This window comes from Alosa sapidissima, chromosome 22 (genome assembly GCF_018492685.1).
Source record: "Alosa sapidissima isolate fAloSap1 chromosome 22, fAloSap1.pri, whole genome shotgun sequence".
Classification (NCBI taxonomy): Eukaryota; Metazoa; Chordata; class Actinopteri; order Clupeiformes; family Clupeidae; genus Alosa; species Alosa sapidissima.
Genome location: NC_055978.1, coordinates 22,461,482 through 22,604,891, shown reverse-complemented (window position 1 = coordinate 22,604,891; position 143,410 = coordinate 22,461,482). Strand labels below are relative to the sequence as shown.

Below are 143,410 nucleotides of genomic sequence, written 5' to 3'. Positions count from 1 at the left end.
AAATATGTGACTCTGACTGGAAATCCGACAGATGTCTCTGATTGCCGGCAAATGTTGCCCATAGACAGTAAACGTGTAACCCTCAGCAATATGGCGGCTGCGTTTACATATGCCACCTAATAGAACTTAAGCCCAATGCGGTATCTAGCTTTCTAATATCTATGGGCCAGCCCATAGGGCCTGCCAGAGTAACTTTCTTCTTCTTCTTCTTCAGTGAGATTAATTTTTTTGGCAGTTTGCAAACGGATTGCATTACCACCATTTGCTGGACTGAAGTGTGATGGCAAGTGTAGCCTCGTTCTGACCGCCGGGTGAATAAGGTGAATTCTAACCATTTTATGATCCCTTCAGGCTTAAAAGGTTAATCCAAACTAGAAAACAACATTGAGGCAGTAATTGGAACTATGGCAAATAAAAGTTCACAGTAACATTAGTTAGGCCAATTGACGGTATAATGTTTTCACACTTTCCTCTTAGTCTAAGCGAATTAGCCCGGAAGAGGGTCAAAGGTGGCAGTAAATAGACCAAAAGCATATTTGGTATCATTTGAATCATTATTTTATGTTGATTAAAAAATTGGTGCCTACAACACCAATCCTTACAGGAAAAAAGTTACAGAGCTTCGAATGGACCATGGTACAATGATTACTGCCCAAAATCTTATGCTAGCACATTTCGATATTAGCCAATATCTCCCATGCCAGTGGAAACATCCACATCAAACCTGGTATACTTACTCACTATAAGGGCTCAATAAACGGATTGGGTACTTGGTCTTGGGGTGAAAGGTCAAGGTTGCATGGGGTCACACAAATTCACATACAGTGTTAGTGCCTGGATCTCCAAAGTAAATCGATGGATCTTAATTAAACCTTACGCAGTTATTCATTATAAAGTAAATTATATTGACAACAATGTGTGATGGACTTTCCAAACTCACAGGTGAAGATTTCTACAGCCTCTTACGTAAATTCTTACTTTTAAAATCAAGTAATCAGTAAAGTAACTACGGAGTAATCAGTATTCCGATTACTTTTTCAAAGTAACTGTGGCAACACAGCACATAATATATTTCTGTATTTGTACCAGGAAAGTAAAACAGATTCAACCATTCATTTGTTTGACTCTGCCTGCTATTCGGTTATTAAGTGATGACGCAATAATGGGATAATAAATCTCTTTACAGGTCCAACGGCTTTCAGAGCCGCTCTCCATAGACAGTAAAATAAACATTTTTTTCCACTATTCAGAGTAACCTTTAAGAAAATTGTCACTCTCACTAAAGCGGAGGTGATAGTGACAAGCAAAGAGCAAAGCAGAGCGCTCTATAATCTTTGGTGGAAGTTGCGAAAGGCTGCCTGCGCTAGTAAACATTTTTTGAAGGAAAAGGTCTTGGGCCTTTGACTTGGGACTTAACTGAATAGCCTCATATAACTTTGAAATAATTTGACCTTTACCTTTGACCCCATGGCCTTTAGTGCATGTAGGCTTTATTAACTCATTGAATGCCAAGCTGTTTTCGGGAGCTTTGTCCTAGAGTGCCAGCAATCTAGACCATTGTTGATGATTTTTGTACAGCCACAGCATATTCCGTGTTATAGCTATGAACACATACAATAGCTCGATTAAAAGGTGAGACTTTAAGCTCTCGGTGGGTGCAAAGAAATCCCAAGCTAAACAGTGGCTAGTTTTCATCAAAATCGCTGTTTTTTTTATAGAAATGGAGATATAACGTCTTTCATGAAATATGAAGTGTTGCCTGTTACTTACTTGTGTAAACTTTCCGGGAATTGATCAGCGAGACCTGGCGAGACTGCCACCTAGTGATAACCCACGAAAATGGCCTGGTTTTGACCTGACGTGCATGCGTCACTGATTCGACCCAAAGCGGCAACCGAGTTATAATAAAATGTCCAGATAAAATGTCCAGATTGTGCATTTTCATGAGTTTTTGATCGTCATATATTTCATTTCCATTCATCACAGAGTTCCCAAAATCACATATAAGGTGTGTTAGAGTGTATAGTTTCGTAATCTACATTATCTGGTGGTTTTGTGTGCAAAAAGTGGAATTAATTGTCAAAAAATTAGAAGAAAATGTGAAAATCACTTTTCAGACTATATAATCGCTTATTTTAACACATACAGGAAAAAAAACACTAAAGATGGATCGTGAAAATTTGAAGACAAAACAAATCTTGTTCCTTAGACTCTATATTAGCAAAATATGTAAAAAAAAATCTAATTTTACATGAAAATCCAGCGGGACCCTATTTTCCAAACACAGCGTACTGTACTATTACCATTAGAAGCTGCTACCAGGAGCTGTTAACGTTCCTGCCTAAATTAACGTTAGCCGCTAATTTATGTTAGAGTTCTAGCCCTTTCTACCCAACCCTGGAATAAACTTTAAGTGAACTCAACCTACCTGACACTCGTCTTGCAAACCTGTTGATGACTGGGGCTAATAAATAAATAAAATTAATGTTAACGATCATGTTACATAGAATCAACATTGGTGTTTGGGTTCATATTAACATTAGCTTCTAACTGGCACATTTCTTGATGCTAACAGTTGTCTTATGCAAGCTAACATTTAGAATTACGTTACGTTACCAACAAATTCCTCGTCCTCATCCTCGGAGCCGATCTGCATAGCTTCGTTGTTGAACTTCACCTTTTGCCCCTTCACTTTACTTTCGTTGTTCTTCAGCTCGGCGAAGTACTGCAGGGCGAAGTCGCATATATTCCTTGGATGATTTCGGATCACTTCAATAGTGAAACCCAGCAATATCTCCTTTAGCCCCTCTGGGATTGGAACGTTACTCATTGTGAAGGCACGGTTAACGTATCCCTAGTTAGAGTTCTAACGTTAATCTCGTTAACGTTAACGTTAATCACGGCTCTTCAGAGTGCTGCAAAAAGTTCCATTCACATGAATGGGCCTTCCCAACGTTCGGGCCTAGAACTATGTTAAATGACAACGGGTTGATTAACGTCTTTTATATCCCTCCGCAAGAATTCCGTTGTCTTATTGCAATGGAATTTCATTGAAAGGGAAAAGTAAGCTAGTAAAACGTTGCCACGCAACACCTGAAACTGTCAAGTTCTATCTGTGTGGCGAACTATTTATTTTGTCAGCGGAAGACACGAAACGGTAGCAAAATCATTTTTAAACATTCATTGTGTTAGGTTTCTTTTCTCGTTTTGGCAAGTAGCCGTTTTGGCAAGTAGCCGTGTAATAAGCTCCTCCGCTGCGCGTCGGGGTTCTGTTCTCCCTGTCGGGACTTATTTTCTGATAATTACCGGCGGACAATACATTATCCCTTACCTAGTACACCACCAAGTAGAATTTTAGTAGCAGCTAGGCCTACTTTAAATGAACGCAATGTTGAACTATAACGTTAACTCTTATTAACACTATATTATTTTTTGCTAGCACCACAAACTGGAGGTTTAGGAAGTTCTACTGAGGTAAATTATTGCCAACAAAAAAAGAAAGAAAGCTGACTAGCTAGTTGGAGTTTTAGGATGAGTAGGCCTAAACAAAAACAACTGAGAGACCTCGGTAAAGACAGAGAATGTCTAAGGTAAAGATGATGGACGTCAGAGATTCGACACATTCACAAAATCCATGTAGGCACATGCAAGGCCTTACAGTAAATCATTTAACAACTTTTGCTCATGATTAATGATTTATGGTAATAAATAACATCCATTTATCCTAGCCTACTTGGCCAATGTAAATCCAAATCCAAAATAATTATTTTGGTTATGGGATTTGGCAGATGCAGCCACATAGGCTATTTGTAAATACAAACAATACAAAAGATACATTTTACAGTGAACTGTAAAATGTTGCTAAGACGACATTAAGGAGAATAGCAATGATAAACAACAATGTCAATTCAATAAATAGCATATTTAAATATTGACACAAATACAAAAAAAATACATTTATGCTTAATTACAGGTAACTTAGTGCATGTTGAACAGATAGACCCTAGGTCTGATATAACAGAAGACCACTTTTTGACCGCATTGATTTGATATATTTCATTAACAAATAATCAAATAAAAGCATGAATACCTTTGGACTTTTTTTAAATGTCCAAACACTCCTGATACACACACAGAAATATTCTCCACATGGCATAAGGCCAATTTTAGCAGAACATCCACTCCGTTCTTATTATAGAATTTACAATATTAAAAAATCAAATAATTCTAAGAAGCCACCTGACCATTTGGCCTTCTCAAACACATGTGATGGGCACAAAACACCCACTGTGATTATATAAAACTTTAAATATATAAAAAAAGAATCCAATAAATCTATGGAGCGAACATGCAGTCTATTTGGCTATTGATGTCATGGAGATGTATCCTCTCATCCTCTCATCTAACTCTGGGGTTGATTGCAGATAAGCTCATTTTTCCAAAGTGTTCCTTAAAGTATAGGCCTACCTTTTCGGGGGGGGGGTCATAGTCCACAGTCACATATGACCACATTTTATGGCAATGCTTCATGCTTCTCACCTCTACATCACTAACATCTGCCACAACTAGGGTGTGCTGTTGTGAACCTTGTCACAATCTCCATCTGCAAGAGTGTAATTCAATTCAAGGCCAAAAACTGTGTATCTTCATCTACATATATACCAGCTATCTATGGGGAACACCAACCCACACAATCTATAACCGTCACCAAAATGTCACCAAAATATTAACAATAGTTTGATGATATATCACTGCGTCGTGCTAAAATTCTGGATTGTTCAAAAAATTTCTCAGAGTCAGCAGTCAGTCAGAAATCTCAGAGAGCTTTATTCACAGTACCGGAGACCTACGCCGTGTCGCTAACAAGCGCAGTCTAAAGATACAGAGAAGTCACACATCTTATAGGACTTGTCAAAGCACCCCTTGTTGTATGTCAAATATTCACTGACCCCATCACCCAAACTCGTCCAACATTGTACAAAAGGATGTATCCCTTAACAACCGACATCAGTGACATTTATCCAAACTTTGACTTAACATACATGCAGGCGCCAACCTCCTTAATGAAGATGGCAGCTCCATCTCAGGGCCCCCTCTATCCAAACCAGCACATAGGCCCAATCACCTTGAGAAAGATTATCAAATGCTAAACATCTCTCATCATCCCAATTTCTGTTCACTTCTATGAATAACTTGCTCACAAACAAAAGTAAAAGAGCACATGAGTAAAATATACAGAACACACATGTATGGTTTTCTTGCACACATATTTGAAAGGTTAAAATTTCATATTTTCAATTTTTTGAGCTAACCACTGTACTGACTCAAGTTATACCTCAAATGTTGTTGAGGGCAGCAAGGAAGTTTCCCAGTGTTGTGCCCCAGACTGGATAGTGTTTACTGAAGCCGCTTCATCTAATGTCTCACTTCAGTAACAGACAAAATAACATCAACAAGCAGCACTTCAGGAGTGTACTCGGGTTGAATATATTGTCAATAGAACATAGAACATATTCAGGTCAGTTGAATAATATCGACAGAAAGTCAGCCTTTAAAGATGGGCCCCTAATTTAAATGCTGCATTGGCAAAAAGCAAAGACAGCCAGTCTCATGCATGAACTAAAACTATAACGTGACATGTGGGAACATTTAGCTGACCCACCAATGTTTGAGTTTAGAATCTCACCCATGGTGTTCAATCAGCAGATTTTGCCCTGCTATTACATTAGCTTTAGAATTTGTATTTTGCCCGACATTTAAATTAGGGGCTGATTTATGGTTGAGCACAATTAAACATAATAGTTAAAAGTGAACTTTATGACAACACGTTTACCAAGCTTTTTATACACCTGACTGGGATTTAAAACACAGGCTTTCTCCTGATAAGTCTCTGTGTGAGTGTGTAGATTTGTTTGAATCATGTCTGTGTGAGAGATACAGAATGACAAATAAACAAATAAACATATTTGTTGCACAATTGAAGTTCATGGAGCATCTGTAAAGCATTCACCATGCAGATTCAGTTCAGATCTTTGGTAGCCGGCAGAAAATAATACTTTTGATTCACCCTGTTGATTTTGTTCTCCAACTCCTGGCTTGTGAAGAGCGATGACCCCCTTCCATCGGCCTGGCAGACAGATAGGTGACAAGGATAATGTCTCTAATACAGGTGTTTGCATTTTGTTAACCACCTGCAAACATTAAAAATAGATTTCACAGTTTTCAAAATCCTTAGTGAAACAAACTCAGAGGGAAATTTTGCACCCATAATAATGACAGGTTATCACATCTTTAGTTGTGTAACTAAGTAAAACAAAAAACAGCTTGTTATACCGTATGGTTATGCCCATTAAAAACAAAACAATAACCTCACCCAGTGCCATCTAGTGGCAACACTCGGGTGGATTGATGAACTATATTTGTAAAAATATAATGTAGGCCCCTATACTGTTTAATGTGCAAAAAATAAATACATAATGAAACGTAGGCCTATTATTGATCATTCATCACTGTGGCATCTTGGTGAGACTGATAACCGTATTATCTATGGGCGGTAGGTGCTAAACGCACTGATATGCTATTGGATTTCCTAACAGGAAGTACATGTCATGTGACAGTAGTCGTCTACTTGACTGAGAATCAGCTGATCCGTTCTGGACGTATTCGTGATTCAATACTGCGGGATTTGGTGCCTGAATAGCACGGCAAATATATCAGTAGATTCAGCGTTTTACCCAAGAATTACTACAGGCAATTGGTGCTTTGTGTTTATTAACCGTTTTAACACTAGAAATTTGACATTATCTATCAAGAACCATGGCGCTAAGCGACGCAGATGTCCAGAAACAGGTAAGCGAGCTAGCTGACAACGTTAGCCAGCGATGGTTTGGAACGAGACATTTAACCTTCAGAAGGATGCTTGAAAGCTCCGTTATCATACAGTGTCCGATGGTTAAAGCGCTGCTGGCATATATATATGTTTAATCGATATTGTGGCAAGGGAGGGGTAACGTTATGGTAATGTAGCAGATATGTTTAAAAACGGCAATGCCTTGTAACCAGCTAGCTAACGATATGGCAGTACCGTCAAGTCAGTGGGCCCTTCTGTAACGTTAAATATATAATGTTTATTTACCCACTCGTATAATCACTCCTACCCATAAAGCGGCATTGAATAGGATCTTTACTATTAGTATTTCACTGCCCTTTGAAAAAAGTCACATGACTCGCTGTTGTGGGTTGGCCTCACTTGATCATGGGGTGGTCAGCAATAAGATAAAGCATATTTATCTTTCTTTTTCGTGAATGTTAACGAATGTTTTTGTGTCAGAATTCCTCCAGGAATAGAAAAGGAATAACCAGGAATTCTTTACCACATGTGCTAATTACCTCTATTACCCCAACTTTCAACCTAGTCTTTAATCTGTCATAGCACACTGCCTGGATGATTGTCGTAAGACTAGCAAATACTACACCTTAGTGAAAGGTGACCGAGTTAATTGTATGGTTAGGTATCAGATTCACATTCATGTGCTAATTTGCAGTTTGAAGATGTCTTTCACCCCAGGTATCTCAAGACATTTCAACAACATGTTTGATTCATAAAAATGAAGTACTATATTTGATGGCTGATTGTTTTTTTTTCTCTCAAATAGATCAAGCACATGATGGCCTTCATTGAGCAGGAGGCCAATGAAAAGGCGGAGGAAATTGATGCCAAGGTAAAAAGCAGCACTCCCTCATGAGTAATCTCTCTATCACAAACACTGGTAGAGGGATTCCTATTTCCATATTTTTTATTTTGAACAACAGTTTTGAGTTTTCTGGACATTGGGCCTATATTTTATGTACACAGTTCCTTGGCTTTTATCAAGCTAAAGAGAATGTCTTCCATTAGATGTTGTGTGTCACCCAACCTTTACGTTGTGTTGTTGCAGTTAGCACTCAAATTTGATCATGTTAAGAAATAATAATTAATTTGATGGTGCACTGTAAGAAATGCCGAGGGTGAATTCTGTAGTGCTGCCCAGATGACTCACACACCCCAATGTCCCCATCTGCAGGCCGAGGAAGAGTTCAACATCGAGAAGGGACGTCTGGTCCAAACGCAGCGCCTAAAGATCATGGAATACTATGAGAAGAAGGAGAAGCAGATCGAGCAACAGAAGAAAATGTGAGTCATACACAGATCCTCAAACCCCTCCCCCAGCCAGCACCACTCCTTGTGCCTCCCCTTACAGTAAATGGAAATTCCCACTAGGCCTGAACTATAATTAATAACTTCCTATTTGTCACACTTGGCCAGTTGAGTTGTTGAGTCTTTGCTGTTTCTCAGGTCTGTGTTGTGTTGAATGACCAACATTATTCCACTCTCTCACCTACAGTCAGATGTCCAACCTGATGAATCAGGCCCGCCTCAAGGTCCTGAAGGCTCGGGATGACATGATCTCAGTAGGTGTTGCTCATAGTACATCTGAGCTGCGATAACTTCATGTCAATGATGAGCTGTTATGATAAGGCTCTCTTTCTCTCTGTGTGTGTAGGACTTACTGAATGAGGCTCGTCAACGACTTGGTAATGTGGCAAAAGACCCTGCCAGGTACCCAGCCCTGATGGAGGGACTTTTGCTCCAGGTGAGAAGACTGTCTGTTACTCTTGCGTAAAGGAGATCTATGAACATACAGATTTATAATTAAGATTTTTGTTGTCTTTAATTGTGACTTCTTAGATATGTCAAATCATTTGTACCTTATTAAATTATTTGTATCTGTTTCCTGTACCTTATCAGGGCTTCTACCAGCTACTCGAGCCCAAAGTGACCATCCGGTGCCGTAAGCAAGATGTGGCTATGGTACAGGTCAGTGATACTGGTCGTCACATTACTTTTTCTTTTAATATCCATCAGGAACCCATTGGAATATTTCACTAAAGACCTACAGGGATAAAGGGAAGGAGATGTTGAGTATACAGGGTTTTTTAGACTGTCTACCTGGTATGGAGTAAGTCTGAAATGATTATTGCTGATATGTTTGTTCTCAGGCTGCTGTGCAGAAAAACATCCCCATCTACAAAAATGCGGTGAAGAACAACATTGAGGTCCGCATTGATCAGGATCACTTCCTCTCTCCGGAAATGTAAGGGATTCTTCTTCATTGTAATATCATAATTTTAAGACTCTGTTTACTGTAATTTTGTGTCTTTGAATGTAGTGTGTCTGTTTGTTTGTGTGTGTTCACAGCTCTGGAGGTATTGAAATCTACAATGCAGATGGGAAAATCAAAGTCTCCAACACCCTGGACAGCAGGCTTGATCTTATGGCCCAGCAGGTAAACCCTACGGTTGGCTGTGGAATTTAAACACTAAGGAGCATCTACAGAATTCCATTGGCTAAAATAGTATACATATATTACTCAAAACTCCAAGACTTCACACACGTTAGACACATTTAGGATGGGTTATACTCCTCTTGCTGTAAGTCGCTTTGGATAAAAGCATTTGCTAAATTAATAAATGTAAATGTATACCATAAAGATGTAATGTAAATGTATACCATACTTGCTCCAGACTTTTACATAATTATATAATACTGTTTTTACTATACATTATGGAAGACAAATGAAACTAAGGCAATTCATATTTAATGATCAACTGTAGAAAATGAGTATTACATGTTTTCTCTGTGAAGGTGGAGTAGTTGACCTGATGAAGGTCCATGCAGCTCTATTTTGCAGTGTCAGTGGCAACTATACAAGACTGCAACAGTCTGTAGGAAATCAAACAAACATGTGACTCTAAACGTGGTCTCTCTTCTTTCAGATGATGCCGGAGATCAGGGTGTCGCTCTTTGGCCCCAACCAGAACCGGAAGTTCATGGATTAATGTGTGGTACTGCCCAACAGAGCAGAGCAAATGACCGCATACCAAGGGCAACGAGTCCAGTATTTGGTGTTGTGTTGTTTGTTTTTGATTTTTTTTATTATTATTATTTTGGCTGTGTGAAAGACCTCATCCTCATGTCTGTCTGTGTATGTATATAAATGTTGATGTTCCTTATGAAACAGAAGAAAAGACCAAATGTGTTTTAGTGCTACTTCTACTGTTTTTCTTCTGGTCTGTCCACTTCTGCTCAGTGATCAGCTTATGTTTACACAACTCATCAGTCCAGTGAACAGTGACCATTAGACACAGAGACACGCTTATTTTGCTGTTGAGCTTCTGTAACTGTTGCCTGGATACCTCCTATTCAGACACACTCACAGCAGTGCAGAATCCCAGTGCTTCAATTGGTCATATTGAGATGAGTACATTGCAAACCTTTCTTGCCCTTGCTGTAGCCACATACACATAGCACTTGAGCAAGGCATAGAAAAAAACCTTACAATTAGGTCTAGGGCAACGGAAACAAGAACCATCTTGCACAGAGAAACTAATTCTCTTGTATCAGTTCCCTAATTGCAGCATAGATGATTTTACACCCCCAAAGCATGTACACTGTGCAGATTGTGTTCAATAGCGGTAAGATGCATTGTAGAGAATAGTTGGTTATTTCTTTGTTATGGAGATAAGATGAAGAGCATTACATTTTCTTGGTCAGATTTTTAAATTGCTTCCACTACACACTTAACTGCGTCTTCAGTCCAACTGGATGGTTCTGTCATTCTCTGTAATACAAGGTATGTGCTGTGTCTCAAAATTGGGTATGCATATTCATATATTTAAGGCTGTGATGTTGTTTTATTTTTCTTGGTCTAAATGCTTCCGAGTGGAAAGGATTATATTGATGTTCAAGAAATATATATAATTAAGAGTAAAAGTTTTGTGTTGTCTTTTTTTTTTTTTGCTACTCATACTCAAGTGTTCTATATCCAAACTGAAACACACATTTGCACAATGCTGGGGAAGCCTGTGATTATAAATGCCCATCCTATTTCCCCCAAAATTGAGTCATTTTATGGTCTAGCAGTGGTCACAGGCTTGATTGTTGTAACATTTTTTGTTGACCCGTCTCCAGCTAGTGGAGGAATTCAGCTGACAGATGACTGCTTGAAATGAGTTAGTGTTGTCTATACACAAGAACATTGTTTGCCAGCCAGACTAGGAAAAGCCTACTATGGAGCTTACTGTTTGCCAAGGGATAGATTTGGTCCCTCTAAATTTTAGGCAGGACGTATGTAAAGGGAATGCCTTTTAGTCGCAGCCTATATTCACTCATTGCAAGTTGGAATGGAGTGAGTAGAGTTAAACATGGTGTGAATTTCACTTCTCATTCAATCTTCACTTGAAGGTCCTTGGAGACGCATCATGGTAATGGTAAGTTTTACTCTGAAAGCTCAGGATTATAACTGGGTTGTACTCTGCAGTTTTTATATTTAATAGTGTGTTTTGAAATATTTTCATCAACATGTTTCAGTATGATACTTGCTGTGTATAGGATATACAGTTTTATCTGATTTAGATAACTCAATAGCATTTTTCCTATTTGCCATTCACTAGTAGGCTAGTACCTTTGGATCTGTTTGTAACTCTAGAATGCTGCCTTTCCAATGAATGTTAGACACATCTGTATGTAGGCCTGCATGTGCTATAAGTATTGTGGGTGCACTCTTGTGACGGGCACGCACACACAATCAGAAAATTCTTAGGAGGAAGCACAGCTGCGAATTAGTAGTGTATTCATGATTAGGCTACCCACCTGGCATATAGTCTCTTCCTTTTTAAAAAACAATTATTTATTTTTGTTTTATTAGACACCACCTATTGTTTAACAAGAGCATATGTACATCTTCCCAATTTACACTACCATTAGGGATGTAGTGGAGGCTAAACGCATGTAAACACTACGCACCTCCTGAAATTCGGAAATATCGTTTACGCACCATTGCGTTTATCCACCTTTTAAATAGTATACCGTTCATAAACAATTCTAAATTAAGCTTATGTCGTTTTACAATTGTCTATAGTTTTATATTTCATATTGTTGAACCTGGCCTGCGCAACACAGTTTGTCCATATTGCTCTGCATTATGTTGTCAGTGACCAATCGTCTTGCGGCAGGAAGCAACAACGATTAGTCACACCGCATGTCATGTGGGCCTAATTGAGTTAATGGATTTTTTAAATGGATATAGGCGTACTCCGATTTCTGAAGCGTCAAGACAGCATCCCTCATACTGATTATGCCAGAAAACGGCCTCGACTACAAGCCAAGTGAGTGAGTCCCTGAAACAATACAAAACTGAGGTTAGGCTACTTTTGCGCGGTAGATTTAATTCATGCCACTGAGTCAACAAGGCACGGTGTTGACATTATTAGCAAATATGATTACTAGGTTACTTCAGACAGGAAGTTGCAAGTCACCTCTACCTTTTTCCATTAGCATATGTTACAAGTAAAATTCAGGATTTAAAGTCAGATAGATAACTGGTTGTTATGTCTATCTCTTGGCATTAAGCCACTGCTCCCTTTGCTAGTAATGTTAAATAATATTGACCAACCACGGGAAACCGCGTTTGCGATGTAGCCTGGAATAAATTTAATTTCTCATAATTAGCTCACCAATAAAATACAATCTTTGGTAGGCTACAAAGTCATCACAACTAATTGTGGATGATGCTACATGGCTTCACATCCCATAAAGTCCTTAGAAAAATAACTGAGCAAGTTTACTCTGACTGGCTACCATATGAAACTAGAATGCATCTTCAAGGAACTGCAAGAGTGGGCTTGATCAGGTGTAGTTTGACCAAAACAATGTTTTAGTGGTTGCCAATCTGCTGCTAGAGTAGTTGAGATGGTTGCTAGGGTGTTGCTAGGGTATATTTAGTGGTTGCTATTCCAAATAAAGTGGTTGCTATGCTGGTTGCTAGGGTAATCATGTTGGTTGCTATGGTGGTTGTTAGGGTCACATTATAGTGGTGGTTGCTAGATTGTTGGTAGAGTTCATATGGTGGTTGCTATGCTAAATAATGCTGTTGCCATGGTGGTTGCTAGGGTAATCATGTTGGTTGTTATGGTGGTTACTAGGTTGACATTATAGTGGTAGTCGCTAGGTTGTTGCTAGAGTAGTTAAGATGGTTTCTAGGGTGTTGCTAGGGTACATGTGGGTGATTCTCACGAAACCGTCAACTGAAAGATTTCTGACATAGAATTTTTCAAAAGATATGTATGAATAAATTTCCTTTTGAGACATCTGAATTAAAGTGTAAAGGTGTTGTAAATATTACTTTTCTCACAATATTAGGCTTTTTAATATATATTTATTTATATTTTCAAGACTAAGTCCATCAGAACTTCTCATTACCGCAATAGATCATTACATGAAATATAACATAGAAATATAATTCTTTATGCATTTTTTTAAATGGATCATTAACATTAATACCAAGGTCAACATAAAACATTTTTAAAAGTTATTGTTAAATATAACATATTTTTAGAATTTCTCTCATTTGTCTCATTACCGCAATATGATGAGTGATTTGCAACTTGTATTTTACAATATCTAAGTAAAAACTCACAACTTTAAACAGAAAAATGTGGCAGAGGTGAAGGAAGAATACTTGGAATAATCTAATTTTGAAAATGGAAATTAATGCTGTTTTCTAACAGTTGATTTTTTAAAAAATAAACATTCATTTCGGTAATGAGACAGATATTTCAGAGATGAGACTGATATTTCGGAAATGAGAATAAGAACAAAAACCCTGCTGAATCTTGTCCAAATGTATAGCTTATTCCTTTAATAGTCAGATTTTTTTTTTACATTTTAAACAGTGCTTAAAGCCACTTACTTTTTACAAATTTAAAGTACATTGGTATCCCATTTTCCATCAATTCATAACCAAAATGTGCCCATTAACGTAAACAAACATTAGGTCACACTAATTTCATAGAACAAACAAACAAACCAACATCAAAACAGTGTGACACCGGTACCACTGAGCTTGGGAAATAGGGAAAGGCCTATCCCATAACTGTGTAACAGACTATGGCAAGTAAACTGACAGTTTCTTCATATTTTAGAAGGACTTTTCTTGCTGTGTTTATTCCAAATTTCTGGCAAGACACAGAAATGCCTAGCAGAAGATGTGATTGGTAGCGGCTTGGGGATGATGGCCTTGATATCATCTTGGAAGTACCACACTTTATCACCTGGAAACTTCACAGTTGGAATGTAAAACTTGTTCTCTCCAATAGCAGTCATTGTGTCAACTTCATATTGGCCATTTGAAATCTGGAGAAAGCATAAAAGAGTGCATTTTAATAAATTACATTGTGCTGGACTAATATAACAATACCTTCCTTTGCTGGGTTCAGATTTTACACACCTGAGTGACAGTGCCTGGGAATAAATCCCCATCATACTGCACCAAGACCCATGTCCCCACTTCAATGGTGTCTTCACTTATTTCATTTTGTGCAACTTCACAAAGACATGTATTTCCATTAATCATAAAATGACCCTGATATGCCACTAGACAATGTTCATTTCAAATACTCAAATCACTGACAACTGTAGTCCGGCCAGTATATTGTCATTTAAAAAGTGAAGTAGCAGCCCTCAACTAATGTTTATGTTGTGTTTTGTCATGTCATGTTGTGTTTTGGCCTGATGCGCCACCCTCCACCTATCTACTAATCACAAAGTCAGTAGTGTTTCGGCATCCGGGTTGGCAACCTCGAGTATGGGGGGAGGGGATACACCGCTCTACAGTAATTTGAAAGTGATTGCAGTACCAGTTTTGGCCACAATCTTACATATGGTTCCTTTAAGGCCTTAGGTTTTGGCATTTTGAGACACTCGAGTAAATTGCACACTGATTTTCTAAAACTACTCGTTGACTGCGAACACCACCTAAACCATTTAATCCTTATCCATCACCTCTCTCTTTCCTTCCTTCTGTATTCCTCTAAAAGTTCTGGGTTGGTGTATATCTTTTCCCTGTGCTTCCTCAAACTTTCCTTTGCTGCAGCTTTCTTTTGTGCACTTTTTGCCAACCTGGTCATATGAATTCAATCATGGAAAGAAAAACACAGATAAGGAACATCATAGTAATCAATCTTTAAATTGTAAACATGCACTTTCCATGACTCAGTAATGTGACATTTTAAGTCTATGGCAGTAATCTACACGTGATGTAGGCCACTTATTACTATGATATGACACTAGCAACTTTCATGAGATTCAAAGGGGAAAAAAGGGTAACAGGGTCTCTGATACAATGTATCTACTTCATTAAGTACAGTGTAACAACCTAAAAAACTTTTATGATATTGATCTTATTAATATCCCTCCAAAACATTGAGGTTGTCTCTTATTAAAAAGTAATTAATGTCATGAACGACATTGAAAAATGCAAATTCCTTTAATATTTTCATTACCGAAATTGAAATTATCATCACCGAAATTGGCTTTAACTATTGCGGTAATGATAAAGTGCATTGCGGTAATGAGATGACCGAACACAAAAATGCTAATTTTAGATTTAGCTAGCATGACCTAGCTAAAAAATGACCTCCATGACATTGTGTGTTTTATTACCTTATTACTAATCAAATTTGAATTAAGAAAATAGTTTTTTATCACAAAACTATTACTAATTTCGGTAATGAGAATCATTAGTGTTGTATTTAGACCGTTTTGAGACAAATCATGGAATTTCAACACAAAGACAAAAGAAGACATGCTTACCTTGACGCCATCTTTGATCTTCTGTTATTACTGATGCATGATGGGAAATTCCATTTCATGTTGAAATTCCTATAGGGTTTTATTGCAGTGCTCAAAAGTATTGCGGTAATGAAAACTATGACTGACGACAAAACATTTTTTTTAAATATTATAACCATTATAATGTTAATATTATTGAAACACACATTTTGATGAAGCAATGGACTTAAAACGATATATGTATAACTTTATTTTATTTTAAAGTAAAAGATAAAGATTTTCTTAATGATCAAACACTTGGGATTTGAGCCGGGACACATTGCGGTAATGATAATTTACTCATAAAATGCATAAAAAATACAAAATAACAATAAAATATGGAGAAATTACCTTGTGTGCAAGATAAAGCACATGTACGTATATTGTTAAATAGTGTAATCAGTGGGTTTTATGGCATATTTGACCATCAAATCCTTAGTACCATAAGATTTTGGGGTTTCGCGAGAATCACCCATATGGTGGTTGTTATGCGTAATAACGGGGTTGCTATGGTGGTTGCTAGGGTAATCATGTTAGTTGCTATGGTGATTGCTAGGTTGACATTATAGTGGTGGTTGCTACAGGGTCCCCGTGGATCCTTAAAGTCTTAAAATGTCTTATATTTCATTTCTGATAAGACCTTAAAATGTCTAGAATTGTAGAAGGGCAGGCATTACATTTTGATCTGGAGGATAATGATTGTTGTTTAGCTTATATTCATATTAAGACATGGGCCTACTAAGGCTAACGGCTTAGAGTCCATATTAACAGGGTCTAAGCATAAGCATTTGTTAGCCTAAGCATGTTACAAAAAGCTACTTTTGTGTTTACTGATTCTCGCACAAATGTATGACTACTCGGGTTGTTGCTTATTTTATGATATGTGTCCTAATACCCCTGGTTAGATAATTGCGTAATACCAGGACAACAACATGGCCTTCGGAATCCTCAGGCTCCCACTCTTCTCTTTGATGGCCTTGGCCCTAATGAACCCCTGCACTGGTGCCCCTGATACTCGTCAAAGGGAGATGCTGATGCGACAGGAGGCCTCCAGGCAGACAGGGGGCAGTGTGGTTTTGACTCCTGCTGAGCTGCAGGTGGATGCATACCTGCATAAGTTGAAGGTGAAGGAGATGGCATCTGTTCCGTTCCCTCCTTCCATACATTTCTTCAAAGCTCGCCCACGCATCCAGAAGAGTCCTGTCTTTAAACTCTTACAGAAAATGCCAAAAGGTATGTTTATCATTCTGTCTCCCAGGTGGCCTAGTCTATGCTCACCACTGTAAACATCTCAGATATAAGGTGAATGGGAAGCAACTGTTTGCGAGTTATTGTTGTTTTTTATATTCCCTGGCCTGTACTGGCATTGCTATGGTACCAGCACTCATGAATCATCGTCCTCTGTCTTAATTTTTGCCACCTTCCAGTCATATCACACCTCAGTGTTTGTGTTTTTCTGGAGTATTTAAAACATCTGCATCAGTGTCCTTGGATCTCTTGTGCTCAGATTGCACCTGGAAAAATAAAGTGTGACCTGGTCTGTTGTTTACCAGGCGCAGCTCTCCATGTGCACAGCACAGCCATGGTCAGCCCTGAATGGCTGGTGAGGAATGTCACCTACAGGCCCAACTGCTACATCTGTTTCACGTGGGGTGGCTCAGTGCGGTTCCTGTTCTCAGATGGACAGCCCTACCCACAGTGGGACTGTCTCTACTGGCAGCTCTTACAAAGCCTCAGAGCCCGCATGGTTGACCCTGCTAAGTTTGACAAAAGGTTCAGGATGGATGGATGAATGCATTAATTAATGGATTAGTGAATGGATGAATGCATTCATTAATGGATTAGTGAATGAATTCATTTATGAATGAAAAGAGATGCTTTTCTGAAACTGCTCTAAAAAATGCAATGCAGTCAAGTAAAATACTATACTGTACTGACATATACCTTTCTATTCTGGAGGTTTACTTGTTATGTTCATGTTGGATGGTTTCTCATTCTCCAGCCTGATCCAAAACCTCACCCTGTTTACTGAGGACCCAGAGTCTGCATACCCAAGTGACGACGCTGTGTGGGCGAGGTTTGAAGATGCTTTTAGGATCATCTCTGGACTTGTCACCTATGCAGCTGTGTTTATGGACTACCTTTACCAAAGCCTGGAAGAATTCTATGCAGACAATGTTATGTATGTCGAAATCAGGAGTGGTTTGACCAGGGTTAGTACATGATGGCTAATTTGTAATTATTCATCATGCAAGGCTATACATAGTTTCTTTGGCCAATCAAACCAAACACTAATGCATAGTAACTTGATTGCAGACTTATGAGCTTGATGGCAGCATCCATGACAAAATTTGGTCCCTAAAAGCCTATAGGGATGTGAGTGCAAAGTTTTCAACTAAACATCCAGACTTTTTGGGGTTAAGGATCATACTTTCTACACACAGGTCAGTGAAAGATTGTAATTAAATTAATAATAAGATTTTAATCAGATTTTTTCCATCTCAATGGATAGTGTATTTTAACGGTCATGGAACACGGGTATGGAAATACACTTTACACAAGTCTAAGTCTTACAAGGATACAAGGAAGTTTATTGTCACATGCATATAGTTACTGGAAGTAAGAAATGCAGTGAAATTATGTCTGGTGTCAGCCTATTTGTGCATTAATTGGGGGGGGGGGGGGGGGGGGGTAAAAAGTGCAGTAGAAGAGGGGTTTAGTAGATTAAGTGGCAAGGGCTGCATAAAAAAGGTGGGGGAGGATTGGGATTGGGTGGGGGGCACCAACAAGGAGCACCCAAGAGTCTTGCCACTTCATCAAACATTCAGTAGATTTGGCTCTGGAACTAATAGAGGCAGCATGATTAAAAGAGATTTAGGCTATTCTATTAAATATGCAGTCCACAATTTTCAGAAAAAGGGTTTTGTTAGTTGAGCCCAACAGCCAATCAAATGGCACCTCTCCCTTAGGCGCACTTGAGGCAACTTGCTAATTAATTTGCTAGATGTTTTATAGTTCAGTCTGAGCCTCTGTGTTTACCACTGTGTGTACAAACTCACATGTGTCTAAGCAGTGAGCACACACAGAGGAGCAATTCACACAATTCACTCAATTTGACAAAAACTGGATTGGATTAGGGTTGTGGACTGTGTCTTTTAAAGAGATACATATTCATTTTTTTAAAAATTGTTCCACCACGCTTCTGGAGTCACGCCTGGTACTTCACGGGAGAGGACCGATCATGTGGAGAAGGAGAGGGTTCACCGGAGCACACAGAGATGGCTTAAATTTTTTATTTTGGTGCAGTAATTGATTGCTGCACCAAAATAAAAGAACCTTAAGGAAAGAACCTTCTCCAGATACATATTCATATTGTGGTTGTTTGACTGACTTGATGTAGTGTACTGTGATTCTGTACAGGATTCAGAGAGTATCTACAATCAAGGCTGCAATCAAGGAGGCTATTGAAATGCAAAAGAATTTCCCAGAACTAATTGCAGGGTTTGACTTGGTGAGGGGCACCACCAACGGACTACCTGTAGAATTTGTTATTTAGGCTGCTCCATTATTCATGTTCATGCAGTATATAAATTCAAACTAACACATGGTCCAACAGGTGGGGAGGGAGGATGATGGGAGGCCTCTCTGGTACTTCAGGGAGGCGCTGTCTCTCCCTGCTGAGCTTGGTGTAAAACTACCCTACTATTTCCACGCAGGAGAGACTGGTGAGTTGGTCTTTATGTGCTGAATCATCCGAAGCTGAATCAGTGACTTGTCTATGTATGTATGTGTATACTGTATATATGTACAGTATGTGTGTGTGTGTGTGTGTGTAAAGACTTGGAGGGTACAGATGTGGATGCCAACTTGATAGATGCCCTGCTGTTCAATACCAGTCGGATTGGGCATGGTTATGCACTGCCTCACCATCCTTTAATCAAAGAACTTTCTAGAAAGAATGGTGTAGCTGTAGAAGTATGTCCGATATCAAACCAGGTAGGGGAGGAGTTCATCCTAAAAATCCTTTCATTGAATTTCATTTCATTAGAATTGTATTTATTATAAGTTTGCCTCACATTTAATGACAGGTGCTGAGGCTGGTCTCAGATTTCCGTCATCACCCTGCTGCAGTTCTTATGACTGAGGGATACCCAGTGGTCATAAGTTCTGATGATCCCACCCTGTTTGGGAACCCTGGACTCTCCTATGACTTCTACGAGGCCTTTGTTGGGATTGGAGGGATGAGAGCAAACTTGGGCACCTTAAAAGAACTCGCTATGAATTCAATCAAGTAAGCACTTCAGAGTTTACTTGAAGGCTCTAGTTTTTCAGTCATGGAATGAAAGATGAGACACATAAAACTAACCAACCGTTCCTGCATGTTTGACAGGTACAGCTCTCTGTCCCCACACTTAAAGAAGAAATTGATGAACATGTGGCAGGATAAATGGAAGAAATTTATTTCTAACCAAAAAGATTAAGAAACTGATCATTGTAAAGACCCAGATCCGCTCTGACCCACTCTGAGGAGGTCTTCCAACCATATGGACCCTTTCAACAAGGTAAACAAAAACAATGCTTGAACGTTCTATTTGGGCCCCAATCTACTTCCTCTGCGTTAAGATAACATATGGAATGTTAAAAAGGAAATCTTGTGAGGCCAACTATGATGCTGATAATGGAACTTTCTTGAAAGGGTCCATAGACATTCCATATGTTATCTTAATGTAGAGGAAGTAGATTTGGGCCCAAATAGAACGTTCAAGCATTGTTTTTGTTTTTATTGATGAAAGGGTCTATACTGCAAAATGTGAAATCTAAGGAAGAATAAGGCAGCATAATCTTTAATTAAGATATGTTCTTTGCCTGACATGACATTTCTTGGTTCGTCTTATGTTTGTTTCAAGCTGTTTTGTTCTTCTTGTAAGTAGAAATGTTCCTGTTCCTGTTCTTATTCATACCATACACCATTTATTTTATAACATTGCCTGAGATGCTTTTGTCAAGTCTGCAATGCTTTTTATGGATGATATTCTAGTATGCTCTGAAAACTTGATGATTGAAAACAGGTGGTGATGGGGTGAATGACACAGCAAGCAAACATGGATTTTGGTGGACAGTGCAGATTTATTTACAGTGAAAGAAAAAAGGAGTGACCTGGGCCCGGCAAACAAAAACTTTAGTTTTCTCAGTACTGCATGACTCTCCACAGACTCACCCTCTACTTGAGGACAGAAAACCTTCACCTTAAATAAAGTCGATTAGCTAAATTGGTACATACCACTATGACTTAAGGAGGAGGGAGGTCTATAACATTATTATTCATAATTAAATAACAACAGCACTGCAATATAATAATTTAACAGACAGCACATAGCTAAAACCCCTGCACAAATTAATAACTTTCCCATGTCCCAATCAGGGAGTAAATTACCCAATTTCAGGGTGCTCCAGTTTCATGAGGGAAGTGAAAGTGTGTGTGTGTGTGAGGGTGTTTCTGTGTTTATGTGTGTAGGAGAAAAATAGTCAGTTTAATATTACGGGAAGGGTTAGGCAGGTTGGTGAAAAGGAGGGACTACCTTTTCACAACATGTAATTGTTTTATTTTACTTTGAAAATGTATTATTTTTACTGTCTGATTGATTTTGCTGCTTTTGTAACTTGTTTTTTTTTTTCTAAATAAAGATTATTATTGTATTGTTATCATAATCATTATCCTATAGAGCTGGCACGTACCTGAGAGATGTAAGAATAACAGTGGAGTAAAACCATTGCAGATGAACCCCAGAACTTTTAATGCAATCGCTCCCAGGACATCTTGTCTATAGTAAAGCTTAACCCCAAACCTGCACAGCTAAAGTCAAATAAAGAACTACCTACACTTGTGACAGCAACACATTCTTACCCTCTCTCTCTCTCTCTCTCTCTCTCTCTCTCATTAACTGGCCACTCTAGTAAACAAAATAATATGTTCTTTATTCACTAACATAATCAGGAAAAACAATCAACACACCCAACCCAAATCTCCATGTGCACTGATTGGACTGGTGTGAGGCTGGGTAGCCAAAGGCAAGCTTCCTGCCCTTCGTACACAGTTCCACTATAGCATCTGATTGGTTGATCATTCTTTTTTCACGTTGCTTAGTGAAGGGGCCAACTCAAGCTGGCTTCTCTGCTCTGAAGATGGCAGAAGTGTAACCAGAGGCTTTCTAATAAAGAGACACAGCACTCAAAAAAATCCTCCATAGAAATGCATGGGGTTAGTTTGTAACACCAATATGGCAGTTGTCTACGCATATCACACCCCTTCTGCGGTAAAACGTCAACATGTGAATACATTGAGCCAATCATGTGCTGTGTTGTAAATACATTGAGCCAATAATGTGATGTGTTGTGAAGACGTGCCAATCATGTGTTGTGATCTCACCGCTGGAGCAAGATTGGTATCGTGAAGCCTTGCGCACGCGCATTTCTGTCGAAACGGATGCCCAATGAGTGCCCAAAAAGCGTTGCAATATGGCTGCTGAGTGGAGGGACTCATAGATATAATAATGGCTAGATGTCTCATCCGCGCTGCTGGCCAATGGAAGTCGACGTCCGCACCTCGCGGCCATCTTGCCACAGTCAACTCGCTAACTCATAACGTGTTTCAATGGTGCATAACTTGCTCAATTTTCTACTGATTTTCAAACGGTTTGGTTTGTTATAAACGTCAGAGATGAAGTTATGACACTGCATACTTATGAAAATTATAACTTCAAAATGTTCAAGCATCCAGATTATAGCTATGTTAATGTTTGTAAGAAACCAAACCGTTTAAATCCGTCAAGATTTCAGCGAGATAAGAGTATTTGTGTTCGTGCAGATCACTCACCTTACATCAGGTACCACAGAACCCACCAGATAGCTTGCCTGTGACAAGATGGCCGCCGGTGATGCCGTTAGAGACTCCGCCATAAGACACCTAGCCTTTATTGTATATCTATGGAGGGATGGCGCTGTTTCGCTAACTAAATGAGGGGGGAGATTTTAGCGCAACTAGTAGCGGACAGAACAGGGCCCTTGGCCTCTTGGAGAAAATGCCATTGCAATTTTCAGGGGATTAGTCCAACCTGTAGGGAGAATGCTTCCAATATTAAGGTGCAGTTGAAAATTACTGTTGCACCAATCTGGACATCTTGCCATGCCAACATTGTGATAAAGGTTGCCTAAATGCCATGTATTTGCTGTCAGCTTACTAATTTATTATGCGTTGTGTGTAGATTTGGACTTTTTATTCCACTTTGTTTAAACAGCGAAGAGGCCTCATACATCTGTTTGGAACTGGCTGGTGAATGTGACACGCGTACGCCTGGCTAGATACACCATGGCCCTTGTGTGCATTTACGTAGGCTAATGGCGTGATTGCGGTTCATTTGGAGAGGCAGACTGTAGGTGAACACTTCCTTTGATTCCTTTAGGTCTGCCCTGCACTCAATAGCCTAGTTTGGAGTTTACTTACTTTGCTGGGTCATCTATGACAGTTCCGTGACCGTGGAGAGTGAAGGTTCGTTTCTCACTGGATTTATCATCTATAATGGTTAAAGAAAAAATTTAGCAGGGTGCTCCTTAAAAAAATGTGGGGAAATTTTGTGAGAGCCCTATATCCAAAATGGCTGCCGTCAGCCAAGCTGGAAATGAACTTTTTAACGGTTTTGCCCAGTGCGGCATAATACATGATTTCTGATTTCTTTTCAAGAAATTCATATATGATGTAGATATACTGATTTCACCTATTTTTGACCTTCAAATTCAAGATGGCCGCCAATTTTTGGCTCTTTAAATGTCAATTTTTCATGCCTGTTTGTGTGTGTCTGTGCTTGTGTGTGTGCATAGTTTGAATTGCGGGGGGTACTGAGGGGTACCCCCAATGAATACCCAGTACCCCCCAAAGAGACAGAAATGTCCGTTTTGGGGGGGGTCAGATATTTTTTCTCAATATCAGAAAAATTATCATTACAGTTACAATACAAGTCAACTCCTATTTCCACTGTAGGAACATTTTAATGTAAAGCGATTTCAGACACCCCTATTGTGGACCGTACTATTTTTAACCACCGTGCCGCTAGAAGCAACGGAGATAGAGAACGACTTCAACTTGTAGCACAACTCAAACCTGGCATATCTCCTATGCTCTTGTCTAGACCAGAGATTATGAATCTGTTTCTGAATTCTGTTTGTGTACAGTCACTCTGAAAAATCTTTGCAAACGGGGTACAGGACAGTTGTCTAAATATGTTGAAATATGCTCTACAGGAATTCAAAACTCTTTGACCACATTTGTAATCCTCCAGTTCTGACCACTGCATTCCTGCATGACAAGTTCAATGTCCTTTACCTCCAAACATCTCTTTGTCTCTCTGTTCTGTATGGCAGACCCCTGCATGGTAAAGAAAACATATCCAAAACCAAATATATGTTGCATCTTGTTCATGGATGTCTCATGTATTCCATTTGAAACTAATACAGCTAATAAGAAATCAATCATGTTCAGGTTTATTGAGAGCCTCACCTGTTTGAAGTCCCAGTGCATATTAAGGCCTGTTTTTTTGGCCTTCTTGCATTCATGTAGTTGTGGCAATTCTCCCGAGCCTGGATCCACCAGACAGCGGTTAGTTTGGTCCATGTTGGACTGGATTTCTCCAATGTATATCTTGCCACTTGAGTGATAGTAGCAAGCCTGCAGCAAGATATGCATGAGATGGTGTTATAGGCCTCTCTTCATTGCATCTATATTAGCATATTAAAAAAATATACTGATCTGCACATACCTGAGAGGTGTAAGAATGACATTGGTATAAGATGGGGGTGTGTCCTGGAACAGGGCCTTGATCCACACATGCATCTGTGTTCATGTCATTCTGCAACTGACATCAGAGACAAAGGTGGTGACTCCTTCACAAAAGCCTTTCCAATAGTCTCTCTTTTAAAAATAAACTGTGTATGGTTGTATACATTATTACACAGTCTAAACATAGTGCAAAATCTGTGAACGTCAGTGCAAAAATCTACCTTTCAGTGTAAGAAGTGTAACATAATGCTTACATACAAAACTTACATTGCCATAGCTGAGAATGTTGAATGGCTTTAAGCTGGTATAGACATTGTCGAGGTACCACTGGAAAGGCTTGCACTTAAGTTTTTCCCTCAGCTTTTTTCTTTCAGACACATCACCAATATCTATGCCATGGTTCTACAGTGAGACAGAAAATATACAGAGGGCAGCAAAACACTAAGTGTATACATGTATTTCAATCAATCAATCAATCAATCAGTTAAATGCATAGTATATTTTATTGATCAATTCCATTTTCAATTTCAAAAGATTCCATTTTGTATTTATTTATAAAAATAACTTTATTTGGTCATTCACATCATAGTTTTTATCCAGCCCTTATGTGTTTTGTTTCACCTGTAGAGGGAGCCTCCAGGCAATGTTGACATTGTGCTTGTAGTCGTCCAGCCACACCTCAGCCACCCGGAGAGCGTTTCTCTGCATCAAGTATTTCAGCTCTGGCATGTAAGGTTTATGCGCTCTCTCCAGGTGAGCAATCTTGGAACAGGGAATCACCTCAATGCTACCACCACACGACCACACCTGAAATCAGTCATTCCCATGAGATGAGTTCAGGGCCAACTCCTCAGCGTTCCCACAGTATTTTGTCTTTGTTGTCAGAGTAAATCATGTCATTTTCTCCGTTTTTTCATTTGGCACCTGCTGAAACTTACTCTAAGTCCGAATTCAACATTTTCTCCGCCATACATTTTCATGCCAGGATCCAGAGCTCCAATCTCCCCAAAGAAAACACGATCTGCCACCAGTACCCCCATAATGGATGGACTCCTGTTAACACAATTTTGGAAGTTATGTAAAACCATTTTATACCATACCATAACACTTTATTTTAAATAACACATGTTAGCCATTAATATAAAGTAATATGTGTATGTATTAGTGCTTAATAGGGTATGAGTTAAGTGTCATCCCTCATCACACATTTATTATATAATTATTCAGCTACTTCTTATTCTTAATCTTACTGAATAGATTAATCCTAATAAACAACTAGTTGGTCTTGATCTAAGGTTATTGAAATATAGTATGGATCAAAATAGACACTTTAGAGCCTTCTAATACATTGGCATGCTATATGCTACTATTCTGTCAATATAAGTCACATATTCATAATAAACACACATATTCTTAAACAATCAGAATACCTGTGTGAATTACTGGGGTATCGGACATTTTGAATTGAGACTTAATAAGATCAATTTGATCATGTAAAGCACTACACATTTATATGATTATGCTACATAATTTATGATGCATAAAAATGACTTAGACTGTTGGGGGGAGGTGAGGGAGTGGGGTAACTGTTCCACATATGGCCGCCATGTTCCCTAAACCAAAGATCCTTAATATACTTCATCAACCGTCTCTGCCTAAACTAAAGTGTTATCTATGAGGTAACAGCTGGTGATTGAACCATGGAACCCTAGATGGAGGTACTTAATGCCTATTGTACTTGTGTCTGTTTTTGTTAGGTTAACAAGGTCAGTATTCTGGGTCATTGTAGGGAGCACACTGGATGTAAATGGTTGATAAAACAAGAACTCACTTTCCAGGAAGTGTCTCATCATTTCTGGCATACCACTGTGGGAGGAATGCCTCGTACTTGCACCACATTGCCCAGTCAAAGCCTTGGGCTGATGGCTTGTAGTTTGTCAACTTCAGATCATAGCAGCTCACTTTATCAAGCACAGGTGATAGCACCACAGTGTGGTCTTCCTTGATTCGCGCCAGGAGCGGCTCTGCCCTAAGTACACAGGGGGGAAATATATAGATGCCGCTACAGAACACAAAGAAATAGGCCAGATACTTAGTGAATGGACCAACAATGCATCACAATTCAGTGAACTGATTATAAAATTGTTAGAAGAATGTCTCATAATGCACAACATAAGCCAGTACATGAACTCAGAAATGGACATCATCACATTTACAATGACATGAGTTTAGTTATGAGTAAATGTGGCCATGGCCATGTAGGAATATAGCCTGGTCCTACCAGACTCTCGTACATTTCGTAATGTACTGAGAGTCTGGCCAGGTCCAACTTTTCGTCCAGCTCCATTGTATGTTCGCGGTGAACCACCTCCTCAGACTGTTTACGAGTGTTCGCAAACGTTTGGCAAAAACCTGTTTGCAAATATTCGCCTGTGTTTACTAATTTGAACGCACCTCTGGTTAACCTACCAGCCCTTGTTGACCTCAATATGGGCATCCAAAATGGCAACCACATCACCACTGGCAACCTTCCACCCCGAAATTCTCGTCTGACTTAGGCCTAGCTGGCTGGAGTGCCTGACCTGTTTCACCAAGCCAGGCCTAGTCACATGAATGAGACTCACAAAGGCATTTAATGGCTCTTTCAGGTCACCTGTCAAGATATATGATTTTACAGTTACACATACTCCAAACTACATTAATCATACATAGCCATCAATCACACAATAATCATAGGGCAATATAGCAACTTTCAAGAGCATGTGTATACTGCACAGGCCAGGCTAAACACTGAGCCATTTTATTTGTGTTCCACATGAAACAGCTATTTGGCACATGCGAATTGGCATATCTGGATCCTAGATTGTGTCAAACTTGATATCATGACAAATAAGAGAAACCAACCGTTGGAGCTGTGGTCATCCACCAGGATGATGTCTCTGAGGAGGTGGGCAGGGGTCCTGTTGATGATGCTGTAGATGGCTCTCTTGATTATGGACAGGGCCTCGTCAAGGTAGATCAGCACAACGCTAATGGTGGGCAGATCTTTTGGGTATTCCCGCTCCAAACACCTGGAACACAGTCGAAAACAGTTTGTTTTCTTACAGTTGTTAGTGCATGACTGAAAAAATAGCTGAATCCTTGCGCTGCTCACAACTGACCTATAATGTCGCGTTTCAGGTAGCTCCCTGTCCAATGGCAAACGGTTGCTCAGAAAGGTATTGTAGCCATATCTCTGAAACAACTCCTCAGCCTCCATCTGTTCTTCCTCGGTCAGAGCAGCATCCCAGTTTTTGAAAAGAGGTGAGTTTGGGTACTTTTTGACCCTCTTCTCCTCCTTCACTTCATCCACCCGTCTCTCCTCGCGTTTGTGGAGGGAACTGACTGAGATCACAACAGTTATCATTTTACTACACTGTTTCAAATGTTTAACCCTGTCACTACTTAAACACGTTAGGCCATAACTTTGTATCAAATCAGTGAAAAATGCAATGGTCATGATGTTTGTTGACACACACACATGCAATGCAAGATGAGAGCAACCTTACTTTCCATTTTCCAATTACATGTCAAATACATTTACTACACAGAAATCCCACACATACTTGTAGGCCACAGAAATATCCATTGCATACAAATGTGTGCACTACAAAAACACTGCACACAAGAAGGATCAAAGTGGAAAAGGGTGTGTCAAATGTTCATTACATTTGGTGTATAAGTGATCTACAGTTAGGTGAATATTCAGTGTATGTAGTGAATGTACACTGTAAAAAGTAAAACGTGGCTATTGTTCATTTGATTAGTATTTTCTCACTACAGTAGCCTACAAATATTAGATTGTTTACTTGAATTATAATGATAATGAACCTATTGTACTAGTACCATTGTACTGTACCTAACTGGATATAAAATGTCAACGTGACCATTGACCTGAAGAATAAGTTTAAACTGAATGGGTTTTAAATGTTGAGTCAATGTCGAATAGCTTTATCGATTACTTCAATTTCACATTGAACCAATGATTTACTTTTTACAGCATGTACAGTATACACACACCATCTCATGTTCACATTTTCACACAGCCTTGTACTTGGCCAATGTACTGAAGAAAACAATGATTAGCTATCTGAGATAACACTCAGGGATGGGCAGTATTTATGCCCACATATACATAAAAATATGTATTTCAAATACAAAATAGTATTTGGTCATTTCTATATTATCTATATAAAAAAATGGCTGCGTATTTTGTATCAAAATACTTTATAGGTGTGTATTTTTGTAGTTTAAAAATACTGCAAAATATTTTTGGTAAAACCAAAACTTTTGGTGATGTGATGACATCATAAAAGTGCAAAACAACAAATGTAGCCTCTGACTGCAGGCTTGTGATCAGAATACTGAGATCAGGAAGATGATCCAGTGCAAGATGAGTAAAGTGAGATAAGTAGAAAATTGAGCTCACGACTTCAAGAAAAATTCACCACTAACACTTATGCTAAAGCAAAAAGGAGCTTTTAAGCAGGCAGAATTCGATGCAAAAATGGTTTTATTGATGCTAGCAGCAATACCAACAGCAATAAACCGTGAGTGTATCTCGAGAAGGCACACTCGAACAATGGTTGAGCTCCCATACTTATACCCCTCCAAAATGCTGACACAACACTACCCCGAACCCACTATGGCATTATGAAAGGACGTTGATCGGTCTTATCTTTACAAGTCAGCAATATTGCTGCCAAGGGTACAACATTTTCACCTTCAGTTTACAGAAAGTTCAGGGGTGTACAGAGTGATCACAGGTCATACATCGTGCATGGCTTAAATATTGTTCACTCTCCTACTGGATGTTATGAGTAGAGCTCACCCCTGTTTACACCTTATCTTGCAGCTGCAAGGCTGACTTTGGTTTTTTCAAACGGCCCATGCTAAGGCAGCATGAGACACAGTGTGACAAAAAGAGACAGAGTGCACATTCTGGTAGGGTGGCTTCATTATGTTTTTCATATTTTTCATTGGGGGCAGCCGTGGCCCACTGGTTAGCACTTGTAACCGGAGGGTTGCCGGTTCGAGCCCTGACCAGTGGGCCGCGGCTGAAGTGCCCTTGAGCAAGGCACCTAACCCCTCACTGTTCCCCGAGCGCCGCCGTTGTAGCAGGCAGCTCACTGCGCCGGGATTAGTGTGTGCTTCACCTCACTGTGTGTTCACTGTGTGCTGTTTGTGTTTCACTAATTCACAGATTGGGTTAAATGCAGAGACCAAATTTCCCTCACGGGATCAAAAAAGCATGGGCGTAGATTTAGGGTGGGACGCTAAGGACTAGTCCTAATCAAAATTTTAAGATGACAAAATTGTCCCCACCAATATTTTAGCGAACTTATTTGTGCTGCTGATCATTCCGACAGCCAGCACGACAGTACTAGAAACGTCATTTGATTGGCTGAAAAACCGAGGGGGAGGGGGTAGGGTTATCTGACACGCACGCTACACGCATGGAGAGTGCCAATGCACAGGCTACTTTGCACTGGCAGTCAAGCGAGCAGGTGTGTCAACGACAACGGTAAGTTACCAGGGCTGTCTGCCAATATATACCCCATAAAAGGCCAAAGTAAAACATTTTGATATTCCCTTTGCCCTTCGGCATGTACATGTTTGCCCCTTTTTGTGGTTTGTAGATCAGCTATGCCACCCAAGAAGAAGAAAGGGGACATACAAAGGTTTTTCATTATGCAGGCTAAGTAGGCAAACTAGCCATACAAACTGGCAACTGGTGACCAGGCTTTCAAATTCGGATTTTACTGTGTAAAATAACATTAGCTGTTAGGATCACCCAGGATATTGTCACAGCTAAACCTAGCTTCTGTAATCTTTCAACCAATGTTAGGAGTCATGTTGAATAGGCTATGTGCCGCACGGACAGTCGCATAGGCTATAGCACAGAATAGAAGTCATGGGTTGCATCTTGCAGTGTATTTGTGAATGTAGCCTGCACAATGCAAAGAAATAAAAGATAAACTAGGTGCATTTCCATAGAAATGAACATTGCGAGACACCAGATATTCCTTCTATGATCTCATCCCATAAAGCTTTTCTTTGACTTTTTGAGTTTTTTGAACATTTATTTGATCTAATGACATCGCAAACATGATGAATTGAATCCACATATCCTTGCACTTGCGAAAACTATTTTTCATTAGCCTAAAACAATGAGGTCGCAAAAACAATGACTTCAGACTTGACTTGCGACTCCACTCAAAAGACTTCAGACTTGACTCGTCGGACTCGAGCTTCGAGACTCCTGAACAAGCTGTATTTCATGAAATTATTGTTTTTTTTAATCTAAATGTATTCATGTATTTCTATTTTATTTTATTGCTATATACAGAATACTTTGGAAAACGTATAACGAGCGGCATGGCCCCTTTGCCATAATGTGCAACGTAATCAATAGGCCAAAATTGTGTATCTGTGCCGAATTTCGTAATTCAAGTCCAGTGCAGAACTGAATAAGAAAATCATAACGCTATGTATCTTGAAGTTCCAGTATGTGAGAAACTTGATGTGCCTTAATATCTCCAACCTCAAGTATGCAGCTAATAAGGAAATATAATTGTTATTTAATTAAACAAGGTGAACTTCTCCCCACTGTGGAATGCAGATAAGGATGCTACAAGAAAGGGAATTCAAACACACTCAACACCTTACCATCTATTGATGTCCTTATGTAAAGTTGCACAGGTAAACTTGCTCATCTTTACTTGCGTACGACTTCACACCAGTGCTTCAGGGCAGCCGTGGCCTACTGGTTAGCTCTTCGGACTTGTAACCGGAGGGTTGCCGGTTTGAACCCCGACCAGTAGGCATGGCTGAAGTGCCCTTGAGCAAGGCACCTAACCCCTCACTGCTCCCCAAGCGCCACTGTTGTTGCAGGCAGCTCACTGCGCCGGGATTAGTATGTGCTGTACCTCACTGTGTGTTCACTGTGTGCTGAGTGTGTTTCACGGATTGGGATAAATGCAGAGACCAAATTTCCCTCACGGGATCAAAAGAGTATATACAGTATACTTATACTTATATACTTACTTATACTTCAGACCAGAGCTGATGCTTCAGCAATAGCCGTCACTGAAAAGCTGTGAGTGTCGTTGAACACAGCTGTTCTCACATTAGCTGATTGCGATAAACATAAACCATTGTTGCCTAATTACCAATTATTCATTACACCTGTGTGTAGTATCTACTTTTTTAGTGTTTTTCACATATAGTATTTCGCAGTATTTTTAAAAGACAAAAATACACACTAATAAAGTATTTTGATACAAAATACAGAGCCATTTCCTTCAACCCAATAAAATACAAATGACAAAATATTTTGTATTTGAAATACATATTACATGTTTCAGTAATACTACCCATCCCTGAGAACAGGCAGATTACATCTTTATAGTTGGCCATATGATGACATACTTAGGTTAATACTGTATTTCACCAGTTAGGGCACCAAAATGGCCAGCAGCGGCACTGTGTAGCCTATCTTGACATGTCTTTAAGGCTACGTTTATACGTTTTTTATTCGCGTTTAGACGAGCATTCTCAGGGGGAAATCTTTGTTTATATGAAGACGCAAGAGTATGTGATATTCGATTGGATATGCATTCCAGACTGCTGGGTGGTGGTGTGATAGAACCCTGGTACGTCACGCGCAGACATTCTAATTTGACAGTTTAGCCAGAGAGGTAATCAAGGATCTTTGGTTTAGCCGTTTAGACGGAGACGCAACCCGGGTCGTCTTCAAAACTCTACACTCTGGAAGGAGTCTTCAGATTTTTGCGTCTTCAAGCCCCGATGGCGGGGTCGCCGTGTAAACGAAAGGCACTTATGATAAAATATTTTGTGTGTTTAGTGGGCTCTCTGTTGATTTTAATGAGTAGACCTAAGCCTAAAGTTACAGCATTTCTATCACAATTGACCAGACTTCTACTGCTTTTCGGTCTGCTTTTAACAAAATTCTGGCTATGATTGTTCCTTGTATTGCATCATGAGCCATCACTGCGCCTATTGCATTCTACTGTTGTTAGCCTTAAGCCTAGCTCATTCATTATGTTATACCACATCGCCGTCCATTAGAAGTGCAATGAGCTGCATTGAGCATAATAAACTGCATTTAGAATTCCAAATCTATATTTCTAGATATTTTGGTAAAAGTAATACAATAGTAGTGTAATGCCTTACAATTCAGATACAGTAATATTATAATGTAACAAATTACTTTGAAATGACAGTAAAGAGTAATACATAATACATTACGATTTTGAAGTAACTTGCCCAACACTGATGACAACCATCACTTTCTATGTGTGTGTATGTGTGTGTGTGGAGGGTCAATCAAATTCTATGATTGCCACTGATGTGAATGATCTCACAAATCACACAAACCAAAGCAAATTTTAAAAAATCGTAAAAGTATCGAAATCGAGATTCTTCACTTAGTATTGGTATTGAAACAATAATGTTGGTATTGTTGTGTTGGGGATGTGTCCCCACCGAAGCTGAGACTAAACCTACGCCCTTGGAAGTTCCCCATTACCTGTGAAAAATGCCCATCTGCATTCATGTAATGACAACAGTCAGTAGCCCACTATAACTCCTTCTCGTACTGTTTGGTCTTTATTGTCTTACAGATCAAGTAAAATCGTACAGTTTGCCCTCTAAGCCCAACGTGTAATCATTTTGTTGTGCAGTAAAATGTCTCATACAGCATCAAACAACTAAGCATTTTTAGCCGACTGGTCACCTGATAAAGTTTTACGCTGTAGCCCAAGTCAATGACAGATAACGTGAGGACGACCACATAGGCTACAAATAATTTCGGTAGAGTTTGCAATTGCAAATCTATGTGTCAAGACGAACGTTTTCTGTTGTATAGGTTTTGTTAGGCAACATAAATTAACACATTTTGGTCTCTTTATTGTCTTAATTGTATATTGATTTACTAATTGCAGCACAAGTCAAATTTCATTCAACATGTGCGTGTAATTTTTTTTTTATAATTAAGTGTTCCACGTGCGCTAAAAAGACATAACGCTGTGAAAGCGGTAAGAGAAAATTCACCCGGCGGTTTCGTGTAGACGTACCCTTAGAGTTATGGTTAGGGTTGAGGTTAGGATTAGGGTAAGATAGGATCAGGTTTCATGTGTCATGACAGTGTCATGTGTTCATGACAGTGTCATGTCACTCTTATATCGATACTGTCAAGTAAAGTGTTACCAAAAACTCTTTGTCTCATCATGATGTTTACAGACATTAGTGATAAGTTATACCACAGTGGCTGCACACACACACACACACACACACACACACACACACACAACCACATGGTTACTTGCACCCACACTTTGTTTAAGTTTGCCTGTTTTGTGTGTTATTATTGCTCAAAAAGTTGCCCCATGTATCTGCTTAAGCAATATCAAACATTCTGGACATGCATTGACCCATGTATCTGCTTAAGCAATATCAAACATTCTGGACATGCATTGACAGTCAGAGACTTCATTCTCTGTATGTCAGTGTACCATGAGTTTAAAGCTGTTATTTTAAGGTAATGGAACTGCATTGGGTTGCTTTAAAGGGGTGGTTCAGGATTTTGGACATAAGACCTTATTTCCAAGTAAGCAAGTGTGATATTTATCAGTGGAGACCGTTTTCAGCACGTTTCATCCAGTCCTTCTAATTGCAGAGTTCGCAGGTGCTAGGCTAGCGCAAGTCAACGGTATGTGCTAGCCTGCCACTAAAGACAGTCTTACCCACTCCAAAGTACAGGAGTAGTCAGGTTAATAGGGCATAGATCACTCTGAAAGTAATCCCCAACAAAATAACATTCTTCATGTTATTGTTGGACTTGTGGCACCCCCAACCAGCCTTGCAAATGGTTAGCTGTGTATGGGTATGTAAAACTCTTGCTGGCCTCTTGCTGGAGATGGCCTCTTGCTTAGATTTCTGCTACTTACTTAATGTGTTGTCCCAAGTATACACTGAGTGTTACCTGCTCTGTTCTCTCCCTCCATTCTCCACTGTGCCTGTTCTGCTTATCCAGGACCAAGGATGCAGAGGACAAGAAGGGTGTGCGATATATGACTGGAATGGTCAGATAAGATCATTTTTTATGTTTGAGGTCCACACGATGGGGCCCTTACACAAACGGAGTTGTGTTGATCCAGCATCTTCCACACCTCCCATAACACTCCCGACTCCAGCCAAATGTTGCATCCTCCTTACCATGTCCCTCTTATAGGTGTACAGAGTCGGAGGGCTACCCATCCCTTCCACATTGTGTCTTTTGTGTAGTTCACACACGTGTTGTTCAAACTTGAGACTGAAATCTTTTTATTTTTTGGAAACCTAAATGAGTGTCAGACCTCCTTTTTATGTTGCAATGTTACCATACCTTCCTTCACATTTTTTTTTGCATTTGTTCCTGTTCTTGTTTGAAACACACATTGAAAACTTAATAAAAATTCTATTGAAAACATGTATCAGTCATCCTTTTCATAGTCTCACCAGCCGGCTGAAATATAAGTTATAAGTATTTTATTGAAATAGGTGATTGCTTATTGAGTTACAAGTGTGTTATTGAAACAGTGGGTGTGGGTATCTTGCAGTATTAATCAACATTTTCCAATTTAAGTTGTTATTGATTCTTATTTAGCCTATGTGTTTTTGACATGTTTATGGCTTAGTCTTAAAATGTTAAAGGCTGTGTTGTGGCCACCTTTATGCTATTTCTCTAAAAGAACTGAATAGATTTAATGCATTGATCAAACTTTTAGGCTATTAGGCTACTGAATGCCAATATTTATATATTTGATAGACGTTTATTGCTAGTTTTACAATGATCAAAGTTGTGTGGTAGATTTGGGGGGGGGGGGGGGGGGGGTCACCTTCATCTTCATCTCACCAAACGAACTGAAAAGGACACTGGATCTAATGTCCACACACAAAAAGGATACAAAATGCATAGCCTATGTTTTGACAATGTAAGTAAAGTATAGCGTGATACAGGCAAATGTAGGAATGTCCAGCAAGGAAACAAACGTTCAATGTTAGAACTACCAAAGAACATATTTTAGATCGATGTTGCAAATTAATTATACTCGCAATATATAATTGACACTATAATGCAAGCATGCTAACACGTAATAACACTCGTTTTTGGTTTGTTGTAATGTTTCCCGTTCAATAACGCACTCGATGCTGTCTATCAGACATGTGGACTCGAGTCACATGACTTGGACTCGAGTCAGACTCGAGTCATGATTTTAATGACTTCAGACTTGACTTGATAAAATTCGGCATGACTTGCGACTCGACTTGGACTTGAATACTATTCACTTGAGACTTGACTCGGACTTTGCCTCTTTGACTTGTGATGACTTGACATGTCTCGAATCAAAAACTAAATTTCCTGATCGTGGACCAGTCACCCCACAGACGCTTTCCCGCGACTAACAAAAAAAAAAAAAAAAAAAAAAAATTGCGGAGACAAGCGGCCAGAGCACAGTACAGTACTGCCGCTACCCCCACACGCGTTACGCACTGTGTGTAGGGCACCAAGAGACAGAGGAAGGACCAACATTTAGCCAATCACTAGTAGCTTTACTGCAAACTGATTTGCACTCTTGTTAGAGAACGTTTAATGTCAAAAAGCACCAACAGCATGTTACATAAAGTTGATACTTTTCGAGTCCTCTCCATTAAGATCCAACTTGAACTTATGCTAGCCTACTGCATTTAATTGAGAACGCATCCAAGCACGCACGAGAGGGAGAGAAAATGAGTAGGTTCCAGCTGGCTTGTCATTGTTGATGATGATTGATATCTTCTCAATATAAGAAACATATAAAAGGAAATCGTGAAGGCAACAAATACGAGATTAGAGGAGATTGTGAATTATCCGGTTCTCACTAGCCTACTGTACTGTTATAAACTATGAGATCCAGGTCACTATGACATAGCTGCACTCACTGTGATTTGGAAAGTGGACAAGAATATTATGAAGAGTTGTCTTTGCCTTGTGTAATGGAACTGGTCTTAATAGTCTTGAAGTATTCAATAATTTATTTACATGAAGCACATGATATGCCGATTGAAATACATTTCACTCAGCTACTGTAGCTAGGTGGCTACTGGCTACCAGGCTCATAATTCACTTTTAATTGCAAACAGAAAATGTCAAGCAAGCATCATGTCATACATGCTTCTCTTTCCAAGGGAATGAAAGCTGTTTGTGCCAACTTAATATCATGCTTATCGTTGTTAATATTGTGCTATACATGTGGCACAAACAATGTTTGAGTTTGTGGACTAGCCATAGGCTATATTTGAACGGAGCTGGTAAAAAAAGGATCATTATGAGAACGTGTGACACAATGGGCTTAAAGTGACAGTGCACCATTTACAAATGAGATAAACAGCATCAAATGTGTAGTATTTCTTAAGAAATGAATACTTTAAAACAAAATTACTGTCATTATTATCTTTTAAATAATATAAAAGTGTTGACCTTGGCTTCCCTTATGAGTCGCCACTGCCAGACAGCCTAATAAATAGTTTGCAGGCAAATCTGTGGCCTAGCGCAGTGAACTGCCATCAGTCAAATTATTACTCATCCTTACAGTGGGCTCCGCAATTTGGAAAAACAATATATATATTTGCAGCTGTGCTGAGTGTTATGTAGCTATCCGTTTACAGATTACACAGGTATGCGCATGCATATGTCGTAAAAGATTACAAGACAGAAACATTGAACATATTTTAATCTGTATTTATAAACAAAAAATACTGTGGATTAGATGGAAGTGCTAAAATTATGATCGATAGTCTAATAATGGCATTATTAAGTGAAGAGTACCTGATGACTTGTTCAGGACTTGAAAAAAATTGGGACTTGGACTTGGACTCGACTTGGCTTTGATGTGACTTGGACTTGGACTCGACTTGCCCTTCTCTGTATTTACTTGGGACTTGACTTGGACTTGACTGCTAAGACTTGGGACTTACTTGTGACTTGCCAAACAGTGACTTGGTCCCACCTCTGCTGTCTATCCCATTGAAATAACACGACACGCAAAGAGCTGTTTGGAACTGTTGAAGCGTACGTGAACCACGTGACCGCTTGGCGGCGACTTCAAAGAGTGTCGCAACTCTCTTTTTCTATGGCTCTGGATAAGTGGAGCTAGGCGGAACGAAATTCATCTGGCGAGAGCCAGGTTAGCATTTGCCCATTTGTTGAAGGAATCAGGATTCCAATGATTCAAATTATCTTTTATGATGTACAACAAGGTCTCTATTCAGGAAGTAGTTGATCAGGATTGAAAGTATATTTTTTTGATTGCAGAAAGTATGTTTTTTTTTTATCAATATTATTTAGTTTGGAAAATATTGTTCTTCTATTCAGATCATATCTATCTCTCTGTAGTTATCAGTTCCTCTTGGCCAGATAGATAGATAGATAGATACTTTATTGATCCCCAAGGGGAAATTCAAGACAGACAGACCTGCAGAGCAAATCCCAAATTTGCCAAAAGGTTTGTTTGTATGAGTATTCCCATGCTCAAAAAACTATACTATTACACATTATTCTTCAAAAGATAACATAAACATATTATCTTTTCACAAATTTGTTCAAGAATCTTTTTTGTATGTATTTCTGTTCGGTCCTCACAGAGCAATTCAGAGGGTTAAAGTCTTCAACAACACTATGGCACAAATCAATGCATCACCTTCTGTAACCTAACAGGCACCAAGCTACAGTATGTGCAACAACTCATGCGAGCTGGAATGATGCTCTTCGTTCCATGAACAAGTATGAGCAGAACGTCTCCTTACCTAATTTGTTGATTTGGGCCTCCATTCTCTCTAGTCTCTCTAGAATATCAGTGCCCTGCATGGAGTAGTTTGCTGTAAGGTGATCATTCCTATGCTCCCCCACCACGCTCTCTCTCTCTTGGAGAGGATCTTCAAATTGACCCAAGTCAGACAGAGCAAGGTGGCAGCTACGACCACACAAGGCACAAGCCCTCGAACACAGCTCACCCTCACCATCCCTCTGTCCAGTTGTGTGCACGCAGGACATGCACCAGGCTCCCTCTCCAGTAGAGAATGGAAAACATAGTGAAGACGCAGATAAGATCTTACTCAGACTAAAGGTCCTAACTCCTCCCCATCCAAAGCAATAGCTACTGAAGGCTGTACAGCTGCCACTATTTTACATAAACCTAATTCCTGAAACCTGAACTACAATATTCAACTATGCTCAAAATGCCCCCCCCCCTTATATAAAGACATGAATAATAGTGTATCGACTAACTGTCTAACATGTAACAGCATACTAATGCATTTACATGCAAGGCTATAAAACTGGTAAAACAGGCTCTGTTGTTTTGAGGGACTCTAATAGGATGTAATTCTTTATCACAATCAACCCACACACATACATTTACAGCGAGCCTTGGGGTGTTGGCATTTCTGAGAAAAAAACAACACAAAGGGCCCTATCTCGGCGATCTAAATGCAGCGCGTAGTGTATTCTTATCACGGTGCAGAGCATATTCCTATCTTACACTCGAATTTTTCGCCATTGCGCTTTTCTTTTATTAAACAATGCACTCAGGGGTGTGGCAATTAAAGACCTAAGGCGTGGTCTAGCACATTATCTAAAAATCGCTATCTTACACCATCTAAAAAGCATTACGCCACTGACCACAAAAAAACTGGTCTATAGCGAAAGGTGCATATGAAGCACAGCTGAAGACGCACTGTCACGGGATGTAGGCAGCAACTCCTCTGCAGGATAAATGTCCTTTGGTTTTTTATTCAGTCATTTGAACATTATTGGGGTAAGTGTTGCTTATTTCAGGCTGTTTTCGATGGTAACCCATTGACAGTCAACAGTGAAAGTAACGGTAGAGAGCGGTACAAAATATGACTGCTGCCCAGTCAACTTTTGTGTATGTAAATTAGTGTGTGCATGTGTCCGTTGCTTTTGTGTGCTTCTCTGTGTGTGTTTTCGCTTGTGACTGTGTGTGTAGGGGTAATGGGGTGTGTGTATGTGTGTGTGCGTGTGTCTGCTGTGTGTGTGTGTGGGTATGTTTGTGCATGCGTGCATGTACGTGTTTATGTGTGTGTGTGCTTATATGTGGGCCTGTGTGTATGTGTGCGTGTGAGTCTGTGCGTGTGTATGTGAGTGCGTGTGTGCATATGTCTGCATGTCTGTGCGTGTGTGTCTTTTGTGTGTGTGTGTGTGTTAATGTGTGTGTGTTTGCATGTGTGTGCATACCTGTTTGTATGTGTGTGTCTGTGCTTGTGTGTGTGTGTGTGTGTGTGTTTATGTGTGTCTGCTTGCCTGCATCTGTGTGTGTGTTTTAGGTGTCTGTGTGCGTGTCCGCTTGTGCGTGGGTGTGTGAGGGTAATTGGGTGTGTATGTTTATGTGTGTGTGTGTGTGTGCATGTGTGCATGTGCCTGCTTGTGTGTGTGTGCGTGTGTTTGTGCATGCGTGCGTGTACGTGTTTGTGTGTGTGTGTGCGTACGTGTGCTTGTGTGTGTGCCTGTCTGTGTGTGTGTGTATGCATGTGAGTCTGTGCGTGCATGCCTGTGTGTGTATGTGCGTGCGTGTGCTTGTGTGTGTGCCTGTCTGTGTGTGTGTGTATGTATGTGAGTCTGTGCGTGCATGCCTGTGTGTGTATGTGAGTCTGTGCGTGCATACCTGTGTATGTGCATTTGTGTGCTTGCGTATATATGTCTACATGTCTACTGTGTGTGAATGTGTGTGTCTTTATATGTGTGTGTTTATGCGTGTGTGTTTAGGTGTGCATGCGTGCGTATGTGTGAGTGTGTGCATTCCTGTGTCTGTGCTTGTGTGTGTGTGTGTATGTATCTTTATGTGTGTGCATGTATCTTTATGTGTGTGTTTGCGTGTGTTAATGATTGCATCTGTGAGTGTGTGCAGTGTACAGTCACTGCTTAGTGTACGGTCACTAAATGTACACATATATTAATTTATTGTGTGGTCCCCCATGAATGGAATTCCACAAAACTTGTTTTTGTTGCAAACAAAATCAACCTAAGCGTGCTCAGATGACGTGATAGACGGGGCACTGTTGCTCACCTGTCCATCATCGTAAAGCCCAATTTGATAGGTCCAAACAGCTCTGGTTCGAGCATAGTTGCTCCACATCGAAGCAATATCAGACCAAACTTCCCAAGCTCAAATGTTGTGAGCGGGGCTAAGTTCAGCTGGCACCCAGGCTACCTGTCAGCCTGAGATACCTGCGATTACACTATACATCAAATGAGTGGTTATGGGATGGGTTGACATAGTCCTCCTAGACCCTACAGTTCTCGAGATATTCACAGAAAACTTTGTCCGGCCTACCCTTCTTTCGGGGGGTCCATTTAGGCCACTGTTTGGAACTGTTGAAGCGTACGTGAACCACGTGACCGCTTGGCGGCGACTTCAAAGAGTGTCGCAACTCTCTTTTTCTATGGCTCTGGATGAGTGGAGCTAGGCGGAACGAAATTCATCTGGCGAGAGTCAGGTTAGCATTTTTAGCACTGGTTCTGTGTCATCCTTGTGGGGCTACATGGCCACCAAGTTTCGTGCAGCCCGGTCTTTCAGTGTCCCGGGAATCGTTGACACAAAATCACTGAGAAGAAAAAAAAAGAAAAGAAAATCTGGAAGAAAAAAAAGCTCTGACTAAACCTATATGACCGTCGCTTCGTTGTGCTGTGTATAACTGTTTTGTCATTGACTATGACACCACGGTGAGGTTAGTTTCACTTTGCCTAAAAAAAATGTAAATGTAAATGTTGTGTATACAAGGAATTTGGTCTCTGCATTTATCCCATCCGTGAATTAGTGAAACACACAGAGCACACAGTGAGATGAAGCACACACTAACCCGGAGCAGTGAGCTGACAGCTACAGCGGCGCTCAGGGAGCAGTAAGGGGTTGGGTGCCTTGCTCAAATGACAAGGACCACCCCCGTGATTACGTTGTTTTTTCGACTGCGAGTGTTCATGTGCTCTGCAGTCGTAATGTGTGAAAAACATGGATGCCACAACATACACTCACTAATATTAAATAAACAACTATAATTGCTTAAAAATATGGTGTAAGACGCTCGTGAAAGAAAGATGCAGCTTTCAAGTGATAAAAACGCAAATTCCCCAAGTTCACATTAAAACTGTTGGACATGAAAGGCCACATGGACTACAAACAAACTACAATGTGACAACAAAAGTGATGAGCCCCTAACTGGGCAACTAGTGTAGCAAAATCTAGTTTCCCGCCTCTGATTCCATAGGAGTTAATACTGCCGTCATGCCGGTCGTAAACTCGGAGGACCCAACTTTAAAAGAGTGTTCATGAGATCAGCTCAGAAAACAAATACAGGAAACGCATAAATAAGTTATTAGAACTTACTATGGTTGTGCAAAAAGGAAAATGTCTCGGGTGAGTGTTTCTGTAGTTTTAGGCTAGCTTTAGACGACAACGATCTGAACACAATCCGCAAAAGTGGCGTTGCGTTCCCACTTTTTATTTCGCGTTTAGACGAGCGTCTTTGGGTGGAAATCTGCATGCGCACGGTGACGCAGAAGTGTGAAATTTGATGTAGTATGCATGCATGCCAGGTGGCTAGGTGGTAGGCCTACTGTGAAGCACTGCCATACAACAACACCAAGAGCGCGCGCATGCGTTGAAACTTCCTTCTACTTCTCTCCGTAGTAGCGCGAAATAGCCCACAGTCGAAAACCTAAGCTAAGGCAACTTGAATATCCGACTGATGGAAATAATCCGACATGTTTGTTGTTGTTTGGCTGTACTGCACATGGATATGACGCCAACACGTATGCGAGGATGGCCAGCGTGAGCAGCTCAGAACACACTTTTGCGTTTTTAACCCTTTAGACGGGAACGCGACGGTGGAGCATCTTTAAGATTTCCACTCTGGAGGGTGGGTTCATTTTTTTGCGTTTTTAAGCCCCAAAAACGCTGTCGCCGTCTAAACGAAAGGCACATCTGATAAAATATTTTGTCGGTTTCACCCGGGAGCGTTGTCGTGTAAAGCCGGCCTTAGTTTAGTGATAAATTACCTTGCCTATTTGTAACAAGAGTGAGATTTGTCTCTTGTATTGTTGCAAGGGAGGCCGCTGTGGTTGAGAATATGATAGAACAAGACTTCCGCACAAGTCTCCGAGCACAAAATCCGGCCCAACATTTTTTTCTCTCTCTGTCGGAGGTCCGAATTTCTGAATATTCGATGTGGCATGAAGGCGGAATAAGTCATTTAGAGACAGACGAGACCAGGAAGTGACATCAAACACGTCAAAATATGTCATACCGAAAATGAGATTCCGGAAGTAGGTACATCATTTAATTTACTCTTTATGGAAGATACAGCAGGGAAAACTTGTTTTCTTTTACAGTCTATGGAACAAAATGGTCGCAATAGGTATTACGATTTTGACCAGATCACCCGGAGACTGAAGGCAGGATACATTCAGAAACCTATATCTCACTGAAAACAGCATAGATGGGTTTTTTTCCAAGTTTGTATGTGTGTGGAAGTAACAGAGACACAAAATAACACCAAATCCCAGAAAAAAGTGATTTTTTTATAATATGGACACTTTAAGAAATTCATTCATTTTAATTTTGTCACAATTATAAATTTGCCTCACATTTAATGACAGGTGCTGAGGCTGGTCTCAGATGTGCGTAATCACCCTGCTGCGGTTCTTATGACTGAGGGATACCCTGTGGTCATCAGTTCTGATGATCCCATCCTGTTTGGGAACCCTGGACTCTCCTATGACTTCTACGAGGCCTTTGTTGGGATTGGAGGGATGAGTGCAAACTTGGGCACCCTAAGGCTGGGATCACATCAGCCAGCGGCAAGCGGCAGCGGCAAACGTAACGCAACGCTCAGACCATAATAAGTGTTGTCTCGTTCCTAAGCAACATAAATGGTTTGTCAATTGAATACGCTCGCATTGCGCTTTGAAAGTTGAACCAAGTTCAACGCTCAGCTTGTTCAGCATTACCACCGCTCCACTGCCGAACTATAGAGAATAATAGGAAACCTGCCGCTGGCTAATGTGATCCTGCCTAAAAGAACTCGCTGTGAATTCAATCAAGTAGATCTGTGAGCTCTAGCTTTTTTAGTCATGGAATGCAATATAAAACTCATTTTCAGCGCTCTGCCCAAGGGCCGAAAGGATAAATTGATGAAAATATGAGAGGAGAAGTGGGACAAAGTTGTTTCTGCTAATACTAAAATAGACTAATAGGTACAGTTTTGGAAAAAAAGTGGCAGGAGAATTGAGACTAAACTGATATGTGAAAATACAGGATTGACAGACTACTCTCCACACATGAACCTAAATTAGACTTGAACAGTAAATATAGTGTTTTGAATTAAGGACAACACTCAACAGTTCTTTTACACTTAGTTTTTAATCATCCCATGGGCGTTTCAGGCCAGATGCCCTTCTTTAGCATGACAAATGATAAATGTGCTTTATTACACCTGTTTCCCCCTGACTCCTTATTCCTATGGGTTTCCTTTTCATATCATTTAGTAGGCTATGCAAAACTGTGTGAAACAGAAATGCGCTCAGAATCATACTCTAATGTGAAGTAATGGATTCCATTCTTGAGCTAATGTAGGTTTTCAACATCACCACTCAAATGAAAAATAAATGTAGCACTGTTTTTAAACTTAGGATAGGCTACGGATAGTGATTGTAAATTCAATACAACTCAAATTTACTTTATTGGTGAGCTCATGGCTTAACCCCGATGTTGGAGGTAATATCGTTCCTGAAATTTAAAATAGCCTAATTCTTTGTCAAAACTTCTCTGGGATGTTGTAGGACAATGTCCTCACTGTTCATTAACTCTGCCTATTCTTTTCTCTCTAACTATGTCCTAACAGGATCTGATGCGAGCAAACATTAGCGATAAAATCCGTTTAATTACTTTGTTTTCAATTGGAGTGTCCTGACGGCAAAGGAAACAAGCAGCGCAACGTTTTGAGAGAACTTTCTTCGGACACCCGGTGAAATAGGTTGCTTAGAACTTCAGCTTAGAACTTCTTATAACTCTGGAAACTTAAACAACTCCTCTATAGCAGTGAAAGAAAATAATGAAATTTACATCTAACCATAAAGATCTGAAATGATACTCTGCCAGAAGCTCTTTCAACGCAGAATACCTCAGGATCTTTGCAATGAGGAGACAGACTACACATAAAGATATTACATTACAGTTAATTTAAATTAAGTAATGTACACAGACAATTGTTACTTTTTCCAATTATGCAATATAAATAAAATGACTTAAGCATCATTTGCATTTGTACGTTTTGCATTTGTAGCACAACTCAAACCTGGCATATCTCCTATGCTCTTGTCTTGACCAGAGATTGAGAGTGAATCTGTTTCAGAATTCTGTTTGTGTACAGTCACTCAAAAAAATCAATCTTTGCAACCGGAGTACAGGACAGCAGTTGTCTAAATATGTTGAAATATGCTCTACAGGAATTCAAAACTCTTTGACCACATTTGTAATCCTCCAGTTCTGACCATTGCATTCCTGCATGACAAGTTCACTGTCCTTTACCTCCAAACATCTCTTTGACACTCTGTTCTGTATGGCAGACCCCTGCATGGTAAAGAAAACATATCCAAAACCAAATATATGTTGCATCTTGTTCATGGATGTCTCAAATCAATCATGTTCAGGTTTATTGAGAGCCTCACCTGTTTGAAGTCCCAGTGCATATTAAGGCCTGTTTCTTTGGCCTTCTTGCATTCATGTAGTTGTGGCAATTCTTGCAAGCCTGGATCCACCAGACAACGGTTAGTTTGGTCCGTGTTGGTCTGGATTTCTCCAATGTATATCTTGCCACTTGAGTGATAGTAGCAAGCCTGCAGCAAGATATATGTGAGATGGTGTTACAGGCCTCTTCATTGTATCTATATTAGCATATAAAAAAATATGCTGATTTGGCAATTACCTGAGATGTGTAAGAATGACATTGGTATAAGATGGGGGTGTGTCCTGAGCCTTGATCCACACATGCATCTGTGTTCATGTCATTCTGCAACTGACATCAGAGACAAAGGTGGGGACTCCTTCACAATAGTCTTTCCAATAGTCTTTCTTTTAAAAACTAGATGTACCACTAAAACTAGATGTACAAAATATGTTTGAAACTTTTGTGTATGCTTGTATGTGCATGCCTGTGTGTGTGCGTGCGTGTGTGAGTGTGCGTGCCTGTGTGCATGTTTGTGTGTGTGCGTGTGGATGTGTGTGCGTGTATGTCAATTTGTCTCCATCTCCTTATAGAGCCTGACCGATATGGGATTTCGAGGGCCCATACCGATTTCCCGACATACCGTTTGAGTTTTTCAAAAACTGATAACCGATATATCGGTTATGTATTTGAATAGGCCTAACTATCGAGTTTCCTAATAAAAGGCTCTTCATATACAGTAATTAGTTTTGTTGTATAGAATAGAAAGAATAGTAGGCTAAGAATAAAAGAGGTCTTTGTTCCGTACATTGCCACAAATTGTGAGCAGTTTATGCTTAATGACTCCCCCTTTATGCAACCAAAACATTTTACAAATATGATCAGTTACTTTACTTTAAGCCTTTGAAGCCTAAACTCTTCCTTAGTTGAAATGCAAGAAACTGAAGACTGAAACTAGGATGTAGTAGTGGGTGTTTGGGAATGAACGTTAGCTCAGATGCTCACATTTATTTTGTGTAGACTTTTTGTGGTCTTAATGCAACATTTTACAAAGCACTGACTGGGCCACCAAGGACTGTGAGTGAGTCAACAGCAGAAAAAACTATTTAGCAAGCAGAAATGTCCCAGCCCGGTGTTTAGGATGCATCATAGACAGGTTATCTTTCATGTGCATCTTCCATCAGCAAACCATCGTGTTAGCGAACATTAGCATTGTGGCTAACTAACTTAGCTCCTGTCAGTATGATCAGAAAATAATGAGATGACAGTCGAAAGAGACAATTACAGTGCTGTTATCAATTTGCTTAATATTACCGCTTTTATTTCACCAACAATCAAACTAGCCTCCATCACTCAACCAATGCTAACGGTAACATTATTTTACCTATGGATATAACGTACCTGCAGTAAAAACCAAGCATGTCCGATTAACATTCTCAGGTTTATTTCGGTTTCAAGAAGAAATGGGGATTACATTTCATGTGAAAATCATCCCCCTATTAGACATTCTCTGCCGTAAGCTATTCTTTTCTCTGCCGTAAGCTTTCATTTGTTCCTCTCTCAATCAAACTCATTAATGAGCAGCGATGAATGTATGACCATGCATTTTATTAATTGTATTTACCTCCCTGCTGAAAAAAACAGCCTGACCAGCTAAAGGTGGTTTGCTGGTTGACCAGCTTGTTAACCAGCTTGTTTGACCTGATGGTTGACCTGCTAGACCAGCAAAACTCTCGCGAAAACATACCTTCAGCTGGTTTTGCTTGTCATACCACCTCAAGCTGGTCATTTTAGCTGGTGTTGCTGGTCTATAGTCCTGGTTTAACTGGCCATGCCAGCTTATGTTGGTCATTCTAGCAAACCAGCATGACCAGCTTGACAGGCTGGTCACCAGCATGACCATCTTGCACCAGCTGTATCCCACAAGACAGGCTGGTGACATCAGCATGACCAGCTTCCTCAGATGGTCACGCCAGCATATCCAGCTGGTGGCCCAACCAGCTACACCAGCAAAGACCAGCAAGAGCTGGAAGAAAACCAGCAAAGACCAGCTAAAACCAGCCACCAGCATAAGCTGGTTTCTAGCTGTTTTTTTCCAGCAGGGCTGTGACTGTATGCAGTGGTTAAAGTGGGATTTGGCAGGTGGGGGAACCCTAAAATCCAGTGTTGGTGCAACGGGGAAAAATGACTCACCATTGGACAACATATTAAGTATTGTGGTGTACTGTAGCAATACTTTTTGGACAAGAATGAATATCTTCTTGGTCATCTCTGTACACACGAAAAATTAACTCATTATTTAATTTAACAATATCATTGGTATGAAAGAATATTTATTATTAATTTATCTCAGGTGGCAGAACTGCGTTCCTCCCCACTTTAACCCCTGACTGTACAGTATGTATGTATGTATGGTTATGAATGGAGGAATGACTGCATATTTATATGCATATTTGAATGTATGGAGATTTATGAATGCTCATGTATGACTGAATGCATGGATGCTTATGGAAGTAGGAATGAGTGTCTGTAAGGTATGTATGGGAGAACAAGTATAGAGGATGTTAATTTTGCAATTTGCACAGCTCCTTGAGTACATTTGAGCCCAAATGTTTACTGTACATTGTCTTGTAACCGTTTTAACCCTGTGCTTGTTTTGTGTCTGTTGTAACTCTTGCAGCAATTTCTCTCAGCGTCTAAAACAAATTTCTCCTTGGGGAGACAAATAAAGATATTTTGACTTTGACTTTGATTCTTGTGTTGTCCTTGTAGGAAGTGAGTAACAAGTCTAGTAATGCATGTGTGTCTTGCAGCAAGACGCTGCGCTATCTGCGTACAGTACATGTGTGTGTGTGTGTTTGCGAGAAAGAGTGTGTGTGAGACAGTATCATCCTCTACCACTCAACACCACCATCTACAGGCCGATGGGTGTACAGTCACTAAATGTAAACATAAATTCATTTATTTTAGCCCCCCATGGATGAAATGCACGAAACTTGGCATACCCCCAGAAGATGTCAGGTTAATCGTACACATGAAATTTGATGCAGTTCAGAACATCTTCATCTGAAGATTAAAGCAGTATATTATTGCATGTTCATTTTTTTACTGGTGGGGTGGGGGGGGGGTGCAAATCACAAATGACTGGTTATGGGTTAAGTTGATACGGGCCCTTGAGACCAACATACCATAAACATTTTGTCATCCTCGGTGCCACGGTTTAGGTTATTATTTAGGAAAAACTGCATTTTTTGGGTTTCGGGAGGCCCAGCGTGGGGGAGGAGTGGCCTTCGGGGACCAAACAAAATTTTGGTGGGGCTACATGCTCACCAAGTTTCATGCCCTCAGTGTTCTGGGAATTGTTGACCAAAAATTCAGGAAATAGATGACGGGAGGAAAAAAAAATGTTTGACAATCCCTATATGACTGCTACGCGGCGGCGGTCATAATAAACTCTTAACTGTGTATGGTTGTATACATTATTATACAATCTATATGTATAAATCTCTGAGCAAAAATCTACCACTCAGTGTAAGAAGTGTAACATAATGCTTACATACAAAACTTACATTGCCATAGCCGAGAATGTTGAATGGCTTTAAGCTGGTATAGACATTGTCGAGGTACCACTGGAAAGGCTTGCACTTCAGTTTTTCCCTCAGCTTTTTTCTTTCAGACACATCACCAATATCTATGCCATGGTTCTACAGTGAGACAGAAAATATACAGAGGGCAGCAAAACACTAAGTATATATTTCAATCAATCAATCAATCAATCAGTTAAATCAGTGGTCCCCAAACTTTTTCTTCCGAGGGCCAGCTTACTATGCCTGGCTGTAAGAGAGGGCCAGACTCGGAGTATATCAGTAACCATAAATAGCTTAGTGCTGTGAACAACAGCAGTCTACCTTAGTTGAATATTCCATTACATTTAATCTATAGGCTATTGCAATTTAATACCATTGTTAGCTGTGTTTATATTGCCGTCATGCCATATCAGTGTAAAATGTAACTTAAATTAAATAATACTAATAAAAAGACTTTTGCATTCCCAAAAGTATTAGCAGGTAGTCCCAAAAGTATATTTCAATAAAAATGTGTGAACTCTGAAAATGTAAAGTTCTCAAACTATGAGAATTTTATGAAGTGCTGAAGTGGTCTGAAATGACCACCATTCTAACTTTCACTCACCTGAACTTGTGAACATTGTATGAACATTTGAACAAATAAAAATAATTATCCCAGAAAGTCCCAGAAAAATTACTTGAATATAAGTTAGTTAGTTATTAACAATTCATTGATAAACTTTTAGAATACTTTGAGCACTGATGCAGTCAGCATAGGCCTCTTACATTGTTTGCAGATAGGCCTACACTTCATTCCGTTTTTGATGGCAAACGCGAAACAGCGCCAAAACAACCACCAGTGGACAAAAAGAGTATTACATGTGTACTGTTAAGACTCGCTATATAGAATGAATGGGGGGAATTGCGGAGGTTATAGTTTGACGATGTCGTACTCCCGTGCGGGCCGGTTGCTATATACCACGGACATGTTTTGGGGGGCCACCCAAAATGAGGTGGGCCGTAGTTTGGGGACCACCGAGTTAAATTAATATATATTTTATTTGATCAGTTCAATTTCAAAAGATTCCATTCTGTATTTATTTGTAAAATTAAGGGCCCTATTATCGTAGTTCAAAATGCATGGTCACCGGTGAAAACCGTATTTAAATTTAGTGGGATGTCCAGTTCACATTGGGAGTGTTTTCATTATCAAACGTTATGCGGATGGCACAACAAGGCGATCCTATGGTTCTTAATCAGTCAACATCATTTAAACCAATGAGAATGACATCTGTCATTCCCTTTAAAAGCAAGCAACACAACTTGAAACAGCACATCGGTATTCTGATAGTCAGCGGCGCATGAAGGAATCTGCTTGCACGCGAGACCGTATAGAACAGTTATTCCACTAAACCATGCTTTAGGCCTACTAAAACCTAGCAGAGTATAGCCTACACGCATTTGCACTCGCCTATTATTTGAACTCATTGGCAAAGTGAAACTAACTTCACCGTGGTGTCAGTCAATGACAAAACACAGTTATACACAGTTAATTACTTTCACTATTGACTGACAATGGATTACCATGGTAAACATACTGTAGCCTGGAAAAGGCAACACTTACCCAAATAATGTTCGAATGACTGAATAAAAAACATTTATCCTGCAGAGGAGTTGCTGCTTACAGTACTCGTGACAGTGCGTCTTCAGCCGTCATATTTGCCTCTAGCCCCTCGCCTAATCACTTTTATCCATCATTACCAATTTGCAAATGATGGTGAATAACTACTCAGTGTGAGATGATTTTCCGCCAGGTTTTGAGTCACGAAAATAGGGCCCTAACTGTATTTGGTCATTCACATCATAGTTTTTATCCAGCCCTTCTGTGTTTTGTTTCACCTGTAGAGGGAGCCTCCAGGCAATGTTGACATTGTGCTTGTAGTCGTCCAGCCACACCTCAGCCACCCGGAGAGCGTTTCTCTGCATCAAGTATTTCAGCTCTGGCATGTAAGGTTTATGCGCTCTCTCCAGGTGAGCAATCTTGGAACAGGGAATCACCTCAATGCTACCACCACACGACCACACCTGAAATCAGTCATTCCCATGAGATGAGTTCAGGGCCAACTCCTCAGCGTTCCCACAGTATTTTGTCATGGTTGTTAGGATAAATCGTTATTTTTTTCCTTTATTCATTTGGCACCTGCTGAAACTTACTCTAATTCCGAATTCAACATTTTCTCCGCCATAAATTTTCATGCCAGGATCCAGAGCTCCAATCTCCCCAAAGAAAACACGATCTGCCACCAGTACCCCCATAATGGATGGACTCCTGTCAACACGGTTTGGGAAGTTATGTAAAACCATTTTACATCAAGACCAACTAGTTGCTCATTAAGGATTTACTAAGAATAAATTACCTATTGATTAAGAATAAGAAATTGTTAAAGACCTAATAAATGTACAATGATACTTAATACATATCTTGTTGAGCACTAATACATACACATATTTGTTATGTATTAATGGTTAACGTGTTCCTAAACTAAAGTGTTACCTTTATACCTCATGATGCAACAGCTGGCGAAATGAGCCATGGAACCTCAATGGAAGTACTTAATGTCTATTGTATTTGTCTGTTTTGTTAGGTTAACTAGGTCAGTATTCTGAGTCATTGCACACTGGATGTAAATGGTCGATAAAACAAACAAGAACTCACTTTCCAGGAAGTGTCTCATCATTTCTGCCATACTGTGGGAGGAATGCCTCATACTTGCACCACATTGCCCAGTCAAACCCTTGGGCTGAGGCAACCCAGTCTCACGTCTGAACGTGTCACTGTCACGTTAATTAATCTATTGGGACGTGTTGTGTAACACGTTTCCTTGTTAAAAAACGTGTTGAGCAGGACGTAATTATCGTGTTACTATCACGTTGTATTTCGCATTCAATGAGCCAACAGAACCACGTCATCTGTCAAAAAAGCCCGACCCAAAATGGCGAGAATGTTATTTGATGCTTTTGACGTGCAGTTTCATACTCTTAAGCCTGCTTTGAGTTGTGGGTTAGAAGGAGCCACCTTCTAGCTAGCAGTTTTAAAAGGCTGAACCCCAGAATCCAGAAACAAGAACCGAGCAGGGACGGAGAAAAAAGAAGAATCCAAATGGGAAATGAGGTGAGCCTTGCTACTGCCGCTAGCATGATCATTTTGCTAGCAATTGAGCAAAACATTTTAAAGTTGATTTAACATGAAATAGTAGCCTATGCATGGGCAATACTGTGAATTCAGAGTAGGCTTGCACAACTTATAATTTAGCTAACGTGCATGATGTAATGTTACATTAATCTGTAAAACAGCTGTTGTCTGTGTAAATTAACATTGTAGCCTAATATTGTTAGTGTGGGCTAAAGCTAACAGCTGGGAGGTAGCCTATCAGCCAGGCATGTATAATCGATAATCATGATGAACGTGAATCGATTTCGTTGCGAAAACGCGCATTGTTTTAGGCCACATATCAGCTATAAAACAATTGTATTCTGATACAGCAGTTCTCAGATGTTAGATATTCACTTATATTATAATATAATTTTGTATTTCTTTAACCTGATTAAGAGAGGGGTTTAATTCAATAGAGAATTGCAATGTGTGTAGCCCATAATATTAGAGATTAGATTAGGCTAGATTTAGATTAGATTCAATTTTATTGTAATTTAAAAGAGTAGGCTACAGGTACAGAGCCAATGAAATGCAGTTGACATCCAACCAGAAGTGCAAAGAAGCAGTTATGTAGACGATCAAGATTAATTATGTACAACAGTTAGATAAATAGGCAAGTTTTCCAGATGACATGTGTACAGTGACAGAAATAGCCTATACAGTGAATATGGAATGTGTGTCTAGCCTATAACAAAACAAATTGATAATAATACATAATAATGATAATAATAGCAGTAATTACAGTAGGCCACTCGCACTGTTGTTGGTGACGTGTCTGTTTCCTATTATTCCATGCCACTCTCCTACTGTCTCCTTTACTGCCCTGCGCCACTTGCCTACTATCTTTTGCCTCTTGCCTACTGTCCAGCACCACTCGTCTACCGTCTGCTATGCTGACCCACGCCACTCACCTACTGTTTCCTAACACAAACTGTAACATTAAGCTGACACAATCTTGCTGCACGGTTACTTATCTGCATGCAATCACTATTGCCAGCTGTTATGAGTAAACATTATATTGGGACACCAATATATTTCTGATTCACGGGCAGTGTATTTGCTACTGAAGAAAAGGAGAACACATAGTAATTGTTCTTGGATGGGGATTTAGAGTAAGGTTTCTATTGATCTTTTTCAGATAAGGCCTCTTCATTTTCAACTGTGAAGGATCTACATGGACTTGGTCTGGATAGCCTTTCCTGTTTTGATGAGCCAGTCGGTATGTATTTGACATTCTTTAGGATAAAAGGAGCCATATGTTATCAAAAATTCTACACCCATATGTAGAAAAGCTTTATGAAAACTACGTTGAATGTAAAGATATGCATATGTCCCTTGGGAGGAGAGGGATGAGTGTGGATGATTGAATTGTCCAACAGACATAAAAATATGATTGTGTATGATTGTGTTTGTGTCTGTATATGATTTTTTGTACTTGTTGCATTTTAAGCATGCATACTTTACACAATGGTGGTCTAAATTGTCTTTATTGCCACTTGCAGGGTCTAGAGGGAAAACCCTATATGAGCCCCAGGGTGAGTAGTGTATAATTACTTTATCCCAAGATTGATTTTCGTAGAAAGGTGTTCAAACCAAAATCAAACCAAAATCTTCTAAAATAATAGATAGATAGATAGATAGATAGATAGATTTATTATTTGTCCTTTCGGAAAATTGTTCTGCGCCATACAGTAGACAGTTAGACAAGACTGAATACAAGACGGAATATAGACCAGAATTTCCCTCACCCCAACCGCCCCCACCCTACCACACTCCCACACATACACAACATCAGGGCAGAAGGCACAGACCCCACTACACATTTATAGAATGATAAAGTGCAGTTGTGCATACTGTGATAGTCCAGCTGGAAAGAAAGTGCATGTTCCTGCAGGTAACGTCTTGTTCATCAATGTAATGCTAGTTGGAATGAATTACCTACTGGCTCAATTTGTTTGGAAAGAAGGTAGCCTGAACCTCCCTGATGGCAACACCTCATATGCCTGGTGTATGGGATGTGACATATCTCTATTATTTGCATGACCTTTCTTCAACACCCTTCTTTCACAGGTCGTAGCAATACTGTCTGGTTTTTGCCCCTCAACCTTGCTGGCCATGTTAACTATCTTGCTCAGTTTGGTTTTTTTGGTCACTGACAAAGAGAAATACCAGGTAACACAACAAAAAAGTAGCATGCTCTTCACAAATGAATAATAGAAAGGTAATATATCTCTATCCACTCTAAATTGTCTTAGTTTGCACATAAAATGCAGCCTCTGCAGCCCCTTTTTATAGATGGTGTTGGTATTACTGTCCCATTGCAACTTATTATCTATTATTGTGCCCAGAGGCGATTCTAGAGTCTGTGGGGGCCCCAAGCAAAAATTCCAAGAGGGCCCTACCGACAAGTGTTATCACCATTATGTTATATCACCATTAGGTTATTATGTTAAATAATAAAAATACAAAAGCGTATTATAAAAATTCTTATATTTTGACATGTACTGCAAGCTGGCAGCTCGACTTGCCTTACAGTATGCGTGTGTAGATCAGACTGTCCTGAATCTGGCAAAATCATTGCCATGGTGGAGGGATTCTCTGGGGCTGAGCAATTTACAGACATATGTGGTGTGCGCCTTACAGAAATAAATGGCATTTTTTTTAATTTAGTGATGAAAAATGACCTCTCTGCGCTCTATATCTGTGACACGAACTGATCTGACCTGACTTGACCCGAGTTTGCGTGTTAGCCTGTGTGCCTATGTTGTATGCACTCATAATGGTTCTCTACAACAACTTTTTTAACTGCATTGCCATGAACAAAGTAGAGGCAAAAACGGGGTTTCTTTGTTGAACAAATTGGGATGCAATGTGAGCCTTGAATTGGATGCCACGCAGGAATTTGCTAGGATCTCAAAACCGGATTATGAACATGCTTTGCCATAGAGAAACACACGATAAAGTTGCATCATAAACATGCTTTGTCATAAAAACAGACAAAAACGTGGGGTAAGTCCAGCGATATGAAGTTATTATTTTGCTATCACTTCGTCTGTTGTATAACCCAGAAGGATATACATGGTACCAATGGATAGCCCTGTGTCTCTTCTTTCATCTGATATGCTTGCCATATCTATGCGATCACGGGTTCGTGAGTAATTCAAACGAAAGTAATGGGTACGCAGGTAAAAAGAACTGTAGACTGTAAATATGATGCAATTTGATTTAATTTCATGATTTTTTCCCCCATACCCATACTTGATCGTACAGGCAAGTGTGTAGTCTCGTTGGAAAGCCCCACTTCTGCTCTTAAAGGTTTCATCTCGCTGCGATGAACAGTTCCGGAGCAATGTAACAAAGAAGAAATGTTGTGTTTTTGGAGCACTTTGCGTCAATCGGGTTCTAAAAAATTAACGCGTATGCTTGGTCCTTACTGCATCGTGATTAACATGTTATGGCTGACAGCCCTATTACAAACATAACGTTAACCGTCTCCTTGCTTAACTAGTTGTAACTGTTACTGTAACTAGCTAGCTGAAGTTTACTGGCGTATAGATGTAGCAAACCATGTTCAATCTTTCTGTCAATTAACATTAGCCTAACTTCATTGAGTAGGCTAAATGCCAAACTCCGATGTTGATCCGTCATCACTGCACCCTCGATTGACGTTTAGGCTACCACAGTAGCCTAAATATGTGCGGATTCTTTTAACTCTTTTGAACTCAGATCCGCTGTTTATAAGGCCATAGCATAGGGCCTACATATGTACAGATGTAGCCTACTGTTTGTACAACAGGACAGGAGCACGCAAAATAAATATATCATTCAATCTCTATGGACGAAATTCTCGCTCGACCCACCGGCAAACGCGCTGAGACCAGGTCGAGGGCCCCTTAGTGGCTTGGGGCTCCAAACAGTTGCCTGCCTTGCCTGTTGACAAGGTGCGCCTCTGATTGTGCCTAAGTACTTGTACTCGACTACAATCACAACATCCTCACCATTTTTAACCATACACTGGGGGGACTGGCTCCCAGTTCTGTACTGTAGTCTATTATTATTTGCTTTGTTTTCTGTATATTTAGAAGAAGACAGCTGGACCTACACCATTTCGCAAATTGATCCACCCAGGTCCTGTAGTTGGTCTCCTCGCTATTCTGTATTAACCCCACTATTGCTGTGTCATCTGCAGATTTTTTGAGTTATGTAAACGCTTTAAAAACACCGAAGAGCCCCGTATAAGAGCCCCAGTGTGATAGGCTGGTTGCTGTCATGTGACACATCATTGTTAAATCATGATTGACAATTAAATAAATCATTGTTCACGACACGTTATGGTTAAATTATCTAAATGAATGCGATGGTGATACAATCCTGCTTTTCAATTAGTTGACATGGTGTTTGACATTAAATTATAATGAGGTCAGTTTCATGTAATAAGCTATTTGTTTCTTTGGGTCTGGGTAATTGAAATTAGCAATATCTTAGTTCAATTCAATGTCTTATAATGGTAAAAGATGTGGACAAATACATGATAATTAGCCAAATAAATCGTTGTTCACGACACGTTATGGTTAAATTATCGGAATGAGTGTGATGGTGATACAATCCTGATTTTCAATTAGTTGAGATGTTGTTTGACATTAAATTATAAGCAGGTCAGTTTCACGTAATAAGCTATTTGTTTCTTTGGGTCTGGGTAATTCATGTGACAAAAAATTCTGTTATAGGCTACTACCGTTTTTCTGAAAAACAAAGCAGTACAACATTTCTATCTCCAAAATAATGCATTGTATGCATGTGTGTACTACGTAGTGCATGCAGCTTTTAATGTTCAAAGTAGCCTATACTGATTTTCCTGCAGAAGAACTACAAATACAAATTGACACCTGAAGTTGTGGAGTTATATTTTAGTAGCCTATTCTATAATAGCATAAATACCCACATCGGTTTTACCCTTGTCTCACCTGTATACAACATATGTCTATGAATTGCAGTAGTGATCAAATGAAAAAGGAAAGAAAGGTGTCCTGATGTGTTGTTTAGGGATGGTCCTGCAATGTTTTCTCGACATATCTTTATGTCTTTTTTTTCTCCCCTCTACTTATGTTTTCACAGATCCTTGCTCCTGATATCCTGATGTATGGGTTGCACTTCATTATATGACTCCAACAGAACACTCACAGAAAGGAGAGTGGTGCCAAACTACAAGACAGCCAGCATGTAAGCAAGGCCTTGTTTGTCCTTGTTTGGCTACTCATTTGTCTACTTCCTGAAGAGGCTGAAGCATGCTGGCCTTGACACCTCAGTCACACTAGTGTGCCCCGGCACAGTGGTTGAAAAACACTGACCTAAACCATATATTTTCTGAAAGCCTATAGCCTCTAGATGTCAATTAATATACATTAGGACATGTCCCACCTTTCTACTGACTTTGACAATATACAAAATAGTGCCATGTATACATTTATATCCTCCAAAGTTTGCAGGAAGGTGGGCCATGTGCTAGTGTATGTTAACTCACATGTACAAGTGACAGGCTTTAAGAAAATATATGGTTTGCATGGCTGAAACTGCTTTGCCTTTGTGTTGGAGCTCAAAATGTTCTAAACATATCTTAAATTTCTCTCTTCTACTTATGTTTTCACAGATCCTCGCTCCTGATATCCTGATGTATGCATTCCATTTCATTATATGACTCCAACAGGACACCTACAGAAAGGAGCTGTTAAAGCAGTGTCCTTCTACAAACAACAAGACAGCGAGCATGTAAACAAGGCCTTGTTTGTCCACTTCCTGAAGGGGCTGAAGCATGATGGCCTTGACACCTCAGTCCTTGCTTCCATTTACAGCTGTGTTGTGGAGCGCATTCTCACATCCTATGGTCTGCAGCGGGTGGTGTCATCGTGTTATTTATCATCGTTTGTGTAAATCTTACACATCTTACACAAAAGTCTAAAATAATCTAAACTTCATTTACTCTCCATGTATAGATCAAGATAGACTTGCAGAACAGGCTGCAGGGCAACAGTCTGATAGCCTGCATGAAAGCATAAATGGTCCGCACTTGTTAAAGAGTGCAATTATCAAAGGGCCCTTGAATTGTGTTTTTTTAAACCAAGGAGGATGGCTGTAGCGATGCTGTCAGCTCTGCCATAAGCAGTGACTGTGATTACGTTTGCACATTTTGAAAATGTTTTTCTTTTGCATTCTTTTCCACTTCATTGTTGTATAGTTTGTATATTGTTTGTTAAAGTTGCACACATTAATTCACTGTTCTTATTTGTAAAAAATTGTATAGTGTGGTATAGTTTGTATGGTGGAGTCTTTATTGTATCGTACAAACAAGAACACCCCACCCCACCATACCACTTTGACTAACCAATTTTCTGCGGGGAACCCTGGAGGCTTTCTACAGGTATTTTGTGAAACATAGGGGTTTCTATGGTAGTGGTTGCTAAGCTATTGCTAGGGTAACTGAGAAGGTTGCTATGGTGTTGCTACAGGATATATAGTGGTTGCTATGCAGGTTTATAGGGTAATCATGTTGGTTGCTAGGTTGGTGATAGAGTAACTGAGAAGGTTGCTAGGGTGTTGCTAGAGTAGATATGGTGGTGGCTATACTAAATTAAGTGGTTGCTATGCTGGTTGCTAGGGTAATTGAGATGGTTGCAATGGTGGTTGCTCGGTTGACATTGTGGTGGTAGTTGTGAGGTTGTTGGTAGGGTAATTAATATGGTTGCTAGGTTGTTGCTATGGTTCTTATGTTGGTTGCTAGGTTGTTGCTAGGGTAACTTAGAAGAATTTTGTTCAGCTAATACATTTTGGCCTACACTATTAAGGGACAGCTGAATTGACCATCTAAACCATATATTTTCTTAAAGCCTATAGTCTGTAGATGTCAATTAATATGAATTAAGACATGTCCAACATTCCTACTTACTTTGGTGCATCATATAGGCTTAAGCAATACTGCTATTTTTGCTCTTAGACTATAAAAATCCATAATCACTTTAAAAACGCTAATTTTTTAGTTTTTGAAAGTCAATTTCTTTAAATCATGCTTAAAATTGTAACCATATTCTTTATTGAGTTATGTTAATTGACTATAATACTATTGTATTGTCATCCTTCTTTGGGACTTGAGTACTTCAATATCCCCTTCATGTATCAATGTACATTAAAGCATCTTTGATAGTAAAGGACTCTCCATGTAAATAATTACTTGAATTGTCTTTCACTTGTACTGGTTCTATATGTTTGGACCACTGATTGACTGCACTCTGGTTTTCATCAGCAAGGTCAAGGCTTAAATTAACCTCAGATAAGTCTGTTTTCATCACATGCATTATATGTGCTAATGTTGTGAAGTAATTGGTGTGACCCTACAAAGGCCTGTCTGACCTATGACCTAATAACCTAGGGTTAGTAAATATGGGATCGGAGTGAAATTACTTCACACATTCAGAAACCTCAAAGTGAAATGACCTCACACATCCAGGAAGCTACAGCAATACAAACTCAGCTACAGGTCTTAAATATGGCAAACCAGTTGCCAATTTCTATGCCCTTTATATCAATTTGTGCCACATGTTATTAGTTGAAAATTACTGGTGTAAGCTTATCTGACCTGTCTGACCTTTGCAATTCATGGACATGTACACATTGGTTTCACATTTCTAACAAGAATATGACTGATTAAATTTGACATGTAACATCCTTGGATGACACAAAATATAGTGAAATGGACTCAACCCTCACATATTCACAGACTCTGTAGCACCCCCTACAAATCCTTTTTTTTTTTTCAATCTTTGGCTCCGCCTCCTGGCAACACACAAGCAGCTATATTTGAGTATGTAGTTAAATCGCATCTCACATATTCACAGACTCTATAGCACCCCCTAGAAATCCAATATTTCCTATATTTGGCTCCGCCTCCTGGCAACACACAAGTCATTAGATGTCCCAAATTTGACAAACTAGTTTGTTATCATCCCGTGTATCAAAATATGTGCCACATGTTGGTACTATCTTGAATTAACTAGTGTAATCCTATCAAGGCCTGTCTGACCTATGCAAATTATGGCCATCTAAACCTAGGGTTAGCATTTCTAACTTGCATACCTCATAAACCGACTAAATTTAGCATGTGACATCTATCTATGACATAAAATATATGAGATACGTAAAATCACACCTCACACATTCATAGACTCTATAGCGCCCCCTAGAAATCTACATTTTCCAATCTTTGGCTCCGCCTCCTGACAACATACAAGCAGCTGGAGGTCTCAAATTTGACAAACAAGTTTGTTATCATTACCTGTATCAAAATATGTGCCACGTGTTGGTACTATCTTGAATTAACTGGTGTAATCCTATCAAGGCCTGTCTGACCTATGCAAAATATGGCCATCTAAACCTAGGGTTAGCATTTCTAACTTGCATACCTCATAAACAGACTAAATTTGGCATGTGACATCTATCTATGACATAAAATATATGAGATACGTAAAATCACACCTCACACATTCATAGACTCTATAGCGCCCCCTAGAAATCTACATTTTCCAATCTTTGGCTCCGCCTCCTGACAACATACAAGCAGCTAGAGGTCTCAAATTTGACAAACACGTTTGTTATCATTCCCTGTATCAAAATATGTGCCACATGTTGACATTTCATGAAATAATGGGTGTGACACTTACCTAGGCCGGTCTGGCCATATGGGTGTTTCAATTGTAGTTTCTGAGTATGTCCGGTGCATCAAACTTGCCATGGCAGGTAAGATCAGTGAAATTGGGTTTATTTCAGCACAGCACACCTCTGTGTATCATATTCAATCAAAATATGGATGTTTTAATGGTTTGTTTATGATTTAATAACTTTTGTTGGTCAACATCTGTCAAAAAATGCTCTCTGAACGGCCATTTCTGAAGATTTCTTGTGCATCAAAATTCCCACAGCACCTTAGATTAGTGAAATTGGGTTTATTTCAGCACAGCACACCTCTGTGTATCATATTCAATCAAAATATGGATGTTTTAATGGTTTGTGTATGATTTAAGAACTTTTGTTGGTCAACATCTGTCAAAAAATGCTCTCTGAACGGCCATTTCTGAAGATTTCTTGTGCATCAAAATTCCCACCGCACCTAAGATAAGTGAAATTGGGTTTATTTCAGCACAACACACCTCTGTGTATCATATTCAATCAAAATATGGATGTTTTAATGGTTTGTGTATGATTTAAGAACTTTTGTTGATCAACATCTGTCAAAACAATGCTCTCTGAATGGCCATTTCTTAAGATTTCTTGTGCATCAAAAGTACCACAGCACCTAAGATAAGTGAAATTGGGTTTATTTCAGCACAACACACCTCTGTGTATCATATTCAATAAAAATATGGATGTTTTAATGGTTTGTGTATGATTTAAGAACTTTTGTTGGTCAACATCTGTCAAAACAATGCTCTCTGAACGGCCATTTCTTAAGATTTCGTGTGCATCAAAAGTCCCACAGCACCTAAGATAAGTGAAATTGGGTTTATTTCAGCACAACACACATCTGTGTATCAAGATCAATCAAAATATGTAAGTTTGTGATTGCTTTAAACAGGGGGTTGTCCAATACACATAAAACAAACAGCAAAGGTATATGCTAATACAAAGCACTACAGGCACTAAATAATAATTTACATTTGATCAGATTCACTTTTATTGTCATTGTGCAGAGTAAAAGTACAAACAGGGTTCCCACTCTAAGTCAAATGTAAAATTCTATGACTTTTCCCTGACAAAACACCTGCATTTCCATGACTTACAATATACCGACCAATGATTTCAGAGCACCCGCATCAAGAGTCTTTTACTTTTTTAGAGCGGGAGATGAATAAATAGGCATTGAATTAACACAGTTGGGCTACTCAAGCAAGCTGTAAAGCTAATAACCAGATATACACCAATACTATGTGGAAATATGTTATGCATTTTGGCTAGTACATCATAAACTACTACGACAAAATTCCCTGATATTCCATGACTTTGCCCCCAAAATGATAAAAATTCCCTGACTTTCCATGTCTGGAATAGACTTCTATTACCCGTGGGAACCCTGTACAAAGCAAAAGTGCAATGTGATATACAAAGTATAGACAGATGGTGCATAGGCAGGACAAGAAATACTGTATAGTGTCGTGTAGACAGTAATATGCAGTTGGTTTACAGCAGGTGGTTTAGAGTAATATACATTAGATATAAATATGGGCAGTGTATTAACAGAACATATGAGAAAAACAGAATAAATATGGATATTCAGTATGAACCATATAGACAGATATGTGCAGTGTGGTAACAGTACCATTGTAGCGCAGAAACAGTAACATTATAAGAGCATGAAGAGCAGTAGAATATGGTTATGTATAATTGTAATTACAGTATGTGCATTTGTAAATAAATAACACTATGGGTGGGATAGGGTATTTGGGGGCTTAGTTGATTGGTTGTCACCGGTGGGGTATACTACGAAGCACGTTAGACATATCTAGGTTATGTCTACATATCGAGGCTTGACAAAGCCTTGACTCAGGGGTATATGTTAAGTGATACTACGATAGCAGTTATGTGATATATTTGTCAAACTAGGCTTCCAGCTCAGATCTGTGCACGTTCTCGGTGTTGGGATGACGTTGGCCAATCGTGAAACGTGGAGACGCACAAGACCGCCTCTATTTAAAAACAATTACTTCCGCATTCATGAGCGATAGCTTAATCTACACTGCGGTAATTTTTTGTGTCTAACCTATAACATCAAATAAATCAACTGTCATCAGTTGTTGTATGGTATGCACGTCCATAGTAGGATATTTGCACGCACAGCACTATTAAAGTGCATCCGAGATCCAAAATGTTAGTAGAGGTGGAGCTCCACCTGTACGATATATGACAGAATCCTACACGTGAGATAACTTCGTTTCTAAGACAATTGATTGGTCAGTGGGCGGTAGATTACACGATTTGAGCTATAACTTAGCACATAACCTCCTCCCGACCAGGTTTGGTTGACAGCATAAGATACCATGGTGATACAGCGACACTAAAACAGATCCACTTTCGTGTCACAGCATACCCTGGCTTTGAGCGCAACATACCTCGCTAACCGACTAATCGAGATTCGTAGTATACACCACGGGATACAGAGCTACAGTCCAGTCGGGTGACAGCCACAGAAAAGAAGCTTCCTCTGAACCTGCTGGTTCGGGTGCAGAGAGACCTGTAATAATAATAATAATAATAATAATAATAATAATAATAATAATAATAAAGACAGTAATATTTTTCAAGACCATAGAGAATGCTGTACTCCAGTCTTGAGGCGATGAGGGCATGGATGAGAATGATGCATTGTTGAGCCGTCTGGTCACAGTAACACAAGACCCATCCTGTCAGACTAGGCCAGAAGTCCCGTCACCGGAATGATGTAGAGGACTTTGAGACAGTCATGTGGCGCCTTTGACCAGTGGTCACAATACAGAGGACCCCTGGCCAGTCAATGAGCAGTGCTTGACAAACATCATGTGTAGAAGACCCATTTTGCAAAACGATGTAGACACCCATCTATTCTCAGGAGCAGTCCTTCTATAACGGGCAGGAACAGCTGCAGAAAAATCCCCGGGCTTTGCCATGCTCCTTCCTGGCATGTCTTTCTGCTTTGGGGATAACCAAACAGCTAACAACCTGGAAATTAGAAATAGAGATAAAACAAGTGTACAAAGAAAGAAACCACAATCTCAGTGTATCTCTTGACATGTTCAAACATACTGATGACTATAAAGTCCACTTATAAAATGCAGGTCTATGCCTTTCATATAGTGTGCCAAAGTATTTAAGGAGGGTGGGCCAAGTCCTAGTATGGTTTAGGTGGTTGAATCAGCTGTCCCTTAATAGTGTACGCCAAATTGTATCAACTGAACAATTTGTTTCTCGACCTACAATATGGGCCTATGTATGCTTTATCATATGCCAGAGTAAGTAGGAAGGTGGGAAATGTCTTAATTAATATTAATTGACATCTAGAGGCAATGGGTTTTCAGAAAATATGTGGTTTAGGTGGTCAATTCAGCTGTCCCTTAATACACTAGCACATGGCCCACCTTCCTGCAAACTTTGGAAGACATAAATGTATACATCGCACTATTTTGTAAATTGGCGAATGAATGGGGCATATGATAGGTTTTGAGCTCCAACATAAAGGCAAAGCAGTTTTAGCCATGCAAAGCATATATTTTCTTAAAGCTTGTCACTTATACATGTGAGTTAACATACATTAGCACATGGTCCACCTTCCTGCAAACGCCTTATGATGCACCAAAGTAAGTAGGAAGGTGGGACATGTCTTAATGTATATTAATTGACATCTAGAGGCTATAGGCTTTCAGAAAATATATTGTTTAGGTGGTCAATTCAGCTGTCCCTTAATAGTATAGCCCAAGATATATCAGCTGTACAATGCGTTTCTCGATCTACAATATAGGCCTATATACGCCTTATGATATGTCAAAGTCAGTAGGAAGGTGGGACATGTCTTAATATATATTAATTGACATCTATAGGCTATAGGCTTTCAGAAAATATATGGTGTAGGTGGTCAATTCAGCTGTCCCTTAATATTATAGCCCAAGATGTATCAGCTGTACAATGCGTTTCTCGATCTACATTATGGGCCTATGTACGCCTTATGATGCACCAAAGTCAGTAGGAAGGTGGGGCATGTCTTAATGTATATTAATTGACATCTAGAGGCTATAGGCTTTCAGAAAATATATCGTTTAGGTTGTCAATTCAGCTGTCCCTTAATAGTATAGCCCAAGATGTATCCGCTGTACAATGCGTTTCTCAATCTACAAAATGGGCCTATGTACGCCTTATGATATGTCAAAGTCAGTAGGAAGGTGGGACATGTCTTAATGTATATTAATTGACATCTAGAGGTTATAGGCTTTCAGAAAATATATGGTTTAGGTGGTCAATTCAGCTGTCCCTTAATATTATAGCCCTAGATGTATCAGCTGTACAATGTGTTTCTTGATCTACATTATGGGCCTATGTACGCCTTATGATGCACCAAAGTCAGTAGGAAGGTGGGGCATGTCTTAATGTATATTAATTGACATCTAGAGGCTATAGGCTTTCAGAAAATATATGGTTTAGGTGGTCAATTCAGCTGTCCCTTAATAGTATAGCCCAAGATGTATCCGCTGTACAATGCGTTTCTCGATCTACAAAATGGGCCTATGTACGCCTTATGATATGTCAAAGTCAGTAGGAAGGTGGGACATGTCTTAATGTATATTAATTGACATCTAGAGGTTATAGGCTTTCAGAAAATATATGGTTTAGGTGGTCAATTCAGCTGTCCCTTAATATTATAGCCCTAGATGTATCAGCTGTACAATGTGTTTCTTGATCTACATTATGGGCCTATGTACGCCTTATGATGCACCAAAGTCAGTAGGAAGGTGGGACATGTCTTAATGTATATTAATTGACATCTAGAGGCTATAGGCTTTCAGAAAATATATGATTTAGGTGGTCAATACAGCTGTCCCTTAATAGTATAGCCCAAGATGTATCAGCTGTACAGTGCGTTTCTCGATCTACAATATGGGCCTATATTTAGCACAGCGACAACCATATCTAGCAAAATCACAGTAAAAGTAATGTAAAAGTGACGTAAAATACCTGCCAATTGTCCTCTGTATCCACCGCTGCAGTAGACCATGATGTGAGGATGCACTCCATAACACAGCTGTTAATGGAAGCAAGGAGGCCAGCATGCTTCAGCCTCTTCAGGAAGTAGACAAATGAGTAGCCAAACAAGGACAAACAAGGCCTTGCTTACATGCTGGCTGTCTTGTAGTTTGATACTACTCTCCTTTCTGTGAGTGTTCTGTTGGAGTCATATAATGGAGTGCAACCCATACATCAGGATATCAGGAGCAAGGATCTGTGAAAACATAAGTAGAGGGGAGAAAAAAAAGACATAAAGATATGTCGAGAAAACATTGCAGGACCATCCCTAAACAACACATCAGGACACCTTTCTTTCCTTTTTCATTTGATCACTACTGCAATTCATAGACATATGTTGTATACAGGTGGGACAAAGGTAAAACCGATGTGGGTATTTATGCTATTATAGAATAGGCTACTAAAATATAACTCCACAACTTCAAGTGTCAACACTGTAGTTTTGGAGGAGTATTTGTAGTTCTTATGCAGGAAAATCAGTATAGGCTACTTTGGACATTAAAAGCTGCATGCACTACGTAGTACACACAAGCGTACAATGCATTATTTTGGAGATAGAAATGTTGTACTGCTTTGTTTTTCAGAAAAACAGTAGTAGCGTATAACAGAATTTTTTGTCACATGAATTACCCAGACCCAAAGAAACAAATAGCTTATTACGTGAAACTGACCTGCTTATAATTTAATGTCAAACACCATCTCAACTAATTGAAAAGCAGGATTGTATCACCATCGCACTCATTCCAATAATTTAACCATAACGTGTCATGAACAACGATTTATTTGGCTAATTATCATGTATTTGTCCACGTCTTTTACCATTATAAGACATTGAATTGTACTAAGAAATTGCTAATTTCAATTAACCAGACCCAAAGAAACAAATAGCTTATTACATGAAACTGACCTCATTATAATTTAATGTCAAACACCATGTCAACTAATTGAAAAGCAGGATTGTATCACCATCGCATTCATTTCAATAATTTAACCATAACGTGTAGTGAACAATGATTTATTTAGCTAATTATTACGTGGCTATTTGTCCACGTCTTTTACACTTATAAGACATTGACTAAGAAATTGCACTGATTTCGCATGATTCTAGCTGTTTTACAGCATGAAGGAGTTTTGGTCAGGATAAGTATCTCTATATTTTGTTCGAAACAACAAAAAACAACTATTTGTTATAATTATTATTATTATTTACTAAATTTACATAGTTTAACTTACCTTACCCCACACGGCCAGCTCTCGCTCTACGATGCGTTTCCGCTTTCTTGTGGTGGCGTGTGTCACATGACAGCAACCAGCCTATCACACTGGGGCTCTTATACGGGGCTCTTCGGCGTTTTTCGAACGTTTACATACCACATAAAATCTGCAGATGACACAGCAATAGTGGGGTTAATACAGAATAGCGAGGAGACCAACTACAGGGCCTGGGTGGATCAATTCGCGAAATGGTGTAGGTCCAGCTGTCATCTTCTAAATATACAGAAAACAAAGCAAATAATAATAGACTACAGTACAGAACTGGGAGCCAGCCCCCCCAGTGTATGGTTAAAAATGGTGAGGATGTTGTGATTGTAGTCGAGTACAAGTACTTAGGCACAATAATAGATAATAAGTTGCAATGGGACAGTAATACCAACACCATCTATAAAAAGGGGCTGCAGAGGCTGCATTTTATGTGCAAACTAAGACAATTTAGAGTGGATAGAGATATATTACCTTTCTATCATTCATTTGTGAAGAGCATGCTACTTTTTTGTTGTGTTACCTGGTATTTCTCTTTGTCAGTGACCAAAAAAAAACAAACTGAGCAAGATAGTTAACATGGCCAGCAAGGTTGAGGGGCAAAAACCAGACAGTATTGCTACGACCTGTGAAAGAAGGGTGTTGAAGAAAGGTCATGCAAATAATAGAGATATGTCACATCCCATACACCAGGCATATGAGGTGTTGCCATCAGGGAGGTTCAGGCTACCTTCTTTCCAAACAAATTGAGCCAGTAGGTAATTCATTCCAACTAGCATTACATTGATGAACAAGACGTTACCTGCAGGACCATGCACTTTCTTTCCAGCTGGACTATCACAGTATGCACAACTGCACTTTATCATTCTATAAATGTGTAGTGGGGTCTGTGCCTTCTGCCCTGATGTTGTGTATGTGTGGGAGTGTGGTAGGGTGGGGGCGGTTGGGGTGAGGGAAATTCTGGTCTATATTCCGTCTTGTATTCAGTCTTGTCTAACTGTCTACTGTATGGCGCAGAACAATTTTCCGAAAGGACAAATAATAAATCTATCTATCTATCTATCTATCTATCTATTATTTTAGAAGATTTTGGTTTGAACACCTTTCTACGAAAATCAATCTTGGGATAAAGTAATTATACACTACTCACCCTGGGGCTCATATAGGGTTTTTCCTCTAGACCCTGCAAGTGGCAATAAAGACAATTTAGACCACCATGGCGTAAAGTATATAAGCATGCTTAAAATGCAACAAGTACAAAAAAATCATATACAGACACAAACACAATCATACACAGTCATATTTTTATGTCTGTTGGACAATTCAATCATCCACACTCATCCCTCTCCTCCCAAGGGACATATGCATCTCTTTGCATTCAACGTAGTTTTCAACAACAACAATAACAAACAGCAACAAAGCTTTTCTACATATGGGTGTAGAATTTTTGATAACATATGGCTCCTTTTATCCTAAAGAATGTCAAATACATACCGACTGGCTCATCAAAACTGGAAAGGCTATCCAGACCAAGTCCATGTAGATCCTTCACAGTTGAAAATGAAGAGGCCTTATCTGAAAAAGATCAATAGAAACCTTACTCTAAATCTCAATCCAAGAACAATTACTATGTGTTCTCCTTTTCTTCAGTAGCAAATACACTGCCCGTGAATCAGAAATCAGAAATATATTGGTGTCCCAATATAATGTTTACTCATAACAGCTGGCAATAGTGATTGCATGCAGATAAGTAACCGTGCAGCAAGATTGTGTCAGCTTAATGTTACAGTTTGCGGCATTGGACAGTTAGGAAACAGTAGGTGAGTGGCGTGGGTCAGCATAGGAGATGGTAGACGAGTTGTGCTTGACAGTAGGCAAGAGGCAAAAGATAGTAGGCAAGTGGCGCAGGGCAGTAAAGGAGACAGTAGGAGAGTGGCATGGAATAATAGGAAACAGACACGTCACCAACAACAGTGCGAGTGGCCTACTGTAATTACTGCTATTATTATCATTATTATGTATTATTTATGTATTATTATCAATTTGTTTTGTTATAGGCTAGACACACATTCCATATTCACTGTATAGGCTATTTCTGTCACTGTACACATGTCATCTGGAAAACTTGCCTATTTATCTAACTGTTGTACATAATTAATCTTGATCGTCTACATAACTGCTTCTTTGCACTTCTGGTTGGATGTCAACTGCATTTCATTGGCTCTGTACCTGTAGCCTACTCTTTTAAATTACAATAAAGTTGAATCTAATCTAAATCTAGCCTAATCTCTCTAATATTATGGGCTACACACATTGCAATTCTCTATTGAATTAAACTCCTCTCTTAATCAGGTTAAAGAAATACAATATTATATTATAATATAAGTGAATATCTAACATCTGGAGAACTGCTGTATCAGAATACAATTGTTTTATAGCTGATATGTGGCCTAAAACAATGCGCGTTTTCGCAACAAAATCTATTCACGTTCATCATGATTATCGATTATACATGCCTGGCTGATAGGCTACCTCCCAGCTGTTAGCTGTAGCCCACACTAACAATATTAGGCTACAATGTTAATTTACACAGACAACAGCTGTTTTACAGATTACTGTAACATTACATCATGCACGTTAGCTAAATTATAAGTTGTGCAAGCCTACTCTGAATTCACAGTATTGCCCATGCATAGGCTACTATTTCATGTTAAATCAACTTTAAAATGTTTTGCTCAATTGCTAGCAAAATGATCATGCTAGCGGCAGTAGCAAGGCTCACCTCATTTCCCATTTGGATTCTTCTTTTTTCTCCGTCCCTGCTCGGTTCTTGTTTCTGGATTCTGGGGTTCAGCCTTCTAAAACTGCTAGCTAGAAGGTGGCTCCTTCTAACCCACAACTCAAAGCAGGCTTAAGAGTATGAAACTGCACGTCAAAAGCATGAAATAACATTCTAGCCATTTTGGGTCGGGCTTTTTTGACAGATGACGTGGTTCTGGCTGAATGCGAAATACAACGTGATAGTAACACGATAATTACGTCCTGCTCAACACGTTTTTTAACAAGGAAACGTGTTACACAACACGTCCCAATAGATTAATTAACGTGACAGTGACACGTTCAGACGTGAGACTGGGTTGGCTGAGGGCATGTAGTTTGTCAACTTCAGATCATAGCAGCTTACTTTATCAAACACGGGTGATAGCACGACAGTGCGGTCTTCCTTGATTCGCGCCAGGAGCGGCTCTGCCCTAAGTACACAGGGAAAAAATATATAGATGTCAATACAGAACACAAAAAAATATTTAGTTTAATTAGTGAATGGCCAACAATCACAATGCAGTAAACTGATTATTGAAGGAATACGCAACCATTTGGGGAAATACGTTCATTTTCCACCTCCCCTCGAGATAAACAATTGATTTTTACCTTTCTCTAGTTCATCCATTCTCTGAGTCTGGCGATACCACTTTTAGCTCCAGCCTAGCATAGATCATTGAATAGGATTAGACCATTAGCATCTCGCCAGCCAGCATCACGCTTAAAAGACACCAAGATTACCTGTAATTTTCCTATTTAAAACTTGTCTCTTCTCAAGTTAGAAAGTGTAATAAGACTAATGGAAAAGGAAATGTGGCAATTTTCTAGGCTGATTTGACATGGAACTATACTCTCATTCAGGCGTAATAATCCAGTCACTAACCAATTCCTCTGCTGCAGCTACAAATTTGTTGCTGGAAATTATAGCCTACGGGGATTATTTTCAGGTGCTGCATGATATCATTGTGCTGCTGCGCCCATGGTAGGCTACGTTTGCAATGGTCCTTGATTATTACGCCGGAATGAGAGTATAACCAGAGACTTTCTAATGTGGAGACACAGCACTCAAAAAATACTCCATAGAAATGCATGGGGCTAGTTTGTCACGCCAATATGGCCGTTGTCTACACATATCCCACCCCTTCCTCGGCAAAACGTTGACATGTGAATACATTGAGCCAATCATGTGGTGTGATGTGAATACATTGAGCCAATCATATAGTGTGTTGTGAAGACATCGTGCCAATCATGTGTTGTGATCTCGCCGCTGGAGCAAGATTGGTGTCGTGAAGCCTTGCGCACGCGCAGTGCCCGATGAGTGCCCATAAAACGTTGGTATATGGCCGCCGAGTGGAGGGACTTGCCTAAAAGGACTTTGGTATAACCAACTCCATGAAGGTTTTAAATCACTTGCCTTCATACCGGAACATCACCAACCGTCCTGTATGTCCAACCTCTTACGTGTATGCGTCACTTAATATTCATTTTTATACAAACCAAGACGGCGGATTCCTAAAGAAACGCAAGCACCCACACCATAACTGTATCTAAATTAGCTATGTACCAAAAATTACATTTTACCGTGACTCGAAGAGCTGTAAACAGTTTTCGGGCTAACTGTTGATGTGCCGTGAGAAAGGTTGGGAATAGGCACCCACCAGCCCAGCACTTTACTCCGAGCACAGCTATGAAGGGGTTCAGAACATACTTACAAGACAGGAGCTTCTACAGTGTACATCAACACCAAATAACCCCGGTGTTCCCCATGGGGGTCAATCTTAGGGCCTTTATTATTTTATTAACCTTTATATTAGGGCTGTCAAAATTAACACATTAATCGCCGTGATTCATTTTGAAATAACGCGTTAACGCGTTACAAACTACTCGAACTAAGTCTAGGGAAATTAGATGTGCTGCCCAGACCAGAGTCCCTAACCTAAGTGTGTGCAATGGTGGGGCAGTCAGTGTGTACAAACTAATAGGAGATGAAATGCAAGAGGACACCAGCTTACCTCCAAGTCCTGGACCAGCCTGCGCTTTGCCTTCTCTAGGCGACCAGCCCATACGTAATTCCTACTTCCAAGAATGTTCATAGAAAAATGTGGGGAAAACCCCAACACAAAAACAAAACAACGAAAATGTGTCCAAACACAAAATATATATCCAATGGGAAAAAGGGAATATTCATCAAAAGGGTCCAGGGCGGAAACCATAAGGTGCTGGTAGGCCCCAAGCAGGCCTTTCCTCATGCCAAACTGAGTTCCCTCCATTAAAGCCACTTCATGGCTTTTATAGCTAGCTCACAGCTACCAGGTCAAAGAAGCAAACTGGTGCCCCCTTGTGGATGAGATGTGTTTGTGAAAGTGTGCTGTCTCACAAAGTGCAAATCACAGGCAGCACATCGTAACACGCGTTACAAAATATTAATGCATTGTGAACCTATTTCCTTTGTGGGGGCTGTAACGGAAGCCACACAACATTTGAGGTCGGCAAGTTCGGTCTGGCAATGCTCTGTTGTGGTACAAATTTTTCCCACATATCATCGTTCGTTTGGTTTTTCCGACTGTTTCCCGAACATGCTCGTAGCGTGAACGCGCATGCACTGCTCTTAAGATGCTCTTAAGGGGAGCTGTCCACGTTAATAGTTCTGAAATATCCTCTGATTTGACGGTGATGTCAGGTGACTGCACGTCACAGCTATAGGCCTACCATTTAAACTTCGGATCTACACATTAATTCACATCAATACGAAAATAGAAACACTTTGACATCTGCATGTAAGCATCCCAAGTAGGTTATATACCACACAGAGACATACATAATTGTCATTATTTTAAGATTAGATTGTTGCACCATGCAATAATTTTTCGCGGTGTCAAGAACACGTTTGAAGATAAGAAAGAAGTCGAGTAAGAAAGAGAGGAAATGTGTAGGCTTAGATTTTGATGCAGTAGGCTACAGACTAAACCACATGTTGCTTTCTCTGCTTTTTACCTCATAGGCCTAATAAAATATAGCCTTCACTTAGCAAAGATAATGTCAAACTATTCTGGCAACGTCTCGTTTAATAACTTGATTGCATTTTTGTCCGCTTTTCATCACATTATTATGACCATTAAATGTAGGCTATTTTGCACGCTAAAATCTGATTCATCACAGGTAAACACAATAAAGAATGGGAACGTAAGTTGGATTATGTATTCTAAGTTGTAATTGTAAATGTCCTGTTAGTGACGCAGTGAGAACTACTGTTAAGACGCTCTTGGCCGGTAACGAGTACTCTCCCAGATAGCAAGCATAGTCGGCCCGATTCTGGCTGAGTGCTGGCAGTGTCGGCTGAGGTCCGAGTCGGCTGAAGCACAGTAAACACAGTCGGCCCGATCCTGGCTGAGTGCTGCCACTGTCGGCGGAGTTTCAGGTCGGCTGAGGCACTGTCCCCTTGAATGGGCCGACACTGACACGCAGTAGTTGGGCTGATTACTGAGTGTCTTATTTGGCCCGATTGGGGTTTGATGGGCTACTGCCAGTTTTCGAATCAATCTCGGCAGACGGATTTCATACAGTGTGTGGCCCGATACTTCAGGAACGAACACTGATCAGTATCGAGGCTGTTGGCGGCAAAAATGAAACATTTAGCGACAGCCGGACGCTAAACGTACATGGCCCAATTCTGTGAAGTGACTGTCGGCCCATTACATGTGGAAGAGCCACGAGCAGAGCAACTGTTCATTTTGAAACCAGCAGGACGGCGCGAAACTGTCTCGTTTTGGACACTGCCTGTGGTAAGTAACATGCAACTTTACCTGTTATTGCATGTAAATCATTATGAATGTACGTAGGCTTATTATTGCAGACAAAGTTTAACAAGTAGCATAACAAGAATGGGTGTTTCAATCTAACCCCCTTGACGATGACGAAGCTAGCTGTAACATACGTTATGATTTCTTAGCCTACTTTGTTGGCCTAATTAGCTGCTACCTTTAACGTCAGTGTTGGTGGTCAAAAACGTTCAGTGCTGTAACGTTAGCTATACTTGCATAATTATGTGGTTTTCAAAGAAAAGTGTGATCTAATCATTTTAGAAATAGCTTAACAGTTAACCAGTATTGCATGACTTAGAATATAGCGATTGGTAATTGGGCATTTCATCGTTATCTATCCAACTTCAGGCACTAGGCAGGCAGGACTGAGACTGTATGCCTTAAGAGAGTGTGTGTATGAGAGAGAGAGAGAGAGAGAGAGAGAGAGAGAGAGAGAGATGGTAGCAGGGTGGGTCCTGTCCTGGTCATGTAAAGCTCATCAAAATCTGTATTTTAAGGTCGTTCTGTATTTTGTACTGAGGGGTTGTTTTATGATCATGCAATCATTTTGAGCACATATACTTCCATTAACCTAACGTTACTGTGACTTTTTTTAAATGTACACCTCAGAATCCAGGCCACACTGACCAGAGACCTGCCTGCACTCCTTTGGATGAAGAAGGCTACCCGTGTATACATGTGTGAACCATTTCTTGTGTTGGAAAAACAGGAGACCTGAAGAGCTCTTGGTAAGTTGTACATTGATTTAATAGAATAAGTAATACGTTTTTGTTTAGATGAGCCAAATCATAGGAATCAGCTTTCATCTAGGCCTGTGTTTTGTGATGTGTCATTTTTAGATGCTTTTGGTTTGCCTCATCCATTATGTCAGCAAAGAACAGGAGTGGGCAGGAAACATGCGCTGTTGAAAACATGGCCAACCAACTGGAGCACCCACAAGGCTCTTGTGAAGGAAGTCCACAAGTGCTTCAGGTCTGTATGTGTTGACAAATATGTCTTGCTCTTGGTGATTGTCATTGGTAATATATCAGCATTTAACAATCACACAATGTCAATGTTGCCCAAAATAACTACCAGGGAGGTGTTACCAAGACAGCTGCAGAATGGCAAGACTGGGCTTTAGTAATATGTTGTCAGACAGTAAAGGATACATAGTTTAATGATTTTTTTCTTTTCTTTTGAAATGACATGCTGTCCATACATCTCAAATTGAAGGATGGATGGAAAGAACTCTTTGATCAACCCCCACAGAGAGCTGAGGTGGCTATCTGTAAGTATATTTGAGTGGACAAACAGAACTTCTGACAGATGACATGTTGAAATCTTGCTTTAGACCTCATAATGATCTTATAATATTCTTTTATACCTAAATGCAGTTTGGAGACACCCCCGGCTGGTAGTGCTGCTGAAACTGGTGGAGGCAACAATGAAGCGGCAACAGAAAGAGAAGGCAGGTGGCAAATGTTGCTGCTATTGAAAAATACTTTGAGAGTGAGTATGTGTGCATGTATGTAGCTGGGTAGGTCATGGTACATGGTACAAAAATACAGAATTTAAAGCACTTAACACTTAACTCACAACCCACAACTACTGACAATGGAATTACTCTTTTAGAGTGAGTGAGTGAGGGAGAGAGATAGAATATTTCTGTAAATGTTTAATGTTAATTTAGAATCATTTATTTCTTTGAATCATTATACAGTTTTAAAATGTTTAATTGTTTGTGTTTTTGTATATGAAAGAAGTCGATTGTTGTAGATAAAAGTAGATTGTATATTTTAACTTGTTTAATTTCTAAAGTGTATATATGTAAAAGCTTGTATCATTTTTAAATGTTTGTTTTATTTGCAAGGTTGTGTTTGTCAAACTTGTTAATAAAAGTAGCTTGTGCTTTTAATTACTAGTTCTGGATTTGTGTTTATTTTCAAGTACTTTTGGTAGTTAATGGGCCACATGTGGCCCGGGGACCCAGCCGACATTCAGCCAACACTCAGTCAGATCAGTTTTATAGTGCGTGGGCCAGTACAGGCCCAGAGGCCCAGCCGACACTCAGCCAACACTCAGTCAGATCAGTTTTATAGTGTGTGGGCCAGTACAGGCCCAGAGGCCCAGCCGACACTCAGCCAACACTCAGTTATATAGTGTGTGGGCCAGACCTGGGCCAACAGAATGCATGACAGTCATTTCACAGTGTGTGGGCCACACCTGGGCCAACAGAAACAATAAGAGTCATTTCACAGTGTGTGGGCCACACCTGGGCCAACAGTTCCAATAAGAGTCATTTTACAGTGTGTGGGCCAGACCTGGGCCAACAGAAACAATGAGAGTCATTTTGCAGTGTGTGGGCCACATCTGGGCCAGAGGAAATTCTTTGTGTCAGTTATCAGTAATTGGGCCATTGTTGGGCCGGAGGCCCAGCCAGAACTGGGCCAACACTCACAAAACCCTGAGGCAAGGTAGTGGGCCAGAGGTGGGCCGGTCAAATTTTGCTATCTGGGCTGGAGCACTCGTAGATCTACGAGTGTTTTCACGACGGTCTTAAACTACGATGGTTTCGGGAAACAGTCGGCAAATCTTAAGACGTTCGTGAGAGGGACTTTACGACGCTCTTAGGCTTAAGATGCTTTCGGGGAACTGGGCCCTGGGCTTTACGATGATGGACAGGTGAGCAACAGTGCCTCGTCTATCACGTCATCTGAGCAGCTTGTTTGCAAAAAAAATGAAAATGCATATTATCTCCATGAGGTTTTATTACTGAAAACGATTATTTCTGAAAACTTTGGCCAACTTTGATATGTGGGAAAACTCCAGTTTCACTTTCATCAAGGGAAAACAGCGTGTTTGCATTGTGATATGTTGTTCCTACATTTGTTTGAAATCTCTTGATTGGCCACCTGTTTGCTCGAGGGAGTCTGCGTTCCTCAGCTGTTTATAACGTGTTTGTAGCATCAGTGTTCGAAATTATTTGTAGCATCGGTGTTCGGAATTATTTATTAAAAAGAAGGAGGGGTGGCCCCAGCCGTGGCGCGTGGATGATTTGTGTGTTCTTCCTACAGCTCACGGTAAGCTATTTCGTTGCTCTAATTGGTTAGGTCGATCCAATTGAGTGCAGAGGCATTCTCCCCCTGTGTCAGTTGAAACACGCCCCATAATTACATCCCAATGGAGCAATATCACTCATATTCTGAGTATGACGCGTCAGGTTAAGAGATGGGCACAAATGCATCAAAAATGTATTTCCAAATAAAATACCAAATACCCACTTTAAAAATGTATCAAATATAAGCTACAAAATACAGCAGCCAAAAAATGTATCAAAATAAAATACTGTATTTTCCTATTTTCAAAATAGTACAAAATACTTCTTTCTAAAGGCCTTTTTCGTCTATCCCTTCACTTGTACACTGGAAAAACATCTGAAAGCAAGAGACTCCTTCCATAATCAGTCAACAGATTAGATAGGCTGACCCCTCATGTTAGACATCCCAATATAAACCTGCCCTGAGAAATGTTCGGTAACTCAAGGAACCCCTCCTTAAGTATACTTATTGGTGTAATAGATTGCCCACTATAAATCAGTGACAATAACTCAAAGACAAACAATCCAAATGGAGGATTTATTTAGAAATTTAAAGCAGGTAGCATTTAACCTTTTAAGTTATTTAATACCATCACTACCACACTTATGGTGAGTTTCATCACAGTTGAATAATTTTGCTGAAATATTTCAAAAACTGTAAAACAGAAAAAAGGAAGGAGTGTTGCGATCTAAGCTTGTGAACTCAAGTGTGTGTAACCTTAGCTAGTGGTGTCTCCTCCATTGATGCCTTTAAGCACAAGTAACTTTCCAAACAGTGTTGCATTCAGACGACGCCTATGGGGCCTGCTAATCAGTCCAGCAAAGGGAAATAAACGGTCTACTGGAGCAGAAGGCGGAATGATGGTATTGACCCTTACAAAACTAGCCACTAGCCACTTTTTACCACTGTCTTACTGCTTCACTGTTTGCATGTTATATTAGCACATATGCATAATCCCTCCCTCCATTCCACAGCCGGATTGTGGCCACACTTATACCTATACTTAATACTTTATAATCAATGCTCGTATAATGGCTGTAACCCTATTACGTCAACCCATTCTTGCACTGATAGTTTGTCTACTCTCTTAAATGTCCATATTTATTTTTTATGCTGGTCTCTAGACTCTATTCTTGCACTGTTGGACTTACTCATTTGCATCATCACCATGACACTCACTCTCACAGAGCACCTTACCTTACTATGCACAGAGAATCACAGGCTCAGTCCCTGCCTCAGTCATTGCAAGCGCCTCAAGCTTAATCACCCCTAAGCACACTATGTTGATACCCAGAGGAAACTTTTGCTTCTCATTTGTATCCCTTCTGTTGCTAAGGAGGCAAAATGGTGATTCTCTTTTAAGGATCATTTAAGTATTACTTTTGTCACAATTATTTCTCCTAATTTTGCCTTAGGAGAAATAAAACAAGCAAAAGATGAGACACATAGCAATAAGACAAGTAGGAGTCACATAAGAGATATTAGTTTGAGAAGCAGGAGAAGTACAGGAGATCTCTTATATGTTTGAGTGTAGTCTCACTTACAACTTGTTTCTCCTTAGGAGAAATAATAGAGCAGATGGAGTCACATAAGAGATATTAGTTTGAGAAGCAGGAGAAGTACAGGAGATCTCTTATATGTTTGAGTGTAGTCTCATTTACAACTTGTTTCTCCTTAGGAGAAATAATAGAGCAAATGAGGAGACATTGCAATGAGAAACTGTTGAGAAGTAGGAGTTACAATTGAGATATCAGTTTGAGGGTCAAAAAATAGGGCACTCCATAGCATTTCAAACTTTTATTTTATAAAACAAAGCAAAACAGTTGTACTTTAAAAATGGACTTTAAGCAATGGGAGCTTGCACAGTTGCACTTTAAAATGGACTTCAAGCAATGGAAGCATGTTAATGCCTTGATATGTTCTTTTTAAAAATTGTGTATTCTTATTTTTTATTTTTGTGTGTGTGTGAGTGTGTATGTGAGTATTATTTTTAAAAGCTGCACAAGCAAATTGCATTGTACGGACCAACTGCACAATGACAATTTAAGTCTATCTATAAATCATACAACATGGAGAAATGAACTAATAAACAATAACATAAACAAACTGAACTTGTGCCAAAGCGTGCCATACTGTGTACAATGGTGGATGAAAACGTGGGCTGGTCAATCTGCGTCTTTTATCCTGGTGGTGGAACCAACCAAAGGGAGGAGGGAGAGAAGAGCAGAAAATAGAACATTGTTAGTTTGTGAGCCACTCAAAAATACAAAGTAAGACATTTGTTTGACCGTCTGCTTTCATAACTGTGGGAATTTTGATACAGCACAAAGATCAGACACACCTTATTAATCACTTAAACACAGAATGGGGGATGTGATAGCTACCACTCACATTTGCTATATGTTGCCCAATTGAAAAACAGATTGTATTGATATATTTGTCAAGCTTAAACAAGTTTGTTGAATTCCCTCACCTCATCTAGTGAGTAAACTGTATTGTCAGGCTAGGATTAACCCCTATCCAGCTTACCACTAGGCAAAACCTTGTTTTGGTTGGACTAAGCCTATTCAGTGTAAAAAAAAAAATGGGCATCTGAAAATAGTTTAGTTCAGAGTCCTGATGTCAAAAAAGTAATTTGGGCAATTTTTTTTGTCATCTGGGAGCTGGCTCCATAGTCAGAACGCATAACAACTAAATGCAGCGTTGCCTTGTTTAGTTCTGATAGTGGGTTTCAACAGGAACATTTCTCCTGTGATCAGTGAGGCTTAAGTGATGAGTATTGCTGGAACATGTCACACAGTCTCATTGAAGGGCAAATCTGGTGTAAACTGATTCAAAGCCTTGTTGTTCAAGCTCACCAGGCACTGTCCAAAGGACAAAGAACAATAAAATGTGTCATAACCTAGACAAGTTATGGACAAGAAAGTAAAGCTGACTCAATATGGCAAAAAAGCCTTCGGTATCTTCTTTCCATTACAGGGTTTCCCCAGGTTTGACCACCCCAAATAAGACTTTTTTTTAAGACCACTTACATGAAAATTAAGACCTACATCACACCCATTATGAGGTTGTAAAACACCAGATCAAATCCATAATGACAATTAAAACAACACTTCCCCATGATGTGCTGTCCTCTCCTTTCGACTGATTATGTTGATTCATTGCTGCCGGTGCGAAAACCCAAAGTATTGTTTGCGCATATCCTAAGAAATTAGACTAGTGTAGTTGCCACGATACCAAAATTATTGTTTCGATACCGATACCACATCAAGAATTGCGATTTCGATACTTCTTCGATAATTCTTAAAAAATGTATTTGATTTGGGGGCCCAGACCACCTTGACATCATCAGTAATATTGAATATAGTGTTATCATTCACACCAGTGGGCATCCTAGATTCTGCTTGACTCTTTCCACACACACGGAAAATTATGGCTTATTTCATATGTTTCTATTTCTTATACCTTCGAATTCATATAAAGTGTACAGTTAATGTATAGTATTTTTTAATCTGCATAATTACTATTAATCTGCTTAATTGCTAAACATATTTAGTCATTTGAATACTTAATATTTATTTTTAAACTATTACACCTAGGCAAATTTTAATGTGGTGTGTAGGCCTAGGTGTAATTGAGTGTTTGTCAATTTAAGAAATACGTGAGTAATTACTGTAGCCTTCAGTCTCACGGTTTTAGGCTAGTGAATAATAGTTGCACATAATGCATAAGGATATGTGGATGCAATTCATTGTTGTCTGTCATTAGATAAAATAAATGTAAATAAAAAACTATCAAGTTCATAGAAGGGATCATGTTCAATAATGATTTTAGCACTAATTACGAATGACAAACATGACCTGAGCTAGCAGAATTAGTTAGCAAGGAGCTTCTCCAGATGTAAAAGTTTGCAAAGGTTGCGCTGCCTATTTCTAAATGACATTAAACCCAATAGTAGACCTACGTACATCTCATAGCCTAGGCAGGTTAGCAACACAAAGTTGAGAGGTGCAAGTGAGCAAATCAACTTGATATTAGCCTATTATTATGTGTTACAACAGAATCACTTAAGCTAAACTAGCAGCCATGTCTCGCTGTTTATGGCACGACAGCTGCGCATATGTGTGTGAGGAGAAAAGACGCACAGCCACAGGCTTGGGGAGGAGGCACTAGAAGCATGCCTTGTGCACACAAACAAGAACACGGTCATTCTTAAAAGTATTGATACTAATAAAATTAGGTATTGTGACAACTGCTAATAGCTATTGTGACACTTTTGTAGTATCGGTGCACCGTGCAACACTAAATTAGACGATCTCTGACGTTAATCAACCCCCTGTTGAATTTTCACATTGTTGTTGTTTTTTCCTAGCCTAGAAATCTAGACGCACCCTAGTAGCGGCAAATTAATTTGCTCAGCCTGTACGTCTAGTATCAAACCATAGGGATTTCTATTGGCTGACGCCGTGGACGTCATCCAATCACAGCGCTCTATTTTGTTAGAGTCTTAAGGCGGGCTTAACAGGATGGCGACAGTCCTGCGACAGTGAACAACAAGGAAGGTGGCTATGGCAAACGAAGAGCGGTTGTTTGAATCGGCGTTGGCGTCAACTTTGGACTAGTTGGACTTGTGCTTTTCTTTGAAAGTTGAGCAACACAATGCACTTAAGTCATTCCGAAGAAGGATGTATTTGCCGTTTTGCCGACCGGATACGGATATGGTCGTAGCGCTGGCCTATTGCATGCCTAGGCAGTTTGAAAGACAATTCAAGTAGGTATGTGTGGTTTCACACCAAATAAAAATATTTCCTCTCATAACTTTTTTAAACCTGGCAAACTAGGCATCAGGGTTAAGAAAGCCATTGCCAACACCATTGGATTTTTATATCAAAATGTCAAAAGGCCATGGCTTGAAAGTGGTCAGAGATAAAGTCCTACTGTAAATGTAAAAATCTTTGAGTAAAACAAAAGTTTATGAAGGGGGTAAATTTACCCATCTAATTTGTCACTGGATGGCAAGCACTTCAAATTATGCACCTTTCAGTAAATACTGGATGAACATATTTAAGCAGGTTTACTTTCCTTTTTTCATTTTACCCACATAACAAATTAACAGGAAAACACCTAAGATGTTGTGGTTTAGTAATAGATTACAATATAGGCCTACAATAAAGTATTCTGGTCAAACAGTTCCTATCGCGGGTAATCTGCAGTACCCAGAAGTTTGCATCATATTGCGGGTGACTTTGTAGTTCTTTAGAGCCCTATTTCTACTAGCCCTGCTGTCTGTACCACATCCATTACGGACACTATCACGATTACCACTGCAACCTCCAAGCTATGTTGGGCAGAGGGTCGAAACAAGCATGGTATGCTTAGTGGACACCGTTGTATACACGCACCTCCATTCACAGACGCACCGTGACTATCACTGTCATAGACGATCGATCATAATAGGGCAGCCGTGGCCTACTGGTTAGCACTTCGGACTTGTAACCGGAGGGTTGCTGGTTCGAGCCCCGACCAGTGGGCCACGGCTGAAGTGCCCTTGAGCAAGGCACCTAATCCCTCACTGCTCCCCGAGCGCCGCTGTGGTTGCAGGCAGCTCACTGCGCCCGGATTAGTGTGTGCTTCACCTCACTGTGTGTTCACTGTGTGCTGTGTTTCACTAATTTACGGATTGGGTTAAATGCAGAGACCAAATTTCCCTCACGGGATCAAAAGAGTATATATACTTATACTATACTTAATCTCCAAAAGGATATTCTCCTTCAGAATTAGAATAGGTGAATAACATAGCTTACCTAAGACTTCATCACACGTGAACGTTTTTCAACATTTGGTGTAGGCCTATTTCTGCTTCAATTTCTGCAACACTATGGCCTGCATCGCTTCCGCGTCATTACATATGCACGTCTTTGTGTTTCTCGCGTGTAATACAAGTATTTCCTGAAAACTTTGCGCAGCGATTTTGGGTTTGAATCAAGCTCTGGATGTCTTGCACATAGTGGAGCAGAGTAGGCCTACAAATGAGATTTGTCACCGTACCTGGATCTATCGTCTATTTTAATCAGTATCGTTGTTTGTCGCAATTAATAGCCTCAAGGGCCGGATTACATTATTATTTGGTCATACGTCGCGGGCCGGAATTGGGCAGGACGCGGGCCGGATTTGGCCCCTGCCCTAATGTATTTGTGCTAATTTCACATCTTGAGCCTGTTTCTGTTTATCTGGATGTTTTGCCTCATGCCACCCTTGAATCAGTGCCTTACTAGTGCCACCCTTGTTAAAAATGTCTAGAATCGCCACTGTGTATATATAATATTAGGATGGATGGATGGAGCCTAGTTGTAGATAGATAGATAGATAGATAGATACTTTATTGATCCCCAAGGGGAAATTCAAGAAGATTGTAGGCCTAGGCCTAATGTTTAATGTGAAATAAAATAAGTAGCCTAAAAGGCAACATTCGAAATGAGGAGAAATAAGGCAAGATAAGAGTGATTGGGGAGAAAAACTGAGTAGCCTTGGCTATTTTAAAGATCTTAACGTGAACTTAAAATAAAATTTGAGCTGAGACAAGGCTGGTTCCTTGAACCCATTAATCAGCAAGTTTAATTTAATTTTTTTAGTTTTTTTTATGTTGACCCGAAATCCTGGAAACCCAGGAACATCACGTTGTTGGGCAGTGAATGCATGTCGGCTTAACTAGATTGTGGTGGATCAATCATATTGCCTTCTTAAATCGTAAAATATTCTGTGGTCAAAGTTCACTGTTGAATGGGCCTAGCCTACCCTATGCTTGCTCAATATGTTTTGTCTAGTAGAGGTGCTTCAAATTGGCGCTTTTAAAAATTGCCTGTCTCAGCATAGAAGAGGTCCAGGGCAATTCTGCGCAAAACTGTCACATCCATATTTAGTCATTGATTTTGATTAGCTGAAACGTGTTCCTTTCTGTTGTAATTCCCAAGTTACACAAAGTTACACATCCTTGTGTACGCATCCCTACGCAAAGAATGGTAAAAAATGTTGTTACAAGCTGTGGCCAATGTTCCACTTACCATTGTGTGACAGTCTACATGAACTATTTATTGATGTAGGGGTGTCTTTATAAAACCATCAACTGCATAAGTTAAGACAACCAGAGGAATACAATAAATCATCTGTTGGAAATTGATCTTAATGCCTCAATTAAAAAATGAGGAAAAAATCCAACCTTTAAACACACCAATATTCTTTGTGAATGAACCAGGTATCGTAAATTAATAAATGTTATTCCTTAAAATACAGGGGACATAAGTAAGGAACCCCCCATGTTAAAATCCCAGGCAGGCAGATTTTTATTTTTAAAGGCCAGTTATTGAATGGACTCAGGATACTATGCATCCTGATAAAGTTCCCTTGGCCTTTGTAATTAAAAGATAGATAGATAGCCCCACATCACATACCCTTCACCATACCTAGATATATCATGGTTTTATTTCAGTTAGGCTAATAGCTGCATGCTACAGCTAATTGATTTGCATGCTACAGATTCTATTAATTGCAAAAGAAATGTTGACTGGTAAGTTATTCATGACTGCAGATGCTGACTTGCCTATTTCTCGATCCCTCGACCGCATCAACGCTACTTCCTAGTTTACCTGGGTTACAAGAATGCCCTTTCACTCCTGTTACAATATGCTGTAATTTATAGCAGGTTAAACAAAAGTGAGAACATATTATGGGGAAAAATATGCTTACCATTTTGGTACACTGTTTGTTCAGCAATTTGATCTGATGGTCTAGCGTAGTCTTCCAATGTTTTAAGAAGCTGCCGGCCTCTTTTCAGTGGAATTGAGCTGGAACCAGTTTAAACCAGTGGCAATAACGTTAGCTTCGTCATCTTGACTGACATCCCAAAGACATTTTAAAATTCCGTGCATTTTGGCTACAGCATGGCTTAAACACCATTCAAAACATACAGACTAAAGCTGTATAAGGCAAAGTAAGCTAGCAACGTTAAATTGTCTAACGTTAGCTTTATATACAAGCAGCACAGCCAGTGATGTAACTTACAAGTAGCTAACATTAACTAGCTAGCTAACTTTATGTGCTGCTTCGTCAGGTTGTTCAATGATATATCAAGTCTAAAAATATGCAAGAACGTTAGCAAATTACCAAAATGTTAATGTACCTTCTCTGAGTTTTTCGTGGTGGCAAGTTCTGCACAATCCTTCATACCCACACACTGTTTCACTTGGTTTCACTGGGCGCCAAATCTAGACTGCATTTTCTGGTAGGAGTCTTCTGCACGCGAGTTTGTCACATCCGACCATCATAAACGTCCCACATACTCGACGCACCCGACCAGTAGCGCGACAATGTGACGTCACAGAAGCGCCGTAACCATTTATACTCGCGCGTGGTGGTCGCAACACTAGTTGCAATATTTTCCTGAACAGAGGTGTCGCTGTTGTGAAAAGACTAACATTAACTACTTACACAGCAGAAGAAGCTGCAGTAAGGAACACCAGTAGCTAGCCTCTGTGATGGTACTTCAGACTGTGGTTGCTACTATTCACAACTACCATCATCATTATCATGTAGTTTCCAAGGTGTGTGCACAGGTAGATAGATAGATGGATATATAGATAGGTACTTTAGTCATCCCGAGGGAAATTTTAATAATTTAAACAGTTTAGTTAGCTAGCTAGCTAGCTAGCAGCTGGCTGAGTTTGTGTAATTTCCTGAAGTGGAAAGAGATTTTGTTCAGGCCTTAATAGATATCCTTTGTTTGAAAATAAATCGTTTCTATTCTTTCCTCTTAATTCCATGTGTTGCAACTCTCACTGGTAACTTTGTTAACTTATCCAGCAAACTATTAAAAATTCACGACTGTAACAAAACACTGCAACTCGCTTGCCCTCGAACTAGTCCATCTTCCTGTTTCCGCCTTGTCGCGCTCGTCTGAAAAAAAATGAGTTGTGCGCTACCTCGCGCTACACGGCCAAAACCCTGGCGCGCCAGAGAGATCTACGTCATTTTGACGTCACATTGTCGCGCTACCGGTCGGGTGCGTCAGGTATGTAGAAGCCTATAGACCTCTGGAGTCTAACTTGATTTCTCTAACTTGCTAACAAGTCGCAAGTTAGCTCTGGGGTAGCAAAAATCAAATTGTGCCGCCTTCACGTAGGCCTACCATTGATTATAATATCTACTCAAAGGTTGAGGACAAAAGTGCGTTCAGGAAAACGTCTGCGTCTCCGATTTCGTCATCTCCCTGCGCGAGAATTTAACAGGTGATCTTATATGGGCATAGATGGTAGCTTTTTTGTAGGCGAACTTCAGAGGTCTGTCAGAGCATCGTCATGTGTGGTGGTCACATCACATGGTTAGGCCTACTGTTGGCAAATGTGAACTTGAAAATATGTGCAATTAAAACAAATAAGCCTCTGAAAATCATTTGAGAATTGTTGTACAACAGCTAGAGCTCTTACAGATCAGACTAATTTATAAAACAAATAGGTCTGGATGAGCATTACATTAGTTCACTTAGAGAGCTCTCTGATGGATAAGCCTGAGTAAAATATGAGATATATAAATTGAGCAAGTCTGAGTATTGTATAAGCCTTTGCTGAGATCTCTTTTGTAAATCAAAAAAGGACTAAACTGAGATGACTAGAATGAGAACGGTTCAAGCTTGTGAAGAGATCTCTTTTACAGAACTGATGGAGCCTAATCTGAGATTTACCAAAAAGATCTGAAATGAGAATTGCATGAGTTTACAGAGAGAGCTCTCTGGTGGATCAGCCTGAGTAAAATATGAGATGTATAAATTAGACAACACTGAGCATTATTTAAAATATTGATGAGATCTCATTTGTATATTAAAGGGAGTCTACACTGAGATAACTTAACTCTTTTGCTCCAGAGACAAACCTGAGAAGCGGGAGACAAAAGCAATAATCTCATTTTTATATCACTGTGATCTCATTATTGTCTAGAAGAAACAATTGAGAAAGAGAGGAGCTCTCATTTTAACATTTTCTTTCCTCTGCTATTTTAGACTTGATTTAGATATAGTATATTCTTTATTTAGTATAATTTGTATTTAATTCTTTATCTTCTACTGTCCTTATTGCTTAGTTGTGTTTTTTATATTACATACTTTTATTACTTTTTCTGCTGTTAGTGCATGTTGTTTGTGATGTCTGTATGCTACTGAGACCTTGAATTTCCCCTTGGGGATCAATAAAGTATCTATCTATCTATCTATCTATCTATCTATATATCTATATATCTATCTATCTATCTATCTATATGTATCAAAAAGGATGGCAATAACAAGTCCGAAACAGCGCCAAAGTTCCCTAGTGGCCGAGAGTGGTAAGTATCCCGAGAAGCCCCTGGCTGCAGCTTGCAGATCGGGGCTGGGCTCAATGTGGGTGGCGGTCAGCCCACCTTCAGCAGGTCTTCTCACGATGACCATTTCCGTTGGGGTCCGTAGGCCTACCTGGTTTCCTACTGTCCAAGTTACATATTTCTCAACATAATCTGTAGGAAAAATGCTTAACTCTATAAAAGCCTATCCTCAACTTCAAGAGAAAAAAACAGGGAGGGTACGAGACTCTCGCTGTAGACCTAGAGTAGGCATAGTTATAGGCTGGGTAGGGTAGCCTATAATGCGTAGCCTTTAGCCTACATTAAAGGTGCTCTAAGCAATGCTGGGTAACAAACAGAGAGCTAGCTTGCTACTTCCTCCCCCTCCCTCCCTTGCTGCTCCTGTGCAATTGAAACTCTCCTAAACGCGCATCTCGTCTGTTTTTATGGGCTAGGTTTGCCCAGGTTGTTTTTGGAGCCTGAGCTGTCCACAGAGATCATGTTTTTTTACAGTGTATTCAGGACACAGACAGCTAAATGTTTTAGCCTAAAAAATGTGTGGCATCGCTTAGAGTACCTTTAATATGCCAAACTGATTATAGTTTATATTAAACTCGTCGATTTAGGCTACTGTAAACTTTTTTTTACAGTAGCCTAAATCGAAAGTAGCACAGATTTAGCCGGTTCCCACTACTGACCAGTTATACTGTGAGAGCCAGGGCGCTTTAACATGGTGAGTCTTGAAGTCTTCAATAATTTGTTTATACATGAAGCACACGATATGCCAATTGAAACGCATTCCACTCAGCTAGCTAGTTGGCTACTACCAAGCTCATAATTCACTTTTAATTGCAAAAAGAACATGTCTACCTAGCATCATGTCATTACATGCTTCTATTTCCAAAGGAATGAAAGCTGTTTATACCAACTTAACATCATGCTTATAATTGTTAATATTGTGCTACAGTATACATGTGCCACAGACAATGTTAGAGTTTGTGAACTAGCCATAGGTTGGAGGTGGTAAAAAAAGATCATTATGAGAACGTGTGGATACAATGGGTTTAAAGTGACAGTGCACCATTTACAAATGAGCATCAAAAGGAGTAGTATTTCTTAAGAAATGAATACTTTAAAACAAAATTACTGTGTCATTATTATCATTTTAATAATATAAAAGTGTTTAACTTTTACCTTTGTGGTTACTCATTAATTTTGTGATTTATGTTGTATTTAATATGCTATTTAAAAAGCTTTAGTCTTTAGGGAGAAAATTTACTTTTTAATCACAATTAATCTAAATTAATTCATTTCAAAATATGAGATTAATTAGTTATTTTTTTAATCGTTTAACAGCCCTACTTTATATGTTCTACAGTAGCTTGGACAAATCATTAAAGAAAATCAGATTTCTTCCTAGAATCTCTTTTAATCAATAATTTGATCAAATCAGCTGGATATCTAAAAGAAATCTTAAATTTCCCTCCTTTGCAATTATTTTGCAACACATTTGCAAAACACTTCACTGTTTTAAGATTCCAGAAATGTATTTGTCAAATGCAAGATTGTACAGGTAGCACTGGACTTGGTGTTCCATAAATCCAAAGGGATGCAAATGTAAATGGATACATTCTTTAGATACAGCTAAGCTTAGTATTTCTGTCAACAAAGGAAAAATATTTAGATATCTAATTCAGCTTGAAATCTAATTAACTTACCAGCCCTTGTTGACCTCAATATGGGCATCCAAAATGGCAACCACATCACCACTGGCAACCTTCCACCCCGAAATTCTCGTCTGACTTAGGCCTAGCTGGCTGGAGTGCCTGACCTGTTTCACCAAGCCAGGCCTAGTCACATGAACGAGGCTCACAAAGGCATTTAATGGCTCTTTCAGGTCACCTGTCAAGATAAATGATTTTACAGTTACACATACTGCAAACTACATTAATTATACAGAATCATCAATAACACAATGATCACAGAGCAATATAGCAACTTTCAGTGATCTGCCTCTTCTTTGTTTCATTAGTTGGTAAGAGGTGGAACCTCAAATGTACACAGAGCATGTGTACACTGCACAGCCCAGAATAAGCCGGGTCTTACTTGTGTTGACTGATAAAACTGATAAAACAGTTCCATGTGGCAAACCTGGTATCATGACAAATAAGAGACAGCTTGAGAAACCAACCGTTGGAGCTGTGGTCATCCACTAGGATGATGTCTCTGAGGAGGTGGGGAGGGGTCCTGTTGATGATGCTGTAGATGGCTCTCTTGATTATGGACAGGGCCTCGTCAAGGTAGATCAGCACAACACTAATGGTGGGCAGATCTTTTGGGTATTCCCGCTCCAAACACCTGGAACACAGTCGAAAACAGTTTGTTTTCTTACAGTTGTTAGTGCATGACTGAAAAAATAGCTGAATCCCTGCGCTGCTCACAACTGACCTATAATGTCGCGTTTCAGGTAGCTCCCTGTCCAATGGCAAACGGTTGCTCAGAAAGGTATTGTAGCCATATCTCTGAAACAACTCCTCAGCCTCCATCTGTTCTTCCTCGGTCAGAGCAGCATCCCAGTTTTTGAAAAGAGGTGAGTTTGGGTACTTTTTGACCCTCTTCTCCTCCTTTACTTCATCCACCCGTCTCTCCTCGCGTTTGTGGAGGGAACTGACTGAGATCACAACAGTCATCATTTTACTACACTGTTTCAAATGTTTAACCCTGTCACTACTTAAACACGTTAGGCCATAACTTTGTATCAAATCAGTGAAAACTGCAATGGTCTTTGTTCACTAGACACACATGATGTTTGTTGACACACACATGCAATGCAAGATGAGAGCAACCTTATTTTCCATTTTCCAATAACATGTCAAATTTACTACACAGAAATCCCACACATACCTGTGAGCCTATTAGCTAGTAATCATGTGCACACAGAAATATCTATTGTATACAAATGTGTGCACTACAAATACTTGTGCAAATATTTGACTTTGCACACGAGGGATCAAAAAGTAAAAGGGTGTGTCAAATGTACATTCATTTGGTGTATAAGAAAATTACAGTTAAGGTGAATATTAAGTTGATAACTTGCACAAACCCCTCTGTTACCAGACTCAATGAATGCAGTATACACACACCATCTCATTTTGACATACCCTTTGTTAATGCTTGTTCAATGTATTTTTATTGACATAATGACTTTTGCTATCTGAGAGAGTAATAATGCTTACCAGTAATAACACTAACACGTAATATTGGGACTATATGGTCATTCGGTTCTCACAGAGCAATTCAGAGGGTTAAAGTCTTCAACAACACTGTAGCACAAATCAATGCAACACCTTCTGTAACCTAACAGGCACCAAGCTACAGTATGTGCAACAACTCATGCAAGCTGGAATGATGCTCTTCGTTCCATGAACAAGTATGAGCATAACGTCTCCTTACCTAATTTGTTGATGTGGGCCTCCATTCTCTCTAGTCTCTCTAGAATATCAGTGCCCTGCATGGAGTAGTTTGCTGTAAGATGATCATTCCTATGCTTCCCCACCACACTTTCTCTCTTGGAGAGGATCTTCAAATTGACCCAAGTCAGACAGAGCAAGGTGGCAGCTACGACCACACAAGGCACAAGCCCTCGAACACAGCTCACCCTCACCATCCCTCTGTCCAGTTGTGTGCACGCAGGACATGCACCAGGCTCCCTCTCTAGTAGAGAATGGAAAACATGAAGACGCAGATAATATCTTACTCAGATAAGGTCCTAACTCCTCCCCATCCAAAACAATAGCTACTGAAGGCTGTACAGCTGCCCCTATTTTACACAAACCTGTACAGATGTCAGATGGATCAAGGCTGTAATCATAATATAATTTGATTAATACTATACTTTGTCCCCTCCCAATGTAAATACATAAATTGATATACTGCAATAGCCTATTACTCACCAATGTCCAAAATAATCATTTGTAATCACAAACTAAAGTTGACAATTGTTACCTAATAAATTATATAGGTCTGCTAGTCAACAGTCCTCATCATTGAATGTTAAAGCTGCAGTTGGCAAGATTTTTCTGATCATATTCACTGAAACCGACACTATGCTCCGACAGAACAACATGAATAATAATTGCTCTTGGGTGCTCCTTGTTGGTGCCCCCCGCCCAATCCCAATCCTCCCCCACCTTTCTTGCAGCCCTTGCCACTTAATCTACTAAACCCCTCTTCTACTGCACTTTTAGCACTCCCCCCCCCCCATAAATGCACAAATAGGCTGACACCAGACATAATTTCACTGCATTTCTTACTTCCAGTAACTATATGCATGTGACAATAAACTTCCTTGTATCCTTGTATAAGCCGGTTTTAGAAAAAATCTGCACTTATACCTCCACCTAGAGCCTGTTATTTGGTTTGCAAAAATCCACAGCTCCCCTCATTCTGGAGGAGCCAGACCAGCATCAAGATGTACCATTAGAGTGTGTCTAGACACCCATACACAGTAAATACTTGTGCAGCAGGATGCAGAATCCTGTTCTGCTACTTCTTGAACAGGATTCTGCTACTTCTTAGGTGAAGCTACAAAAGTGTTTTGGTTTGTATTCTGATTCTGGCTCCCTATTGCATAATGTGTGGCTTTTCAAATAGGGGTCGATGAGGTATTTCAAATGTCCTTGATATTATGCTCCATCTCCCAAAGCTCTTAATATAAATACATAACATCCCACTCAACCCTTAAAACTTAGGCCAAAACCAAACTTCATGCAATCTTGCTGAAAATAAATCACTTTGTCTTCAAACATAACACAAGAAGCCCTCAAAACACATTCATGTATACAACATATTCAAATTTCATAATTCCCACTTCCTTTTCCTACTTCCCACTGTAGTAAAATTATCTTAACTGAAATTCTGTGGAAAAGTATTATAGTATTTAAATGTACTGTGAAATATGCAACTGGTACTAAAGAATGGTAAACAGTAAAATAATGTCATGACTTTACCAGTATGTACAGTAACAATAAAAAAAAAACTTTTACTGAAGAAAGGTCTTTGGGGGTCCAAAACATCCCAAACAAGTGAACTGACTCGTGATCCTTTAATCTAAACCTAGAGGTTATGATTGGTATGTGAATCATTTTTGACTGTTGTGTTTGCAGCTGGAGAATTGAGTACTAATTGGGTTTGAGTTGTGATGTCTTGAGTTAATGATGGTATATGCCAGTGCTTTCTGAATGAGAAAACTGTTGGTTTTGAACTGTTAGCTCATAAGCCTGGTAATAGTGTGTAAGCAATCGAGAAAAACTGTAAATAAAATGAGGCCACTATGGAGGACAACATTTATAAACTGTTATTTATATAAAGATCATGTTCATGTTAAGCAGTAGAGACAGAAAAAAACATAGACGTGTCCAGACACTGACTTCCTTACAGTTACATACAGTACAACTTGTTTCTATCACAAAGTGCTTCATTCACACCTCTAATTTAAAAGTAAATAACATGTGACATCTTTTGTAGTATACTAGTTGAATATCATAATGTTGACAACAGACTGTGTTAAAACTAACATCTGACTCCTAATAATGTTTCCTATAGACCCTTTCAACAATAAAAACAAAAACAATGTTTGAACCTTCTATTTGGTTCCCAATCTACTTCCTCTGCATTAAGATAACATATGGAATGTTAAAACGGAAGCTTTGTGGGGCCAACTATGATGCTGATAATGGCACTCTCTTGAAAGGGTCTATAAATGTTACATTACATTCAGATATGCGGTCAGCTGAGGAGATTTTTGTAAAAATCATTTACAGTCAGAAACCCTAAAAAAGTCCATAAAATATTAGAACTGCAATAGACAGGCATAAAATGCTTTCTATTAACAAACAAACAAACAAAACATGTAAACATATAAAATGGACACAAAACACAAAATAACCAGAAACCATTTATCTGTCATTACGGAACATACACAGAATTATGATTTCCACCAACTTCAGTCAGATACATTTAAATAACCACATTCAATTTCCACATTCATAAAACGGCACCTGTGCTGTTACCTGAGTTATCAGGAAGTAGTAATTCATCTGCATTTGGCAGCATTGTTTACAATGTCTATGTACCAAGCCTGCCCTTAAAAAACAACTGTTTGCACAGGTTAAACAAGGCACTTTTCCATTGAAAGAACTTGTGGCTCATTTAAAGGTGGCCTTTGTGGTGGAAGACAATAAGATTTACCAGCGGTTATGTGGTAAATAAAGCAAAATACATTACAGCTTACAGATAGCTTGTTGAGGTAACACTCAGCTGAATGGACACAGGCAAAACGTCAGAATTCAACGTCAGAATTCAACGACAAATTGGTTTTAATAACAGTGTACTAGTATATTCCTGTGTCAAGTAATTGTAGGTGAAGCCATTCAAGTAAGTAAAATTCAACTGTCAGGTAACATTATCCAGTTTAATGACTTAATGTTGGTTCCAACACTGGAGAAATGCATCATTATTTTTTATTGTGCCAGAATGGGTTGAGAGTAAAAGATTAGTCATGTCATTTAAGTTCACAGTCCCTGCACAGCCATGGAAACAGAAAGGCTGAAAGGTCTGGCTGGGGAACTGTTCGTCCCTGTAAATGTTCATGCCACCTGCTAAGTTCCTGCAGTGGCAATGTGTCTGATTTATCAGGAATCTAAAGTGCTTCCTAACGCTTCCTCCAAGGCACATTTATACCCACATTTAAGGCCGATTTTACAATCTGTTTTCCAACTATAACTTCCTCTTACAAAAGGGTGGTAAAAGGAAATGGCTTATACATCCATTTAGACACAATCAATGAATTCAATCAATTGACAATGATGAGCATTATACTGTATCAATAAATATTTACACACAATATAATTACAGTTAAGAACAAAATTATTCATACCCCTGGCAAATATTGATTTAATGCTGATTTTCGCTTTATCAATATGTTTGTTCTGACTGAAAATGACACTGTCACATACCAAAAGTTTGTAAGACAATGTGGGAGAAACATGGAATTAAAAAAATAAGCGTTTTCATCTTATTTAACATTTTTATGAGGTCTGGACTGTGGCTCTGCCACTCTAAAATGTTGATATTGTTCTCAGTTAACCATTTCTTGCTTTGTTTGGCTGTTTATTTTGGATCATTGTGTGGTTTAATCCAGTGGTTTTCAAAGTGGGGCCCGCGAGGGGGTGCCAGGGGGGCCTCAGCAAGTTGGAAGTAAAAATAAAAGCAACAAATAAATACATTTGAAAATGTTAAAATATACCTATTACTATGAGGGTTGTTATACAATGCCATTATAATGTGTCACATATCTGAACATTATATTTTCCATGATAATGACTGGGAATAATAGTTGATAGCTCTCATATAGCAGAAAGCCCCAAATACAATTTTTACACACTGTATGCTCCATCACGAAGTGTTTGTGGCTGAAAATAATTATTAGGATTAGCTTAATGTATTTTTACATTTGCCTTTGTATTCTCGATGGGTTTAATAACACATCACGGGGGTCCTTGGCCAGAACCTAGTGGTATTTGGGGGGCCTTGTCGTGGAAGAGTTTGGGAATCCCTGGTTTAATTGTCCAATGTTGCCCATTGGAGCAGGTATCTCGGCAGACTGCCTGATCTTTTCCACAAAAAAATCTCAATGTAGCACCTTGTTTTAGTGTTACCATTTACTTTGAGAAGTTCACCAGGTCCCATTGTCTGAAAAACACCCCAAAACTACTACATTTCTATAGCTATTCTCCACATTGTGGATGGTGTTTTGGTGGTTGAGATTTTCAACTTGGTCATCTTGGATGCTGATCATGTGTCACTCTTCTCCAAACATGCACAACTCAGCTAAACCTTTATAAGGGCACACCTGGACAAAGAATTTAGCTTTAGCTGGATTTTTTTTGACCCAGGGACATGGCCTGAGATTGGCATAAAAAAGAAGCATCAAATTCCAATGACACCATGTCCATTTCAATTCTGGGGGTTAGAAAAGTATTCTTTTGGGATGTTTTTCAACCAGGGGGACCTGGTGACCTCCTCAACGGTAACACTAAATCAAGAGGCTACACTTTGATTCTGGAGGAAAAGATCAGGCAGTGTGCCAAGAGACCTGCCCCAATAGGCATCATTGGACCATTAAACCATACAATGATCCAAAACATACAGCCAATCAAGGCAAGAAATGGTTAACGGAGAACAATGTCAACATTTTAGAGTGACCCAGCCAGAGTCCAGACCTCAATCAGTCAAAAAAGTTAGCACAAGGCCAAAGTAATGGCAAATAATCATTCCTGCCTCAAAACCCAGATTGCTGCTAAAAAGGTGCGGTCTACAATCATTGTGGAGACATGGAGAGGCTTGGTAAGTATTATAAGAACCATTTCGAGAGCTTTGATGGCAAATAAAGATGTTTCTATTGATTATTTAAAAAGGGTATGAATAATTTTGGACATGCCATTTTTCATAAAAATGTTAAAAAAGATAAAAACGATTATTTTTTTGATTCCATGTTTCTACCACATTGTCTTACAACCTTTTGGCATGTGGCAGTGTAATTTTCAGTCAGAACAAACATATTGGTCAAGAGAAAATCAACATCACATCAATATTATAATATAATATCAATACAATAATATATGTACAGGCATTGCTAATACCGATATCCAATTAAACAATTGTTTTATAGGGGGGGAAATCAAACCAGAAGGAAGGAGGTGATCAAAGTCACCTAAAAGAAAAACACATGGCCACCAACTGCATGCTCATCATTTATTAGGGAAGAATCAATGATGCTGCTTGTTCATAACATCATAACACGTCACATCACATCACATCACAATCACTCAGGTCAGGAACATTTCTACTAGATGTCACTAGATGGAGCTGTCACACTTCAAAGCAAATCATGATTAATATGTCTGCTTACATGTGAACAAACTAAGGTGCATGGAGGATACAGTGGATATTTTAAATGTCCACCTCCACCTTTCTAACTGGTAGCCTTGCTAGGAATATAGGTTGGCTTTTATATAGATTTATTCAGATTTAGTCCTTATATTAAAAACAAAAGAGAATAGATCAAAAGGAATGATCCACACTCAATGTGTACGAAGTGTAATGTTATGGTAAAATGTGGTGGTTTTTCAGTGGTTTTATTCAGACGATGGGTAACAAATGAAGACAGAATTATGTTACAAAGGTGCGTAGACCCCTTTAAGTGATCTGCACTCAATGTTATAATTCAGCATGGTCTACCAGGTTACCAACTGACCTGATGTTTTTGGTCTTTAAAGGTGTGCACTTTTTAATTTGGGAGCTGAGGTGTGACAGGAGGTTATTCAACCTCAGCTGTGTGATAGCACTGTCATTTCCTGACCACCCCCCCACACACACACACACACAAATCAAGCATCATCCTTGACCCTGTAGCCAGTAGGCCTAATGAAGGGCTTCAGTTTGAGGGTGAGGGGTAACTTAGGTGTGAAGTTGCCAATACCTCCTGGGCTCTTAGCGTCAAGAATGTAAGGATACACACGAGAAGGATGAGCAAATGAATACCACCTTACCACCCTCAAAACATCCCTAGTTGTTGCCTCTCAGTTGAGGCGGGGCCAGACCTGTTTAAGATCCAGGTCTGAAGTAAGGGTTCCATCCATGGGGGAGGGGATGATAATATGGGCTGACTGGTTTGGCCACCTTGCACCTGCTGCCACCACTGCTGGGGACCTTGATTGCTCCCTCCGCTGCATACTTCCAGGCCGACGCACCTGGTACAGATTAGTGGTCCAGAGAAGCCAGCTTGTCTCTCCCGGGGCTCTGCATATTGGTCTTTCCAGAGCCCTGCTTGTAGGTCTTCTTGGCGGAGTGTTGCTTGTCATAGCTCGTCTGCTCCGCAGCTGCTGACTGGGGAGGGCTGTTGACCTCAACTGTCTTCTTGGAGGTACGGATCCTTGTGCGGCACCTGTTTTGGGCCTCCGTAAACCAATCATGCTGAAGGGCCTCATCCGGAGTCATACGCTTAGTTGGGTCCCAGCTGCATAAGGTAGTGAAATGTCAAAGAATTCATATGTGAGCATAATTAGAAACAATTACAAATGCCACCATATCCCTCTCAGCCTACCCTATGTCTGCCCTGTGTTGCCCTATGTTTACATGTACCATGTCTCATTTTGGATTCTATGTTTTGTACTGCACTGATACATACGCAAGGCAGCCCCTGATGAAGTCCAGAAAGAGTGGATCAGAGGTCTTCAGAATGCTGGCCAGATCTTTGGAGCCAGTTTTTCTGGTCTTGCCCTTGCTATTGGTGTAGGGCCTTGGTTTGCCAGTAGGCTCTGGGGGAGAAAAGGCTCATAGTTTACATAGGGACAAACTCTCATGGGGCCATCTTCTCCTCAGGTCATGTCCTGTAGCATGACTGCACCTGATATCAGGAACTCACCAAAAAACTTTTTCATCCTTGGCGCAGCCTGAAGCATCTCCTCCGGAGGCACTCCCAGCACCTGAGACACAAACACACCTCAAAGATCATGACATGCAACTGCAGCACTCATTTACAAAATGGAGAACCTGCGTTACATACACAGAACAATTGCTGTTAGACAGTACCTCCATGATGAGGGCAAGCTGGTCCTTCTCATTCTCTCCAGGAAAGAGTGGCACGCCGGTGTACAGCTCCGCAATGATGCAGCCAAGGCTCCACATATCAATCTCTATGCCATAGCTGCAGCCCAGGATGATCTCAGGGGAGCGGTAGAAGCGGCTCTGGATGTAAGAGTACACTGCGGACAAGAAGGCCCAGAGGTAAGTGGTGAGATGAGAGGGAGACTAGACTGTGGGAATGATGAAGAGGACGAACAGGGAAGGGCTGTGCCTCACACACCTCTCTCATGATCGAAGCAACTAGATCCAAAATCGATCACTTTGATGTTCAGCGAGCCGTTCTGGGTAACAACGATGTTCTCCTGCAACAAACACCCATCAACTCAGCATTGAGATCATGAACAGTAACAGTGGAAGGACATTCTTCATCATACAAACATTCCACTGGATTTTTCAAGCAGATGGATGGAGAGGAATGATAACATACCGGCTTTAGGTCACAGTGGATTATCTTCTCATGATGAAGCACCTGCAGACACTTAAGGATGGAGTGAGTGAAGCGACGCACTGTGGCTTGGCTGAAGCCCTTATAGCGGTTCTTCTTTATAGTCTCATAGAGGTTATCCCTGAAATCATGAAAAAAAGTAGTGACTCTTTAGATGTACAGTTTATAGTCACATTGCATGTGCTAAGTGCTCCAATAAAACAACAACATATCAGCAATATCCATTTAGCCAATGTATTTTGGTTTTCCTCTAGGCCACTAAAGCTAAGTGTTTTTAAAAAATAATTACATTACAGTAATCAAGTGCCAATTCTGGCATATATTTTGCCATTGATTATTTGACCTCATTCTGGAGGCTCTAATCATCTTCGGTCACCATCTTTCTCACATGTGGTAAATGAGAAGTTCTCTTAGATAATAATAATAATAATAATAATAATAATAATAATAATAATAATAGTTTATTTTATATAGTGCCTTTCTCAAACCCAACGTCACATAACATACTAGAAGGAAAGCATAACAACAGACAGACAAATAATAACAATACAACCAATCAAGCTATGTGTGTGGAGCTATGTGTTGGGTGTAGAGGAGAAGTGAGATGTGCCTTGAAGAAGGGAAGAGATGGACAGTCACGAAGAGGTTGGGGGAGGGAGTTCCAGAGTTTGGGGGCCAAGGCACTGAAGGACCTGCCACCCAGGGTGGAGAGTCTGGTGCGGTGGATAACTAGGAGGTTTTGGTCAGAGGATCTGAGTGAGCTGGAGGGAGTGTAAGGTTGTGCAAGGTTGTGGAGGGCTTTGAAGGTGAGTAGTAGTACTTTGTATTTAATCTAGGACGGAGCTTGTAGCCAGTGGAGTTGATGGAGAATGGGGGATGATGTGTGAGGATCGTTTGGTATGGGTGAGGAGCCTGGCTGCAGAGTTTTGAATGTATTGCAATCTTTGAAGGGATTTAGTGGGGAGACCAAGGAAAAGTGAGTTGCAGTAATCTAGATGGGACATGATGAAGGAATGGACCAAAGTCTGTGCATCACTAACAGAGAGGAAGGAACGTAGGCGGGCAATGTTGTGGAGGTGTTAGTCTTAGTGAGTGATTTGATATGAAGATCAAAGCTGAGGGTGGAGTCAAGTTGAATGCCAAGGTTTTTGACAATCGGGGTGGAGTGGACAGGTGAACCATCGATGTTAAGAGTGAGACTGTAAGGATTGGAGAGCATGCTTTTAGGGCCAATCAGTAGAATTTCTGTTTTATCTGTGTTGAGTTTGAGAAGATTGTTTTGCATCCATGATTTTAAGTCAGAAAGGCAGTCAGTGAGGGAGCGTGGTGGGGGGTCAGAGGGAGAGGGAGTGGTAAGATAGAGTTGAATGTCATCTGCCTAACAGTGTACATTAAGACAGTGGCTGTGAATAATCTGGCCAAGAGGGAGGATGTATTGAGGAAGAGGAGGGGCCCAAGAACAGAACCCTGGGGGACACCACAAGTGACGGGGGACTTAGACTGATGTGGACCAAGTGTGACAAACTGCTTTCTGTTGGTGAGGTATATGAAACCAATTGAGGGCTGTGCCAGAAACACCAATAGCAGACAGACAGGAGATTAAAACATTGTGGTTGATGGTATCAAAGGCAGCACTAAGGTCAAGGAGGATCAGAATGTTAAGTGAACCAGAGTCAGCAGACAGGAGGAGGTCGTTAACTATGCATAGTAGGACAGTCTCTGTGCTGTGATATGAGATGGAAGAGGCTCATACAGGTTGTGGTGGTTGAGAAAGGTGTGTAGTTGTGAGGCCACCACCCTTTCCAGTAGGGAGGTTGGAGATAAGGCGGTAGTTTAACAGTGATGTTGGGTCAGAATCAGGCTTTTTGAGAATGGGTGTAACTGCAGCAGTCTTGAGGGCAGCAGGCACAACACCAGAGTTGAGGCAAGTATTTACAATCAGTGTAATGGGTTCAGATAGGGATGTGGCACAGGCTTTAAGTAGAGGGGTGGGGGCAGAGTCGAGCTGATATGATGAGGAGTTGGACTTGTCAGTGATAGTGAGGGAGTAAATAGTGATGTCAGTGATAGTGAGGGAGTCAATAGTGGTGAAATGGGAGAGCTGAGCTTAGATGCATTTCCCAACCGACCACTAGCCTTACCCCTGGAGCTCAAAGGTGATGCATAGGTGATCACGGAACATAAAGTGCTCCTTCATGTGGATGATATTGAAACGGTTGTTCCGATCTTTCTTGCGCAACAGTTCCAAGATCTTGAGCTCCATCAGGGCTTGGTGCTTGAATCTGTGCCCAAAGCACATTAATTATTAACATAATAGAAATATGTATTTAACTATAGAAAGTATACGAAAGTAAAAAGGAGTCTTTTTACCTTCTTTTGTTGTGAAGAATCTTAAGAGCAACCAGTTCTTTGGCCTTATGATCCATACATTTCAGGACTTGGCCAAATGATCCCTTTCCAATTACCTCCAGAACTTCATAGCGGTATTGAAGGTGATCATGCAAAACCTTGAATATTCATAAAGAAACAAATCATGAAAATGCACACTTAAGTATTCGGTTATTAAGTCATAATTCAATAATAGCCTGATAATTCTCTTTCAGAGCCGCTTGTTTTTCTCCATAGACAGTAAAATAAACATTTTTTCCGCTATTCAGAGTAGCCTTTAAGAAAATTGTTGAAAAAAACGTTTTTGAGAGAAAAGGCTGTTGGGCCCATGACGTCGGACTTAACAACCGAATATGTGTACACCTCATAAGGAATGATACAATAATGCCTATGACATCTACACTGTTCTAAAGACAGGATACCTTGATGTACGCGCCATTCTCATCATCAAACCCATTGTTTTGAGGAGCCCCTTCAACTGCTTCGATCTTCTGGGCATCGAGACCAAGGTAGTATATATCCGGAAAGTTAATGATCTCTTCCTGCTCAAACTCCGACAGCTTATCCCTGAATATTTTCAGTGCCTCTGTGAAAAAAACATTTAACAAATAAAACATCAGTCGACAGTAAGACTCAGTCTTCACAGAGATATCTGCTGTCTTTTATCACCCAATGCACTTGAATTTCTCTGTACCTCTTGGTGTTAGGGGCAGTGACTTTGCTCCATTGTAGGGACTTGTACTTTTCCTGTTGTTGATGCATTCTGGAAGATTCTCCACTGTGGACCTGAATTTCGAGGTCCGAGGCCTATCGTCCTGTTTAATGGCAGATTCAGATTCAGTCAAACGGAGTTCCACTTGGGCGTACCTGTCTGTCTATAATGAAAGCACTTAAGTAATGGACAGTCCTAGTGAAAACCCTGACAGTTTTCCACATGCATCTATCCTGACATGCTTACAGCGCTGGGTGGTGGGATCACAGGTGGAGTATTGTGGATAACAGGAGCAATACGGGGCAGGATGTCCTTATGGCTGCTGGTCTTCTGGGGGTTACGACACACTTGCTTATTCTCCAGATGAGGAAATGTGCCAAGGAGGTGCTGAGGGGAAGAGACACAGATGCAGATGAAATGTGAAACGGGTGATAACTTTCCTGCAGTATGTGAACACTCCTGTGGTGTACAGGCGCAGGGAACAGAGTGGCAAGACAAAGGAGGGTTTGAAGCATCTAGTCTGCTTATCCAGCTGACTGGCGCCCAGGTGTGCCACAGGCACTAACTAGACCTCCTGAGAGGCAGGTAGGGTTACCTGGAGTGAGAAAGGGATAGGGACAAAGGCAGAGAGGTCCAGCACTGACAGGTGCCGTCATCTGCTGCCAGCACACCCTCAGTAAGGGGCCTTACCCTTGGCAAGCCTGCCTCATTATCAGCACTAGTCGGCTCGATGAGGCCACAGTGTCACCCCCAATGCCCTCAATTTCTGCTTCTACTATAGAGCAGTACTGCCCACTTGGGTGTGCCCTCATACAGTCAAAACTGTAGTACGGCTCCAATGCTGGACTTTTTGCTTTACATATACATAATAGCCATTGACTTCATATGCCATATAACAAGCAGAGCAAAGTGGTCAATAGGTTTTACCCTCACGACGTGGGTAATTTGCTTTACATTTTATTGATTAAACTACTGTGTAACAGTCTGCAAATGTCCCGTGTGTGTGTGTGTGTGTGTGTGTGTGTGAGGTGGTAAGGGGTGGGTTTGGTTGGGTCATGGGCAGAGACACCAGTTCTCAGGTAAATTCCTACTCTCCCACCCCCCAACTGCACACACTAGGAGAGTGCATCTCAGGGGACACTCTGTGAGGATGGAATGAGAAAGGCCTCACCTGCTGGTAGGGTCTACCAGATAGCATACGTATACCAGATTTCTGGGGTTTGCTCGATCGAAGCCGTTCCCCAGATGTCACATGTAAGCCAGTCACCGAAGTCCCAGCGTGGGGTTTGGGACCAGGGGGGCACTCATCCGGCTGTAAAAAATAATAAACAATAAGGGGGCATACACACACAAGCACATTTAATTTTCACATCATCGTACACTTTCCTAAAACACAGACTTCAATATCTATCATCCTTACAACTGAGAGTTTTAGGTTATCCATCAATAAACTTTTTGGCTTATGTGGCTAGCTAAATATCACAAATCCAGAACGAATCTACAAAGCATGAGTGAACAAATGAACGGCAGACATTTAAAATAGATAGAGGAAAAAAGACCCAACAAAATGATGATATAAAGAACAGTAGGCCTATAATAAACAGTAATCGAATTGCATCACCTTAATAATATCAGGAAACATGTCCTCACAAATCCTCAATGGACTCGAGTTCTCCAAATCCAATATCTACATCACATCGAATTAAAGGTTCTTTCAAGTAGGCTACAGCGTGTTTTCTATCAGAAACAATGAATCCATGTAGATTGGACATCGCGGCAATGACAGAAGCGCACTGTTGATGCTACACAAGAGGATACAAAAAGCTACTTCCTAAAAATCACCTATCGCTACTCCATTGAAAGACGAAAAGAGGGTCCATTCGTTTTGACGTGTTTTCGAAGACGCACCTGTTCGTGACTTATTACTTAGGCTACATAGCCTACTTATTCTGTCGCAAATAAGATAGGCTACAGACTTATTTGTCAACTCTGCGAAGTAGGCATAAGCTTACAGCTTCTTGTGGTAGGTGGCACATAACGAAAACAACAAAAACCTCGTATAACTGACTTCATGCTTTACACGAGTCTCTTTAATCCAGGCAAAACTCGTGTACCATTATGCGATCTTAATGATCTGCTGATAGCGCAGTTACAACAGACCGACACACTGTGACCACCGCGCACGTCACGTGGAAAGCTGGACACGAGCGCAAGTCGTTTATAACCAGATCCTGTTTTAAACGACATAATTTGGGGTCTGAGAAAGATCCGCTCTGATAAAAAATATAAAGATGGGGAATCCACAGAAAATACACAAAGAATGTATTTACAGCTACCACATGGAAACTAGAATTTATATTATCAAGAATTACTCCCGTTACGACTCACATTACATTTCAAGGAAGTAGCCTACCTACTCAGGGAATTGCAAAATCACCCCACAGAATAAGACATGAGTGAATTCACCATGGCAAAAACTCAACTACGGCTAAATGCAAATGCTAAGTCCATGTGCACTGTTCAACTATAATGTATAGTCAGTGACTTGTGCATTAAAAGGTAAGCAAGACATGCTTTGATTTTTATTAAAATAAAGGAATTTAACTGTTTTCTACACACTCAATCACAGTAGGGGTGCTTTCTGTTCACCCTCCATTTGTGCCTAATTCACTCTGACTTTCTTATTCACTTTGATGCTCTTGCAGAGCACTTGGCAGTGCAGTGAAGTGGCATCTTCTTGAGGCCATAACACTAGAAACGTATGCAGGTGAATAATCATATAACAAAAATAGAAGACATCCTCAGACTTGCCGTTGTGTGGTGCCATCTTGTGCTGATGGCTGATCATATAAACACTAGTTACAACTCAGAGTAAGTTTTCGTAGTTATCTATCTGGAGAGTAGGCTATTGTGGCAATCTTTTACTTTTAAAAAATCGTGGGAGTTAAGAGAGGAGGTTTCCCAGGCCAGGGACTACCCAGATGGGCTTAATCCCACTCAAAATGAATCCCACAGCACATTTGTTTGTTGCAAGTGCAGTGAGGACTAGTCACAGGTTGTAAGAACTATAAGCAGAAAGAACCGAGCTGAAGGCGACACGTCACTAAGATCAAAGGGGGAAGCCGGCCTATTGGTTAAGCGGTCATTTATTACAATGCATGGGTACAGCTTGGGTACCAAACACATTTGCCCTAAAAGACCATTTTAATATTCATTCCAAAACATCAAGCAAGAAAGCATTTAGCCCCTTTACTAGGTACTGATTAGCCATTACAGTCCATTTTGGTTTGCCATTAAAACTTACCCCATCCACAGACTCTTTGCTCACAGTGGACCTTGCCTTAGTTGAGCTGTGTAGCTCAGTCCAGGGAGCCATTTCATCTTCTACTCTATAGAACTATCGTGACTCTGAGGAGGGTTACAGGGGCTGCCAGTTCACACTCTGCTGGTGTTGGCCTTCCCTCTGCTGATAGCTGTGCCTGAGTGTGGGGTCAGAATCAGTAGCAACTTGACTGGCCTGAAATACACTCCATCCTTTGGGAATATTACACTGGTGGTGATAAATCGGAGGATGGCCAGGTGAAAGACAGGCACCCAGAGTGTCTTTTGAGCTCTATTGCCCCAGCTGTGGGCAAAAAGCACCCAAATGATGAGGCACAGATCTTAGAAGTGGGTAAGATCCTATGATATTGGCCCTTAGGTGAGACATGCAGAAGTAATGGATCAGAAAGAAGATATTTTAGTCCCACAAGCACAGCAGGTGTCTCCCATGTCACCCGAACAGGCCAGTCGAACCCCGGCCCACTCATCGAACAAGCAAATGCCCTGCAAGCTGTCCAACACCATGTACAGCATTTTGGCTTAACAAGCGACTTCTGGCCCAAACACGGTGTAAGTGACCAGTCTGCATTGTCTCACGTTCTGACGGCTCTGTCAGCGGCCACCTCATAGAGCTAGGCTGTTCACTCGCTGGCCTCTGTCCATGGGCCGGGTGGACTGACAGCCCGGTCTGGCTCTGTGTCAGCCAAGTAAGCAGAGAGAGGTTGTGTCAGCCTTCCAGCCCTCACTCCGAGCGTGACGACTGACAACCTGGTGCATGTGTGAGCAAGGGCTTCTGTTTGGCAAAGCTGAAATGTGTTCTTGAGTGTGTATACTTGGAGCTGAAGTGTTTTAAAGAAAGTGTTGTAGCATCCAAGAACAGAAAGAAATAAGATATTCGGCTCTGGTGGGCAAGATTACTGTTAAGACAATGTGCCAATGTGCATTTAACTAAGTGTGCTTTTATTCACATAACTTGCTCAGAACTGGCAGGGCTTTGTCTCGTTCGTTCGGCTTTCTCGCAGTTTTACGGCTAAAATGAAACAAATGCGACCGTCATTTCAGTTAGGTTATGGCCATGATACCATGAATTTAGGCTAATTCATTCACTGGGCTTATATACTTCAATGTAATTGAACGTGGACCTGTTTCACGGACATCCTCCTAGAACTTAATTCTAAACAAGATTAATATTAACATCATACCACAAATATTCGTAGGCCTACTAGGCTAAATTATAACCTCACCGATCTACCTACTCAACTCCTACTCAAGCGAGTAGGACGCATTTCACACTGCTCCTGCTTCACCTATCCTTTTAGCAATTTCCACTCTTTTTCATTCTTTTATTTCATTTACAAGCTAGTTTAGCAAAAACAGTGAAACCAGTACATTTAGATCTGAAACTTTAGTGGTTAGTTTTTTACTTTAAATGAGCCAGCCAAGTCAACGAGCAAAAACTGAACGGCAATTCACCTTGAAGTTGGATTAAAACAAAATGCGCTCCTCCGGCCAGAGACCCAGGAGATCATGCCGAAAATGTACTGAGCTAGAACAGAGGATTTCTACTTTGGAATCAAAGATGCATGCCCTTCCATCAACGACAGATGAACTAAGAGAGGCATCTCATGAAGTGAGTACAGCAACTACTGGAAATGCAGAGAATGTAACCCAGCAGTCTAATATCACTGCTAATAGAGCAGATGAATGCATCGACCTCACAAAGGGAAATGTGAGTACAGAGCCTTGGCACAGGCAAGGTGCCAGACCAAAAAACAAAAAACGTAATACAAGAACTGTAATTTCCTCAACACTAGTAAATTCAGATGTTAACTTCAGGCCTCGTATCAGAAATACAGACAGATCAGCAAACTACTACACTACTGGAATACATGCTGAAAGCGGAGCAGCTACCAACCTCCTTGATTTCCCATCACCACCCACACCCAATCACGTCCCCACCCAATCAAACTCCCCAGGCCACACAAACCCCCCTAATCTCCCATCACCATCCCCACCCCTTCATCCCACCACCCACTCAAACTCCACAGGATCCCCTGAATACCCATCACCATCCCCACCCAAGCACATGATGTTCCCTGCAAGAATGGAGAGACTGCTACCAGTAGCCATGCAGAGTTTTACTAGCCCAAGATCATTAGCACCAAAGAAGCGAAGGGCACCTCCAACCCCCTCGTCCTCCCCCTCCCCGTTTAGAAGGATCTCTTAAGCAGCAGCAACCTCTTAGTTCATTTTCTCAGCCGGCATATAGCATGGAATGTGCAGTGGAAAATACAGATGGCAGCAGGAGGGGACAATTATATGATGACTGTATTGCATGATATTCTCAGGGTCCCTGCAATATAAATGGTACTGACAGTAGTTTTGAGAACATGCCGGGACCCAGTAAGCCCATGACATTCTCTATTCCTGTATTGACAAGAAATAGAACACAAATGCATCAAGCTTATAGGGTAAACCAGTCCAATCTCCTACCCGTACCACATCAACCTTCCCCCATGGATCATATTTCCCCAACACTTACAGCAAAACTAGCACTCCTAAATATCAGATCTCTTTCAAACAAATCATTCTTAATTTATGATCTAATTTGCACACACAACCTTGATTTTTTACTTTTACCTGAGACATGGTTAGATCAAGCAAACAGTGCTGCTACTCTCATCGAATCAGCTCCCCCAAACTTCAGTTTCTTGAGTGCTACCAGAGCAAATAAAAGAGGTGGGGGGATAGCCACAATTTTCAAGACGTCTTTTCAGTGCAATCAGTCGTCATTCGGTGACTTTACTTTATTTGAATATCTGTGTGCATGCATTAAGTCTTCTCCTCAGATTTTATTACTGACAATTTACAGGCCTCCAAAACATTCAGCTAAAGTTTTTCTTGAAGAGCTAGCTGAACTGCTATCAGTTGTTTGCATAGAGTTTGACTGTCTTATTATATCAGGGGATCTAAACTTGCATGTGGATAATCCTGAAAACAATTATGCCAAGGAATTCATTGTACTAATCGATACTTTTTCCCTAACACAGCATGTACAGGGGCCAACACACTCTCTCGGCCATACCCTCGACCTTGTTATCACAAAGGGTCTCGATGTCTCTACAGTTGTTAAAGACCTGGCCTTATCTGATCATTTTTGCGTGTTCTTTGATGTGTCTATGTCCCCACACGCTCAAACCACAGCTATGATGGTAAAAAGGAGAATCATAAATTATCAGACAAGTGCTCTCTTTGAGCAAGCACTCAAGTCAAGTCAACTGTCAGACTCTGAAGACTTATTTGATCACTTTAATGCAAAAATGGCAAACATTATGGATGACATTGCTCCATTACAATTCAAGAAAGTTAAGGACAAACAGAAAGCACCATGGAGGCAAAATCCAGCAGTTAAACTTCTAAAAAGAGAGTGTAGGAAGACTGAAAGAAAATGGCGTAAATACAAACTTCAGATCCACTATGAAATCCATAAAGAGATGCTCCGCACATATAACTCTGAAATATGCAAAGCAAGACAGTCTTTCTTTTCTAACATTATCAATAGAAGTTCAAATAACACTCGTATTCTATTTTCAACTGTTGATAAGTTAACAAATCCCCCCTCACAATTAGCGCCTGAACTTCTCTCAACTAATAAATGCAATGAGTTTTCATCTTTTTTTAAAGGTAAAATTGACAAAATCAGACTCAACATATCTGCTCAATTACAAATTCAACAACCTGAACTTCCAGCAACAAACAGAGGGAAACTAAACTTGATGTCAGAGTTCAGCTTGATAGACTACGAAACACTTGAAAAAACGGTACAGAATCTCAGCCCTTCCACATGTGTCTTAGACACTCTGCCTACCAATTTCTTCAAAACTTTTTTTCACCTCATAGCGGCGGATGTCCTTCAAATTGTAAATGTATCACTGCTGTCTGGCACTTTTCCTAAGTCACTGAAAACAGCTGTTGTAAAGCCACTTCTCAAGAAGAATAACCTGGATGCCTCCATGCTAAACAATTACAGGCCCATATCCAATCTACCTTTTATTGGCAAAAGTAGTCTTTAATCAATTAACCACCTTCCTAACATCAAATGGGTATTTTGATTACTTTCAGTCTGGTTTTCGGGCAAATCACAGCACTGAAACAGCTCTCATTAAAGTTTCCAATGACATACGCCTCAACACAGATTCAGGTAAAACATCAGTCCTAGTGCTACTGGACCTTAGTGCAGCATTTGACACTGTTGATCACAATATTTTACTACACAGACTAGAACACTGGGTTGGATTTATAGGCATAGTTATCAGCTGGCTAAAATCATATCTACAAGAAAGGAGCTTCTTTGTTGCCATCGGAAACTGTACCTCAACACCAACGTCCTTGACCTGTGGTGTTCCCCAGGGGTCGATCTTGGGGCCACTATTATTCAACCTCTATATGCTCCCACTTGGACAAATCATTCAAAATAATTTGATTTCATATCATAGCTATGCAGATGACACACAAATTTACTTAGCTCTATCACCAAACAACTATGGTCCTCTTGAATCTATGTGTCAGTGTATAGAACAAATCAACACCTGGATGTCTCAACATTTTCTTCAGCTGAACAAAGAAAAAACTGAAGTAATTATATTTGGTAAAAATGAGGAAAGACTTAGGGTTGTCACTCTCCTTGACACAAAAGGGTTGAAGGCAAAGGATACAGTTAAAAATCTTGGTGTATTATTTGACAGTGATCTAAATTTCAACAGCCACATGAAAGCGATAACTAAATCAGCTTTTTACCACCTCAAAAATATTGTCAAACTCAGAGGGCTGATGTCAAAACATGACTTAGAAAAACTCATTCATGCATTTATCTCCAGCAGGGTTGATTACTGCAATGGATTGTTCACAGGCCTTCCTAAAAAGACTATTAAACAGCTTCAGGTGATACAAAATGCAGCAGCTAGGACTCTAACAAAAACTAAAAGAACTGACCACATTACTCCAATTCTTAAGTCCTTGCACTGGCTTCCAGTAAGTCACAGAATTGACTTTAAAGCACTATTGCTTGTTTATAAATCAGTAAATGGAGCAGGACCTAAATACTTGTCAGACATGCTTCAGCAGTACACACCTTCTCGTCCTCTCAGGTCCCAGGTGAAAAACCTGCTAGTAAAACCTACAGTTAGAACTAAACATGGTGAAGCAGCTTTAAGCTGCTATGCGGCTCAGCTGTGGAACCAACTTTCGGATGACATTAAAAAGGCCCCAACTGTAGCCAGTTTTAAATCTAGACTTAAGACCAAACTATTCTCAGACGCCTTCTGCTAACTGTGCCGAGTTACAAATTCTGAATCTGCCTCGATAATTATTCTACTTTCTACTGTCTTTTATTTTTTTTACTACTTTTGCCTTTATTTTTGCTTACTAATTATTCTTTATTTTTAAATGATTTTACCTTGTGTTTTATGTTTTCTTTTTATTATGATCTTTACCTTTTAACTATTCTTTGACTATATTGCCCTTCTATGCTTTTATTTGTTATTATTGTTTGGTTTTGTTTATGTAAAGCACATTGAATGACCTCTGTGTATGAAATGTGCTATATAAATAAACTTGACTTGACTTGACTTGACTTGACCGATCTGGGGGTCGTTCCCTGAGATTCCCGGAACTCATGTTTGCCTTAAGAAGTCTTCTTCGGCATATGAGAGTGGTCATGAAAGCGACAAAGCTACATGAAGCTAAATGAAGCAATCTCTGAAAGGCTATGGATTACATTTGATATGCCTATAATGTCATAATGAACCGCGCGTGACGTCATAAAGCAATTGACAATCCAACGTCAAACGGAACCTTTGAGCAGAGCTCTGGGCCGAGGCTAGCGTTCTAAAGCCATTCTAAATGCCAAGCAACATATCGCACGCCTGGGAACTTCATCTTACTGCCGACTTCGATTGTTACAAGACTTTTTGACTCAAATTCATTTTTAATGTTCCATTCCATCCAAATGTACAAGTCGCCAGACAAAAAAACAAACAAACATTGACATTACCGTATACATATTAAGTTCAACATGCTTTTAAAATAAATGGTATTATTAAATGAACCGACAACACATACAAAGTTTGACATATAGACGTGTGGAAATTATTTAGGAATCCAGCAGAGGGAGCCGCTATGTTTCAATACCTTTGTTATTACTGCGTTCAATGTAATGGTGTGGCTATTTGAGATTCCTTCAGATGATGGTCTACTTTTGGGGGCATAAAAGTTCTGTAGGCTGTGTTTGAAGTATCAGGATGCCAGCCATCAGTGAGCCGCAATTATGCTTGTGAATTATGTTGTCCACTTTGTATAACCTGCATCAATAATTCTTAGCGGTAACGGGTCGTTACAGTGGCCTATAAGGTCCCTCTCAGTCTCACAGTTCTGGCCATGTAGGAATGGAAGCGCTTTCCAAAAGGCCCACCTATCTGGTGGAGCAGATTTTTGCTGATGCTTAGCCTATCCCTGGAACTAACTTCCTGGTGACATTAAAGGTATTTCATCTATAGTTATCAGTCTTGACTTTGAGTTTACTGATTTAGAGGATCATGTAAGAATACTTGGATAGAGGTTAACACAAAGGGTTTAAAGTGCATGGTAATAGTGCAGATGACTCACCCTCTCACTGGAAAGCTAAAGTGAAGTCAAGTCAACTTTATAGCGCATTTCATACACAGGTCATTCAATGTGCTTTAAACAAAAGCAAACAGGAATAGCTTATAAAAGCATAGAGGGCAATAGCCAAAGAATAGTTTAAAATGTAAAGAATACATAGTTTAAAAGTGTTTAAAAAGTAATAATGAAAACATAAAAAAAACAATAAGAATGATGATTATAGCCTACTAGTCAAGCACCCAGAGAACAGCAGCACTCTATGGAGATTCTTGAAGTAGCCTAGTTCCAAACTGTGCGCGCACACATATATTTCCACAGGGCTCGATAGACCCCCTCGTGGAGTATTAAAGGAGAACTTGGCAACTATTTCAACATAATAAACCCGTTTAGAAATCATTTGGATGGTTAAATGACCTGTTCCGGTGAAAATTGTGACTTTTCTCGATGCCCTTAGCGTCCCCCCCATACAGAAAAATAATATATTCACATATATGCAGCTTGAACATATTCCAGTATAAGCACATCTATGTTAAATAAATATATTTACATCTATGTTAAATACATATATTTCCATGTATGTATCAATATATTTCAAAATATAAGTAAATATTCAATATTGGTTTTCCCATACAGAAAAATCAAGGGATAAAATATATTCACATATATGCAGCTACATCCAGCTTATATTTAAATAGATGGCTACAATATATTTAATACATATATAATACAAGAATGTATATATGCAAGTATATGTGGGACCCAGCAATGTAACATATATGTGGATATCGTACATGAACATATATGGTGAATATTCACCCCTTGCAAGTGACGTCACGTTTTGTTCGCGCCACAGCAAAATATATAGTAATGCCCTTTCACTTTGTGTCGACCAATGCGATGCGGGGCCTCCTAATAATAATAATGAATCATTAATAATAAACGGCCGTGTCCGTATTCGCGGCGTCAGTAGCCTACTCTGGGGCTAGCCTAATTGAGCACATTGCACTGCTCTACAATGACATCGATGCAGGCCCCTTTGTCTTCTCTTCTGAAGTGTAACAAAATGTAACAAAACTTAATAAATCCCAAAGTAGAGGAGCTACAGGAGAGGCTGAAACTGACTGACAAATTTACAAACTCTGGAGATAACGTGGGTTGGATTGAAGCGATAAACGAATGACGTGGATTCCTGTAACTGTCCATGAAAACAGAAGGCATAGCAGGTAAATATCGTAGCAAATAGCCTGGCAATGAAACGGCTTTAAAAACATGTAGGCCTTCACTTGTCTCACTGGAGTGAATACAGAACATGGGCTGTTGCGCAAAGAAATGAATTAATGATCTGCATCTCCGTTCACCAAAAACTAAGTTTGTGCTAACCCATATTCGCACAAATAATATCCTATGTTATGTTTTCTGATTGTTAACGTGAGATATGTCTCCATGTTGGGAAGTGTAGTGATAATGCATAAGGTAGCCAATGTTCACGTCACATGAGCCAGCTGCTTGTTCTGTAGGCTAAAAGTATTTCTGTCCCTCCCAATCTGTGTTAGAATGGTGTGTTAAGTAGACAGAATTTCAAAAAACCTCCTGGGGAACCCCCCCGACACGACAAACACATGCACTTTTGAAAAGCTTGAAACGTCCATATGTGTAACCCATCTTTTAACTTAGCCTATAGTGTTAAAAGTTCAACGCTGTTGTTTTCGTGCAGTAGGCTAACCTTTTTGATAAGCGATGTCATGGGTAGGCTGGGGGGAATATAGGCTACGGTTCGAGGAAGTTCTGCCTCTTTGAGTTTTGGGCCTGACACGGGCCGCTGTGTGTTATATGCTGCATTGTGTGCTTCGGTGACAATAAACCAGTTCATGAAACTCTGGCTCTTGGTGAAACGCTACAATAGGCTCAATAATGATAGGCTACACTGCATGTTAGGCTATATCAACCAAAAGCGCACGTTATGTAAATAGGCGGGTCAGATCGCGGGCGGGTATCATAATTAGTATTTGCGGTTTGGGGGGCGGCCTTAAAAACATATAGCCCAGGGGCCTCAGGTGGTATTAAGGCGCCCCTGCACATTTGGTAAAGTTGACAAAAACGGGTATAAAAAATAATCCTTTGGCAATTTATTGTAATCTCACAATGAAAACAGATAGGAAAAATCCAGCCTTAAAGGGAAGCAAATTTATTTTGTGAAAAAATCTCCTAAATAAAAAACAAAAACATGTTGCTCACAACTATTGGCACCCCAAGAAAACTCTTATAAAATGTAACAGAAGATTTTTCCTAATTTCAGCTTCTTTAAGTTCATCAGTGTCTGTGAACTTTCAGAAGTAGTTCATGACTTTCTTTTTCACAAAGGTATGAAAATAAAGTGACACAAAGGCTAAATCCCCTAGTCATTTTTCAACATTGGAAAGAATACACTAAATGTAAATAAAAAGAGAGTGTGTTGACATATGTAAGTCAGGAAATGGCTAAACAAACTGGTACTTTGTTGAAAATGCCTATATTTACAGTTAAAGGTCACATTCACTGAGAAACCGTTTAATACTTGTTACTTTCAAAATACTCCACTCACTCCAAAATACTCCATATGCATGCTGCACGTGAAAATGATCTTCTACCCCCATTGCCCGCATTAGCCAATGAAAGAAAATACACGGAAAAACAAGCGAATCAGAAAGAGCCCTTCCCAATGAGGCCGAAGGGAAACTGATTATTCATGGCCTCGCCCACCTTGGCTTGTGACCGCCTACAGGAAGACTGGAAGATTTTGCGGCTAGGGGATTGTCTCTCTGCAGCTAGTAGGAGCTAACAGCAAGTTGCCAACATGGCGGAATTTTTTTGGCAATAACACATCAATGTTGCATGTCTTGCCTTAGAAACATAAGTTGAGAAAGAAATGGTTCGGATTTATCGTTGGAACACCACCACCGAAGTAGTGCAACATTAGTTCTGTGTTCCAATCATTTCGACCACACTCACTGCCTTAGAAAGTGGTTTTGCATCGATGTTCTGAAAACCTGGTTCTGTACCGTCATGACGATCGACCACCAGCTCACAGGCTGTAAGTACAAACAAACTTTTCCACCTAACGTCTGTTACAAAATAGCATGTTCATATTCTTCACGTTAGCATGCATGAAAAGGGTACAAGCTAGGCTTAGGCTAGCCTATATTACAGGAAGCTACACCAGGCACGTAACTGAAGTGTTCTGTTCGCGACGTGTAAAATCAGAGAATGCCTAATAGGAAGGGCTCTGGTAAAATCCATTAGAGGAATGGTCTATTTTCCCGAACGTAGCCTACAGGCCACTAACACGCCAGGTGTAGCTACTTCCATTGATTAGGCCTATTGGAAGCTAATTGTTGCAGTACATAACGCGAACGGAATGCTTCAGTTACGTGCCTGGTGTAGCTACACTCATAAGAAACTGACCACACCACCCAGAGATTTAGCTTGTTGAACCTATAATCTTCTAACCTAAGCGTTAAACCACAAATAATAATATTAGCAACAATATTTTATGCTCAACTAAGTACAGGTATTGTTCTAGTCTAAACAGGGAAAATCAAAAACACAATACCCCTGCACTATTAGGCTAAGTTGCTATCACTAGAGCTCAGGTATTTACACTTCAGTCTAATTTATGTCTTCTTGCCATTATTACATTGACATACAATGATGTTTTGTTTGATTACTTGCTGTTTACTTAGTGTTTTGTATGTCTTCCAGAGCACATCCTCATGTCAGGCTACACAGCTTTCTAGCCTACATTAGGTCATCACGTTAGAAGCAAAGGTTTGTGATCTAACTTTTATTGTTGTGCTAGTTAGTTTCTAGAAGTCTTTTTCTAGTAGGCTAATACAGGTTCTTATGTGCTCGTCAATGTTTTGGAAAGTCAATTCATGGGTTTCTTCAGGTCACTTTCCACAGGTGTATAAAATCAAGCACCTCGATTATGAATGCAGACTGCATGGTGCTTGATTAATACACCTGTGTAAATGGACCTGATGAAACCCATGAATTGCATAACAGATAGAATTGATATTACGGAATGTCTTCTTGTGGGTGTGCTACTTAGTACATCATACACCTTACCACAGTCACTAAAATATTTTTGTTTCCATTGTGCCAGTACAGTTTTGTGAGATAGTGAATGTCCTGTGTACTATTAGTATCTTGTAACTTGACAGTAATACACATTTATTTACTTTAGGTACCCAAACAGAATACTTCATGAAAAGTATGAGTATTGATACAAGCACTTCGGATACACCATGGGCATGGGGGCCTGCTACCTCTACTGCCATCAAGCCTGTTCATCCAAGGCCAGCTAGAAGACCTCGGGTTGATCAAGAGGAGGAGGAGGATGAAAGCGACATTACATTACATTTGGCTGACGCTTTTTTAACCAAAGCAAGACATCTCCACAATAACACCTGATGGCTCCACCTATGGCCCAGCGCAATCAAAGAGCAATGTAATAAAATCATCACAGCCAACAAATGTGTTTTGTGTGTTGTCCCTTCGGATCCCCAGGACAATACAAGCCGAAACAACAACTCAGACCTTTTTCCCTAAATGTTCCCAGCACTATTTTACAAAGGATCTGTAGGCCAGATGTCTGCAAAAAGAGGACATTGTTAATTCTGTGCATAGTTTGGATGTTCTTGTTTTGTGTTTGCATTATTTTAATAGACTGCAATATTACTATTTGTCAGTGTTTCACGGACCACCTAGCAAAAAAAAACAAAAAACAGTAGACCTACTTCAACAGTATATCACACAATAGGCCTTCTTACTGAACCACCTTGCTTATTGTCTTTGCACCTTGCTTATGGTGTCAGAGGATTCGTATGATTTAAACTGGCATAGGTTACATCAGTGTTGCAGAACTGTTTGGATTTACATACAAGTTGGTTCAATATTGCAAACAACTCATCTATTATATTTTACCACATCTACTTGTGGAACACTTGAGAGAGCTTGCGGACCACACTTTGAGTACCACTGCTGTATGTAAATATAATAAAGTTGTTTATAGACAATTGACCTGTTTTGTATATTTGTTTTAGGAGTTTCATCAGTTTTTGTCCCTTTTAAGCTAAAGGTTTATCTTACCTTTCATATCTTCTGTCTCACAGAGGGCCATAGTCGTCATAGTCGAATGTTTAGTGCATTTTGAAGGGAGTACATTATGCTAAGGCAGACTGGTTCTAATCCTGGGTACAGGGTCATACAGACAACAGGGGTACTGGTGTTGCACATTTTTCTAACCACATGACCCTGACGGAAAAGTAGTATAGGAATCTTATAGTATTTGGGACAAAATATTATAGTAATCTTATAGGAATAATTGGGACATACTGTAGAAGTACTACTAATAACTCTATAATATCCTGTAACCGCTATAGTTTTTCTATAGTAGTCTTATAGGACCTATAGTATGTCCAAATACTATAGTATTCCTATAAGATTACTGTAATATTTAGTCCCAAAATACTATAAGATTCCTATAGTAGGCTACTTTTTCTGTCATACGTGACAGAAAACAACTTGAGTAGGCTAACCTCTGCCAATGTCAGGCTATCAAAGCCATAGTTCTCATTACCGGAGAAGTCTTGCAGCACACATTCTCTGCTTCTGTAGGCATTCTGGTACAATTCCAGCAAAATATAGCTAGGTAGGCGTGTTTGCATTTAGATCTATCTATATATTGGGCTATGACCAAGTGGTCTTTCAATGATAGTTATGGTTTGAATTCCATGATACTATCTAGCTATTCCGATAGCATTAGCAGGCTAGGTCAGTGGCTGAACTGCATTTAGGGTGCTTACCTGTGTTGTGAAGTAAAATATCTACTAGGAAGATTGCAAAGACTTTTGACTGTGTAAAGAAATAGGTCTTTATTTTAAAACGTTTCCAACTGTTTATTACTTGAAAGCAAGATGACGATTGTCACAAACGTTTACCTCTTTTAGGAGAAATTTTAAGCTGACAGGCAATTGTTACCATTCTATTAAACCAACGTTCACCGACAAACGGTCAGGAAGCGGTTCTTCTTCCTACTCGAATACTAGGATCAAACACATGAAGTTGTATCTCCGAAGACATTTTGTGCAATAGTTTTGACTCGAGTTTTAGCCATAGACAGTAAAGGTTTTAGCCAGGTTTTAGCACTGTAAAGTTGAATATGGAGCATAGCACAGGCAGAATCGGATGAGGACGCACTGGAGGAAGCGTCACAGTACTGTTAGCCAATCAGAGGTGAATTCATTAGCATGTCATTAATATTCATGACTAGAGGCGAAATCCAGTCGTTCCTCCCCGCCCACCTTCCCCACCAAACTAGAACAGCATGAAACAGACGCAGGACAGCATTTTTTCCACCAAAACCGGCTCACAGGGCATTCATCAACACTACAGACCACTGCAAAATTGATGAAAAAACGATGAGATGAGACCTTTAAACCAATTATTAAAAACTTCTAACCAACTGGAAATGTGATGTTACGCAAACATGCTTGGATAAAGACCCATGGTTATCTTGCCCCCACGCATAGTATGGAGGATGGTAAGATAGGCAAAAAATTCCATAAGAACCACTGTTGGAGAGTTACAGAAAAAGTTATCATCTTGGTCACCAAGTCCTCCAAAAAATCTTAAAAGGTGACCTCACTGCTTATAGATTAATTAGAAGGCATGTCAGGTAAAAGCCTGTCCAGTCATTTAATTACAAATGTAAGCAGCAGAAGTTACTGAATGGTACAGTGACTTTGTCTGGAAGTATGGTCTATTGTCAGATGAAATTTGCGCTCTTTGGCAAGAAACACTTTAGGTGTTTAGGTGTACATAGAAAATAACTATACTGAAAAGAACCCCACGCCTAATGAGAGTAATGGAGGGGCTGGGATATTGTGGGGCTATTTGTATTCCCAAAGGCCTTGGGAACCTAATTAAGGTGCATGGTATCATGAACCCCAAGAAAAACATTTTCAAAGGAAATCTGTCAATCTCTGCCAAGATAATAAAAGTGGGTCATGGATCATTCATCAGGTCACTGAACCAAAACAAATGTCTAGATCAAAACACAAATGGTTTACTGAAAACAAAATCAAGCTGTAGTAATTGCCATCTCAGTCACCTGATCTAAAATGCATAGGGTGAGTCAAAGAAGAGAATACACAAGTGAGGGCCTTTTGTAAAGATGAATGGTCTTAAAAACAGAAGGTGCTTTTCCATTAAAGGAACTTGTGGCTCATTTAAAGGTGGCCTTGTGTGGTGGAAGACAATGAGATTTGCCAGAGGTTATGTGGTAAATAAAGCAAAATACATTACAGCTTACAGTTAGCTTGTTGAGGTAACACTCAGCTGAATGGACACAGGCAAAGCATCAGCTCACATTGGTTTTAATAACAGTGTGCTAGTATATTCCTGTGTCAAGTCATTATAGGTGCCATGAAGCCATTCAGGTGAGCAAAATTCAACTGTCAACATTACCTTGAGTTAATTCTAAAATTATCCAGTTTAACGACTTAATGTTGGTTTCACCACTGGAGAAATGCATCATTATTTTTTATTGTGCCCAGAATGGGTTGAGAGTAAAATATTTCTTGTCATTTAAGTTCACAGTCCCTGCACAGCCATGGAAACAGAAAGGCTGAAAGGTCTGGCTGGGGGACTGTTCGTCCCTGTAAATGTTCATGCCACCTGCTAAGTTCCTGCAGTGGCAATGTGTCTGGTTTATCAGAAACCTAAAGTGCTACCTAACGCTTCCTCCAAGGTAAATTTATACTTACATTTAAGGCTGATTTTCCAACCCGTTTTCCAACTATAACTTCCTCTTACAAAAGGGTGGAAAAAGGAAATGGCTTAAAAATCCATTTAGACACAATCAATGAATTCAATCAATTGACAATGATGAGCAAATACCGTATCAATAAATATTTACACACGATATAATTACATATGTATGACACACAATATGCACAGGTATTGCTAATACCGATATCCAATTTAACAATTGTTTTATGGGGGGGAAATCAAACCAGAAGGAAGGAGGCAATCAAAGTCACCTAAAAGAAAAACACATGGGCACCAACTGCATGCTCGTCATTTATTAGGGAAGAATGGGATATGGGTGGCTATGGGGAACTGTTGTTTTAAGTGAATTGTATGGCTGGTGCCATGGGGAGAGATGGGGGTATTGGGGGGACTAATGGGGAGGTCCCATTGAGTCTGTCATGATGGTCAAGCGCAGAGGGGCCCAACAGGCACAGTCTAGGTGTCATTATCTGCAGTGCTGTAGGCAAAGTCCCAATGTGATGGCAGTTTGGGTAAGTACAATATGTGGCAGAGGCGAGGATGAATCAAAGTTTGATTTGGATTTGGTCTATGATGAAGTGTTTTTTTTGGAGTTTGGGGGGGGGGGGGGGGGGGGACGTCAAATTGTGTCTATAATGATGGTTTGGTAAAAGCTTAAGGTCAATGATGCTGCTTGTTCACGTCACATCACGTCACAATCACTCAGGTCAGGAACATTTCTACTAGATGTCACTAGATGGAGCCGACACACAAAGCAAATCATGACTAATTTACGTCTGCTTACATGTGATCAAAAGTGCATGGAGTAGAAAGTAGATATTCTAAATATCCACCTCCACCTTTCTAACAGGTAGCCTCATTAGGAATATAGGTTGGTTTTTGTATAGATTTATTCAGATTTAGTCCTTAGATTAAAAATAAAAGGTCAAAATAGATCAAAAGGAATAATCCACACTCAATGTTTAAGAGGATTACTGTGAGTAGGTGAGCAGATCAGGGTTAAGACCCGCTTCCTTGTGTTTTAATAATAGATGCTCAACAATACTTGAGACAGATCTTTTGGAAGTTGATTAGAAATTAGTCAGAGATTATTCTGAAGCACTTTGCAATGGGTAAGATGTTCTAATCGAAACCAAAGGTGCGTAGGTCAAAACAATAACCCGCACTCAGTGGTTTTATTCAGACGATGGGTAACAAATGAAGACAGAATTATGTTACAAAGGTGCGTAAACCCAGCGCTTGATCTGCACTCAATGTCTTCAGCATTCAGTGTCTTGTACCATCAATCTGGAATTTTAGGCAGTGCTCTCTGCATCTTTGGTAGAGAATTACTGTGAGTAGATGAGTATATGAGGGATAATATCTACTCCCATGTTTAAATAATAGATGTTCAAATATATCCATGCAATGATAAAGGAAGACTTAATTATGTTACAAAGGTGCGTAGATCCCTTGAAGTGATCCACACTCAATGTTATAATTCTGCTTTAGGTGCATGGTATGAAGGTTTGGTTCAATTATTTATCCAAATAATTTCCTAAGAATCATTGCAAAGTTGCAACAGATAGGCTAACAGAATTATAGTGAGAAAGTTAAGGGTTAAGATCTGCTCCCTTGGGTGTTAATAACAGATGCACAAGTACATTCATGCAAATGTAGAGGTTAGAAATACAGCTCAGTGATTTAATTCAGGCTGTGGGTAATATATGCAGGCTGACTTACTTTACAAAGGTGTGTCTGCACTCAATATTTCAGCTCAGGAGCACCAATATACTTGCATTACTATCTTTGAAATCTTCAAGATGTCAATGAGTACTAAAGTGCAACATTAGGAGCATGGTAAGAAATTTAGAAAGGGGTGGCCGAATATCCAAAGTGTATCCAATTAATTTCCTACAAACCATTGCATGTCATTCAGCATGGTCCACCAGGTTACCAACTGACATGATGTTTTTGGTCTTTAAAGTTTAAAGGTGAGCACTTTTAATTCGGGAGCTGAGGTGTGCCAGGAGGCAGTGTGATAGCACTGTGATTTCCTGACCACACACACACACACGAATCAAGCATCATCCTTGACCCTATAGCCAGTAGGCCTAATGAAGGGCTTCAGTTTGAGGGCAAGGGGTAACTTAGCTGTTAAGTTGTCAATACCTCCTGTGTGTCCAAATATTCCTGAAGTTTGGGTGGATCCGGGCCCTTAGCGTCAAGAATGTAAGGATACACACGAGAAGGATGAGCAAATGAATACCACCTTACCACCCTCAAAACATCCCTAGTTGTTGCCTCTCAGTTGAGGCGGGGCCAGACCTGTTTAAGATCCAGGTCTGAAGTAAGGGTTGTGGCATCCATGTGGGAGGGGATGATAATATGGGTTTGACTTTGGTTTGGCCACCTTGCACCTGCTGCCACCACTGCTGGGGACCTTGATTGCTCCCTCCGCTGCATACTTCCAGGCCGTCGCACCTGGTACAGATTAGTGGTCCAGAGAAGCCAGCTTGTCTCTCCCGGGGCTCTGCCTATCGGTCTTTCCTGCTTGGCCCAGCTTGTAGGACCTAGCAGAGTAGAGACGGTGAGACTTATCGGCCACCAGCATGATTGACCTCTTGGCCACCGGTTTAATGGACTTCCCGGCCACCAGAGGGATGGATTTTTCGGGCGCCTGCTTGGGAGACTGGGGAGGGGTGTTGACCTCAACTGTCTTCCTGGAGGTACGGATCCTTGTGCGGCACCTGTTTTGGGCCTCCGTAAACCAATCATGCTGAAGGGCCTCATCCGGAGTCATACGCTTAGTTGGGTCCCAGCTGCATAAGGTAGTGAAATGTCAAAGAATCTATATGTGAGCATAATTAAAAACAATAAAATGCCACCATATCCCTCAGTCTACCCTATGTCTGCCCTGTGTTGCCCTATGTTTATCATGTCTCATTTTGGATTCTATGTTTTGTACTGCACTGATACATACGCAAGGCAGCCTCTGATGAAGTCCAGAAAGAGTGGATCAGAGGTCTTCAGAATGCTGGCCAGATCTTTGGAGTCAGTTTTTCTGGTCTTGCCCTTGCTATTTGTGTAGGGCCTTGGTTTGCCATTAGGCTCTGGGGGAGAAAAGGCTCATAGTTTACATGCGGACAAACTCTCATGGGGCCATCTTCTCCTCAGGTCATGTCCTGTAGCATGACTGCACCTGATATCAGGAACTCACCAAAAAACTTTTTCATCCTAGGCGCAGCCTGAAGCATCTCCTCCGGAGGCACTCCCAGCACCTGCGGCACAAACACACCTCAACGATCATGACATGCAACTGCAGCACTCATTCACAAAATAGAGAACCTGCGTTACATACACAGAACAATTGCTGTTAGACAGTACCTCCATGATGAGGGCAAGCTGGTCCTTCTCATTCTCTCCAGGAAAGAGTGGCACGCCGGTGTACAGCTCCGCAATGATGCAGCCAAGGCTCCACATATCAATCTCTATGCCATAGCTGCAGCCCAGGATGATCTCAGGGGAGCGGTAGAAGCGGCTCTGGATGTAAGAGTACACTGCGGACAAGAAGGCCCAGAGGTAAGTGGTGAGATGAGAGGGAGACTAGACTGTGGGGATGATGAAGAGGACGAACAGGGAAGGGCTGTGCCTCACACACCTCTCTCATGATCGAAGCAACTAGATCCAAAATCGATCACTTTGATGTTCTGCGAGCCGTTCTGGGTAACAACGATGTTCTCCTGCAACAAACACCCATCAATTCAGCATTGAGATCATGAACAGTAATGGCAGGACATTCTTCATCATACAAACATTTTTGATGTTGATGGGGAGCAATGATAGCATACCGGCTTTAGGTCACAGTGGATTATCTTCTCATGACGAAGCACCTGCAGACACTTAAGGATGGAGTGAGTGAAGCGACGGACTGTTGCTTGGCTGAAGCCCTTATAGCGGTTCTTCTTTATAGTCTCATAGAGGTTATCCCTAAAATCATGAAAAAAAGTAGTGACTCTAGATGTACAGTATATAGTCACATTGCATGTGCTAAGTGCTCCAATAAAACAACAATAACACATCAGCAATATCCATTTAGCCAGTGTATTTTGGTTTTCCTCTAGGCCACTAAAGCTAAGTGAAAAAATTACATTACAGTAATCAAGTGCAAATTCTGGCATGTTTTGCCACTGATTATTTTGACCTTATTCTGGAGGCTCTAATCATCTTCGGTCACCATCTTTCTCACATGTGGTGAACTAATGAGAAGTCCACTAGCCTTACCCCTGGAGCTCAAAGGTGATGCATAGGTGATCACGGAACATAAAGTGCTCCTTCATGTGGATGATATTGAAGTGGTTATTCCGATCTTTTTTGCGCAACAGATCCAAGATCTTGAGCTCCACTAGGCCTTGGTGCTTCAATCTGTGCCCAAAGCACATGAATTAATAACATAATAGAAAGATGTATTCAACTATAGAAAGTATATACATGGAGTCTTTTTACCTCCTTTTGTTGCGAAGAATCTTAATAGCAACCAGTTCTTTGGTCTTATGATCCATACATTTCAGGACTTGACCAAATGATCCCTTTCCAATTACCTCCAGAACTTCATAGCGGTATTGAAGGTGATCATGCAAAACCTTGAATATCCATAAAGAAAAACAATATTTCATGACAGTGCACACCTAAGTATTGATGCAATAATAGGCTGATAATTATCTTTCCGGGTCCAACGGCTTTCAGAGCCGCTCGTTTTTCTTTATAGACAGTAAAATAAAAAAATGTTGTCCGCTATTCAGAGTAGCCTTTAAGAAAATTGTACTCACTTGTTGACTCAACCTAATAAAATACTATTTTTCGTGGAAGGCTGGGCGTCACCCTTGATTATATCATCTGGCTGCACAGCTACAGCAATTACTCTGTTAAAGTTAACCGATTTTGTTTAACCCTCACTAAACTGAGGTGATGGTGATAAGGTTTACAAGTTGCGTAAAAACCGGCTGGCTGTGCTAGTCAACGTTTTTTGAGGAGAAAGCTGTTGGGCCCATGACGTCGGACTTAACAACTGAATATGTGTACACCTTATAAGGAATGAAACAATGATGCCTATGACATCTGCACAGTTCTAAGGACAGGATACCTTGATGTACTCGCCATTCTCATCATCAAAGCCATTGTTTTGAGGAGCCCCTTCAACTGCTTCGATCTTCTGGGCATCGAGACCAAGGTAGTATATATCCGGAAAGTTAATGATCTCTTCCTGCTCAAACTCCGACAGCTTATCCCTGAATATTTTCAGTGCCTCTGTGAAAAAACATTTAACAAATGAAACATCAGTTGTCAGAGAGACTCAGTCTTCACAGAGATATTTGCTGTATTTTATCACCCAATGCACTTGAATTTCTCTGTACCTCTTGGTGTTAGGGGCAGTGACTTTGCTCCATTGTAGGGAACTCTACTTTGCCTGTTGTTGATGCATTCTGGAAGATTCTCCACTGTGGACCTGAATTTCGAGGTCCGAGGCCTATCGTCCTGTGTAATGGCAGACTCAGATTCAGTCAAACACAGCTCCACTTGGGCTTACCTGTCTGTATATAGTGAAAGATGGACAGTCCCAGTGAAAACCCTGACAGTTTTCCACATGTATCTACCCTGACATGCTTACAGCGCTGGGTGGTGGGATCACAGGAGGAGTATTGTGGATAACAGGAGCAATACGGGGCAGGATGTCCTTATGGCTGCTGGTCTTCTGGGGGTTACGACACACTGGCTTATTCTCCAGATGAGGAAATGTGCCAAGATGGTGCTGAGGGGAAGAGACAGAGATGCAGATGAAATGTGAATGGGTGACTGATAACTCTCCTTCAGTCTGTAAACGTCCCTGTGGTGTACAGGCAAAGGGAACACCTAGAAGGGAGTGGCAAGACAAAGTTTGTAGGTGTAACGGTAAACCACAATAAAATTCCCGAATTTAACATTCACCATGGTGCAAAAAACGTGTGAGGAATTATTTCCCAGCAATAAAGTAGGCGCACACAGGCACAGCATTCAACGTGGGTATTTCTTATGTGTTTGAAATCAGGTGCCACTGCTTTGCATATTTATATTCATAAAAAATGCCTGCCTGCTCCTGGGCTAGTTTAAACTGTAGCCTATGCTTTTCTTGTCTCCCATGCCTGTTTCATTCATCCCGACCTGGGGGGACAAATGAAACATTACGCACGTTTCGCTTTTGTTGAAATAATTCCTGAACGATTTTGTTCAGAGCTGAACATCCAACTGTAGTTGACAGAGGACCGGTAAAATATTAGTGACAAAATATTAGTCACATTCATTGATTCGTTCATTGGATTTTTTGTTTCCTTCTTTATTGTAAACAAACCACATCTGCAATCATCTCCGATTGTACAACCTGTTCAACCTGTCATTGTCCATCAATATCTTCAGTAAACCACAATATCTCTACTCCTGCCTGGGGCTCGTGTCTGGCCTACACCATTACGTCTGTCACATCCATAGAGAATTGGCGCAAGAGACAATACAGTTTTTACATGGTCCTTCGTGAGCCGGAGATGACGGATATAATGGATCAGAAAGCCCTTGATCAACGGAAATCTGCAAGACCCCGGCATCCACCTGCACGTCTGGACTACCAGACACAATATGCAGGATATAGTTACAGCTCCACCGATCCCCGCACAGGCCAAGGCGCTCAAGCAGTGGGGGACTCGCAAGCTGCGGGGCTATCCGCTCCCCTGGTGCCAGACTTCGACTCTGCCATGCCCCTGGTGGCAGGAACAGGAACTGCTGTCCCAAATAGATGATTTAGGACGTAATGTTTATGCATTAGAGGGTAGAATGCAGCGTTGTGAACAGAACCCTGTTTGTATGTCATCAGCCTCTGAGGCTTCAACGCCTGGTCGCCAGGATATTCCTTTAGTTCAGGAGTTAAGTGCTTGTTTAGGTGAACACAATATTCCACTGTACACAAGCAGAATACTGCGCTCAATCACCTCCTCCTCTTAGCCACCTATCAGCATTACCACCACCTCCTGCCTCCATGCTTAGAAGCCCAGAGCCTGCACAGGTTATTCTTATTAGTGATTCCCCAGTAGCATTAGGTGAGCAGCCTCTTCCTTCTCCCCCTCCTCTTCCCCATCCCACTCTGCCTGCCCACCACGACATTGCCTTTGGGAGACAGTTGGACCCTTATCAGGCTAGAGTACCCACCTTGCAAAATCAACCCTTAGTGCCTCCTATAAATGCTGCTACCTTTCTGCCACATCCTCCCTGTGACCCGGTTCTACTACCTCCTGGGCCACGGTACACCCAACCTCCTGTCCTACCCAGATCAGGGCAACTCCAGCTACACCCAGAGCCTCCTGTGCATACTGGTCCCATCCAGCAACCCGCGTCCTCCTGCGGGTTCCCAGTTAGCTCCTCAACTACCTCAGCAGCAACCACTAGGTGGAGCTCTACCTGCCCGTTCCTCTCATGGGTATTTCTCTGCGCCAGCGGGACTTCCTTATGTTCAGGCCCCTGGTTACGTACCTCAGGCCCCTGGTTACGTGCCCCATCAACCTCAGGCCCCTGGTTACGTGCCCCATCAACCTCAGGCCTCTAATTATGTGCATCATCAACACCTAGGTCCACCTCCCCTGTTTACTCAGTTGCCTGTAGCTTCAAGGGTACATTCATCACGCATTGAAGCACCCTCCTTTCTTAATTTTGTCCACGATGACCCTTTAGAGTTTGCCATGCTAAAAATGTCTCTCCTTAATCTGCTCCCTCAAGATGAACCTGAACAGTACAAGTACCATATATTGCTTGATCATCTGAAGCTGGAAACTGCATGCCGTCTAGCTCTTGCTTATGCACAAAGCCACCTTCCCTATACGCGTGCTTTGGCTGCTCTTCAGCAGAGGTATGGACAGCCCCATCAACTAGTTTTAAAAGAAATCAGTGCAATGCTTAATCTCCCCCCTGTTCATTCAGGTGATGCCAAACACTTCAGTGACTTCGTCTTGAGAGTTCGGGCTCTAATAGGCATGCTCCAGTCTCTGGAGACAAGTCAGGGCGATGCAGAGTTAGCCCGTGTCTCACATGTTCAGCAACTCCTTGGCAAGCTCCCTTCAAACTATGGGCCACGGACCGGCACCGGTCCGCAACATGGACATTGCTGGTCCGCAGAGCCGCGGAGTGAAAGTGTATGATGCATGCATGAGTGAAACATCCCCAAAAAATGGCACCCATATAATTGCTGTTGTTTTGAGAACTATTTCTCATGCAAGCATCATGCAACCATGCAAAAGCAATGAAACTATTGTAATTATATTTTACATTTAAGCAGTCCTCTGATGTGCATGTTTTGAAACTTTTTGTGAACTTTTGTGATAATTATATGGGGGGGGGGGGGGGGGGGGCTATGCCATGTCTGCTATGACTGGCCCTCAGGTCAAAGAAGTGACTAGGCTGTTGCACGAACAAAATATGACGTCAAATACCACGGACAACCAGCAACAGTGGATACTGTTTGTGTTTAATCCAGGGTCTGACTTTTAATAATTTAAAAAAATATTAATAAAAAAAACCAGTCGTGACGGTGTGTTTTTCTTCTGAAAACATCATTGCCTGCCTATTGACATTGACTGATACACTGCCCTCTGGTGGACAGAACAACTTAAGTTTGATACCAATATGGGTCTTACTGAAGGCATTTAATGGTAAAAATATTATTAATAAATATTCAAATATATGCAAATATTAATATTAATAAACAAACAAACTTATTGTAAATTGTAAAAATAATTTGGGGTGGTGTGGCAAAACTGTAGCCTAATCAACTACGGCTAAATGCAAATGCTAAGTCCCTATGCGAACTGTTCAACTTTTCTTATAATGTACAGTCAGTGACTTGTGCATTAAAAGGTAAGCAATCGGCTCAATGAGGCCACAGTGTATAGTATGGCTCACCCCCAATGCCCTCAATTTCTGCTTCTACTGTAGAGCCGTACTGCCCACTTGGGTGTGCCCTCATACAGTCAAAACTGTGGTACGGCTCCAATGCTGGACTTTTTGCTTTACATATACAGAATAGCCATTGACTTCATATATGCCATATAACAACCAGAGCAAAGTGGTCAATAGGTTTTACCCTCACGACACGGGTAATTTGCTTTAAATTAAATTGATTAAACTACTGTGTAATCTGCAAATGTCCCCTGTGTGTGTGTGTGTGTGTGGTGGTAAGGGGTGGGTTTGGTTGGGTCATGGGCAGAGACACCAGTTCTAAGGTAGATTCCTACTCTGTGAGGGGTCGTCCACCCCCAACTGCACACACTGGTGGTACGGCTCCGATGCAGTACTTTTTGCTTTACATTATATATATATATATATATATATATAGAATAGCCATTGACACCATAACAACCAGAACAAAGTGGTCAATGTGTTTTACCCTCACAAAGCAGGTAATTTGCTTTAAATTATATTGATTAAACTGCTGTGTAACAGTCTGCAAATGTCCCCTTTGTGCGTGTGTGTGTGTGTGTGTGGGGTTGTAAGGGGTGGTTTTGGTTGGGTCATGGGCAGAGACACCAGTTTTCAGGTAAATTCCTACTCTGTGAGGGGTCGCCCATCCCCAAGTGCATCCCAGGGGACACTCTCTGTGAGGATGAATGAGAAAGGCCTCACCTGCTGGTAGGGTCTACCAGATAGCATACGTATACCAGATTTCTGGGGTTTGCTAAATCGAAGCCGTTCCCCAGATGTCACATGCAAGCCAGTCACCGAAGTCCCAGCGTGGGGTTTGGGACCAGGAGGGCACTCATCCGGCTGTAAAAAATAATAAAAGGTGCATACACACACAAGCATGAAAAAAATGTGCACATTTCATTTTTACATCATCATACACTTTCCTGAAACAGACTTCCAGCACTGTCCTCACCAGATTCAACCCCATCCAATAAAGACTTTTAATATCAATCTTCAATCTACAATCGCAGTAGACACATTGTGCAATATTTTGTAGACTATCCTTACAACAGAATTTTAGGTTATCCAACAATGGGTTGTGATAAACTTTTTGGCTTATGTGGCTTGCTAAATACCACAAGTCCAGAAGGAATTACAGAATACAATTAGCTGAGTGATCAAATGAACGGCAGACAGACATTTACAATACAGGAAAAAAGACCCAACACAATGACAACTATAATATAAGGAATAGTAGACCTATAATAAACAATTCACAAAGCCTATATCACATCGAATTAACGGTTCTTTCTTTCAAGCACAGCGTGTTTTCAATCAGAAATCATGAATCCAAACATGTAGATCGGACATCGTGTGGCAATGACAGAAGCGCACTGTCGATACACAAGAGGATACAAAACTCAACTCCAAAATCACCTATCGTTACTCCATGGAAAGAGGGCAATCCACTGACGCGTTTTCGAAAACACCACCTGTTCGGGACTCATTAGGCTACTTACTCTGTCACAAATAAGATAAACTACAGAATTATCTCTGCGAATAGGCCTACAGCTTCTAGTGTGAGGTGGCACATCACGAAAACAACACACACCTCGTACAAAGTCACAAGTCTCTTTAGTCCAGACAAAACTTGTGTGTAATCCATTATGCGATCTTGATCTGCTGATACTAGGCCACAGACCGACTGTGACCATATCCAGTAGCGCACGTCACGTGGAAAGCTGGTTGATCGTTTCTAACCAGACCCTGGTTTAAATTCATTCCATCACTAATTCAAATTAATTTGGGGTGTGGCAAAACTGTAGCCTAATCAACTACGGCTAAATGCAAATGCTAAGTCCCTATGTGAACTGTTCAACTTTTCATATAATGTAGGCCTACAGTCGGTGACTTGTGCATTAAAAGGTAAGCAAGACATGCTTTGATTTTATTAAAATAAAGGAATTGAACTGGTTTCTAAGTTACACACTCAATCACAGTAGGGGTGCTTTCTGTTCACCCTCCATTTGTGCCCATTCACTCTGACTTCTTCACTCTCTACAAGTGCTACTGCTTGGATGCTCTTCCACAGCACTTGGCAGTGCAGTGAAGTGGCATCTTCTTGAGGCCATAACACTAGAACCGTATGCAGGTGAATAATCATCTAACAAAAATAGAAGACATCCTCAGACTTGCCGTTGTGTGGTGCCATCTTGTGCTCATGACTGATTATATAAACACTAGTAACACAACTCAGAATGTAAAAGTTTTTGTAGTTATCTATCACAGTTCACAGAAGTGGGTATTATTATTAATAATATTATTATTACTGTAGGTGGGGTAGTCTGGCCCAGTCACCAAATAGTTCTTCAGCTCAGTGAACACTAGGGATACAATGTGGGGCTCTGAGCAGCTAAATGAGGTTCCCCAGGGCAGTTTGGCCAGGAAGGCCCAAGCCACAGCCTGAGTTCCCCTTTAGAATAATATTGTTCACTATGTAAGGTATAATCATAGTCTTTCCTTATTGCCTATTGATAGGTTATTTTTTTAGCCCAGCCTATATAAAATATTCACATATTCTATTTCATGTAGTGCATTCAAATCACTGACTATGTGCAGCAGTCTAGATTAGCCTACATTTCACCAAATTGTTGGTGAGGAAAGTCCATTCCTATTTCAACCATTTAACTAAGTGTATGCTTATGTTCACATACCTTGCTCAGAACTGGCAGGGCTTTGTCTAGTTCTTTCTCCTTTCTCGCAGTTTTACGGCTAAAATGAAACATATAAAGAAATGTAGTTAGGTTCTCGGAACATTTCAGTCAGATTATGGCCATGATACCATGAACTATTTAGGCTAATTAATTCACGTCATTGGGCTTATATACTTCAATATAATTGAACGTGGACCTGTTTCACGGACATCCACCTAGAACTTAATTCTCAACTATTAATATGTAATTAATATTAAATATTAATATTAAAATGAATATTAACATCATACCACAAATATTCATACTAGGCTAAATTATAACCTACTCACCGATCTGGGGGTCGTTCCCCGAGATTCCCGGAACTCATGTTTGCCTTAGAAAAGAAGTCTTCGGCGTAGTCTTGCTCATGAAAGCGACAAAGCTACAATGAAGCAATCTCTGCAAGGTGATTAGGCCTATTTGATATGCCTACAATGTCATAATGAACCGTGCGTGATGTCATAAAGCAACAGACAATCCAACGTCAAACGGGACCTTTGGGCAGAGCTCTGGGCCGAGGCTAGCGTTTTAAGTCAGTTCAGTTAGAATTCCAAGTCGTCATTATCGGTATCATTCTAAATGCCAAGCAACACATCGCACACCTGGGAACTTCATCTTCATGAAACAAGACTGCCGTCTTCGATTGTTATAAGACTTTTAGACTCAAATTAATTTTTAATGTTCCATTCAATCCATAAAGTATACTCTTTTGATCCCGTGAGGGAAATTTGGTCTCTGCATTTATCCCACTCCCTGAATTAGTGAAACACACTCAGCACACAGTGAACACACAGTGAGGTGAAGCACACACTAATCCCAGCGCAGTGAACTGCCTGCAACAACAGCGGCCTCGGGGAGCAGTGAGGGGTTAGCTGCCTTGCTCAAGGGCACTTCAGCCACGGCTACTGGTCGGGGTTCGACCGGCAACCCTCCGGCTACAAGTCCGAAGCGCTAACCAGTAGGCCACGGGCCACGGCTGCCCCTATAGGCTACAAGTGGCCAGACAAAAAACATTGACATTACATATTAAATTCAACATGCTGGTATTAAATGAACCGACAACACATACAAAGTTTGACATAGGCCAGACGCGTGGAAATTCTTTAGGAATCCAGCAGAGGGAGCTGCTTCAATACCTTTGCTATTAGCCTACTGTGTTCAATGGTCTGGCTATTAGATATTCATCCAGATGATGGTCTACTTATGGGGGCATAAAGTTCTGTAGGCTGCTGAAAATATCAGAAGACTGGATGCCAGCCATCAGTGAGCCGCAGAATTTGGATGAAGGGGTTTCACCCTGGCCATACGGGAGAGTCCTAAACGTAGGCCCTGACCGGGAGACTTTACTGCAGCGCCTTAGGACTTCTTCCAATCTGACCTGTGGGCACAAATACAAGTAAACAAATTAAATCACATCTTTCAAATGCTGAAACACCTGCCTAAACTGGGAGGCATTTCAACTCAATAACAAGTATCTAAGGCCAATCATTTAATGATTTCCCTCTAGTTTTACCTGGAGGATTCCACTTGGGAATTCTACCTCCAGCTGGACTTGTGGAGGGTACAGGGCTTGACATGGGGGGAGTAGCGGGGGGTTTCTTCAGGGCGGGTGCAGTGTTGGTTGTAACTGGACTTAGACTGATGGTGGGGCTTGCCAGACCTCTGCTGCTGGAGGGAGTTTTGTAAATGTAAATCAGGTTTCTAGACCAAGTATACTTGTGTATACAAGGAATTTGGTCTCTGCATTTATCCCATCCGTGAATTAGTGAACACACAGAGCACACAGTGAACACACAGTGAGGTGAAGCACACACTAACCCAGAGCAGTGAGCTACTGTACCTGCTACAGTAGCGGCCCTCAGGGATCAGTGAGGGGTTAGGTGCCTTGCTCAAGGGCACTTCAGCCGTTCTCACTGGTCGGGGATCGATAACAGTAGTTGGGAATGAAGTAACACTTTAGGTTAATTTAAAAGGGACACTTTGTAATATGTATCTTGTACAGTATTTCTTGTATCTGTTCCACCTTTGAGCGTTACCTGTCGTTGTGGCTGGTGTTTTAGATTTGGTAGCCTTAGGGGTCTGCTTTTCCCTCTTTGGAGGGGGTGTTTTCTTGTTGCCCTTGCTCTGTTTACTCTTTTTCGGCTCTTTCTTGATGGTACATTCCTCCTCTTCGCTCTCGTTCTCCTCACTGAAATCTGATCCACTCTCTGAGTCTGAATAAAATAAATAAAGCATATCACATGAGTGACTGAAAGAATATAGGTAGTCTCATTTTTTAATCATATTCTGAGGTGATGAACAATCACTGCTACCGGGTGTGTTTTGGGGGAGGTAGTCCTCATCTACAGCACTATCTTTATCTTCCTTCAGGGAGGACGTCAGTGCTGTGTTGGCACAGTGCTGCCGACAGTATGTGCCAAGGAAGCAGCCTTTCTTTGTTTGGATGATTTAGGGGATAACTGTTCGTTTGTGATCATTTAGCCCTGAGGAATATCAATAAAGGTAACAGAAATCACTTTTATCTCATCTTTTATGAACTGTGTAGGTCAACAAGCACTTCCTGAATAGACTATATGCAAACACTGTCTCTATGCACAAACAAGTGCAAGATTTTCTTCTCTCTCATTACCATGGTTATTGCTATCCACACTGCAGTTGGACAATCATGGTGCCGAGTGTTGGGCTTGATTCTCATTAACTGTGAACAAAACAAACACAAATATATAATTATGTTTTTGACAATGGGGAAATCGGTATGTATACACAAAACACAGAGAGAGAGAGATAGAGAGAGAGAGAGAGAGAGTTATCATAATCATTAAAATCTACACATGATGAATGTGAACATTATTCTTTGTAAGTCCTCGGTAGTCTATAGATCATTTTGGTGTTGGTCTGCAGTCAGATTTAATTTCAAGTTTCTAAAAGCCCAAATCTCCACCTTCCATAATGGCACTGCTAACTCAGCACAAAACAAGATGGACACTGATAACATGAAATGATTGGACAGGTGTGAGGCTGGGAAGCCAAAGGCTTCGTACAGTAGCTGGTTTGGAGTATCCACAAAACAGGATAAGATTGTAATGAACAGTTAGGCAGATAGAATCAAGCATAATTTGTATAGCTCACAAATCAGGAAGTTGGCAAAGATGAGGACTCTTCACACCACTGGCAGCTGCTACTGAACAGCATCACTACCAGACATCTGTCTTCAGGCTCCATGCCGCCACCATCATCATATAAATAAACCTTAATCAACTTGTTTGCACCACCACACTGCACTGTATGTTTATTGTTTGTCTTTCACATCGTGTGATTTTACTTACTTGTCCTGTCAGCATATTGTACACAATCTACAATATATTGTCTTTTGTATTGTATGTGAAGTATATATTTCTGAATGGCAAAAGTCACCAACTGGCTGCCGAATTCGATTTTCTTATGTGTAAACATAGGCCTACTTGCCCATTCTGGTTCTGATTAGATTAGATTCAACTTTATTGTCATTGTGCAGAGTACAAGTACAAAGCCAATGAAATGCAGTTTGCGTTTAGTTGATTGGTTGTCACTGCCACCAGGATGCAGAGTTCAGTAAGGTGACATCAGGAAGTAGCTAATTGTAATAGAAAGCATATGAGAACAGTTTAGTCTTAAATCTAGATACAAAACCGACTATGGACCCTTTCAAGAGAGTTCCATTATCAGCATCATAGTTGGCCCCACAAGACTTCCTTTTTAACATTCCATATGTTATCTTAATGCAGAGGAAGTAGATTGGGGCCCAAATAGAACGTTTAAGCATTGTTTTTGTTTACCTTGTTGAAAGGGTCTATAGTTGGAGCACCTTTTGATGCGATTCTGAAGGTGGTTCCTAAACAAAGCCACACAGTAGCTTTTGGCTGCTTCACCATGTTTATGTATTTCTGACCGCCAGATGTAACCAACAGATTTTTCTTCAGTGTGAGATGAATTAGATGTGTGGGCATGAAAGCATAATGAGCCCCATTTGAAGATGAGGTCAAACTACAGTTATTCAAATACCTTTCATCAGTGAAAAGTATAATATGATGGCACCCCTGCAGAGGCATAGACACACAGACACACACACATACAGCAGGACTAGTTAGGAGGAGGACACAGTTAAGTTACATGGCAACAATTCATGTGCTATGTTTTTGCATGAGGTTTATTTTGGGAGTTGGCCGTTGGTAGGCCTATTGGGCATTTAATTGTTTGAGCACCCACCGATGGAAACATAAATCAGCGCCTATCCCGACACTCTTTCAACTACATGAAACTTAATAGTGAACCATCAAATATACCCTCCAGATTTAAGTGCTCATCACTGTGCTCATTGCTCATTTAGCAATTTAATCAAACTGCTTAAAAGTAAATTAAATCCCAAACCAAACCGAAAACCTGCTTTTGGTAGCCGCTCCAAACGAAACGCATCTCACAATAAAACGCACCTTAGAAAAAAACAAATCCTTAACTTGCTGTTATCTACGCTAATTTGTTATTGTTCATGAAGTTGTGTCTGGCCAGTTATTATTTTATGAGTAGCCTTTTACTTTATTTCAATAAAATTCTACAACAGAAGCCTCATAAAAAAATAAAGGCCTGCCTCGAATACAAGCCTGCCCCAAATAAAGGCCTGTGCTTTGCGCAGCCTAAGTAAATAAAAGACCCCAGTCACAATTTGAGGATTTTATGGTATGTTTGTGTTTGATTAAAACTGCAACAACAGATTTTTAAGCTGGTTTTCTTGACTTTAGTTTAAGTTTAGCTAGTTAACTGTACACTCTGAGGCACATGTCTATAAAGAAGTAGCCCTCTGGAAGTACTAGTGTAACTAATAGATAGAGTAACCCAGCAACACATCTGCTGATAAAATGTGTACAATAGTGTAAATCACTTTCTGACATCTAGATAAATGTAATCTGGATGGGATGCATGTAATGTGATTGGGTTAAGGGGTCTAACTGTGCATGGGTATGAGGGCCTGGTTAGAGGCATTCACACTCAACACCCTCAAATTCCAGAGGTAATAAAAGCTTTAGGGTGGGCACCGAGTTATCAAATAAGATGAAAAAGGCAGAGGTCATATCTAGATCATACACATCTCCCCAATCTATAGTGCAGCAGAACTGAAGAGAGTATGTCTGTAAATGCCATAAATCTAACATTCATCTTGTTTGCTATATTACTTGTATAGGAATAGCTGCAGGCTTCCCTCTGTCTCTAGTTTCGTAGAGTGCTGAAGCAAACTTATAACTAAGTCTAAAGGGAGAAAAGGCCACATTTTGCATAAGCTAACTTCTGTGAAGTGCTGCCTTTTCTTGCTTCTTTGTACTACACTGCTTACCTGTGTACATGCCATTAGAAGTCCTGGGCGCCTGCAGTCCACTTTGAGCATCCCTAGTCAAGTAGTGGCAGCCACCATGGAGACCAAGAATGATTAGAATTCCTTTACAGAACTGCAGTTATCAATATATCTTCAAAAAATGAGACATTTACTCAGGCACCTACAGGGCAGTGTAGATATCTGTGGGGACAGTGCAATGGTGTTTTAATGAGCCTGAATATGAATGTGGTCACTTAGCATTTGTAATGTTTTAACATCCAACAAGGAGATTGACCAGTGAGCCCCCTGAAATGAGAGCCTCACACTGCATTCAGTTTCTGGACAGCCTTTCTACTTTATTACAAAGAGAAGCAGCCTCGCATGTGGTCAGAAAATACAAGAGCGATCTGTTTGGTTTGTATGTTTTTTTTTCCTTTCATAATCATTTTTTTATTGATTTTCCTTTTCCTATGAAATGCTGCCAGTGAAAACAGCCAGAGTGAAGTGCCTCAGTCCTGCTTCGACTCCGATTCCATTCGTCTGTCCCCGGTTCCCCTCCCCATGCCCTGCCCTCCCCTCCCTTGCCCCTGGCCCATAGCGCTCCAAGCGATCACATGGGTATGGGTGTCCTTGCTTCACAGAAGTGTCGTCGCTTCTTTGAGATGGTCTGCTGGTCAGTCGTGGTCAGAGAACGGTGTGTGTGTGTGGCTTCAGTGCGCCGCCCTTCGTCCAATGGCGGCCCACCCCGTGAATCCTGTTATATCCACATATTGCGCCTGCGTCCACCTCCTTAAAAACGAAGTACAGTCGAGGTGGTATTTTTTTCTCCTCCTATTTTGCCTTATTTTTCTTCTCCAAAATAGATGTCATATATATATATAATATATATACACATTCATACATACATATATTTATTCATGTGATGTCCAAAAAAAAGTTTAAAAAAGGAAAAAAAAGAAATGTACACATTTATTACAAAACTTGTAACAAAGACTAGACAGTGTTTGGGTTTTTGTTTCTTCATGCGTCGAAGAATGACGACAAAGCTCAGTGAATGTTGAGCCCTAGAGGTAAAAATGGAGTGTGGCCAAGACAGTCTCTAAAACAAGTCTCTGACTGTTTCCATTTTTGTTTTGTTTGTTTTTGTTGAAGCTGGGCAGCAAAATAAGAAATGTGACTAGATGAGACGAGACGAGATGGGTGAGGCACTACATGCACAGGTTCAAGGGGTGGTGTTGATCAGGGGGTGAAGGGGCAAGTCAAGAAGAAGTGTGGATGTGTGTTAAGAGGGCTGCTAGTCTTGGTAAAAGAAAGTGCGCTCACATTTAAAATGAAAAATAAAAATCACAAATATTTTTGTGTTCTTTTATTACCAAATAGTACTACAATGAACATTGCATTCTCTCCAGGCCTCCATTTTGTTTGTCCCAGGGTCATACTGTACTCGATGGAGGTTGCTTCATTTCCATTCGCTCGCTATGAACGCTTGAACACTTCAAAGAATGAAGTATAAACCTTGTTCTGTTATGGTCAGAGTGAGTGTCTCAGTCTGTCATCCTGCCTTACAGGCATAGGTGTAAACCCAAAAGGAAAAAAATAAAGAGGAAAATGAAACTCAGACGGTCCGAAACGGGAAAGGAATAACAGAAGAAAAGGATAAAATGAACCTTTTTTGCCTCGTCTTTTTTTAAAAAAAAAAGAGAGAAATGAAAAGAAAAGGAGAAGAAAACAAACGAGTGTGTGTTTGTGTGTTTTTTGGGCAGCACATAATTCTGAAAGGCAGGACCCCACAGCCAAACATGGCAAGATGGGGCTCCCAACCCGAGTCAATTTAGCTGATCCATTGAGGAACATGTGTTTGTTTGTTTGTTGTTTTTTTTTTTTTTAAAAAACAGGATGCCTGAGCCACAGCGCCATCTATCTGCCAGTTCAGTGAGTGACAAGCCAGGACAGCCATACCCCTGCCGCCGTGACGACTGCGAGCAGGGCGGACAGCTCAGAAGGCCTGCTGAGCGGGGTTGTAGTTGAAGGTGGATGGAACATGAGGCCGCTCTTCTAGCTTGTCGTATTCCAGGTGAAACTCCTGTCAATGGTCGGAGAGAGAAAACAAACGACAACGCTTGGTGATTGGTGGCAGAAGTGGGATTCCCCAATTTTCTTTCAAAACATTTAACACACTTAAACAAAGTGAGCTTTAAGGAGAGAAGCTGGGTTGAAAGGTTTTTATTAAGTAAAAATGAACAATCTAAATGTGTTAATTAAAAAACAAATTATGCTTTACAGTTAACATTTTAATAAAACACACATAGACCATACAGGATATTACACTGTGCAATGTCTGCAGACAAATCCTTAAAAAAAAACACAGTTCACAGTGATTTTCATACAAATAATTTCTTATATTTTGAAGTAACGATAGATGTGCGCTTTGGTATACGGTATGCCAGAAAGCCACGTGTTACTTACACACACATTAAGAATGAGATGGTGAGAGTTAAAAAGAGGACCGTCAATACCTTTACCTTAGCTACCTTCCTCCAGTTAAGACAGTCGAAGAAGTAGTACGTCCCCCGCTCGTAGGTGTTGGTCTTTAATGTAGGCTCCATCCCCGGCGCCCGTGTGATCCAAACTCGCTCCTCCTTATGGTACCTCCAGTCCCGGTTAAACCTGCAAACACCAAAACAAAACGTTGGCAAAGCTTTGGCATTCACCCATCATAGACTACTTCATCCTTCCTCATTCAAGTCATTATATGTGTGTGTGTGTGGGGGGGGGGGGGGGCAATGACCAGCGATCCCTAAGTATGTTTTAGAGTAGACCTAGCAGTCAGTGTGGCAATCCCCTGTGTGTCCACAAGGGGGTGCATGGCACTTAGAAATGCTAATGAGTATGCACATGGAGATTCATACACAATACAAGCCTGCTCATATTCTCACTTTTACACCAGCACATGCTATATAAAGCACATGCATACACCCCAACCCTTAACACTCAAAGAGTCAAAAACATCAGTTCCTTAAGTCTCCTAAAGTGCCAGTTCAAGCTTTGAGCTCCCTATAACAGTCCAACAGACTCTCCACATGAACAAATCAAATCATATCAAGAGTTGGAAGAGTTTCCAGAGGGCTGCTAATAGTCATCTTGCTAAAAGTTCTTGTCTGCGTTTACACACCTACTTGCATTTGACCATAGAAGCAAAATAAAGTATAGTGGCCCTTCAAACACTGAATAAACAAAAATCTAGGTTGCTTTCCAAGCAGATCGGCAGTGTAGTAGAACGTTTCAGTATACGTGGCAAGTGCATTCTGGGACGGATGCCCACAATACACCTGCCAAGTACTTGTGGTGGCATGCCACTGTGTCAACCCAGGTCCCCGGTGCCAACACACTGGCACTTCCTGCCACTTCCTGACAGCCTGGAAACACTGCTGCCACTGATAAACTGCCCAGGAACCAAGGCCTGCAATGATGCTCAGGAAGAGCATTTGAAATCTAAATAGTGCAGTTAGTTTTCAATGTCAAAAGCAACAATATTTTTGTTGTCTACACCCCTTCGCATGTCAACATTGTTTGATATTGTGTTAAGTCTACTTCGACTAAAGTTTTGATGCTTTACACAATCTTCCTTAAAAAACATAGGGATTGATTTTTATCGGTCCATATCCTGTCTTTTCGGTTTGTAAATAAATCAGTGGTGGAAGTGTTTTCAAACTCTACTGTGAGTAAGTCATGTTTATATACGTACAGCTCTACTGCTGCGAGTAGTTGTAGGAGGTCGCCTCCGTTCATGTAGTACAGGTAGAACAGCAGATCTTCTCCGTACCGCGACAGCTTTATTGCAGCCAGCTGTGGAGGAAACAGCCACACGTCAGCAAACTCCTCGTTCTCTCTCTCACACACACACACACATACACAAACACACACATACGTACACAGCGCCAAGCACACCCGTATAGGTTTACTCCAAAAATGCACGTGGCGGCGGCAGCAGCAGTTCTCTTTTCTCTCTCTCTCTCTCTCTCTTTTCTGAGCTAACATTGGTGCCTTTTCAACACAAACATGCTAATACAAAAGGTGGCACTCAACTTCCATCTAGAGGTGGGGGAAGAGGGGCCGAGTAACAGCTTACTGCTATCCACCCGTTTGAAAAGTGCTTGTTTGGTGTAGCTAGTGCACACAAACAGGGCACAAAAACCATAGGCAGAGTGAGAACAACAACAACGTGTTAGCTGGTCAAACGGGCATGTGCTGGCGCATTCACCTCCTGGTACAGATATGCAAAGTGAGGAGGGAGCTTGTGGGTGGTTTTGGCGACGCCGTTTTGGCACTAACGTTCACACCGCCAACAGGTGCACCTGACAGACAGTCTACCTGGGGACAGGTGTTTTGGAAAGGGTTGAAGTAGCACCTACCTTGTCCCTTATGTGAATGTTGGTTAAGTATTCAGACGGAACATGGAAGTCTGGAAATATACAGAATATAAACAGGAACTGGTTAATGTCTATTCTAGAACATTCTAAATCAGACATGGCAGAGTGGGGCAGGGGCTTACCGATGTCCTGAGGCCGACAAGGTGCAGATGCCCAAGGAGAGGCAAATTTGGGGTAGAGATTTCTGTTGGTATATAAAAACAGAGGGAAAAATGATTAACTAGAATTGTGTTGGACGCTAAACAGGCAACATTTTTTAACTGAAAAATGACTGACCACCTCTATTGTCCTTTTTTCTGTGTACTTTGTTAGATTATATACACGTTTACATTTATCTGGGCTGGGGAAAATGAACACATGGATCACACAAAATTATCTCACACTTTTGACCCTTTGATAAATGCCCTGGGAGACTAGTGTAAGACGAATAGTTGTGCATGCAAAATACACACATTACTGTGTTCGCATGGGGAGAGGAAGAGACTATAAAAAGGGAGATAAGACATGAAACCTTTGATGCGAGAGAGAGTTTTAAAGGTTCTGGTAGTGACCATCAAGTGGCATTTGGGAGCACTGTAGCATGACCGAAGCTTTGCTGTGGGTATTTGAGGTGGCAGTTACAATCCCACAAACGGGTGTGAGTACGAACAAATATCAACAATACAGCTGCTCTGAAAAAGCTCAAACCCAGGCCGAGAACAGTGTTCTTATTTATTCATACATACATACACACACACACACGCAATCTCAGAAGAACAGAGGAGTCTGAACGGCCTACTACTAACACACACATACACACACACACACACACACACACACACACACCACAGCAAATGCAACATGTTCAACTGAACATACAGGCTGTGAGTTGTCTGTGGGTTTCAATTTCTGTTTTAAAGAAGGAATGTCTATTCCAAGGAAGACTACATATACTGGGCCCCAGCTGTGGCGCAACTGGCTGGGGCACCTGAACTGTATGCCGGCGAACCGGGTTCGATTCCCGCCCCGTGGTCCTTTCCGGATCCCACCCCGACTTTTTCTCCCACTCGCTTCCTGTCACTCTCTACTGTCCTGTCACATTAAAGGCATAAAAAGCCCAAAAATATACTTAAAAAAAAAACATATACTGGTATTTTGTCTTCCTCTCTCACACAATCCCTCTGATGACTTAAAAAAGAATTGCGAATTTTGAATTTTTTTGCATAGATCTGTTTCTTGAGGTCACCAAATGCTGTCAGTAAGGACAAAAAATAAAACAAACAGTAGCCAGACAGCTTTGTCGCTGCCTGGCAGCTCTAGCTGTTGGCTGCAGCAACTCAAGCTAGGTAGAACAGATTTTTTTTTTCAAAACAATCGACAGAATTCTCCTTTAACTTTGTGAAATGACTACCAAGCACAGCTTCCCATTCTTTATATTACTCCTAACCAAAGAGCTGATCAGTGTGTCAAGATAACAAGGAAGAGAGACCCGAGAGAAAGAAAAAGATAGATGAAGGGAAATAGACCTCTTAAATTCGCCTACAAAAAGGATCCAAAGCTGCCATGCTATGTAAGGAGATCCTTCAAAGGTCTATTGGAACAGCCGAGGAGAAGGACAAGATGAGAATCCATTGGGGTGGAGCGGGGAGCCTACTCACTCTGGCGAGTTCAGGTTGAGGCCTAGTGTTGTCAGGTCGCTGCCTAGCGCCAAGTGCACCATGCCCGGGTCTGTCTCAGCTGCCCGGATGAACGTTAACAGGCCGATCATGCCAAACTGGTCTGTCACCATGCCTGGGGGAATGTTCGTCACCCGACCTGCAACAGAGCAAAGAGGGAAGAAAACTTTTAGTTGTTACCAAGCAAGTTCCAAGAATGGGAATTCCAATTCCAGGGAATTATGGTGTGACTGCTAGGCAGCTTCTAAACTAGGTCAACCAATTTTTTTGCCAATTTTTAATAATCGGCGTTGGCCGACACCTGAGCATATTAAGACGATTAACAGGCGGGCACATTTGCGGGCAGGTCAGTGTTGCTGCTGTAGAACACGTGCGACATTGCCCTTTGAGTCAATCAAATAGTCAAGAGTTCCAAACTTCTTCTGGGTGGTGGTAGTGTAGTGGTTAAGGAGCTGGGCTGGCATGCAGTAGCCCAAAAGTTGTGGGTTCAATTCCCAGCTTTCATCGTTGTGCCCTTGAACAAGACACTTAACCCCAAGTTGCTCCGGGGACAATGTAATTCCTTGTAATATAGTTGACATACACTGCCCTTCAAATGTTTGGGGTCACTTTGAAATTTCCATTCCAGTTGATTATAGCTGACTGCTTCTTCACTATATGGTTCTTGCATAGTTTGGAGATGTCCTTTGGATCACTGTCCTCTTTTGGAGGGAATTGGCTCTAATCAAGCACTGTGGCATGGCATTGCAAACTGTAGTGAACGCTTTCCTTCATCGAGATTCCTTTTCCTGTACACATTTCCCCACTTCGCCACCACCAAAGTGGTCTGCATCTCAAAAATGTTCCTCTTTGTGATCTGCCATAGATTAGGCAGCAAGTCATTTTATTTGCAGTCCTCCTCTATAGACTGTCTGTGTTC

At 40.5% G+C, this 143,410-nt stretch overlaps 8 protein-coding genes and 5 long non-coding RNA genes across 23 annotated transcripts in view; 6 read left to right on the top strand and 7 right to left on the bottom strand.

Moving 5' to 3' along the window:
- Positions 1–2,970, bottom strand: part of LOC121697667 (cAMP-dependent protein kinase type II-alpha regulatory subunit-like) — a 10,684-nt gene extending 7,714 nt beyond the window's left edge. For both annotated transcript variants that reach the window (XM_042079306.1, XM_042079307.1), the window contains exons 1-2: positions 2,617–2,970; positions 2,429–2,464 (exon numbers count right to left, since the gene is read on the bottom strand). In XM_042079306.1, the coding sequence (XP_041935240.1) occupies positions 2,429–2,464; positions 2,617–2,830 (250 nt within the window). In that variant the 5' untranslated portion in view covers positions 2,831–2,970. The remainder of the gene's footprint in view (positions 1–2,428; positions 2,465–2,616) is intronic.
- Positions 2,971–6,619: 3,649 nt separating this feature from the next.
- atp6v1e1b (ATPase H+ transporting V1 subunit E1b) lies at positions 6,620–10,813 on the top strand. The gene is made up of 9 exons (XM_042079328.1): positions 6,620–6,849; positions 7,656–7,721; positions 8,064–8,173; positions 8,385–8,451; positions 8,544–8,633; positions 8,789–8,857; positions 9,040–9,134; positions 9,239–9,326; positions 9,817–10,813. Exons 1-9 carry the CDS (start codon positions 6,817–6,819, stop codon positions 9,877–9,879), a joined length of 681 nt encoding a protein of 226 aa, XP_041935262.1. The 5' UTR covers positions 6,620–6,816; the 3' UTR covers positions 9,880–10,813.
- An 86-nt stretch (positions 10,814–10,899) lies between these two features.
- On the top strand, positions 10,900–21,710 carry ada2b (adenosine deaminase 2b). Of its 4 annotated transcripts, none has more exons than XM_042079280.1 (11): positions 10,900–11,310; positions 16,615–16,942; positions 17,263–17,482; positions 17,712–17,922; positions 18,026–18,153; positions 19,130–19,220; positions 19,326–19,434; positions 19,521–19,705; positions 19,798–20,000; positions 20,100–20,252; positions 20,507–21,710. In XM_042079280.1, exons 2-10 carry the CDS (start codon positions 16,642–16,644, stop codon positions 20,188–20,190), a joined length of 1,539 nt encoding a protein of 512 aa, XP_041935214.1. In that variant the 5' UTR covers positions 10,900–11,310; positions 16,615–16,641; the 3' UTR covers positions 20,191–20,252; positions 20,507–21,710. The 4 variants fall into 4 exon arrangements, with proteins under 4 accessions (XP_041935214.1, XP_041935213.1, XP_041935215.1 ...); XM_042079279.1 differs by lacking the exon at positions 10,900–11,310 and adding an exon at positions 11,787–12,207; XM_042079281.1 differs by lacking the exon at positions 10,900–11,310 and adding an exon at positions 11,787–12,207 and having other exon boundaries at positions 20,100–20,271; positions 20,779–21,710.
- A 2,022-nt stretch (positions 21,711–23,732) lies between these two features.
- Positions 23,733–38,530, bottom strand: LOC121697655 (probable polypeptide N-acetylgalactosaminyltransferase 8). The gene is made up of 11 exons (XM_042079277.1): positions 38,427–38,530; positions 27,701–27,923; positions 27,444–27,610; positions 27,009–27,192; positions 26,371–26,568; positions 25,478–25,592; positions 25,161–25,346; positions 24,807–24,941; positions 24,520–24,615; positions 24,261–24,428; positions 23,733–24,128 (listed from the first exon to the last, which is right to left on the bottom strand). The coding sequence occupies exons 1-11, from the start codon at positions 38,485–38,487 to the stop codon at positions 24,009–24,011; spliced, it is 1,653 nt and encodes a 550-aa protein (XP_041935211.1). The 5' UTR covers positions 38,488–38,530; the 3' UTR covers positions 23,733–24,008.
- A 5,323-nt stretch (positions 38,531–43,853) lies between these two features.
- On the bottom strand, positions 43,854–90,831 carry LOC121697690 (probable polypeptide N-acetylgalactosaminyltransferase 8). The gene is made up of 12 exons (XM_042079337.1): positions 90,745–90,831; positions 89,740–89,962; positions 89,483–89,649; positions 89,010–89,193; positions 70,335–70,459; positions 51,642–51,720; positions 51,140–51,254; positions 50,825–51,010; positions 48,929–49,063; positions 45,621–45,710; positions 45,364–45,531; positions 43,854–45,265 (listed from the first exon to the last, which is right to left on the bottom strand). Exons 1-12 carry the CDS (start codon positions 90,803–90,805, stop codon positions 45,146–45,148), a joined length of 1,653 nt encoding a protein of 550 aa, XP_041935271.1. The 5' UTR covers positions 90,806–90,831; the 3' UTR covers positions 43,854–45,145.
- On the top strand, positions 51,734–57,314 carry LOC121697698. The gene is made up of 4 exons (XR_006026520.1): positions 51,734–52,097; positions 53,278–53,358; positions 53,642–53,674; positions 57,255–57,314. It is a non-coding gene; the product is annotated as an uncharacterized LOC121697698 (long non-coding RNA).
- Positions 57,316–59,357, top strand: LOC121697699. The gene is made up of 2 exons (XR_006026521.1): positions 57,316–57,359; positions 57,787–59,357. It is a non-coding gene; the product is annotated as an uncharacterized LOC121697699 (long non-coding RNA).
- LOC121697692 lies at positions 73,317–75,663 on the top strand. Its single transcript, XR_006026514.1, has 5 exons — positions 73,317–73,810; positions 74,459–74,577; positions 74,689–74,821; positions 75,065–75,119; positions 75,226–75,663. It is a non-coding gene; the product is annotated as an uncharacterized LOC121697692 (long non-coding RNA).
- Positions 79,050–85,252, bottom strand: LOC121697701. The gene is made up of 3 exons (XR_006026523.1): positions 85,106–85,252; positions 84,673–84,770; positions 79,050–79,113 (listed from the first exon to the last, which is right to left on the bottom strand). It is a non-coding gene; the product is annotated as an uncharacterized LOC121697701 (long non-coding RNA).
- On the top strand, positions 80,734–99,159 carry LOC121697702. The gene is made up of 4 exons (XR_006026524.1): positions 80,734–80,745; positions 81,890–81,899; positions 86,262–86,265; positions 99,044–99,159. It is a non-coding gene; the product is annotated as an uncharacterized LOC121697702 (long non-coding RNA).
- Positions 96,486–105,179, bottom strand: LOC121697652 (dual specificity tyrosine-phosphorylation-regulated kinase 4-like). 2 transcript variants are annotated; one of them, XM_042079274.1, is made up of 13 exons: positions 104,848–105,179; positions 102,715–102,855; positions 101,790–101,930; positions 101,526–101,646; positions 101,254–101,417; positions 100,814–100,950; positions 100,585–100,725; positions 98,426–98,564; positions 98,219–98,300; positions 97,945–98,117; positions 97,778–97,838; positions 97,541–97,670; positions 96,486–97,369 (listed from the first exon to the last, which is right to left on the bottom strand). In XM_042079274.1, the coding sequence occupies exons 1-13, from the start codon at positions 104,917–104,919 to the stop codon at positions 97,114–97,116; spliced, it is 1,758 nt and encodes a 585-aa protein (XP_041935208.1). In that variant the 5' UTR covers positions 104,920–105,179; the 3' UTR covers positions 96,486–97,113. The 2 variants fall into 2 exon arrangements, with proteins under 2 accessions (XP_041935208.1, XP_041935209.1); XM_042079275.1 differs by lacking the exon at positions 104,848–105,179 and adding an exon at positions 103,165–103,716.
- A 14,453-nt stretch (positions 105,180–119,632) lies between these two features.
- LOC121697649 (dual specificity tyrosine-phosphorylation-regulated kinase 4-like) lies at positions 119,633–131,460 on the bottom strand. Its single transcript, XM_042079267.1, has 14 exons — positions 131,353–131,460; positions 131,024–131,081; positions 129,030–129,170; positions 125,002–125,142; positions 124,748–124,868; positions 124,477–124,640; positions 123,840–123,976; positions 123,618–123,758; positions 123,185–123,323; positions 122,995–123,076; positions 122,721–122,893; positions 122,554–122,614; positions 122,317–122,446; positions 119,633–122,155 (listed from the first exon to the last, which is right to left on the bottom strand). Exons 1-14 carry the CDS (start codon positions 131,388–131,390, stop codon positions 121,828–121,830), a joined length of 1,854 nt encoding a protein of 617 aa, XP_041935201.1. The 5' UTR covers positions 131,391–131,460; the 3' UTR covers positions 119,633–121,827.
- Positions 131,461–138,099: 6,639 nt separating this feature from the next.
- The window catches only part of LOC121697334 (CCR4-NOT transcription complex subunit 2), a 36,408-nt gene continuing 31,097 nt past the window's right edge, over positions 138,100–143,410 (bottom strand). For 4 of the 6 annotated variants that reach the window (XM_042078819.1, XM_042078820.1, XM_042078818.1 and 1 more), the window contains 6 exons: positions 142,474–142,630; positions 140,959–141,020; positions 140,819–140,868; positions 140,152–140,252; positions 138,923–139,073; positions 138,100–138,489 (listed from right to left, as the gene is read on the bottom strand). In XM_042078819.1, the coding sequence (XP_041934753.1) occupies positions 138,403–138,489; positions 138,923–139,073; positions 140,152–140,252; positions 140,819–140,868; positions 140,959–141,020; positions 142,474–142,630 (608 nt within the window). In that variant the 3' untranslated portion in view covers positions 138,100–138,402. Of the gene's footprint in view, positions 138,490–138,922; positions 139,074–140,151; positions 140,253–140,400; positions 140,574–140,818; positions 140,869–140,958; positions 141,021–142,473; positions 142,631–143,410 lie in introns of those variants that run through there. The other 2 variants (XM_042078816.1, XM_042078821.1) reach the window with 2 other exon arrangements.

Coding starts and splice junctions, on each gene's coding strand:
- ada2b (XM_042079280.1), top strand. CDS start 16,642: ATGGCCTTCGGAATCCTCAGGCTCCCACTCTTCTCTTTGATGGCCTTG. Junction 18,154..19,129: donor ATCATACTTTCTACACACAG/GTCAGTGAAAGA, acceptor GATTCTGTACAG/GATTCAGAGAGTATCTACAA. Junction 19,706..19,797: donor TATGTCCGATATCAAACCAG/GTAGGGGAGGAG, acceptor ATTTAATGACAG/GTGCTGAGGCTGGTCTCAGA.
- LOC121697649 (XM_042079267.1), bottom strand. CDS start 131,390: ATGAGTTCCGGGAATCTCGGGGAACGACCCCCAGATCG. Junction 122,894..122,994: donor TTGCTTCGATCATGAGAGAG/GTGTGTGAGGCA, acceptor TCTTGTCCGCAG/TGTACTCTTACATCCAGAGC. Junction 122,447..122,553: donor TAGGATGAAAAAGTTTTTTG/GTGAGTTCCTGA, acceptor TTTCTCCCCCAG/AGCCTAATGGCAAACCAAGG.
- atp6v1e1b (XM_042079328.1), top strand. CDS start 6,817: ATGGCGCTAAGCGACGCAGATGTCCAGAAACAG. Junction 7,722..8,063: donor CGGAGGAAATTGATGCCAAG/GTAAAAAGCAGC, acceptor CCCCATCTGCAG/GCCGAGGAAGAGTTCAACAT. Junction 9,327..9,816: donor TTGATCTTATGGCCCAGCAG/GTAAACCCTACG, acceptor CTCTTCTTTCAG/ATGATGCCGGAGATCAGGGT.
- LOC121697652 (XM_042079274.1), bottom strand. CDS start 104,919: ATGGCTCCCTGGACTGAGCTACACAGCTCAACTAAGGCAAGGTCCACT. Junction 101,931..102,714: donor CTGGTAGACCCTACCAGCAG/GTGAGGCCTTTC, acceptor TCTTCCCCTCAG/CACCTCCTTGGCACATTTCC. Junction 98,118..98,218: donor TTGCTTCGATCATGAGAGAG/GTGTGTGAGGCA, acceptor TCTTGTCCGCAG/TGTACTCTTACATCCAGAGC.
- LOC121697690 (XM_042079337.1), bottom strand. CDS start 90,805: ATGCAGGGCACTGATATTCTAGAGAGACTAGAGAGAATGGAGGCCCAC. Junction 45,711..48,928: donor ACATTCTCGGCTATGGCAAT/GTAAGTTTTGTA, acceptor CTCTGATGTCAG/TTGCAGAATGACATGAACAC. Junction 45,266..45,363: donor TGCACTGGGACTTCAAACAG/GTGAGGCTCTCA, acceptor TTTACCATGCAG/GGGTCTGCCATACAGAACAG.
- LOC121697655 (XM_042079277.1), bottom strand. CDS start 38,487: ATGCAGGGCACTGATATTCTAGAGAGACTAGAGAGAATGGAGGCCCAA. Junction 24,616..24,806: donor ACATTCTCAGCTATGGCAAT/GTAAGTTTTGTA, acceptor CTCTGATGTCAG/TTGCAGAATGACATGAACAC. Junction 24,129..24,260: donor TGCACTGGGACTTCAAACAG/GTGAGGCTCTCA, acceptor TTTACCATGCAG/GGGTCTGCCATACAGAACAG.